Source organism: Misgurnus anguillicaudatus, chromosome 21, assembly GCF_027580225.2.
Source record: "Misgurnus anguillicaudatus chromosome 21, ASM2758022v2, whole genome shotgun sequence".
NCBI classification, from domain to species: domain Eukaryota; kingdom Metazoa; phylum Chordata; class Actinopteri; order Cypriniformes; family Cobitidae; genus Misgurnus; species Misgurnus anguillicaudatus.
Genome location: NC_073357.2, coordinates 62,582,498 through 62,726,676, shown reverse-complemented (window position 1 = coordinate 62,726,676; position 144,179 = coordinate 62,582,498). Strand labels below are relative to the sequence as shown.

At 38.0% G+C, this 144,179-nt stretch overlaps 3 protein-coding genes and 1 long non-coding RNA gene across 6 annotated transcripts; all 4 read left to right on the top strand.

Moving 5' to 3' along the window:
- Positions 1–908: 908 nt before the first annotated feature.
- On the top strand, positions 909–4,185 carry LOC141352845 (uncharacterized). Its single transcript, XM_073858858.1, has 5 exons — positions 909–1,625; positions 1,779–1,962; positions 2,053–3,439; positions 3,532–3,671; positions 3,896–4,185. Exons 1-3 carry the CDS (start codon positions 1,478–1,480, stop codon positions 3,377–3,379), a joined length of 1,659 nt encoding a protein of 552 aa, XP_073714959.1. The 5' UTR covers positions 909–1,477; the 3' UTR covers positions 3,380–3,439; positions 3,532–3,671; positions 3,896–4,185.
- Positions 4,186–4,820: 635 nt separating this feature from the next.
- LOC141353125 (uncharacterized) lies at positions 4,821–6,692 on the top strand. 2 transcript variants are annotated; one of them, XM_073859611.1, is made up of 6 exons: positions 4,821–5,400; positions 5,491–5,586; positions 5,668–5,783; positions 5,865–5,984; positions 6,072–6,119; positions 6,504–6,692. In XM_073859611.1, exons 1-6 carry the CDS (start codon positions 5,052–5,054, stop codon positions 6,675–6,677), a joined length of 903 nt encoding a protein of 300 aa, XP_073715712.1. In that variant the 5' UTR covers positions 4,821–5,051; the 3' UTR covers positions 6,678–6,692. The 2 variants fall into 2 exon arrangements, with proteins under 2 accessions (XP_073715712.1, XP_073715711.1); XM_073859610.1 differs by having other exon boundaries at positions 5,488–5,586.
- Positions 6,693–26,057: 19,365 nt separating this feature from the next.
- Positions 26,058–137,014, top strand: LOC129453586 (uncharacterized). 2 transcript variants are annotated; one of them, XM_073859609.1, is made up of 8 exons: positions 26,058–26,113; positions 132,577–132,606; positions 134,191–134,452; positions 134,544–134,683; positions 134,837–135,116; positions 135,225–135,364; positions 136,526–136,608; positions 136,855–137,014. In XM_073859609.1, the coding sequence occupies exons 1-8, from the start codon at positions 26,059–26,061 to the stop codon at positions 136,996–136,998; spliced, it is 1,134 nt and encodes a 377-aa protein (XP_073715710.1). In that variant the 5' UTR covers position 26,058; the 3' UTR covers positions 136,999–137,014. The 2 variants fall into 2 exon arrangements, with proteins under 2 accessions (XP_073715710.1, XP_073715709.1); XM_073859608.1 differs by lacking the exon at positions 26,058–26,113 and adding an exon at positions 131,994–132,049.
- On the top strand, positions 66,281–67,238 carry LOC141353368 (uncharacterized). The gene is made up of 4 exons (XR_012360463.1): positions 66,281–66,327; positions 66,425–66,519; positions 66,612–66,730; positions 66,814–67,238. It is a non-coding gene; the product is annotated as an uncharacterized lncRNA (long non-coding RNA).
- Positions 137,015–144,179: the final 7,165 nt, after the last annotated feature.

Sequence of the window (144,179 nt, the reverse complement as noted above, 5' to 3'; positions counted from 1 at the left end):
GTGATGTCACGCGCCGATTCCCGCACGCACACAAACGCGCCGATAGTCACGCACACACAAACGCCGTTGTCGCGCGCACACGCGCGCTCCCGTATGCACGGAGCCATCACAGCCAATGAAAATCCAGTTGTAATGAAGAAGACCAGGAGAGGAGATTGCCAAGTTAGACGAACAGGCACACAACCACGGCGATCGGCGAAGCGCTGATCAGATGACCCGAAAAGATCACGGCACCAAGTGTAACTGGTCTTGTCTGCGTTGTGTTTACTTTCCGTGATATAAAGACGAACATCAGCTGACGGGCTGTCTCCTCATTGATTTTTAATCTGACAAAAGATAACACAGTCTTTTAACAGTATGTCACACTTGCCCCTTCAGTTCTCTTCCATGCGGACATAATGCGAAAAGGGAAGGGGAGGTGTCATTCAAGAATTACAAATAATTAAAACAACATAACAGCATACCTGACAAAAGATAACACAGTCTTTTAACAGTATGTCACACTTGCCCCTTCAGTTCTGCAACACAAATGTAACGTGCAATGTAATCAGCACGTCTCAAGTTTAACAAGTCTTTTTTTAAATGACAACGTAAAAATAATGGTACACACATGAAAAATAAAGTGCTAAATAATGTTTAAATCAAAAACTTGAGTATAAAATTGATTTTTAACTAAAGATGAAAGTAAATTAAACAGAGCTCAACAGAAACCCACCTCTTCCATGCGGACATAACGCGAAAAGGGAAGAGGAGGTGCTAAAACAGGAGATTACGTTGGATGTTGCATTTAGAGAATTAAAGGGGTATGCACACATAAAGAGATCCAAATCAGGTATACTTAAAACATGTACATTTTGTGTAATTCTACCTATAAAAGGAACATGATACTTTTTATACCTGTTACACTACAAAACTTTTAACCTCTATATCACCTAACGTGCAACCCTGAATAATAATACAAATTTAACATAACTCCTTGAAAGTAGGGCTTGTTTTAAATATTGCATACTGTTATACTTATGCTTCTATACACGATATGCACTGTCCAATCCTGCTGCTGGAGGGCAACCTGTAGAGTTTAATTCCAACCCCTGTTAAACATACTTGAACCAACCAATTAAAGTCTTAATAGACATACGAGAAACTTCCAGGCAAGTGTGTGGAGTCAAGTTGGATCTAAACTCTCCAGGACAGTGGCCCTCCAAGTTCAATTTTGGACATCCCTGCACTAGAGTAATAAAATAAAACATTTTATGCTCATTTTGATGCTTCCTTCTCTTTGCAGATCCTTGGCATTGTTGTCATCGCTTATTCCCTGTGTACCACTTTTGCTGTTCTACTTTATATTTTTGTTTTGCAGTGTTTATTATTTTATTTTATTCCTCTCTCTCTCTCTCTCTCTCTCTAAACTATTTTAGTGGTTGTTGTTTGTCTTATATCTCAAAGGCTCTTTTAAGAGCCATTTCCCCGTGCTAAAATGCACACAACTGTATTAAGCAAGAGGGAGTGTGAGCAGTATTTAAAAGACCCCAGTAATAAGTGCCCATTCTGCCAGTACACCAACATACCACAGCTGATGTTTTACCACATCAAGAATCATTTTCAGTGGGCAGTGCAACATCATGGTGAGTTTAACAATGTTTTGCTTATGTCACTGTGCATGCTTCTGATTTCATTGCTTTTGAATTTGAATTTGTTTAATTTTAAGGCTATGGTAAACTTCATTGTCTGCAATCCACACATTCACAGTATATCAAACCTTTATCCCCCTCTTTCAGATTTCACCATTGTAAAATGTAATTTAAAATGTCGGGCAAAGTCGCACTTTCACTGCTGCTATTGTTCAGCGACTGTGATAACTAGGGGAAATTTGCTAAAGCACATTGCCAGCCATCCTTCACCCCCAACCCAACCCCAGTCCTCCTCCTCCTCGGTCCAGCAGGCTCAACCCCAGTCCTCCTCGGTCCAGCGGGCGCAACCCGAGTCCTCCTCGGTCCAGCGGGCGCAACCCGAGTCCTCCTCCCCCTCCGTTTAGTGGGCGCAACCCCAGTCCTCCTCGGTCCAGCAGGCGCAACCCCAGTCCTCCTCGGTCCAGCGGGCGCAACCCGAGTCCTCCTCCTCCTCGGTCCAGCGGGCGCAACCCGAGTCCTCCTCGGTCCAGCGGGCGCAACCCGAGTCCTCCTCGGTCCAGCGGGCGCAACCCGAGTCCTCCTCGGTCCAGCGGGCGCAACCCGAGTCCTCCTCGGTCCAGCGGGCGCAACCCCAGTCCTCCTCGGTCCAGCGGGCGCAACCCCAGTCCTCCACCTCCTCGGCCCAGCGGGCGCAACCCCAGTCCTCCACCTCCTCGGCCCAGCGGGCGCAACCCCAGTCCTCTTCCTCCTCTGTCCAGCAGGCGCAACCCCAGTCCTTCTCGGTCCTGCAGGCGCAACCCCAGTCCTACTCGGTCCAGCGGGCGCAACCCCAGTCCTACTCGTTCCAGTGGGCGCAACCCCGCTCCTCCTCCTCCTCGGCCCAGCGGGCGCAACCCCAGTCCTCCACCTCCTCGGTCCAGCGGGCGCAACCCCAGTCCTCTTCCTCCTCTGTCCAGCAGGCGCAACCACCTGCCGTCCTTCCAAAATGCTCAATAAAGAGGACTGTAACTTGCAGCCAATGTGGTTTGACCTTGCTTGCCAAAAATCTACGAACTCACATAAGAAGGCGTCACACAGAAAAAGAAAATGCAATTACTCCTGAGAGGCACTTTCAATCTCAGTGCATTGATGAAAAAATTGGCATATTTGCAGTTGAAAAGGCTTTCCATGGTCAAGCAACACCCATACACGTAATAAAAAATACTTGGGGCCCAAACTATCGCTCAGCATGTGAAGTTGACCAGTGTATTTTGAATTCAGAGTTTGCCCATAACACTGGGATACTGCCTTTTGAGTGCTGCCATGTCAAATCATTGTCTTTTTGTAAACAAGTTGCCAACCTCAATGATGCATTGGCAGAGAACAGTCTCTCTCAGCTGGTACAGCAGAAGTGGTTTGGTGAGGCAAGGAAAGTCCAGCTTTTAAAATTGCAGCAAGAGGCAAATAATGCAGAGACACCTTTGTCTTTTCATGTCACTGTTGGAGGTCCATCAACAAAGCATTTCATTTCTGTATTTGAACCAACAGTATCCTATTACAGCAGGATGGGAAGAGTCATGGTGGCTTATGATAAAAAGAAAAATAACTGGCACTGTCCTTGTGCACGACCTCGCCAATCATGCATTCACAAGGCTACAGCAAAGTGGCATCTTTTCCAGATGATGCCCCCAGATGAAAGGCTTTTAATAATTTCCCAAAGCATCTTGTGCCTGAGGAAGTTGAATGCAAAATATGCAGAGAAGTTTTGAGTGACCCCATGATGATAACTTGCCGGGCGAAGATTGTTACATTCAATGGAGTGATTCAGGGTATGACATTTGTTTCATATTACTTTGATAAATATTGTTTGATAGTTGTTGCTTTGATATACATATGTCAGTTTATTTATTTATTTTCTCAGGTGTATCTACTTACTACAAACAGTGCCATAAATGCAACCTCTCATACAGATACCAAGAATGGTGTGATGGTTTGCACAACTTCAACGATAATGTAATCCTCTCGTTACATTTGTGTGTGGTTTTGCGAAATTCTCTACAGGTACAATATTATAAAATAATATATGTGCTATTTTACTTGCGCCTTGTTGGACTCTTTAACTTTTGTTCAAACACTTGTAGTATTATTATTGCTAATAACTCAGATAAGACATATATTTGATACTCGCTTGGGCTTTAAATGACTAGAACTTAACACATAAGTTGATGGCTCTTATTTTTATTTATTTTAACCATTTGCCCTTGTCCTTGCTGTTGTCCTTTCAGAATCACACAGCTGTAGGTAGGGTTGTGCAGACAATTGAAGCCACAGAGGGAGAGTCCTTGCCCAAAGGTGACCTAATCATGCAGGCGTATCTTCATTTTGAAGCATTATGTGATTTAGACTACATTTACTCCTGTGTGTCCTGTGGATACAATCCATCTACTGTGATTATGGACCTTCATAAAAAAGGAGTGTTCAGCATTCCGGGTAAGTAAAGTTATTGTAGTTGCATTGGTTCCTATTATAGTTTTATGTGTTGGCTATTATTTAATAATTCCCATATTTGGCTTTGAATCAAGTTTCTCCACCTGCGACCTATGATGGTCATGTTAACATAGAAGAATTTTGGGATGCAGTGGCATTGGACATGTTAAGTAGAGGGTTTTACCCAAGTAAGTATTGTTTCTTATTTGTGTCTCACATAAGGCTGGATGATATTGTGATTGATATTGTGATCTGGCTTACTGCCTTTTATTAATTAAATTATTGAAATAAGTTTATTATTTTCATATTAACAATGCAATATTGAGCTTGTTTGGATTTTTTTTTTACACTTAAACTGGAAAACAAGATAAAATATTGTGTGTGTATGTATGTAGCAATAAATAGCTTTATTTTTCTCCTCAAGGTGGCAAAGAAAACCCTTTTACAGTTTCACCTAGTTACCACAACTGGTCCCCATGGATAGGTCCAAAAACCAGGCAATCAGGCATGGTTTTAAACACAGAGAGTGCAAAGGTTAAATCATCAAATGATGGGAGTGACATTGATGTGCCTTTCACTGAGGAAAGACTTTGTGATGAGCTGCTCCACCTCAAGGTAAATAGTTGTTTAAATTGTTCAGATGTGTTTTTGTTTAAGCTATTATTGCACTGTTGGCTGTATAGAACAGTGGTATGTAGGAGGAGGAGGAGGACTGGGGCAGAGAGTCCCCGTGACTTTGCGGACCTTCTCTTGTCTTGGAAACACTTTCCAAATATCACAATTTATGATTACCCCAGAGGATTAGTGGCACACACAAATAATCGAATACCACTCCACCCACCTTTTCATCCCTTTGAGGGCAGAGTACAAGACCCCACCCCTGAAAACATAGAAAAGGCTAAAGAAGGAAAGCTAAAGGTTCATCTTCCCTGGTTGGCTCACAAGAAAAAACCTATGGATCCTGACTGCCACCCATTGACAGGGTCCTCAGACCACTATTGCTTGTGTGACGTTTTCCACCAAAGCAATAGTAAAGACAATAGAGATGTGCTGCGCACTATTGGTCTTGTACCAGAGCTGGCTGGAAAGATCAATAGTCAGTGTGCAGAGCAGCTGTTTTCTGAAGTAAAGAGAAACAATTACTTCATGAACATGTTAAGACCTTCTGCACACATTTTTCTTGCTCGAAACATCCTTCACCACCGGAATCTCACACGGAACCGGAAGAAGTTGGAACAATTCAAGAAATTGTTCAGTGGCAGTCCTAATTTGCAACTAGACTCCAATGGAAAAGTCATACTTGGTAATGTATAAATATTCTATTAATGTGCAGCATGTAAATGGATCATTCAATTCTATTAATTGTACTAACTATATCTTTATAACACAGCAGCAGGACCAGAACCAGAACCAAATGTGGGACCAGATTATCCAACTAAAAGCCAAACCATGAAAACAACTCTGCATGAGAAGGAAATGCATACAGTTGAGGTTGTTTTTTAACTTTCATAACATATTTACAGCTTAAGTGAATTTTCATTTTTATTTTTTTATCTTTTATGTACAGTTGTCCAGTCGCAGTGTGACCCTCATCCTTTTCCAAGTCCTGTGGTAACAAGCCTGAACATTGTTAAATCTAGCAGAACATTTTGGGGGACCGTGCCAAACGAGGGGCAACAGCAGTTGGTAAGTAAATTTCAGATATTTTGTCTTTACAAAATACTGATCATCAGCCTGAGGATTTATGTATCTCTATCTGAATGCTAGCTAAACAATGCTTTGGATGTCAGCAAGTGTAAAGATGAACTATTGATAACTGTGTACAACACAACACTAAACCGATCAGACCTGTGGTGCCTGGGACTGGGAAGAGACGTTGAGGGAACGGTACACACTTTAAAGACATTATATTTGAATGTAGCAATTGATGATGAAAGTTGTTTAAATTCATTTCTATATTTTATTGAAATGCAGATTCTCAACTGTTGCCTGAAAGTGGTGGAGACCATAGCAAAATCACAGGTGAAATTGTCATATAAATACTCAAAATAATATTTTGTGCTCATTAACTTTAGCTGCTTAAAGGGATATTTTACACAAAAAGAAAAGTTGTCATCTTTTTAGTTTTTCTTCTGTTGAAAACAGATGATGATGACTGTTAACCAAAGAGTTGCTGGTCCCCATTGTCTTCCATTGTATTGTAAAAAAAAATGGAAGTATGTACAGGTATAATCATGCACCAAGATTTATTGGTGAACTATACCTTTAAGCAGCCCCTTGGCTGAAATGTACATACTTTTGTAGTTGTGCTTAAAACAGTAAGAATGTTAATACCCCCAGATGTCGTATTTAAAATTCTCAATTTTGCCTTGGATTAAATTAAAGTATGTTCAATTTTCCATACAGAATGTGAATGTTTTTTCAGCCAGTTCACATCAAATTGAAAAATGGCCAGACAGGACTCTTAAAGAGCAACTTCTACACCTGCCTGTATGTATTATACTAGTTCCCCTTCGAGGGAACTCGAGCTGCGTCGCCGAAGCTACGCTATGGGAACGCCCTCTGCGTGATTGCGTCTGAAGCACGTGTGTCAAATCAATCCAATGGTCAAGTGACACGTCATAGGCGGGTGACGTGGGAACCAGGAAGCTATAAAAAGAGCACCCGGCAAGCCGACTTCAGCTCTTTGTGCCTCAGCAAGCGAGTGTGTGTCATTATCATGTCCAAGTCCAAACAAAGTTTTAAGGAGTGTGCTTCCCTGTGTCCTAGTTTCATTACGAGCGAGGACTCGCATCGTCTCTGTGTTATGTGCCTCGGGGCACAACACGCACGATCATCTCTTGACAGGGGTGGTTGTGCACATTGTGAAAAGATGCCGCTCCGTACGTTGCGCTCGCGGCTCGCACTCTTCGAGGAGGGTGGTGAGTCGCGTGTTCCCCACGGTTCTGGCCCCACTGCTGCCGAGGCAGAGCGGAAGCTGCGATCGTGGGGATCACAACTAGATCTCGCGGACGAGCTTGAGACGGGTCTTCCCCTTTCTCAGCCTTCACCCGCAGGATCTAGTGCCCCGTCTCTGGATTCGGAAGCCCGCGCTGCGGTTTCTTCCGCCCAGGGCGGGAGCCCAGATTTGCATTTATCGTCGTCCGAGGAAGTCGATATTATGTCTGTGGACGTGGTGGATGCTGAGGAGCCTTCTCATTCGTCCCCCGCGTTCAATGATTTAATGGAGGTTGTCACTAATGCCGTGGCTCACTTAAAATTAGACTGGCCGGCGGAGACACAGAGCGCGGGGGGTACGTCTGATATATTTAAAGAGCTTCGTCGAGTCACTGATGTGTCACTCAGGGCGATTAAAAAGACTGCGAAAGCCGTGGGTAGATCAATAGGAGCTCTCGTAGCCACGGAACGCCATTTATGGCTTAATCTGTCCGAGCTTAAAACCTCAGATAGGGCATTTCTCTTAGACGCGGCCGTTGCGCCCTCCGGTCTCTTCGGCGATGTCGTTAATACTGTCGTCGAGAGATTTGCAGAGGCTCTTAAGCAGTCGGCGGCGTTCGAACGCTATCTCCCCCGCCGATTTTGCAGCATGGAAATTTGGCAGCATGGAAACTCCTGCCAAACGTGTCTCAGTGAGTTCTGCAAATAATAGAAAAAGGCTACAAAATTCAGTTTTGCAACCAGCCACCCCAATTCAACGGCATGTTATATACCATAGTGGGTGCTGGGCAGGCTCTAATAATGGAACAAGAAGTAGAAACTCTCTTGTGCAAGGAAGCCATAGAATGTGTTCCTCGTCACGACAGGGAGTCAGGGTTTTACAGCCGCTATGTCATAGTTCCAAAGAAAGACAGGGGGTTACGTCCGATTTTAGATCTACGTCATCTGAACCGGTCTGTTGCAAAACTTAAGTTCAAGATGTTAACTATAAAGCAGATCGTCACACAAATCAGATCCGAAGACTGGTTTGTGACAATAGATCTAAAAGACGCATATTTTCACATATCTATCCTCCCGCAACACAGGAGATTCCTGAGGTTCGCCTTTGGGGGCGTGGCTTACCAATATTGGGTTCTCCCTTTCGGTCTATCTCTGTCACCCCGTACATTTACAAAGTGCATGGATGCAGCGCAGGCTCCGTTGCGACTCAAAGGGCATCCGTGTCTTAAACTACATAGACGATTGGTTAATTTTAGCCCAATCAGAGAGTATGGCAGCGTATGTGCTGACCTTGATCAATACCAATACCCTTTGGCCCGTCGTAAGGAGGGGTTTTAGGGGGCACCCCCCCCAATTGTATGGTGATTGGGTGATATTGACAAAATATCTGCTATGTGAATCTGGTCATTTACTTATGCAAGTACAAGCTCTCTTCAGCAGTATTTTGCTCACAGGAACAACACTACTAAACCCTACAATGGCTAAATGCAAAGAAAAGCATGCTCTCTCCAGTACACAGGACAGCTTTTCTTGTCGTTATATGTGATTCAACAACAATGCAGGCACATCTGTCCCCTGCTCGTGTGAAATCCATTCTTTTGGCTGTAGGCAGAGTGAAGTTAGGCCAGTCACACACTGTAAAACAATTTCAGAGGTTGTTGGGGCTCATGGCAGCAGCGTCCAATGTGATACCCCTTGGGCTGCTTCACATGAGACCGCTACAGTGGTGGCTCAAAACCAAAGGGTTTTCCCCAAGGGGCAACTCGTTCCATCTGATCAAGGTCACGCGCAGATGTCTTCGTGCCTTAGATCTTTGGAAGAGACCATGGTTTCTCTCCCAAGGACTGATGTCGGGGGCTCAGTACCATCGAGTTACGCTGACAACGGATGCTTCCCTCACAGGCTGGGGAGCAACTATGGAGGGCCATTTGGCTCATGGATTATGGGGGGCCAGACAGCTCAGCTGGCACATAAATTGCCTAGAGATGATGGTGGTGTTCTACGCCCTGAGATGTTTCATCCCTCACCTACGGGGCCATCACGTGTTAGTCCGGACAGACAACACGTCGGTAGTCGCGTACATCAACTACCAGGGGGCTTTGCGTTCACGCCCTTTGTACAAATTGGTGCGGCATATCCTTCTGTGTACACAGGGGAAGTTGCTGTCCCTCAGAGCAGTGTACATTCCCGTGTGTCTGAATCAGGGAGCAGACGTCCTGTCGAGACAGGGGCTGAGGCCCGGGGAGTGGAGGCTCCACCCTCAGGTGGTGGAGTCCATTTGGACGACATTTTACCAGGCGGAAGTGGATCTGTTTGCGTCCAGAGAGACGACACACTGTTCGCTATGGTTTTCTCTCACACATTCAGCGCCGCTGGGACTGGATGCCATGGTTCATGCCTCGGCCACGGCTGTATGCTTTTCCCCCGATTGCTCTGCTCCCGGGAGTTCTGGAGAGGGTTCGTCGCAACAACGTCCGCTTGTTGTTGGTAGCCCCACTCTGGCCGAACCGAATATGATTGAAAATGTGTAGAATAAACATGTGATAGCTTAAAACTCTCATGTAGACAGGGGGAGAAAAGAATTGGTTTGTGATCTGATATCATTAAGTCAGAGAGAGTGAGCTCAGCGACAGAAAGCCCATAGGTGAGTATTAAGTCCAGCATGTGCCCTTGTAGATGGGTGGGCTCTTTAACCCACTGTATAAGATTAAACGAGTCTATTAAAATCAAAAACTCCTTTGACAGGGAGTTTTGAGGGCAGCAGACGTGGACATTAAAATCACAGAGTAGAACAAAACGGTCGTATTTTGTAATAATAAACCCTATTAGCTCCGTCAGGTCAGCAATGAAGTGCTGAGTCATATGTGGGGGGCGATATAATACTGCAAGCAAAATAGGGCTGTTCCACTTGAGGCTTATAAGCTGAACTTTGAAGCTAGAAAAGTCTCTGACCGAAATTTTCTGACAGCGTGAATGTATTGACTTTTTTAAAATAGTCACTAATCTAGTCGGGGAGAGTTAAAAAACGAGCAATCGTTAGGAACAAGATCAGAGAAGGGAGACAGATCTCCTACCTGAATCCACGTTTCTGTGATAAATAGACAATCCAACTTATACATATCTATATCTATATATATCTATATATATATATATATTTATACACATATTAAAAAAATTCTTAAATGTGTGTGTTTAAATATACATAATATTTGCACACAGCACAAACTCATATATTATGCAAAAAATACTTTATTTTTATGGTGTGAGCTCTACCCATCATACACATGTATTCTTCTTTGATTCAGTGTGTGACATTATTGCTTTTAAACTTTTGAAATTAAACCTCGCAGAACTGTCATTCAATAGTCCAAACTTCTTTATTTAATGGAACGTATCATCGTTTTCGACCTCTAAATAACTGTAGGATTCTAAATTTTGCCATTCAATTAAAAAGAAAGTGGATTCCAAATACACCAAAAATTAAATCATAGTATTCTCAGAAAAACATGTTATCTTTTTTAACATTTCAGCATTTGTACAAATTAACTCAGTGCTGTGAAAATGCTGATCTCCGTGAAGCACAGAGAGGATTCTAGGAATCTGGAACACACAGATGCGATCCTGTAGTCGGTGCAAAAGGTCCTTAACAAATCTGGAACACGCAGATGAATGTCCCTTGAAGTGAAGGTTTGCTCTTCTGAGCTTCACCTTGTTGCAGACGGCAGTTATTGCCTTTCTGGACACGAGGCTTGAAAGGTGGTGTGATCCGCTTAGTCTCTGGAAGCACAGGCCAGAAATGTAGAACTTGTGGTTGATCTGATCTGGTTCAGCCTCTGTTGTCAAACTCAGAACGAGGAGCTGTAAAATCTCAAGGAGAGATTCAGAAACTTGGTTGGTTTTTCGATGATCTGTTATTTTCTCTCTCAACAGGAGAGTTGGGTGCTTTGTTTCAGTTTCTAGCACGCAGGCATGAGACTCAGAAAAAAAGGAATGTGTGAAAAAAGGTATTTTTATAACTTTAAATAAGTGTCCACATGAGTGTCAGTGTGTGGCGCAGTTAGAAATCGATCGGCTACCTTTAATCAGAGATAAATCCAAAATACTGTGTAGAAAATTTTATTTAAATACAAATACAGTATTTTGTATTTTGAAACTACACAAAATACACGTTAATTGGCCATACAGTGCTGGGCCAGGTGAAAATATATACAAAACGCTTCAGCTACAAGAGAAAGCGGTAGCTGCACACCGATTCCACCGCTTGCGTGCCCCGTGTGAAAGGGCATTTAAAAGTATTGGCAGCGTTCCAGTCCGTCTAAGAGCATACATACAAAAAACTGCTTGCCAACATGTGAGTGTGAATTTGAATTTCCTTTAACAGCATACTGCACTTATAATTGCAAAGCACATCACTCGCTATTAGGGTGGCCATTCGTGCCAGCTCCGCCAAACATGTTTTCGGGTTCGTTCTCCGGAAGTCACGTTGCTCGACCACATATGTCACAAAGTGACTTTTATTGGCGGAACGAAGAGGGCAACAATCTTTCCTCCCCAGATGGTTTTAATGCAACACCAGTACTTTCCGGTAGCTCCAGGCAACCGAAATCCAAACAAATCGGCAGCAGGTGTGCAGGAAAAGTGTGGCGGTCAGTGATTGGGCAACCGAGAGAAGAAGAGGCGTATAAATGAGGCATCCGGGGAAGAGCAGGGGGGAGTTGCCTCGGGAGCCGTTTCCGGGCGGACTTGTTGGATGCAGACAGAGTGGGATGCCAAATGCCGAACGCTGAACACCCGAACGCCGAAGCCGTGTGTGACGCCAAGGGCGTATAGACTGCAAGCCTTCTAAGGAGGAGTCCGAAGGCCCCGGTGATCTGGCGATCGCACGAGAGTGAAGCGGATTGCGTGCAGTTTATTCTAGCCGATACGGCGGGTGAGAGAAGGCGCATTGGGTGAGTGAAGAGGACGGAAGTGTTGTGGATATTGTTGTTTGGGCGAAGAAAAGCGAAGTTTGGCATGTGCAGAGACTGGGCAGAGTATATTCTCGTTGTTATCCACAGGGCCGCATTAACAATAGGGCTAGGCGGGGCTAAAGCCCCGGGGCCCGAACAAGTAGGGGGCCCGTGATTGGCTGTGAAGATAATTGACGACTACTACTAGCAATCTGATTGCCAAAGCCTTACCACGCCCCCTACAAATTAGGTTTATGCCCCCAGCCGCAGCACGCGCTTTTGAAAAAGCACTGAGAATGAGGGGAGAGGCGTGCCTTACGATGTGGTAAGGGAAGTTTACAGTTGCTTTGAAGAACCGGAGTCCACTCGCTTACTCTCTCCTGCGTGTTTGTGCACCTCTCACCCTCAAACAAGGTCAGAGCAAGCGTTTCTTTTTAAAGTTTCTGCTAATATGACAGTTAACAGCAAAAGGGCGCTCACGCGTCAATATTTGATTGACAAGACAGCTGACTCAGTGGTTGCTTAGCAATATAAAAAGCCGCGCCGCATTGCTCTTTTTTTTCAAAAAGGCAGTGTATCGTGCCCTGCGTTTCCAAGCGTTTAAAGCGCATTTGACGTGATCATTATATAAACAAGCATTAAAAGTAATGGACCAGAAACCTATAAGATGGCACCATTGCATAATCCTAAGGAAGCATAATATAGAGTTTTGACAGTTTTTTAAATTATTCATTTTTAAAACGAATTTTTAAGTGTATAAATAACCAGAAATATTCGCTCAACTACTAGTGCAACAAAAGGGCGGAAAAAGAACTAGAGGCACAATAAGTGGAAACTGTATAGTCGCAAAACGTAGAACAACATTTTGTCAGACATCACTTTTGGTAAGAGGCATAAAATGGTGGAATGCTTTACCATCAGAAATGAAAACATTGAAAGGACTCAAGGTTTTTAATACACATTTAAAGCAATGGCTGAAACTGAAACAACTTTGTGAACACTGATTATACAGGCTACAACTCAATGTATTTGTATGTTAAATTTGTTTAGATTCTGTTTTATAGTGACTAGTACATCTTATTTTATGTATTTGATGTATTTATTGCATATATTTTAATAGCTATAAATGTGTGCTTCATTACTCTGTAATCTCTGTTTTAACCTTACAAGCCTTACCATGGACAGGGGTTGCAAATTAGTCTTGGCTATAAACCTGTATGCATGGCATCTACTTTGTATTTTTTATAAAGCAATGTTTTATGCATTTGTCCCTGTCAAATATACATTGAATAAATATAAATAAATCAATAAATCAAACATCAGAATTATAGTAATTTACTGACCTTGACTGAATCACTTTTGTAAAATAAATAAGAATGAATGTTGAATTTATAGTCAAAGATATGTATTGTATATTTGATTACTTTACACAATATAATATTATTCAGTGCTTTAAGTTTTTCAAGTAGGTCGATTTCTTGTGTGCCTTTGTTCTGTTGTTATTTTTGACTCTTGTCATCAATAAGCTTGAGATTCTTTTCTTAAGTGACGATTATTTTTTTGTGATATGGAAATTGGTCAAAAGAATTCTGAAATTTTAGTGGCATTAAATTTCCATATGATAAAATTCTTATTAAAAGAAATATAACTTGACTGTGAAGTATATCATTATTGTTAGATAAAATGACTCGTATAATGATATAACATTTAGCTCATCGCCCACCCCTATATTCGCTATAAGCAAGCCATGTTTACAGGTTAGTGTTAATCTAACAGTTTTTTTCGTGCAACTGTTATTCTGAATGATTTTAGATTATATTTATGTAAAATAACTTCAGCAGTGTTTTAGAAAAATGTGTTCTCTCTGTAGTTGGTGACCTAAAGTGGTGGGGGGGCCTGCAGTAACTCATAGCCCCGGGGCCCAGTGAGCTCTTAATGCGGCCCTGGTTATCCATCACTGAAAAGTCCTATGGAAATGTGTAACGAAACTTTGAAAGGATTGTAAACAGGAAGACTTACCGGAAGTACCACTGGAAGAGGGCCGCCTTAAGAGGGAGATCATATGGTGCGCTGTGTCGCTATGTCACCTGCTGCATCAGTGCTTTCACGAATCCCAGGACGAGTCTTCGGCCCGATGTGTTACTGACCTTATTTTCACTAAGAGTTTGTGGAGTGCAGTGGGTGAGGCTTCTGCTTTGCTGTATGTTTACACTTGGGATTTGCAGTGTCGTGCTGTGTCCATTGTTGTCAGCAACCACCCTTTAGGCCATACAGAAATCCTGCGAAGAGAAGGAGTATTGGGACTGGTGAATGACCACCTTCATATACGCCGCTTGTGACTCCTGATCCTTTTTCCCTCACTAGTGTGCCCAAAGTAAAGGCCCAGTTGCCCTTTGTATACTCACCTATATGCCCACGTAAGGACCCAGTTGCTCTTCTGTATACTCACCGTACGCCCGGAGCCAAGAGCCCAGAGCACCTAATGACAAACAATCATTGTAGTTTCATTCTTACCTTGAAATGTAACGGTTGCTTTTCTGAAATTAAACCCGAAATATTAAACCTTGATGACGTATGTGGTCGACCAACGCGACTTCCGGAGAACAAACCCGAAAACATGTTCGGGACGTGTCCGGTGGAACTGGCACGAATGGCCACCCTACTCGCTATTATTCATTTGCCTCTTTGCTTCTTTTTCCACTCCAATAAATGAAAGCTTCATAGATGTTGCTTAGCCCGATAGGCCCATCTGTATCTAAAGGACTTAAAAATAATATTTATTTAATTTAATAACTTTTGTCATTGTCATATCACTGAGCCCTAACATATAGTAATGCTCTCTTCACCATATTGCTTTGTTTTAAGCATGGTAAATGATGATGTACAAAAAAAAATATGAAATATGCCTGGTTACTGTTGTTGACCCATGTAACCTTTATAAATAACTATTAGCCTAACTCATAAATTTCAAATATTGTTACAGACAGTAGGCTTAATGGTCAGCAATAAAAAAGAATCAAATTATGAGCAAATACTTACAATAGAACAAACATAAAATGAAATAAACAGTCTTTAGTTTTCAGGTAGAGTACAGAAACTGAATAAAGTTATCAAAAAGTTGAGCAAATCAAGAGGGGAACAGGTGACATTAATCAAACAATAATGGGATAATTAATGAGGAAACAAGAGGGTGGGGTCAGGAGACGAGACAGCGCTAGGAAAACATGGCTAGGAAAAACAAAGCCAGTGCTCTCACACAAAATATGGGGCTGCCATGATCTTGTCACTGTGATTAGAAAACTGTGACCTGAAGACAGGATCATGACAATATATATATATATATATTTACCATAAACCACGTGTTGTAACGTTTTCACTTAAAGGAAGACTAGGAGTCACGAATACAAGTAACAAACAGGTTTTACTGAAGATTAACATAGTGAACATGGCATACACATAGACATTACATCAACAATAACCAACAAAGGAAAAACTGAACAGGGAGTATAAATACACAGGGTGATGAGGGAGCTAACAGGTGCAGGTGGGAGCAGACTAATGAAGAAGACAAACGAAGAAAGGTGAAGTCCACCCAGACGACATGTGACACGCATACACATTGCTTTTCACAAAATACATTTCTTTTTAGCAATGTAACATGGGCTCTTTAAACACATTGACAAACTACTTAATAAAAAAACAACCAATTAACTAATAAGACTGATTGGCATACGCTATTGTTGATGCTCTTTTTATTCTTTTATGTTAACTGAAGGCAAATTTGTATTATGCGCTTTACCTTAAATCTGCAAGTATAATTGACCATGACATCATCACCCTATCTCAGATCTAATTCTGAGCTGTACAGCTGCAGCTCACGCGCATGAATGTTTTGGGCTTTAAATTATAAAAAGGTTTGAAGTTACAAAACACAATTTTTTTGTATTTCAAATGTATCTAATGTTCCCCATCCCTGCCTTTACAGTTTTTTACGATTGCTATGACACATTTTTCAACACTTTTAACAAATTTTCTAAACTCTTAACGCACCAACACACCTACAACACACAACTGGCAAAATACTCAAAATCACACATTGTAAACTAAACTCTCACACTGTTTACAAAAACACTGTAAACATGTCTCAGGAGCAACTATACCAAATCACCAACACATGTTCTCTTCCAACAGAAACATTTAGTAACAATTATAACACAATGTCATGAAAAACATAAGATGGAAAAACAAAAACTGCATAAGTTTATGTGTAAGTCTGTCCTTATACAATAGACAGTAGATTGTATTGATTATAAGTTTTGCACTGCAGTTTTCTTTTTGTTTAGTTGGGTTTAGTAAATGCATGTATTATGTTTGTTTTGCTGCAGCAATTCAAGACAAAAATGAATCATCCATCTTAGAGTATGGTTTATGTAAAAAGTAGACAGAATTGCTGCATTAAAGACTTTACAGTATTTACAACAAGACATAACTGCAAAATAACAAACATATTCAATATTACTTCCATTTACAGTAAAAAAGTAAACATAAAAAAATACTAACAGAAAAAGCCTGATTTTTCTCTGGCAAGGCATCTTGTAGGGAATCTTTGCCATGTCTTATCCACCCTGACAGTGTTAAGTGTTAAATCTGTGAATGCACCATCTACTGCATCCAGGTGGGACTGGAGGAAAACCTTCCCCTTGTTCTGGTGGTCTTCCATTGACTTGTGCAGCCATATATCTTATTTTTTGTGTTGCTCATATTGTTCCTTTTCCACACAAGATTGACCTAAAGAGGCTTTACTCTATTGTATACCATATAGTCATGCAATCGAAAGATCGAGTGTGTTTCCTAGGTGGGAATCAGCTGGGATTTATATATTTGCATTAGTACAATAAGTTGTTTTTCAATCAGAATGGAATAAAATACAGGATATATATTTGTTTCAATTCATCATATAAACAGCTGTTTACTTTGACTAGTCAAGTTTAGCACATGATGTTATCTGTTTTGACATGCTGTGTGAAAGCATTTGTAAATTTGACATTAAAAATCTATTGTTTTGGTCTTGTTTGAGCTTGTATGTAAAAGAAGTTAAAGCATTTTAAATTTGTGTTAATTATATGCATTTTGTGTTAAACCAACAAGAAATGTGTTAATAGTATAGCTTACACATGTGGATGTAGTGCTAACTGTGTTAAGAGTTTGAAAACTTGTTAAAAGTGTTGAAAAATCTGTCATAGCAATCGTAAAAAAAACTGTAATGTACTCACATTTATATTACTATTGTACTGAATAATCATTTTCTAGACCATTGTTCAATCATGTGATTTATGTTACAGTTTTTCTCGGTTGCTTAAACACATTACTTAAAACTATGCCTCATCTTCTCAAAACAGTAAACAAAATATCATAACACCTCACACAATTTCATATGACCAAAAATTCATGTGCTACACAGCACAACTGTAAAACTTTTTTTTTTTTTATTTATCCTCAACATCCCGTCTTTGTTCCTGGTCAGGCCAGAGAATATCATCCACATCAAAGGCTATGTTGGTCATAGCCAAACAGCGAGGGTAAAAACATATTGCATGATCCACCCCTTGCATTCATCTACTGATATGTCGATCTGTATGGAAGGCAATTTGATGCATTTCTTTATTCCAGTATCATAGTCCAACAGTGTATGCACACTAAAGTTACTGTACAGAGCAGTCTTACTGTAAGTACACCTATCTGTTTACCTCCCTGAAGGCTCTGAAGATGGTGGTAACAGTGAAGCGACTCTAATTAGGTTTTACTCGTTGCTCAGCCTTCCTCAGAGTCATACCATGAACAAGGACATGGTCAACTAGAGTGGCTTGAATTTCATCTGAGACTGCTTGTCACCTTGCCCTTCGTCTCGCTCCTCCTCTTTCACCACGTCCTCTTCCTTCTTCAATTCAATTCAATTCAATTCAATTTTATTTATATAGCGCTTTTCACAATACTCAATTGTTTCAAAGCAGCTTTACATTAATAAAAGCAGTAAAAGCACAGAAAAACGACAGATAGCATAACATAATACACAATAGCATAAGCAGTCAAATTTGCTGCGGCTATGACGCGACATTATGAGCGAGCATATTACTAATGTAACGTCGAGAAGAAGAAGCTAAGTTAAGCCCAAGCAGGCTACCTCCCCGGGGTAAATGATGGACTTATCCTACCGTGACAGTACCCCCTCCCCCACGGACGTCACCTGACGTTCCCGGGCTCCTTGACCTGCGATGGAAATCATCAATAAGGGAGTGATCCAATATGTCCCGAGCCGGAACCCAACTTCTCTCCTCCGGACCGTAACCTTCCCAATCCACCAAGTACTGAAATCCGCGTCCCCTCCGTCTAGAGTCCAGAATACGATTAATCGAATAGGTTGGTTTCTCATCTACGATACGAGGCGGGGGGGGAACCGGGACAGGCGGATTAAGACGAGATTTAAACACGGGTTTGATTTTGGAAATGTGGAAAACCGGATGAATTCGTCTGTACACAGGAGAAAGCCACACTTTTTGACCCACGACGTAAACGGGAGGTTTCGACCGGTGGCGATCGGCCTTGGGCCTTGGTGCGTTGTCTCACTTGGAGTATGACCTCACGTGCCCTACTCCAAGTGCGACGACACCTCTGGACGAAAGCGTGCGCGGAGGGGACCGCGACTTCGGACTCCAGACTGGGAAATAATGGTGGTTGGTACCCTAAACTACACTTAAACGGAGATAGGCCCGTAGCTGACACTGGTAATGAATTGTGCGTGTACTCCACCATAGAGAGTTGTTGGCTCCAGGAGGAAGGATTCTTGGAGACCAAACATCGCAACACTCTTTCCACATCCTGATTGGCTCGCTCGGTTTGACCATTGGTTTGAGGATGAAACCCCGAAGACAGATTAACCATAGCCCCTAGCAACCTGCAAAACTCACGCCAAAATTTAGATATAAATTGGGGACCCCTATCGGAGACCACGTCTGTCGGAAGGCCATGTAACCGGAATACGTGGTCAACGATAGCGACCGCTGTCTCCTTGGCTGAAGGCAATTTGGGCAAGGGAATAAAATGAGCCGCCTTCGAGAATCGGTCCACTACGGTTAAAATCACTGTATTACCCTGGGAGGGTGGGAGGGCGGTAATGAAATCGAGCGAAATATGGGACCAGGGTCTCGAAGGGACCGGCAGCGGTCTAAGTAACCCGTCAGGAGGACGATTAGACGCCTTACCCACAGCACAAACCGAACAAGCCAATACAAAATCGTGTGTGTCACGAGCCATCCCTGGCCACCAAAATCGTTGCTTAACCAAAAACTTGGTTCGACTGACCCCTGGATGGCAAGCTATACTGGAATTATGGCTCCATTTAAGTACCTCTGATCTCAGTCCCTCTGGCACAAATAACCGGTTCGGTGGGCAACGGGCCGGGGGCGTTACCCCTTCTAAGGCTTTGGTCACCTTCGATTCGATCTCCCATGAGAGCGCGGAGATGAATATAGTCTCCGGTAAAATGGGCTCGGGAGAGGAGGCACGATCGGAACGCTAAAAAATGCGGGACAAAGCATCAGGTTTGGTGTTTTTTGAACCTGGACGGTAGGACAAAGTGAAATCGAAACGACCGAAAAATAAAGCCCACCGAGCCTGCCTAGAGTTCAAACGTTTAGCAGATTTGATGTATTCGAGATTCTTGTGATCAGTGTAAACTATGAAGGGCACACCCGACCCCTCAAGCCAATGACGCCATTCTTCCAGTGCTAGTTTAACAGCCAACAATTCCCGATTACCAATGTCGTAATTACGTTCGGCAGGCGATAAACGATGGGAATAAAACGCGCAGGGATGCACCTTTCCGTCTGAGGATGTGCGTTGAGATAACACGGCTCCTACCCCCACATCTGACGCATCGACCTCCACTATGAACTGACGCTTACGATCAGGGGCCACAAGAATTGGGGCTGAAACAAAGCAGCCTTTCAGTTTGGTAAAAGCAGTCTGGGCTGCCTCCGACCACCTGAACGCAGTACTAGCGGAGGTCAAGGCAGTCAGAGGTGCGGCTAGTTGGCTGAAATTGCGAATGAAACGCCGGTAAAAATTGGCGAACCCCAGAAATCTCTGCAGGGCCTTGTGAGACTCTGGGGATGGCCAATCAACCACAGCCTTAACCTTCTCCGGATCCATACGGACGCCCTCAGTCGAAATGATGTGCCCTAGGCAAGAAACAGACTGTGCATGAAATTCGCATTTCTCCGCCTTGACAAAAAGCCCATTCTCTAGCAACCTAAGAAGCACTCGTCGTACGCGTTGCACATGTTCCTGGAGAGACGAAGAAAAAATCAGTATGTCATCCAGGTAAACATACAGAAACTGATCTACCATGTCTCGCAACACGTCATTAACGAGTGCTTGGAAAACTGCCGGCGAGTTAGATAGACCGAAAGGCATCACGCAGTACTCAAAATGGCCACGAGGGGTGTTAAAAGCAGTTTTCCATTCGTCCCCCTCCCTTATGCGAACCAAATTACCGGGTGGCGCAGTGGGTAGCGTCAGCTGTTGGATCGCCTGGGTGAGCTCAGACACTTTGTCTGTCATGTCCTTCATTCCCCGGCTCAGTTCCTCGATACGACTATCCTGAGTGGTGAAGCGATGAATGGCAGCGGTGATGAATTCTTCAAACCGAGCCGGGGATCCTTTACCTGCTGCTTCCATGGTGGCCAGATGATTCTATAATGACTGGATGATAAGAACAGGAAGCAATTGCAGGGTGAGATGAACAAAGGTTTATTTAAACAGATGACACAGATGATATTGCTTAAATGGTTGGACAGACAAAGGCTGCGGTGACAATTCCTGGTGAACGTGGATGAAGTTTGGTTGACGGGTGAAACCGGATACACAAACAGGCAGAACTCCACGCGAAGACGAGACCACAGGAACACACGAACACGAGAACACAGGTAAGACATGTAGCGTAATCATCTGGCAGTGGGAAGAGAGAATGGGTGAGTATATATGCCGTTTGGGTAACTACCACCAGCTGGAGCAAAGCAATCACGCACACCTGCACTCACTCAGATCATTAGCGATCAGACACGCACACACACACACACACACACACACACACTTCAGTCATACAGACAAACACAACACAGAAAATCACGATGGACTTATCCTACCGTGACAAGTACACTGCAAAAAATGTATGTTCTTGATAAGAAAAATGACCTAAGAAAATAATACTAGTTTTTAGACAAAAATATACAATTTAAGTGAATTTGTGCTTAAAACAAGCAAAACTATCTGCCAATGGGGTGAGAAAATTTTACTTGAATTAAGTGTTTAAGAAAAACGAAATCTTATTTCACTTTTTTTTCCTCACCCCATTGGCAGATAATTTTGCTTGTTTTAAGGACAATTTCACTTAAATTGTATATTATTTGTCTTAAAACTAGACTTATTTACTTAGGTCATTTTGCTCATCAAGGAAAAGCTTATTAATTTAAGAATTTTTAGATATTTCTACTGAAAACAAGACAAAAATACTAAGTAAGAAAGTCATTTTTTGCAGTGTATTGAATGCTTGTACTTTCCATATGACCAGATGGTGTAAGCACTGAGAAATGTAGGGATTTGTCTGTAGAGTTTTGAAGTAACAGTTTACCAAATCTGACTCATGTGTTAATGCAGGGGAGTAGTGTTAATAGTTAAACAAAATGATTGTGCTTCTTGAAAAATGGCGTTATGGTTTTGAAATTTTAGTTCAAAACCTGGTTGTAGTGTTTTTGCAATCGAGAAATACTGTAATGTATCTTTGTAGGTTGTTTTGTTATTTTCACCTAAATAAACAACCATACAGACACCTGATGATCTTCTCCATCAGGTGTAAAAATCAAGACTGGAACTTAAACGGGTAAAGTCTTTATGTAAATGTGCAGTTTTGCATTTGTACCTGATTTTTTTTGTAAATAAGACTTAAAATGACACATGGAGGTGCTGGGTAATATTTTGGGGCAGGTGCAGTGATGTGAAATGAGCTCATTAAACTATCAGTGATGTTGTGAGGAGGGAGGAGGCTGAAATTCAAGCAGACTGAGTAATGGACTGGATTGATTGAACAGTAAGGAGAGAGACTGAGAGAAAGCTTTACATCTCTCTGGGGTAGTTTCCCAGACAGGGCCTAAGCCTAGTCCCAGACTAACTTAAACGTTAGTGTTGTCTTGATCCAAAACAACCTGCTCTCTCATATCTTAAAATATATCAGTGCGAGTGTTGTGTTTGAAGATGCAAACCATTAATGTTTATTTATTAATTATGCTTTTAAAAATGACTTAAATATTCTAATTTAACTAAGGCCTAGTCCTGATTTAAGCTAATCCCTGTCCGCCCATATGTCATCTGTTTAATGATCTTTATAGCGTCAGAGATGGAGAAACTCATTCATCTGATTTTAGTTTGTGGTGAGTACAGCAGCTGACACACATGATGATGTTAAAACACAAGATCTTAATATTATAGATCCTGTGTTTCTTCATTCAAATCTTTATCACTGCTTTTTACAGACTTAACAATTTTGCATGAACTTATCTTCAGATATGAAATATCATCAAATATATCAAACCTTTATTTTCTTCCAACAGTTCTCATTTCCATTCCATATAGTTTAGAAGGTAACACATTTATGATATTTCACACAAATGTAAAATGATGTAAAGTTGTAAAAGTTCTTGGTCAGCATCATTTCTCATCATTATCTTCTGGTGTCTTTTTAGAGCTTTCTTAGTTGTTTAACATCAACATTTTTTGCTAAACATTGACCTCTATATTAACAAGAGTCCATGGAAACTAACAAGGGGGTGGAGACACTAATAAGAGAGGGAACAGGGCAAAATGATAACACAACAACTCTAAGAAACTCTAAGAAATTGTATTAACAACCGTTTATATGTCCCATTACTTGTTATTTTTTGAGAAAAAGTAAAAAAAAATGTTCAGGTGCAAAGGCTTATGGGTGTTCCTTGTGACATTGTACTGAGAATCTTATATAGTGCAAATGTATTTTCAGTAGATCGCTGTAGTGTCTTGAACTTTACCATAGACCTCTTAACACAGCCATCTAATATACATGCAAAAACATATGCATTCACCGTTTCTGGAGTTGATGCCAAAAAAGCACAGAATTAAAATAAAGTTATAGGTGTTTATATTTAATATTCATTTGAATTATAAATAAAAAAGTACATTGACCACATTGCATTGAAACATCTACATGATGAGAAGAAGTTAAATGATCTTTTATTTGTAAGCTGTTTTGGTTAAAAGTGTCCAATAAATGAATAAATATAAATGTCGTAATGACGTTCTAAAGCACTGCTTGATGACAGAATGACTGATGAAGAAAATACTAATACATTAATAATAATAATTATTATATTGTCCAATGGCTTTAAATATTTAAAGGGCACCTATTCATTGCTAAAAAACAAGGTTATTTTGTGTATTTGGTGTAATGCACTGTGTTTGCGTGGTTTATGGTTAAAAAACACATTATTTTCCACCTACCGAACATTTTTAAAGCCCAATCCCAGGAAGTAAACTGTTGCCTACAATCTGTGTGTTTGTTGTAGTTCAAGAAAAAAGATTTACATTGAAGACGATAACTCGCATTATTGTTTACTTTGGGGTTTGTACCTTTTTGCATATCGTTTGCATGAACTAATACATCCTTACACACCAAAGGAAATGTAAAATCGTGAATCGTATAATTGGTGCTCTTTAAGATCAAGAACATCTGACAAACAGATGGTTTCCCAACTCATTTAGCAGCTTGAGATAAAGTATTTGGACACTTTGGAAAATTAGGTTATTACATTTATCTTAAGAGCTTTTTACTTTTCTTTATGACCTCAAAGCTTTTTGAAGAAGAACTTGAACTCGACTACTATCACACATCTCAAAAACCTTATTTGAAGTGCTAAAATTTGAGTTACATGTATAAGTAAACAATCAAAGAAAAAAGTAAGACTTCATATCTATAAAACAAGCTAAAAACTTTTAAAGATTAAGTTACAAATTGTTAAAGTAATGCAATAACCTTTAAACTGAATAACATTTAATAATATTTGTTTCTACATTGCTACAGTATAAGCGTAAGGTACAGTCATTGTAAACTAAATAATACACAGTGTAAAGAGGATTTGTGAACAAAGTGAAATGTTAAGAAATGAATTTAAAGATTAAAGTAAAATACAAAACACCTACACTGCAAAAGATGATTTTCAAGAAATTTTTTCTTAGTATTTTTGTCTTCTTTTCAGTAAAAAATTCAAGACATTAAGATTTATTTTCTTGATAAGCAAAATGACCTAAGAAAATAAGTGTAGTTTTTAGACAAAAAGTGAATTTGTGCTTAAACAAGTAAAAAGTGTGAACTTTTCATCTTGAATAAAGTGTTTAAGAAAAAGAAAATTTATTTAAAGATTTTTTCGTCTTCGACTGTAAATATTTTTCTTAATAGAGTGCAAGTTTATTTACAAAAAAAAGTCTTTCTGCTTCATTTCCTCTTTAAGGTCAATTTGACACACCTGTAGTAAAATATAAGGTAGACATTCCTAGAAAATGTGTGAGTAACAGCTGTTTGACATCCCACACAATTTGCATGTCTTTAATTTGAATTGCGCACTTCACTTACAGCATCAAGGGCAAAAGTATTATTTCTATGATTTCTTAATAAAACTAAGTATTACAGTACTAACAAATTGACCTACCGCCAACTTTTATTTTATTTACTTGCTACACTTCAAAAAATGACTTTCTTATCTAGTATTTTTGTTTTGTTTTCAGGAAAATATCAAGAAATTCTTGAATTAAGATGTATTTTCTTGATGAGCAAATTGACCAGGGAAAATAAGTCTAGTTTTTAGACAATACATACTGAAAACAAGACAAAAATCCTAAGTAAGAAAGTTATTTTGTTGCAGTGTAAAGGTTTAATCATTAAGCAAATAATGTTTCCAGCCTTGACAATAGTGTATGTTTTGTTTAAAGCATCTTTGGAAATGGGATTTGAGTGTAAGATTTTTTTAATGAGCCATGTAATGACTTGACTCAGACTCGTGACAAAAGACTTCAGACTTCAGATACACTACAAAAATAAATGTTTGTCTTAGTATTTTTGTCTCGGTGGACCAGAGCAATCAGTGTGATATGAAAAGGAACCAAAACTGCTAAAAAAGAATGAATCAAACTACAGATGTGAAAACACCCGTAATAGGAAAATAAAATATTAGATTTAAAATGATGTTTTCTATTCTGCTTTGCTTTGTTATTTGTTTCAACTTTGTGCATGTGTGTCAGTGAGGAATGTGCCCTTTTATATACTTTGAGCACCTGCCCCTCCAAAGGTCTCTGCACGGCCCTGCTGATACTAAGACGGGTAAAGACCTCATTTCCTTTGACAGATTTGCATATGAACCTGATTTGATTTGTAAAAGACTCAAAGGCTGTTTCTCGGTATGCGTTCTTCGGCGATCTTGCGTCCTCGTGTCCTCGCTCTGCGTCATCATTAACGGTCTAAGTTCATTCCAATTCTCAAGAACGCAAGGACAGAGGACGCATGGAAATACCCGGATGTGTTCTTGATATCGAGGATGCATCGAGTGCAGACTTGCTGGAATCACTTTACGCCCCAGAAGTCATTGCGGCAAAACTTCCGAGTTCGTTCTTCCAAGGTCGCCTGGCAAGACCGATCTCCACGAGGACGCAAGTCCGTTCTTTGCGTTCTTGGAATTGAGAAACAGCCAAAATGTTTTTCTAGAGGTCAAATGAAATGAACTTATACAGTGATGCTGTGAGGAGGGAGGAGCTTAAAATTAAAGCAGACTGAGTGATAAATTGGATTGATTTCAGAGTAAAGAAGAGAGTAAAAAGAGAGACATCATATCTAACTTCACACAGGTATGTTATCATCATAATATTAACAACATAATAAGATACTCATAGTGTAACAGAAGCTCAATGCTGAATATCTCTTATATTCTTTCATCAGTTTAATGATCATTATAGAGTCAAAGATGGAGAAACTTATTCATCTGATTTTGCTTTCTGGTGAGTACAGTAGCTGACACAAATGCACTGCAAAAATGACTTTCTTACTTAGTATTTTTGTCTTGTTTTCAGTAGAAATTTCTGAAAATTCTTAAATTAAGATGTATTTTCTTGGTGAGCGGAATGACCTAAGAAAATAAGTCTCGTTTTTGGACCAAAGAAATATACAATTTAAGTGAATTTGTGATAAAAACATTTTAATTACACTGCAAAAAATGATTTTCAAGAAAAAAACAATTCTTAGAATTTTGTCTTGTTTTCAGTAAAAATATCTAAACATTCTTAAATTAACATGCTTATTCTTAATGAGCAAAACAACCCAAGAAAATAAGTCTAGTTTATAGACCAAAAAAAGTTTGTGCATAAAACAAGCAAAAAAATCTGCCAATCGGGTAAGCAAAAAAAATCGTAAACATTTTTCTTAAACACTAAATTTAAAAAAATTAAAGAAAAAATTGCCTACCCCATTGGCAGATTTTTTTTTTTTTTTTGCTTGTTTTATGCACAAAATCACTTAAATTTGATATTTTTGGTCTAAAAACTAGACTTATTTTCTTGGGTCGTTTTGCTCATCAAGAAAAAGCATATTATTTTTACTGAAAACAAGACAAAAATACTAAAACATTTTTTCTTAAAAATCATTTTTTGCAGTGTGGGCACATACAAGATGATCATTTGAAACACTACTAAATTAAGAATAAAAGACTTTTGTGTTCATCTTAATTTAAATTACTTTCAAATATCATTGTTAAAATTTTTACTTTTTTTCAACAGTTCTTGTTTCCATTCCGGGTAGTTTTGAAGGTAACCTTCTATTGATATTTGACAAACATAATCTAAAATTTTGTTCATGCTTTTCTGATTTTGTTTGTTTTATGGTTTAAAGAGCACCTATTACATTGCTAAAAAACAGTGTTATGTTGTGTATTTGGTATAATACAATGGTTTGTGTGGTTTATGGTTAAAGAAAACACATTATTTTTTACATAACATACATTATTGTTCCTCCTTTATGCCCTGCCTCTCTGAAACGCATTGATTTTGTAATTTTGAAGATTAGCTTACAATGCAATGCTGACAGGAGTTAATAAAGCAAAAAGCCCCAAGAAGCAGTGGGTTACCAGTGCATTTTATAACAGCTACGGGGCGTCGTTAGGCACGACGCGAAGCCTCGTAAAAATATTACTTTTCCGCCAAACAATGTAGTTCCTCTGAATCAAGTGTGGCTGCAACAGAGCGCAGTTCACAAACAACACAGACGCAGCAAAGACACAATGAAAATATGATTAAAGACTGTGGTGTTTATTTTCATAAATCAGTACATAGCAATGTTGGCGCAGTGGTACTTATGTAATGCGGTCTGAACTGTGGGGTTATTGGGGTATTTTAACACGGCTTAGAATGCGTTTCAACCAATCAGAATGAAGAACCAGAACGGGCTGTTTTATAATATCGTCATTACTACCTTATCAATACGAGCCAAATTCGATCCAGAAAATGCAGATGACCAAGCTGATCGATCAACTTTACCAGCACGGCTTGAGCAGGACGTAACAGGTTGGTAAGATAAGGATATTAAAACCATGTCTGCATTTGTGATCATAAAAACGAGAAACAATCAGCGCTACTCTGCACTGCACAAAACTTGTGTTTGAATCATGGTCTAGTCAGTAGTAAATTATTTAAATATGAAAACAAAGACTACTGGCTGTGAGTCAGAAACAGTTATGATAATGTTGTGTCCACGTCAACAGGCAGAGCAGGTAAACTGTTGCATACAATGCGTGTGTTTGTTGTAGTCCAAGAAAAGAGATTTACGTTACAGACGGTAGCTCGTGTCATCGTTTACTTTGAGATTTGTACCTTTTGCATATCGTTAACATGAACTAATACACACTTACACACCAAAGGAAATGTAAAATCGTGAATCAGATAATAGGTACTCTTTAAAAAGCCTCCATCATTGTGTTCAGTCATTAAAAACAAACTTTGAGAAAAAATTTGTTTCATGAATATATTCTTATTTTTGTGAATACTGATGTCTTTATTATTTGTTTAATTTGAAAATATTGATTTCTTGACACTTTATTATATCATTAAAAATCATTCATGATTTGGTTCAGTCGCAAATGCTCCTCTGTATGTAAAAACTTCATACCTTGTTTATGATAAATACATATTAAACTTGTTACAACCCGTGGCTCAAAAGGAAGTAACAAAACAAGGGATGCATGCAAAGTAAAGGTTAAGGCTCAAAGAAACACTTTATAAACAAAAAGTAACAATAAATAATAACGTAAATAAAAATAACAATATGATCAGCAAAATAAGTATGTAATGTAGGGTGCATGGCTGGGTGTGTAATAAGGTGTTGAATGTAAATGAAAAAGTAATCAGAACACAAAACAAATGCCAAGTTCCAAAAAAAACAAGTCCTCTCTGGCTTAAAGGAGTAGCTGGCCCAACGCAGGTGTCGTTGATCTGCAATTACAAGCACTCGCGTGAACTGCACTTCCAAAATCCAACAGCATGGGTTGTCATAAACTTCTTTCATGAAGATCATGATGTTCTCATGATGTGTCAGACTCCAACCAGATCATGAGCGATGCTGAAGTTTAGATATTATTATTAGATTTTTAGACAGATGTGTTTATACCTCCACACTGACTGATCAACTGTCTTTGATGATTTATTTTCTAGTGAATTTAGCACGTAAAGGAACGACGACACAGTCATCCACAACATATGCGGCTCAATACGCTATAGATGGTGTAAGATATGGGGCTATTGCATCATACTGCTCCTTTACTGGACGTGAATTGAGTCCATGGTGGAGGTTGGATCTCTTGGATTATTATGGGATTAGTACAGTAGTCATCACTGCTAGATCAGATGCTAATTTTGATCAAACCAATGGAGCAGAGATTCGTATTGGAAACTCCACTGAAAACAATGGAAACAACAATCCCATGTAAAGTTATTCATGACATAATTTTACCATCTACATATTGATTTATACTTCTAGATATTTATTGATTGATTTTTTTTCAATGTCTAGATGTGCTGTAACTTCAGGTTTTGAAATTGGTCAAACTATCAGTTACTCATGTGGTGTAATGGTGGGACGTTATATAAATGTGGTCATGACTGGACTTACATCTAATCTCGCTCTCTGTGAGGTTGAGGTCTATGAAACAGGTGAGATCTGATACTTTATTCTGTACTGTTAGATAGCACTGAGGAAATTACATTAAAGGTATAGCGAAGATTTTCTTTTTTTGGGTGGATCATCTAGATTATTGGTCATCCCAGTTGTCAATCATGCTGATGATATGTTGACATATAACCATTGTACGCGCTCATCTCTAGCTTCGCTTTCTGCACATGCGCACTTTCAGGTGTATACTGTACGTGTGGTGGGCTACGGCTTCAACCATTCATTGAAGCTCGCGTTCTCATCGTGTTGTTTTTTAATGTCTGAGGGTTGCAAGAGAAAAGGTGTCTAGGAATTGTATGACAAGAAGAGAAAAGCCTCTGAAGAAAGAAACAAGACCAGAGTGTTTTGGGGAGAATATTTCACACACTGGCATGCGCTAAAAGCACAGGTTGTGGTTCCCACGCAAAGTTTCTACTCGACAGGTAAACTTTGTCATGCTATTTGGAGAAATAGATTTAAAATCACTGCCAGCAAAAAGCTAACCCTGGCACAAGTCACGCACCGTGCAGACACGATAAACATGCCGACAGCAACTTGTAAACAGAGCCAAAGAAAGTACTAGGCTCCTGCATGCTCTCTCTCTTCTGCACGCGTTTAATATGTGTTCCCTCTCTGGGGCAGGTAGAGTTTTGCTTGCATGTGCATTTTTTTTTTTTAAGTGGAGGGGCGATTCTTTTCAAAAAATCGGGAAAATCTTCCGCTATACCTTTGAATTTTACAAAATTGACTTTTGAAACTATTGAATCGAAATTAATGAATCATCCAGAATGTATTTCCAGAACATTCAGTGACTGATTTACGGTTTTTGATTTTATCTTGTAGAGAATGTGGCTCTAAGTGCAACAGCTATACAGTCATCCACATATTACCCCTTTGTGGCTCAAAATGCCGTAGATGGTATAAGATATGGAAAAGGTGACGCTTCATACTGTGCCGTTACTGCACATCAAAATGACCCATGGTTGAGTTTGGATCTTCAGCATGAATATGAGATTGGCACCGTACTCATCACTGATAGATCATACGGTTATTCTGATCAAACCGATGGAGCAGAGATTCGGATTGGAAACTCAACTGAAAACTATGGAAACAACAATCCCATGTACGGTTAATCATAAAATCACCTTATTGTTTTAAACACCTTGATTTAGAGATTAATTGATTGATTTTGTCTTTCTTTAGATGTGCTGTAACTTCAGGTTTTCAAGTTGGTCAAACTATCAGTTACTCATGCAATGGGATGGAGGGACGCTATGTGAATCTGGTCATGACTGGACATACTAATCTTTCTCTCTGTGAAGTGGAGGTCTACGGAAAACGTAATTTTTCAAACCAAATTGTATATATTTCGGTAGAATTGGGAAATTTGAGAGTTGACATTCTGTAAATTGATGAATAAATACTATAAGTGCACTGTATACAATTCTTCGCTTGCAAAAAATTTGGTTTTGTCTCGTCTTGTCACGTTCGTGTCTTTTATTTTGAAGTTCTTCAAAATTATAATGATTATAACAAGTAGTTCAAGAAAACAGCTGGAGGAGGATCAAAAGAAAGAAACATAAATCCGTGACATGGCATGGCATAGCAAAACCAATAAATAAGACACAATGACTACACATTACAATGAACAATAACCGACCAAGAACAATGGTAACAAGAGGACTTGGACAGGGAACCAATGGGAACATGACACATCAGGACGAAACACGAGACAAACATCGCACTGAACGATATCAAAATAAAATAAATGAATGTGACAGAATGAGACAAAATCCTTACACAGATGATATGTTATAACTTATAAAATTTAGTGGAAATGTCAACTTGTTACTATTATTTATCTTGACAAGAGATGAGTTGCTACAACTTGTTACAACAAATGTAAGTTGAAATGACTTGTAAATCTGAGTTGATTCAAAAAAAATATTTAAGGCAGCAAAGAATCTTTACAGTATGTGATAAAAAGACGTTGTGTGATGATGACTCTGAGGCTTTAAAATTAAAATGTATGTGCGGTTAATAGACTGTAAAAAAGATTTGTTAGTTCCACAAAAAGTAAGTTATCTGTTTGCTTCAAATTTCTTTGTATTTTTGTCTTGTTTTCAGTAAAAAAAATCTAAAAATTCTTAAATTAAGATGCTTTTATTGATGAGCAAAACGACACAAGAACATAAGTCTAGTTTTAGACAAAAAAATTTAAAATTTAAGTGATTTTGTGCATAAAACAAGCACAAAAATCTGCCAATGGGGTAAGCAAATTTTTATTGAATTTTTCCTGAATTTATTGTTTAAGAAAAATGTTCAGGATTTTCTTGCTTACCCCATTGGCAGATGTTTTTGCTTGTTTTATGCACAAAATCACTTAAATTTTATATTTTTGGTCTAAAAACTAGACTTATTATCTTGTGTCGTTTTGCTCACCAAGAAAAAGCATCTTAATTAAGAATTTTTAGATAGTATTTTTGTCTTGTTTTCAGTAATACTAAGATTTGTTTTTCTTGAAAATCATTTTTTTGCAGTGCAGTGTTTTTGTTTGTAAATGACTGTTGAGGTTTTGTTTTCTGTGTTTCAGGTCATTATATAAAAAGCATTTTGAGACTGAAATTTCTCTCCAGTGTTAATGCAACGGCTGTGAGTGATCAAATCCTCAACCAGGTTAGAAAAAGATCTTTTAAAAAGAGATAAATGTTATTTAAATGGGTAATGAAATCTTAATGTTTATTTCATTATGTTCCATAAAGTGTACTACTATTATTAATGTTTTCATACAAAATATAATTTCTGACCATTTCCACCCTGTTTTTCATCCTCTTTTGTTTGTGTGCTTCTTTAAAGGGACACAAGGCAGCATTTTTATGTTAATAAATCATTTTCGTAAGTCGGTATATGGTTAAATGACTCATTACATGACGAATAAAGACTCTCTCGCCCGCCCCTACCGTCTGTAGGAAGAATACCCCACTTGCAAGTTCGCTGTATCCGACCCGGTGTCCTTCAGTCTCGTAAAGTCTCAGATATAAAAAGCATGTACTCCCAGACACTAGGGGGAGCTAGTAGAGAAATAATACTCAGACTTGCCTTGTGTCCCTTTAAAGCAACACCAAAGAGTTTTTGCTCTTTGCTCCCCCTACAGGTTAAAAGCGTAATTGTCCATTACCCACTGTCATAAATACTGAGGCATAGCTGGCTCTGATTGGATTGTAGGTCTGCCGTAAAGCAAGTTTTTGTAGTATTCACTCGGACTACAGGACCGCTACCCGACGGTTGGAAACTTCTTTAGTGCGGTTTTGGCCGATAGAGGGCTGCAAAGTGAATGTGAAAATGCTGTTCACCCTGTTTAGAGTGGATGAACGACTGAACCTGTTTTGGAAGCGTTATTTTAAAGTAAAAAAACTCTTTGGTGTTGCTTTAAGAGCGTTCGGCATCCCATTCACTTCTATTGATTGACAGCCTATGTGCTGCCTAATAACTGCAGTTTCACTCACATACAGTTTCTCAAAAGGTCTTTTTAGACACATTGTGTGTTTATTCATCTCACCGAAACCCAAAAAATGTTATGGTCATTACCATTTGCAAAATAGTACTTAACTAAAATCCGTTACTTGCCGTTTGCGGAATTCTTGTTAAGTGCAAAAAATTGACACATAGGTCAGTGCTGATATGACAATACATCCCTATAAACATAAACACTCGACTTCTTTCCGGATGCTTCAGATACGGTGGTCGACATGGGTTACTGCACTGCAACAAAAGGAAGCACATGCAAATAGAAAAACACCAGCAAATCAAGAATCTTCATCAGTTTGACAACACATACGCTGCAGATACTCACAGCATCTCGCAGCATGAGTATTGGTGAACCATTTCTGTATTTGTACGTGTCCTGAGTATTTGCGACGCGTTTTACATTCTTTTATCCAGAGAATGATTACATGAATGCTTTTATTATTAAGGAGGGCAACAACCTGCGACTCATGACCTGGTTGTTTTTTCACTTGGATAGCCCCATTTCAACAAAATTCAGCGTTAAACGATCACACTTGCACAACTCTCCTTCTACCCCAGATTCCAATCTTCTATCCAAAACTATATCTATTGTTTTCATAATGCTGTACTTAAACATTTTTTTAGTCATTCAACTTACTGTTATTTATCTTGACAATAGATGAGTTGCTACAATTTATAAAATAAAGTTGACATTTTTAAGTTATAACAGAAAATATTTTTTACAGTGTTGGTTTTTTGGGAAGCTTGCTGGATCTATTAATGATATCAAGACCTGTTATATGTCAAAATATCAAGGCAAATTTGATTCATCAGTTCATGACCCCTTTTAAAAAGAAGTCATATAAGGCAGTGTTTCATTGTGTGCAATTACATCTCTGTAAATAATTTAGAAATCTGATGACATCATGATTGACAGTATGTTCTATGTGTGCATTGATGAATTTTAGTTGGACTCTGCTCTGTCTCTACACATCCCTGATTTGAAAGTGTCCTGGAAACAAATCCCTTATAAAGAGGAAGTGAAAAATCATAACATCACGCAGAACATCACAGGCAAGTACACAAAACGTCTCGGAATACGGATGTAACCCTCGTTCCCTGAAGGAAGGGAACGGAGACGTCACGTTGTGACCGACGAATTGGGAACGCGGTTCGCGGGATCAATCTACTTCGAGAAGCTAAATGCAGGTCTTTGCATCCCGTCACATGAGTATAAAACGAGCTTCAGGTGCAATATCAAATCAGCTATTTTTTGCTGAGAAAGCCAAGCATCAGTGCCCTGCCGGTACAGCAAACTGTGACATCACATTGTGACTGACGAATTGGGAAACCCTACCAAAGCGCCACTGAATTTGACCCTTCCAGTGCTTGGGTAAACCTTCCTCTACTTAAGGCAGAGGTTCTCAACTCTGGCCCTCGAGATCCACTTTCCTGCAGAGTTTAGCTCTAATCCTAATCAAACTCACCTGCTTGCAATTTTCTGGTATTCCTGAAGAACTTGATTACCTTGCTCAGGTGTGTTTGATCAGGGCTGGAGCTAAACTCTGCAGGAAAGTGGATCTCAAGGGCCAGAGTTGAGAACCTCTGACTTAAGGGGTGGAACCTGGGCTTACTGCAGAAGGCCGGTCACTACTTGTTCCTTGACCTACGGTAGCGAACTAGGCAAACTAGGAAACGAATTAGCCTGGAACTAGCGGTGGTCGGTCTGATCACTGAGTGAAGGTTAGAAGGCATGGCGGTGTAATGGTTACCTGGTGCAAACCACTGTGCCACAATCTCCTCGGGACTCGGTTGTGAATTCAACGCTAAAGCGGTCGCATATGGAGCAGCCCAAGTGGTGTCACATCCGCTGTGCAGCCATATGCCCCAAGAGTCTCTAAAATTGTTTGGGGGGGACTGCGCTTTGGCCTTTGAATGTATTTAAGTATGTCAGGATCGACTGTACACACGCTTCTGTTAGACGTGCTGGCGATGAAGGAAGAGGAGGACGATGGCTTATGAACCTGGTCATGGCTCCACTGTTCCTTTGGAGACGGAAGGAGAATTCACTCTTTTTGTGGTTGAGTGGGTTCATTTCCAAAACGAAAACTAAATGTAACCAAGGATTCCCTACCTGGAACTCCTCTGGGGGGGTCACCATCTCTCGAAGAGCTGCTTTTATAGACATCTGGCTGTCCACCAGGCACAGCCAGCGATGGTGTTCCTGGACCACCAAGGTGGACATTGCACATCCGACAGCTTGTAAAGGCATGAAGGTCTGTGAAGGCCGCCGGATCGTGACCTCCCTCGTGCAGGTCCCTCAGAGCATTAGCCTGGTAAACCTGAAGCAACAACATTGCGTGCAGGGCTGTAGCTGCTTCCCCACAAGCTGTCTCCCCACAACCCCATAGCCGCTGTGAGACTAGACCACTGCTTGGAGGCCTGTGAGGGAAGGGTCGGCTAGTCCCTCCAGGAGGAAGCGACACCGGCTCCACACAGCTGCATCGCAAACTGGGCGCTCCACTGTTGTGATACCAGTGTAACCCTTAGCAGCTCCACTGTCGAGGGACTGTGTCAACTCCTCATGCACCTCCGGGAAGAAGGGCACGGGGGTGAGGGCTGTGATGGCCGGGCACCCCGAAATACCAATCGTCGAGACTGTTCCGGTGGGGGAGGTTGAGTCCACTCCAAGCCGACCACTGCCGCCACTTGAGAGAGCATGGCTGCCATCTCAGGGTCAAAAACGGGCTCTGCTACCCTACCCGAAAAAGGGAGCGGATGCGAATCAGCGCCTGAGGCTGACAACCCCCCATCCGATGCTACGACAGACACCGCATCCGGTGAAGGACCGACAGAGAGTGAGGATGATGTAATACACGTGCCATTTGTTTCAACTGGCACCTCCGCTGGCTATGGATCAGGTTGTTGAGGGCCACTGGATGAACTGCCGGCTTTCAAAGCAAATAAAGCTGATTTGTATTGCACCTGAAGCTCGTTTTATACTCGGGCGGCGCCAGCAGATGCAAATACCTGCATGCCAAGTTCATTGGCACTTTAGTAGCTTCTCAAAGTAGATTGGTCCCGCGAAGTGCGTTCTCCATTCGTCGGTTGCGACATGAAGTTTATCATTTGACCATTTTAAGCCTTTCCCATTTAACTCTTTTCCTGCCATTGACGAGTTACCTTGTCAATTAAGAGATAACATTTGCTTGAAAAAATGTGTTTTTGATGTGTTTTCATGTTAAACTGTAATGCGAGATGGTTCGAGAATGGTGCTCTTACCCAATTTATAAAAAAACCTGAAGCAAAAAAATTTTTACAATTTTTTTCACTTTTGTTAAAAATGCTGGTGGGCAACTTTTCAAGAGAAGGCTGGCAGGAATGAGTTAAATATTCAAGCGCAAGAAGATGCAAAACAGAACTCAATATTTTACTCACGTTCTGTTTGATAAGTTTTGAATGTGGTTGTTCACATCCAAAGCACATGGCCAGGTTGTTGTAACTCAAACTGCACACAAATACTGTTTTGATGAGTATTCTGTTGGGTCTTAAGTGAAAGTTAACTGTTTACGTGTGTAACAGTACTGTATGAAGGGGATCGCACACCGGCCGCGCAGCTCAGCGCTGCGTCGCGCCTAGGAGAACTCGGAGGTATTGTAAACCGGAAGTGCACATTAAATAGCGCAAGCTTTGTCAGATAGCGTCTACTTCAAAATGTAAAATATACGTTAGCAGCCAATGTTAATCATTAAAGCAGAGTCCATGATGTTTGAAAGCCAATGTTGATATTTGAAATCACCTAAACAAAACGCCCCTACCCCAATAGAATCTGGACCTTCTGTTGATAGACCCGCCCCCCACATACGCAACCCGGCATTTGATTTGATTTGATTGGCTATAAGTGTGTTTTGGTAGTCGGCCCGTCTCCTCTTCCAAACCATTTTTCAAACATCGTGGACTCCGCCTTTAATGATGTGGGACAAATATGATGTTATTTAATGTTAAACTATGTGAGTGGCGCTCTGTGGTGCGACAGGGATTTGACCAATTTCCTGAGTCACAGCTGGGCGGCACAGACAGGCGTATACTCATTGAAAACAATGTGTTCGATTTCTTTTAGAAGCTGAGCTGCGCGGCCGGTGTGCGATCCCCTTGATCCTTGCATTACTGTAGGTCTTAAAGTGATAGCAGCCTAAAAAAGCTTCTGCTGTCTGTTTTTAATCTTAATCCAACAATAAAAATTTTATTTCATTTATGCAGTGTTATTTTACATTTGATTATTCAATTTGCACCTGTCTGGCCAAAATGCCTAGTGGAAAAATCAACTAAATTGATGATAAGTGTACACTGTAAAAAGTGAAAAAAAAATTAATCAACTTAAAAATACTTATTTGTGTGTGTGTGTGTGTGTGTGTGTGTGTGTGTGTGTGTGTGTGTGTGTGTGTGTGTGTGTGTGTGTGTGTGTGTGTGAGAACAAGAAAATATATATATAAAAGCAATGCATACTATAATTGACTGAATTCTTATATTTCAGATATTTCAGGTTCTTGTGATAAAATACATACCTGAGAGATACAGAAGATGTCTTCTTCAATTTATTAATTTTCATTATTGTTCCTGATGTATGTTTCATTTAAAGTAAGTATCTAGCTGCAATTTATAGACAGTACAACATGTCTATAAGATGTCTATAGGTTTTAATTACATTAGTCAGTTTTGGACCATAGAAGAAGGACACTTTATTTACTAGGATCAATGAATTGCTAAATTTTATTTCATACAATTATTTTATGTAATAGACACAATCAGTATGAGATTAGATGTGAACTATATATTTGGTGGTGGGTGTGGCAGTTTGTTTTTTAGTTTGCTTAGATTATTAACACTGTAAACCCAGACAAGTTGAATTTACTTACAAATTGGAGGAAAGTTGTTGCCTGTACAAGAGTACATTTAACTTTTCATAAAATTTCCAGTTATTCCAACTTAATTTGGCAGCCTCAATAAACTTAATTTTAAAGCTGCAGTGTGTGATTTTTAGAATGATCTCTTGACAGAAATGCAAACAAATATACAAAACTATATTATTAGGGGTGTATAAAGACCTTTTATAATAAACCCTTATGTTTTTATTACCTTAGAATGAGATGTTTTTATCTACATACCGAAGGTCCCCTAACATGGAAGTTGCCATTTTGTGCCGCCATGTTGCTACAGAAGCCCTTTGTCTGGTGGTGGCTACCGTAGCTTTTCTCTGCGTTTTAAATGCGATGGCTAAGCAGTTAACTGAGCCTTTGGTAGCAATTCGCAACCTCAGCACTAGATGCCACTAAAATGTACACACTGCACCTTTAAGTTGATTTAACTTTAAATAATTGGTAATATCAATTGCTCTGTCCAACATCTCCATTTAGTTAACCGAGTTACTATGAGGGCCACATTTACTAAACAGGGTAAATTGGCGTGCAAGCGATTCCAAAAAGGCTTCCATGGGAGTGGTAATATCTTTTATTTACAAAAAAGTGTGAATTAAATAACACAGGTGCAACAGCTGATTTCCATAATGACCAATACAAATAAAAGCAGCGCAAATTTGTGCTGGCGCAAGCTGTTAGTAAATCTGGCCCTTAGTGTTATAAATGGCATTAAAACACAAAATTCATTACTGAAGATCAGTGTTGGGCAAGTTACTGAAATTTAGTAATTAGTTACAGTTACTAGTTACTTCTTTTAAAAGTAACTGAATTACTCTACCAGTTACTGTATATAAAAAGTAATTAGTTACTTAGAAAAGTAACTTTTATGTCTGCTTTTTAAATGTAAATATGAACAGTACTGAACAGTCAAACAATAAAATAATATGGATGGGCTATTTTACACGTAAGACTCTAATATATCACATACTGTAGGAGCCTATTTTGCTTTAGATTCAACCTTTGAATATTTTTTTTAGTTAGAAATTATCTTAATATGTAAACTTAGTTTATTTATGTATATCATTTAGACCATTTAGACAAATATTCTGCATGTTTACAAAAATATATAATGTGTTAAAATTGTTTAGTGTCTCTTTAAAAATTTGGAGACAATTGTGTCAACATGTCATATTTTCTAAAATAAATTATCATTTTTCTGATTTCATATTTATTTTAATAAGTTTGAAACGTCTCCGCTGTGTCCTGCTGACAGGCACGATGCGCGTGCAGCAGGTGAGGCAAATTATGAGTCCTCCGAAGGTTAGACCGTCTCATTTCAGTTCTCTTCACGAACTTCTGAGCGCCTTGAAAGCCGAGGGCTCACCTTTTATCGCATGCTTAGTAGGGTGCAGCCCTTGAATTGGAACACAGCTTGTGAAGCTTACGACAGGGACTTCGCTCTTTGGTCATATATTGTTTGTTTTCTGTTGGATTTAAATGATACACAGGATTAAAGGAAGATATTTAATCAGAAAACGGAGTAGGCTACGTGGATTGTTTTGTCGGACGGACACAGAGCGAGTGGATTGTTTTGTCAGACAGACACAGAGCGAGTGGATTGTTTGTTCGGATACGGAGAGACTATGGAGTTTTAACACGGGTGTACAGCGCAGTGTGAATATTTTAGTGGAAACAACAATCGCGGATTGTTCTCTTCCATGAAGCCGATGTAAACATCTAAGAATATTTGAACATTTCTCAGATTTATTACCTTTGTGGACTACAAATGCAAGTTGATGTTATACTGCGATTGCTTGGTGAAGATAATTTACAAACATGAGACCGGATGGATTATGACAAATTTTTAAACAAAGGTATGTTGTCCCGTTTAGATTTTTCATGTTCATTCTATATGCACTGTCAGCTATGATGAAGTGTAATGATTCATTGCGCCGCCAACCACGGTCCTGCGATGTCAGATATGTCTTGTCTATTTTTTACAAAATAGAGTAACGCGAGTAACAAACTCATTTAAATTTCAGTAATTGTAATTGCGTTACTTGATTTTAAAAAATACTTTGTTACATGCTCGTTACTGCTAAAAGTAGTGGAGTACTTTGTAACGCGTTACTCCCATCACTGCTGACGATAACATCAGCGGTCATTATAAAACCTCCTGCAGTGGTGTAGCATGAAGTCGAACACGCGTGTAAATGATCACTATTAGTAATTTACCATTGTTCAGATATGTTCTAAAATATTTTAAATGATCTTTAAAGGAATATACAGATTTTTTGGAACTTTAGCTTATTCACCGTATCCCTCAGAGTTAGGTAAGTCCATAGGCCTAGGTACCCTTTTCATCTGTGCGTGCTGTAGCTCTGTCTGAGTCAACGCTTAGCACAACTCTGAGTGAACTCTCTGCTCCTCACCATGGGGATTCTCAGGTGCTGCGAACAAATCACTCTGCCCAAGCAGCAGTGCTTCACCTTCTGAAAATATAGTTCCCAATACGATTAAAAGATGGCTGTCTTGTATGACCTTCTTATTTGTACATGCTGTGACTACACAAATTGCAACATATAAATGGAAAATTTTGGCATTATTTTGTCACTTATGGCTAGCTGGAGCCATTCACTTCCAGTCTTTATGCTAAGCTAGGTTAGCGGTGGGCAGAGTTACAGGACGCACAGAGATGAAAAGGATATGTATGGACTTATCTAACTCTGAGGGATACGGTGATTAAGTTGTTTTGTCTAAATTGCCATGCCCTGCCATACGCAAACGCTGGCCCTGATTGTTAGTACTGTGGAGAGAAATACAATAAAATGTGCTGAACAGGGTTCATGTAAGTAAACCTGAACAGTGACTTCACAAAATTATAATTTACAACAAAACAACATTAATAATATAAGAGCTTAAACCTCTAAGACATTTTATAACAAATATTTAAGTAGTTCAAGTTCTTATCTGTTCTTATTCTGTAAAAATGCTTGAATGATCAAAATATCCAGGAACAAAGGATTGTGGGTATTCCTAGTACATCAAGAAAAACAAAACCCAATTAGCGTAGGGGCCATTCATATGTATACACCTGTACATATACACAAACATATATCCATATATATCCACACATATCTATATATACATATATACACATATATATACATACACATATATATACACATATACATATACATATATATATATATATATATATATATATATATATATATATATATATATATATATACACATATATATATACACATATATACATACACACATACACACATATACACATACATACACACACATGTACATATACGTATTGAAGATACAACGTCATCCTAGTGAAAGACTCTGCACAGTTTGGTTTAGGGAGAATGAGAAAAATGCACGGGACGGCGAATGTTTTGGAAATGGGTGCAGTGGCACCCTTTTAAGGACTGAAGTCCCGCCCCCGACTAGTGGGCTTAACACCACAAATCTATACCCATCGTGCTTTATTGAAATCCGGACGAGCAAGGGAGTAAAGGGGAGACGGGGACGTGACTGCGCCAGCCATCTCCCTGATGCCTGTCTGGGCTTCACAGTACTCCCCTACTCGACTCAGAAACCTCAGGAGAAGGGCCGAGCAAGTGATAACATAATGCCATACATAACTTTCAATCACTCCTCTGCGCTTGGCAATTAATGGCCCGATTCGGGGTTTTATTGGTCTAGTTTTGAAGTTTTGGCCTTGTATTGTGGTTTGTATGTGCACAGAGTAGCGTTTCTTTTCCTTGTATGTAGCCTTTTCTATTTTATACGTGACCTTTGTTTTTAAAAGTTTATGCCCGGCTCATGGTTTGCTGCACATATATAAACGAGTAAGGAGAGATTAAACATTTTTCTTAAGAATATTTAGTTTAAACAAAAAATTATGCATGTACAACAACAGCATAATAGTGCCAATGTACTGTCTTAATATAGTATGGCTGTGTGACAATATGGTTTGTTTCTATTTATAAAACAGTTCCAGTCCTTGATTCTGATTGGTCAATAGTTGTACTTTACTCCACTTTGCGTTGTGCCTAATACGAAAAGACAGCCTCTCGTACCTCACTGATTAAATATATCAGTTTTACACATTTAGTATCAGGGGGTCCCTGCTCCATGCCTCTCTCATCTAAGGGGTCCCCGACCCAAAAAACGTTGAAGACCCCTACATTAAAGGAAGCAATTCATAATTTACAGTCTGCCTTTAGCCAGGTACCAAAATCTCTGGTAGGATTGAAGTCTGTATTAAATTCTAAGAAAACAAAATTTATGTTTTTTACACGTTCATGTCCTCTTATTGATTTTAACATCTTAACACAAAGTGGTACTCCAATAGAGAGAGTGAGTTCCTACAAATACCTAGGTATTTGGTTGGACGATAAATTGACTTTTGGTGTCCATATTGAGAGCCTTTTAAAAAAACTTTGGGTTTTTATTTTAGATTAAAGACCTTCTTTCCTTATTCGGCAAGAAAAAGGTTGGTGCAGAGCACATTTTTATCAGTTTTGGATTATGGTGACCTCATTTATATGCACTCTGCTTCACTTTTATTAAATAAACTAGATGTAGTATACCACTCAGCTTTGCGTTTTATTACCAGTGTTGGGGGTAACGCATTACAAGTAACTTGAGTTACGTAATAATATTACTTTTCTGAAGTAACGAGTAAAGTAACGCATTACTTTTTAAATGTACACATTAATATTTGAGTTACTTTTTCAAAAAAGTAACTCAAGTTACTTTTTTAGTTTAATTAATTTGATTAAAAAATATGTACTGAATTAAACTAAACGTATGCACTCTCTGTGTCTGTGTGGAAACAGTTTGAGTCAGAAACTGAGATGGCAGGCCAGAGCTAAACATTTTTGTGATGAAATATGCAATTTCTGAATGCAGAACTTTTCAGTCATAAAAACACCTGCAAGGCCTGAAAGAGATCAAGCTTTAGCCAAGAAAAAGTAACGCAAAAGTAACTAAAAGTAACGTAAGCATTACTTTTCATGAAAAGTAACTAAGTAATGCAATTAGTTACTTTTTTTGGAAGTAACTTAATATTGTAATGCATTACTTTTAAAAGTAACTTTCCCCAACACTGTTTATTACAGGTGCAGCAGCTCATCACTGCAATCTGTATGAAACTGTACAATGTTCCTCCCTTTCTCTCAGAAGGAAAATTCATTTATTAATTTTTATTGCTAAAGCATTAATGGGTAAATTACCCCTCTATATTTCAAATTTGCTAATTTACCAGAATAGTGTTTACAGGACAAGGTCGTCAAAGAAAATACTATTAATTACTCCATTAACAAAAACAGCTTTTGGTAAAAAAGCTTTCTCAACATATGCACCAAATGTCTGGAATGAACTCCAAAATACTTTAAATTTAGTATCACTTCCATCGATTAATACTTTTAAAGAGTAACTAAACCCTAATCCAACTTTTTGTAGTTACTGATCTGTAAGAATGATGGTTTATTAGTGCTGTTCATTGATTTTAGTAAGTTTTTTGACATTTGGATATAAAGTGTTTCAATACTCCAATATATGGTGTAAAAACATCTGAGTGCTGCCCTCTTCAGGTTGAACGGTGGCTACTGCAGTTGAATTTTCCTATTGGATGTTGGGTCCAAAAATGTCTTGTGACGTAAGCAGGTTCAAGCTCACCACGGCCTTGTTACGATCTCACGACACACTTGGTACGAGCTTAGTTCGTCCCCTCTATCTCTGTTGGGATCTGCCCACTTTTCTTGCATTTTTTAAATATTGCCAGTGCAGTGGGTGGAGTCAGGCTCTGACCAGGGGTTTAGTTACGCTTTAAAAACCTTTTAAAGTCAACTCTGACTGAACAATACAGCTGTTTTTAATTGAGTATCTTATACAATTATTTTACTATGTATAGTGTATAGAGATTTGTGGTGTATCATGTAATTTAGGTTTTGTCTGTTGTATATGAAGAGTTTGGTTCCAAAACGCAATAAATGCCATTTTTGAAAAAAATTAGTTACTGCCAAAATCAGTATTATATCAGGTTAGTATTTACAAGTAAATTCTTAATTTTACCCAAAATCCAATATCCGCCATGTTATTCTGTCATCTTCTCCCTTTTTTCCCAAAACGCAATAAATGCCACTCCTCCTTTTCTACAGAATGCAATAAATCTGCTCCACAAATTACAGCGCACCATTCACGCAATGTAAACAAACAATGGTGGCGCGTTGAGTACAGAGAGTCCTAGTTTTTTCTCATTTACTTTGTACTTCGTGATCAACAAACAAACAAAAACAACCTGTGGTTTTCTGTGACGGGAAAGAAATGTAAGCCATCAACATCTAATAATTTACGTGAGAGGCACTCGGAGCCAGTTGCTTGTTCTCCCGACAACATCAAGCTTCTCTCGTGCTAACACATTGACCCCAAGGGATCTTATGAAAAACTTTCCATTATTTTACTCAAAGTCAACAAGAATCGAGCAGGACCAAAACATGTTAAGCGACAACCTCAAGTATAACCGCAGCAATGACAGTGTTCTTAATATGACAAACTAAAGTAAGTGTTTTGATCAATGCCATTAATGTTTATTTTTTATCAGTGTGTACAACTGTTCAACTAAATGAATATTAAAAGGCAAAGATGAATGGACATTTATATATTGATTCAATAGATTTATAGCATTTTGAAAAAAAAACTTGTCAAAAAAACTTGTCATGGATTTACTGCATTTTGTGGAAAAAATAATCAGTTTTTACAATAAATCTTTGAAAATCAAGTTATGGATTTGAAATTTTAATGTTATTATAACCTAAAGATGCCATGTGAAAGTTTGTAACAGAAAATAGTGCTTTTCATCTTGTCACTTTCTTGGAATAGAAAACACGTTTTTACCGAAATTTGTCAAAATGGATTTATTGCGTTTTGGAACCAAACTCTTCATATACTCCCTGGAAGAAGAGTTACTTTAGCTCAATGGGACCTTTCCTGGTTAAATAAAGGTTAAATTAAAATGTGTTTTCTGGAAAATGAAAACGGCCTCTATTGTTTATCTGTAAATCGTCACTTCATTTACTTTAAGCTCTTTGGGTTTACTTCAACTTCTATATAAATGAAACCAATTTACTGTACTGTATGTTTGGTATAAAACTCACAAAAAAGTCTGACAGAAATGACATGATTTTTCCACACTGTCAGAAACAAATGGTCAAAATACCCCAGCCCTTTCCAGAAATACATCTTTAGACTTCATAATAGTACCAAATGTGTACATATATTTACCTAATAGTATAACCTTTTAAAAGGGCACTGCCCCAGTGACAGCTGAGTTGCATTATATTCATCTCCACATCTCTCAAGATACCGCTGGTGTACATGGTATGCTGTCTCTCTGTCCTTCTTTATTAAAAGCATTCTTTATACGAAATGCTACCTCCAAACTGATTTATGATCATCATACACTTTTAAATATTAGGAGCTCACAGGATCAACTTTTTAAAGAGGTAGAGGTGATCTGCAGCCATTCTGACTATTCCCACCTGGCTGAAACATGAGCCCTGGCCTCCTTTGGAAAAGAAACGCCGCCGTCATGGAAAGCGGGGAGGAAAGTTGGTGAAACTAAAGGCGTACCTGGTTTCTCTTCCGAGAACACCTCATCCAGTTGACGCACTGTTTTGGGGATGGTGTCGTGGCATTCGGGGGGCATGCTGCCGCTGTTGATTCGGCCAGTTGGACCGACGGGAGCCGTGGCACCATGTCTTTGCATCTCCAATAAAATGAAGTTCATCTGCAGAATCTTCACCATGAACCAGTTAGCGGGCAGCAGTCTGACGATGCCTCTGGACCAGCGATCATGTTGGCATTGATAACGTCCGTTCGTTAAGAAACAAGACTTTAATTTTAAATGACTTCATTAGAGTCTGAAATGTATTTATTTATTTTTTTGTTTATCACTGAAACCTTGTTGAATGTTGGGGATATGTCTGCTTTTGGAGAAGTGGTGTCCATTAACTTTACAGGTTTTAATACTCCCAGAGAAATGGGAAGGGGAGGTGGTGTGGCTTCTATCTATAAGGAAAGATTGCTGGCTTGTTTAAATGATGTCAAAGCATGGTCTATACATTTTTGAAGTCTAAATGGATCAAAAACAGAACTGATTATCTTTAGGTCTTCTGAGATAGATAAAGCAGTTACAGTTTTTCTCGGTTGCTTAAACACATTTCTTGAAACTATGCCTCATATTCTCCAAACAGTAAACACAATTCATAACATCTCACCCAATTCTCCAAACATCCTCTACACCTACAACCATTCACTCTTACTGATAAACCAAACTTTTCCCTCAGACATCACACACAAGCTTTCAAAAACACACACACTACAACATAGTATTACACACTGGTGCAATGTCATCAAAACAATACATCCAAAACTGGTCAATTATATTGCTTGTGGTTCTCCCCCTCAAAAACCTTTTCACATGACCAAAAAAGACGATAGCAATTTATGCATTGGCACATTTTTATGAATTATGAATTTTTATGAAATGGCTAAAATTGTTCTTTTTTTAAGTATTAAAACCTTTAAAAGTCATTTTCTTTCAGTCATGGAAGTAAAAATACCAGGCTTGTAATTGCTGTAAATGGATAGCCTACAATCATTGGTGTTAGCTCAAAAAATTATTTACAAATATGCAAGAAAATGTTTGTACTCTAAAAATATTTAACAATTTGAATTAACAAACGTGAAAACATGACACTTTCGTTTTGCATTGCGCTGGGTTTATGATAGGCCCCAAAACCAGTAGCGCCTCACTGCAGAACACGACATCCAGGGGGCGGGGTTGGATTCAGATCCAGGGGCGGAGCTGGATCCAGATCCAGAGATCCCATTGGACGACAGTTTTACCACAAGACACGTCATACACGTGTTGCTGCGTTACCATTTCCGCATTAACTCGTAACGTAATTAAGTTATTCTTTTGACATAAAAATGAACTTTACTTATGACTACAATAAAAGTATTGCCTTTAGGGTGAAATGTAATTTTTTGGAGTAAAACATTTTGGGTAAGCCTACTACGAGTAATCTTACCACATGCAGATTAAGACCTATGAATGGATACAGTATAAATATGCATAATTATTAAAATGTATAGGCTATGGCATGTTATTTAGAAATTAATAAATTGAATGTTTATCTTTTATGGACGTTTTAACGCATCTTTGCTTACAGCCAATAGGAAACAGGTTTTCCCTCATAGATGGTTTACTTTTTTTATTTGCTAATAAAAGATATCAAATACATTTGTTTTTATATTTACTCGTATAGGAATAGCTTTGTAATAAGTTGGATAATGTACAAATAAATCCCTTCAGTGATTTCACATTGTCAGGAACGTGTCCTTCCCGTTACACCTAACTGTGATACTTTCTAAATTATGAATCTTTCTTGACTATATTATTAATCAAACGTACACTTAAACTGATAAGAGCAAACGTTGGCGACCACAGGTTGCAACTTATTGGGGGCTGCAACAACGCAAATATACTGGTTCATTTGGCGGAACAAAGTATATAAAGTGGGAGGAGTTGGATCTAGATCCAACCCCGCCCCCTGGATGTTGTGTTCCGCAGTGAGAACTATCTCCCCAAAACTGCAACCAGCTGCAGTAACACTGTCATTTATACAGATTTTTTTTACACTGTATGCTCTCTTCACACTGGTGTCTTGTTTACAGTTTTTCTCAATTGTTTACACACAAATATTGGTACTTGAGGCACAATGACCACAACATGTAACTCATGCACCTTTCCCCTGAACCAATTCTTCTAAATTACAACCACAATTTACACTCACATTGTAGTTCTAAAACACACTTTTTTCAAAACACTATAAACAATTCTCTGCATATGTCACAATCTTCTGGCAGAAAATTCTCTTGATTTCACAAGAAACACACTGCCATTCAAATATGCACACTAACTCATCACATTATGTAGTATACCACTCAGCTTTGCGTTTTATTACAGGTGCAGCAGCTAGGACTCATCAATGCACTCTGTATGACCCTGTACAATGCTCCTCCAAACACCTCCTGGGCAAACACCTGTCACACATTTTTACAATTAGCAAACAGAGCTTTAGCAGAAAAGGGCAACAGGTTAGCTCTTTTGTTTTGAAGCAATGGATGCCAACAATGGAAACAGAGGCAGAGCCAGAGGAGTGAGAGTAAGAGATGCCACAAGGAATGCCAAGGACTGTAATCTGTAATGATATCCAAGGCACTTTGGTTGACTATGTGGTCAACCATGGTCTAACAATGAGGGAGGCTGGGCAAAGGGTATAGCCAAATTTGAGCAGGTACCCTGTAGCATCCATCATCAGACTTTCCAAAATGAGAATATTTACTCACACTAGAAAATTGCATTCTTGCATGGGCGAGGCTAGCCCCTTTTTAGGGGTGCTTCAGCACCCCTAAAAAGGAGCTCAGCACCCCTAAAACTTGGGGCAAGAAATGTAATTATTCTAAAATGTTCGTTCGTCTTTGACCAGGTTAAATAATGTCCAAAACATACTCCGTAGTTTGTGGTTTAAAATATATAATAAGGTAGAAAATGAAAACCTCCCCGCTTAGCAAATGGTGTCATCCTGTTCTACTTCTCTGTACCTGCATCGCTTAGCCCGTCCGTCATTCAGCGTGAAACACACGCAGAGTGAGAATCAGATAGTGTTGTGATGCAACTTTTTTGTTCAAATCTTACAAAATGTTTACGTTATGTTTATAATGAGCGAGTACATCACGAATCAATCTTTCAAGTCGTGTTTTTGTCTTATAATGAATCACCATGGTACACGTATAATAAGTGTTTATTTTCGGATTATTTAAGTCCGGCGGGTACCCGCGCGCTGCGGAGTAGCACAGTACCTGGGTGACTCGTCCATACACTTAAACGTAGAGAAGTAGCGCCGGTTACAATGTTCTTCCGCAAGACGCATGCAGTGCGTCTCAGTGGGTAGTTGCATACGTGTGTCTCCGTTGTTAAAGTTTATTGTATGATTTATCGTTAATTTGAGACTTATTTTAACAATCGGGAGTCATGTAAACATGACATCACGGGCGTCTTTTCTGGTCAGTCGTCATGAAAACATGGCGTTTGGAACAGAGTGAAAACAAACTACATATCACTGTATACCACCAGTAGGCTACCGGAAAGTTATGTGTGAAATCACTAACTGTCTGACTATCAAACTAGACAATAAATTTTTTTTAGTTTGTCACATGTAGACTAATATGAAGGTGATAACTTAACCCTTAGAGCAGGAGTCACAAGTGTTTTGATTTAGACATATAGTAAAGGTAATGGTTCAATTAAAGGACTGTTAAAAGAAAAGCTGCAAATTAACAAACTATTAATAAACCTACCATATGTTGTAGGCATAAAAGTTATAAATTAGGAGATTTGTCATTTTGACAAAGGCAAACGATACACTGTATATTCACATAAAGCCATACCCACACTGCTGGTGTAGCCCACCTTTTGTCCTGAGACTTTAATATGGCATTAATGGCAAAAATATGCTAGCTCACCATTAATTAGAAATAAAAAGGTTGGCAAAAAATGCATCTGAAAACTCACCAGATTGATGCTTTAAAATATGTAATTTTAAAAAAATTCTAAGGGGGAGCATGCTCCCGGACCCTAGGGGTAATATTCTTCTCATCTTTTTCACCCCTGACCCATTTTCATGCCTGAAAGGTCTCCAAAAAATCTTTATTTTGGAGTTAGTTGAACCAATGTTAAAATGAAAGCTATTTTACAATATACATATTATTGGTTTCTGTAGGAAAAAAGAGCGGGTGGTGGCAGCGGAGCTCATTGGGTGCTCAGCACCCCTAAAGCTCTAACCCTAGAATCGCCTCTGCATTCTTGCAAATCAATACAGTGCTCAATGAGTACATAATTGCCTGTGGACTGTTCTGTAGGACTGTAAAAATAAAGTATGTTTCAAGTATTTGGGAAATGTATTCCTACTTTTTATTTCTACACAGTATTTACAGTATTTTACTATGTGTTTGGCAGAACTGAAAGATTACCTACACAAGGTGGTCGGAACAAGTTCTGTCTCTTACTCATCCACTGTCTTAAAAATCTTTTAGAAAATGTAGCACATAGAGGAACAGTTACACCTTGATCCAATCATTACACCTGGATAGCTGAAAAATCCATAGATGGTCTAAAATATGAATACCTGATTGCTGTTGCTTTGCTAGCGGATTTCAAGATACTCCATGGTGGAGGTTGGGGTATAAATTGTCAAGCTATATTTAAAATATATATAAAACACTTTTACACTTCCCAGTTTCCTTGATTTTAAACAATCCATGTGTTTATCTGAAATAAACATTGTGGATAGTTTTGGACTTATTATTTTATATTGTCTTAAAAGTTGAACATCAGATATCGAACATTAAACTAGTGATACATTTTCTATACACAGTACACCTAACTAATAATCATCATAGATTTTTTTTTTCTCATCTCCATGCAAACTAGTTTTTCCAGTTCCTTCACATTTTGTTCTTTGTTCAATAACACTGTCCAAATAGTCCAATAATGGTCCTTAGCTTTCACTGGGGCAGGACCCTTTTAAAAAGTACACCTTTGAACCTTATAAGGTGGTTTCCCAAACAGGGATTAGACTAGTCCTAGACTAAAATAAATGTAAGAGTTGTCTTAACTGAAAACAACTTGCACTGACATCTTAAAATACATCAGTGCTCTTTGTTTTGCCTCATAATGCAGACAAGTAATGTTTTTAGTAAAGTGTTTATATATCTAGTTATATATCCAAATAAAATCTAAGGTCTAGTCCAGGCTTAAGCTAATCCCTGTCTGGGAAACCACCCCAAAGAGTTCATATGTGTGCAGGACTTACTGATCACATTGTTTTTACAGTGTTTAAACAAACATATGTCTTTAGATGCAGCTTCTGCAGTGTGAATGTTTTTTTATTATTGTGTCATGGTCTTGTCAGACATCCGTGCTAGATTTAGTTCTGAGTGCATCTGACAGGACCATGACAGTATTATGTTCTGTGTGGGGACATGTGGAGTCACATTGTGTGTGTGGCTTCCACATGTTCCCGGTGTCTTGTCGCTGTCGTGATCTTGACAGACCTTAGTATAGGTTCAGGTCTATGTTCTGAGGGCAAGGTCATGGCAGCATTGTGGTCTGTGTGGGAACACGTGTTTTTCACATCATGTATCTGTGTCACGTGTTCCCAATGTCTCGTCACTTTTACCTTGCTCCCTTATGTACTCGTGTCTTACGTAATTAATTATGTTCACCTGTTCCCCATTGATGTGGTGTCTTTATAATCCCCTCTCGTTCTCTGTCGTGTGCGCGTTCGTTTTGGAAAACTCTGTGTTCATGTTGAGATCTGGTCCTGTTGTTCCTGTGTTTTGTGTTTCATTACAGTATTGTATTTATCCTCTGTTTTACCCCCACGTGGGTGTTTATGTTCTGTTTCATTAAATACATAGTTTATTTTTACACATCTCTTACGTTTGGGTTCTACTTTAAGTTTTTCCTTTTTCGGTGTATACCACACCGTGACATAACGAACGCGCCCAACAGAACCCAGCGAGGATGTTTGCCGGTAGCCGCCTGGCGATACGGGGAAGTGGTTCCCGTCTCGCATACGAGTCGGGTTACGAGTTCTATGACCCACTCGTATGCGGACCCGAAGTTAACGCCAGGCGGAGACCAACCGGACCTGCCGGATCCCGCCAGACTCAGGCCAGCTTGAGGGGCATTGTGACCGGGGCTACCAGGCTGGGGAGGTTGACTCCCGTCTCCCCGGCGCTGGAGACCACTCCCGGGGCCAGTCTCGGTCCTGCACTCCCTGCGTCTAATCGGAGGAGGAAGAGGACGAAGAGGGCCTCTGAACTGGCGCAGCCGGAGACTCATTACCCGCCGGCGCAGCCAGAGACACGTCACCAACCGCCGCAGCCGGAGACTCGTCACCCACCGGTGCAGCCGGAGAGACGTCACCCGCCGGTGCAGCCGGAGACGTCACCCGCCGGTGCAGCATGAGACTCGTCACAAGCCGGTGCAGCCGGAGACACGTCAGCCGCCGGCGCAGCCACCTGCGCAGCCGCATGCGCAGCCCGGACTACGTCACCCTTCAGCATTTCCTTTGAACTTTGGGACTCAGTTTTTGCACTCTGGACATTTTGTTCCCCCTGTTATTGCCCCACCACCCCTTCATGATGTATTGTTTTTGTTAAACCACCCCAACCCATTTGTCACCTATGTTTGTCTCCCATTGTTGTTTATTGTAATGTTGTCGTGGGTGTTGTCTATTGTACAGTCTCTCGTTCCTCGTGTTTGATGTGTTTTGTTTTCATGGCGTCTGGTATCCGCCTTTAAAGAGGGGGGTACTGTCATGGTCTTGTCAGACATCCGTGCTAGATTTAGTTCTGAGTGCATCTGACAGGACCATGACAGTATTATGTTCTGTGTGGGGACATGTGGAGTCACATTGTGTGTGTGGCTTCCACATGTTCCCGGTGTCTTGTTGCTGTCGTGATCTTGACAGACCTTAGTATAGGTTCAGGTCTATGTTCTGAGGGCAAGGTCATGGCAGCATTGTGGTCTGTGTGGGAACACGTGTTTTTCACATCATGTATCTGTGTCACGTGTTCCCAATGTCTCGTCACTTTTACCTTGCTCCCTTATGTACTCGTGTCTTACGTAATTAATTATGTTCACCTGTTCCCCATTGATGTGGTGTCTTTATAACCCCTCTCTTTCTCTGTCGTGTGCGCGTTCGTTTTGGAAAACTCTGTGTTCATGTTGAGATCTGTTCCTGTTGTTCCTGTGTTTTGTGTTTCATCACAGTATTGTATTTATCCTCTGTTTTATCCCCACGTGGGTGTTTATGTTCTGTTTCATTAAATACATAGTTTATTTTTACACATCTCTTGCGTTTGGGTTCGTCTTTAAGTTTTTCCTTTTTCGGTGTATACCACACCTTGACATATTGTTGGTAATATTTTATTAGTATCAGTCTGGTTATTATTATGATTAGCAGACTCAGTTGATGAAATTTTACATAAAATACAATCCATGCATTCAATAAGGTCAGTGTAAGGATATGTAATATTGGATAAATAAAGTATAAAAAAACCTTACCTTACCTTTCGTGTGAAAATCTGTGCAGTCTTTGTCCCTTGCACCTGTCAAAAAAAAGTGTCATTGTGATATTGTTTCTTATATTTTGTACTTTGTGTGACATACACTCCTAAACATTAAAGTCAAATTCATTGATCAAAGCCCTTAATAAGAGTGTCTTGGATATCAATTATAATTGGGCTAAGAATACTATCTGATGTTTTATAATTCGACTGAATAAAACAGGACAAGTCTTATTTTAGACAAACTTCCTACAGCAAAGGTGTCACGGTTAGTCCGTGTCATGTTTTGTGTCTGTTCCGATTATTATCACCTGGACATTTACTCACTGATTACTTGCCCTATTTCACCTGATGTTCATTGGTATGTGTATTTATACCTCTAGCCGTTTCTCAATACCAAGTACGGCAAACTCGGACTTGTGTCCTTCGTAGTTCGAACTTGCAAGTTCAGACTCGGAAGAACGAACTCCTGACGCGAAATGCATTACGGGAAACTTCGCTGTCAAAAGTCCACCCAAGTCTCCTCTGATGCATCCTCGATAAAATGGGTGGATCAAGAACACATCCGGGGATTTTATGTGAACTTGGGCTTGATGCGAACTTTGAATTGGAACCGTACTTGGGCCACAAGAACGCATATTGAGAAACGGCTTCTGTCTCTGCCATACTCACTGCCAGATCATTGTCGTCCCTGCTGAAAAAAGCAATAAAACCATTACAGAAAATTTTAATGGTTTCCATTAAAATACCAATCGGAACCATTAGCTTTTACCATTAAAGCCACTACACTGTAGTGTGTTTTGGGCCTATTCCACCAGAACAGATGTCACGAGTGACTATCAGGGCGGAACCAAACTGTGGAAGAATAGTACCGCCCGCACCGATTTACCCAAACACCGGCACTTCCGGGTTACCCCGGGCAACGAAATCAGCGGAAACCAGCGACCGGCGTGGCGAACGCTGATTGGAAGATTCAAGGGAAAAGGAAGTAAATAAATAGAGCATGTGAAACACAGGATGTTGTTCATTGTTTTGATCCCTTGCGGTGGTTGTTGAAGCGGGCATTGTGGCAAGCGGTGTACTGTGGTGGCGAAGCAAACGAGTAGGAATGGAAGAGAAGATCCGCTCGAGGAAAGAGGACAGAGAAACAAGTGTTTGGAAACAGGTTTGGAAGAAAACTGTTCGTATTGAAACAATACATTCTCACTTGTGTGTATGCATCTTCAGTAAAAGCCACCGTGAAGCACGATCTCTGGCAGAGGGTCCGGGAGTCGAGTGACGTTGTGGAAACTGCAAGACGACGAAGAACAACAATAAAAGGAGAGAAATGATTAACATCGGATTGTGAGTACCAGTGGTCTAATATTCATTCTGAAAGCATTGGAGGAACAGACAGTGACTATTTGCAAGGAGTGTGTTGTTGTATAGTGGGCCTACTGCGGAGAACGAAGCCGATGGGAGAGCCAGTGGGATTACAGGATATCTGGAGCGTTGTGCGGGGACCCGTGCCATCTGTCCCAATCGCCGGTGGCCGCGTATGTAAACATCTCCCACCTCAGTGAAGTGTATTGGCCCAGCGTGGAGGTATGGACCTTAATTATCACTAATCAAAGTGTGGATTGCTGTGTGTGAGCGTGCATTATTTACGTGTGTGCACCTGGAGTATTTGCAGTGCTGTGTCGTGTCTCCTGTTGCTCATACCGACCCTAGGTCAAGCCAACCGCTGAGAGGTGTGTCGTGGAGCCGCTGCGGTGTGTAGATCATCGTGGACTTACCTGTCTATTTCCCCCACCTGCGTGTCCAGCAACGACTGAGATTGTGCAAGTACTGGATCTGAGTGCTGTAAAAGAGATCAAAGTGGAAATTAAAGGAGGTAGAGGAGTTGTGAAGCCGTAAACTAATGGTTGTGTGTGTGTGTGTGTACACCCTGTGCACAGGAAGAGCCTAGCTGCCTGTCCCAACAGCATAGGTACCGTCCTGACCTCGAGGAGGAAGTGGAGCAGCCGGGTCTGCTACAGGATACCATCTCGCAGCCCCATCCACCTTCTCACCATTTTTCTGGACGGCATCGGCTGCGACGGGCCAACCGAAATTGTGTGGAAGAGAGGTAACGATCACACTCGCTTGTTAAGGACCAAGGCCAGGTGATGTACAATCTTTTCCCTACTTCCGCTGTAACACCTGCCTGTCATGTGTTGAGAGCCCGAGCTAAGAGCTATATAAACTTGACCTGTCTTGTCCTTACAGAGCCACCTGCCCAGTGAACCCCAGAGTATCTCAGAGCCAGAGGCAAAGCTGTACTTACCTGGATTGTCCTGTTGACCACCGAGCCACCCTAGAGTGAGTAGAGATACACTTACCTGAGAAACTGTAGCTGCAGTCCGGTGCGACGAGCAAAGTCCACACCTGTCGGGTACATCCGGAGGCCCAGGAGAGTCACGCCCTCAACGAAACCCTGAAAGAGAAAGCAGAGTGGTGTTTATTCCAGCAGCCTGCCACTGTGAACTAGTGAGGCTCTCTTTAACCTGTCTCTTGTGTGTGTGTGACTGCAGTAGGCCCCAGGGACGACCGTGGAGTCCAGTGGGTCGTGGACGGAGAGGAGTGGCTCAGGTGCCCTGTGTAAGAGAGAACAGGAGAGAAAGAGAGTTACAGACACCGGAAGGATTCTACCACACTTACCTGAATTCGATGCAGTCAAGCACTGGAACGAGCCGCGGGACGGCTAGGAGAACTAAGGGACAGGTAGTTGCCGCTTAGCCTTACATCCACTAAATATTGTTTCATTCTGCCTCCAGGAGCAAAGGAGGGTGCCACGGGATCAAGAAACAAAGAGAAGAGTCCCCCTGGCTCCCTCTCCTTCTCTATAGTGCTTTGGCCCGGCACTTGGCTCCTCTCCCCTGAAAAGTCTGTGGAGGACAGACAAGGAGACTTTTTTAAATCCCCTTTTTCCCTTTCCCCCCTGCTGAACAGCATTTTAACTAATTTAAATAAAATTTGTTTTAATTCTACTTACCTGCTTCGTGTGATTGGTCATTGGGGTGCTTTTGGGGACCTCCTCGAGGTGGAAAGCACGGAGGGGCATTTCAGTAGCTCGCTCCTTCTGGTAACACAAATACACATTCCATTAGAACCAATACATAGAACCAATACATACCACAAGAGACCAACAAAAACCAATACACTGTAGTGTGTTTTGGGACATATTCCATTAGAACCAATAAAAGTCCCAATAAAACCATTAGAATTTTCTGTAATGGTTTTATTGTTTTTTTCAGCAGGGGTTACTCTCATGTCTGTTCCATGTTTGATGTTCCTGGGTGAATTATCTGCTTGTTATACTCCTCATGTTTTGTTTCATGTTTTATAAATAAATATTACTATGTTTCATGAACTCTGCGATTGTGTCCTGCTTCCTGTATCCAGTCATGACAAAAGGATTGTGCACGATGATTAGCGAGTAAATTTCCCTCTTCACTTATTGTGCAATATCGCTGTCAAACTGATCATACTGTACGCTCTCTTAACACTGGTGTCTTGTTTAAGATGCAGAAACAGCCAATGAAGTTTACCTTACAGACCTTTTAAGGTCAATTGGCTTTTAGTTTTTAGAAGATGCTTGAGTGGTGACCGCTGTTTCCACATGGGTTACATATCTTTAGATTTTAATCTCACACACCACATACTTCAGTGATGCCAAAAGTATACATTTTTTAACTACACTAGTCAACATTTGAAGTGGATCAAAACCTTTCAAAAAAGTTGCTTTAAAACCAATACCCAATACTTTTCTTGTTTTAGGACAACTTTAATAAACTTTTATGATCCACTTCAAATCCTGACTGACTACAGTATATTGGATTCATAGTATTGTAAGGTTATCTAAGAGTGTCTGCCGATTGTCTTTATTTATTCACTAAATTTGAAATCTTTTGTGTTTCTCCAGTGTTCATTTTGCATGCTGATTCTTCTGTATTTCAGCGAAGATTTTATGAAGATTGAGCGCCATCTGACTATGAAGTTTTGTTTAAACGTGTTCAGTGTCCTTCGTCACAATAAGTCTCTGATTGAGTTTAATAAAAGAATATAGTTTACAATTGAACAAATCATAGGCCTGAGCTATGAAGCCAAATCCACATGAGCCTGGCACAGCCCAAGGATACTAAATACCTAACAATGCACTCAAATCAAGGGTAAGAGGGAGTTGAATACTTTGCAGTGTGATTTTGATGTTTTGAAACATATATTGGCTGGGTGATGTAGATGATGTATTGTTGAATAATAAGTGTGCGCGGTATTTCGGGGAATACAGGTGGTATATTAAAGGGATAGTTCGGCCAAAAACGATATTAAACCCATGATTTACTCACCTCCAAGCTGTCCGAGTTGCATATGTCCATCGTTTTTCAGACAAACACATTTTCGGATATTTTAGAAAATATTTTAGATCTTTCTGTTCATTAAATGTAATGTTGCGGGGTCCAGCAATATTCCACGACCTTCAAGTCCAAAAAAGTGCGTCCATCCTTCACAAATTAAATCCAAACGGCTCCAGGATGATAAACAAAGGTCTTCTGTGGGTAATCCGTGCGGTGTTGTTGTAGAAATATCCATATTTAAAATGTTATTAACATTATAAACTACCTTCCGGTAGCGCCGCCATTTTGGAGTGATGCGCATTCAGGATGAGAGCTTACGCAGCGTACAGAGTTTCTCTGCTGCTGCTCTGTGCCCCCGCCCTCCGAATTTGTCATACGTCACTAAGAAAAGTGCGTACACTACGCTCATACTCTCTCCTGAGTCTAAGATGGCGGCGCTACCGGAAGCTAGTTTATAACGTTAATAACATTTCAAATATGGATATTTCTACAACAACACCGCACGGATTACCCACAGAAGACCTTTGTTTATCATCCTGGAGCCGTTTGCATTTAATTTGTGAAGGATGGACGCACTTTTTTGGACTTGAAGGTCGTGGACTATTGCTGGACCCCGCAACATTACATTTAATGAACAGAAATATCTAAAATATTTTCTAAAATATCCGAAAATGTGTTTGTCTGAAAAACGATGGACATATGCAACTCGGACAGCTTGGGGGTGAGTAAATCATGGGTTTAATATCGTTTTTGGCCGAACTATCCCTTTAAATACAACAAGAGAAGTGTCTTCAGTGCCCCACGGATAAACAGAGCTGATGTACTTTACCTGATTCAGTTTTGAGAAGTTGACTTACACAATTGTCAGAATGTGCTGCTACGAGAAAACAATCGACTTCCTTTCATCAGAAATTGGCATAAATGCACGGAAAGTATTTAAAATAAAAATACAAAATACCGTGTGGAAAAATGTATTGAAGTACAAATACAAATTTGTATTTTGAAACTACACAAAATACATGTAAAAATTGTCCATCCATTGCTGGGCTTGGTGAAAGTATAAACAAAACGCTTCAGCTAAAAGAAAACACAGCAGCTGCGCACTGATTCCTTCACTTGCCGTGTCCTGTGTGAAAGGGGATTTTAGTCAATGTTGTCAGTGTTACAGTCCGCCTTTGAGTGTGCACACAAAAATATTTCTGTGAATTTGAATTTCCTTTTACTGCATACTGGAGTTATAAAAACACTAAGCACATCACACCCTGTTAGTCATTTGCCTCTGTGCTTGTTTTCCACTCCAACGTTCCAATAGTTCCTTGACCACCAAACGCTGTGTATCACTAACCCTGTTAGGCCTATCTATGTAAACGATTCAGAAAAAGTTCAATTAATTTACATTTTATATAATCGCTATGATATGTATTGTCATATCACCCAGCCATAACATGCATTAATGCTTTAAACACATTTGACAAGGTAAGTAGTAAAAACAATGAATTAACTAAGACCACTTCTGTATTTTCCACTTGTTGGTGATATTTTATTCTTACTTGTTAACTGAAAGCTGGGGCACGTTCAATCTCACACCGGTGCACAACGTTTTGCTACGGTTTCCGGGATGAACGACATGTTTCCTGGAAACGGTGTGCAACGGAATGCAACAGGTTTTAGAAGCGTTTTCTCTTGTTTGGTGGGTGTGTCAGAAATGTCGGCCCAATCAGCGGCAAGATGTAAAAAACCAAGCGTTAGTAAAGAGACAGCTCGCTCAATGGGTTCAAGTTGGAATGTTGTCTTTCATTCTGGACGGCAAGGTCAGTGACTGTAACATTGAGGGTCTTTAACAGTATTAAACACACATTTATAACGATTTCATCAGGCTTCAGAAACATTTAAAAAAGAACACAAAGAATGGCCTCTCAGCTACTGTAGTTGCAACTCTTGCGTCATCACAACAGGGCGTTCAACACATCGCCGTTTCTGTTTAATGAACATTGTGCAACGTTGTGCAACGTTTTGTCGGGGCTGAACGCAGCCCTGGTGTCACGGTTGTCAACCGTGTTCTGTGTGTGTTTGCATGTTTTCTGATTGTTGTCACCTGGACTCTCATTTGTTGATTACCTGCCTTATTATCACCAGCTGTGCCTCATCTTCACTTGTGTGTATATATACCCAGTCTTTTGTATTACCTGTTGCTGGATAATTGTCACTACTTTCATGTCTGTTCCTGTTTCTTCTATTGGATGTTCCTGTGTTACCTGCCCGTTGTTTTATTCTCGTGTTTTGTTTCTCGTTCTGTTAATAAATGTTATTTATTTAATTGTGAACTCTGCACTTGCATCCTAACTTCCTCACTCCTGCATCCCAGTCGTGACAGAATGATCCAGCCATTAAAGGACGCAGCGAGTTCCAGGAGGAGAGCTTCCCCTGAAATTTCTTTGAGGGGGAGTAGTGGACATCGGGATCTACGAGCTTCGAGGTTCCGATGTCCCTTGGAGCTGACCGAGAAGGATCACTCGGAACTTCAGGACAGGCTCAAGCTAGCGGCCACCATGCTCGATTCATTCCCCGGGGTGGTTGCCGCGACACACAAGCCTGTTCCTACGAGCCGTCTGGTCCGGTTCCTGGAAGGTCCACCGCCATGCTCGATTCAGGGCTCTCAATGGACGCCAGGCCCGATTATTTCCCCGGGGTGGTTGCTACCATGGGTGAGCCCGTTTCCCCGAGATGGTGGGAGTCGACCCCTGGGTTGATCGGATCCTCGTCGGTTCCCAGGAGGGTCGAGTCATATGGGTCGGTGCCTGTTCCTGTTTCTTCTATTGGATGTTCCTGTGTTACCTGCCCATTGTTTTATTCTCGTTCTGTTAATAAATGTTATTTATTTCATTGTGAACTCTGCACTTGCGTCCTAACTTCCTCACTCCTGCATCCCAGTCGTGACAGATGGTCTGTGTTAGACACTATTTTAACTTTAATCAACAAGTAGAATTGACCATGACATGCTCACCTTATTCCTGAAATGTTGGATAGTGCTACTCCAATGTATGAAGAGTTTGGTTCCAAACTCAGTTTTTTAAATAAAAAAATCTTGTTGTTTGATTGTGCATTCCAATTAATATCAATCAAGCTGCAGTTGGTTTGTTTTGATTTAGTCCTTCATAACTAAAAAATACATGAGTTCTGGTGCATTTAAAACTCCGGGTATAGAATTGGCAGAAATGGCTCTAGAAGTTACAAGTGTTAAATTCAAAATGACATATTGGTGCACACTTTTGGGACACTCTGAAAATAAACCAGTGTAAAAAGATCTAGAAAAATGTTAGGAGCATGGAAAAAAAGGAAAGAAATGTTTTTTGATGGAACGTACCCAGAATAAGGCAATAAATAAAAATAAAGCTGCAAGCAGCAATTGTGGGGTTAAGCCAAACAATAGATGGACAATCCACAGGTATTGATTGCGATTTCAAGCCACTCGCACATCTCTATGATGTTCTGATGCAGAGATCTAGGTCTTGCTAAACTGTTGCTAGGGAGTGAATTGGAATCCACCGATGATTATACTCCTAGGCATAAGTAAAACGAGCCCAGCCTTGTGTTTCTGCGATGTTCTGATGCAGAGATGCATAGGGTTGCAAAATACATGAAATGCTTTGGTAAGCACTTTGCATACCGATTGTAAAAAAAACCTTTGCTTTATCGAATCGCAAATAACTGCGTCCAGTGTGAAGTCATTCATAGAAATCAATTGTTTTTGTGCAATATTGCCTCAAACATTTTCATAGAATATACTCAGTCAATGTGGAAAGAACTTGATAAAGAGGTTGATTCCGGGCGATACCGGGTCCCTAATAAACGAATAACTAAGACTATGGGAATTAATAAATAATCAAACATCTAAATTATGATCAACAGATAATTGGAATAATGCACAAAATTCTTAGTATATTAAATTGGAGTCAGATATCAAATAAATTAATTTAATCCTGATATGGAATTATTCTTCTAGAAGCACTGAGGAAGGAACGAACACGAGACCCCTTCACCCACTCCACTTGTATCTGTCGTTGGGCTTGTGGGTGGTACCTTACATGTTCAAGTTAAGTCTAGTTATCCAGTCAGAGTTTAGTGTTATATGTCAGAATTTGGTGTTTCATGTGTTGTACCCCCTAGTGGGTTTTTGTTTTGTGAAAGAATAAAGTGTTTTTCTGTTTCTCCCCGACATCGTTTGCATTTGGGTTCATCTGTCCTGCAATCCTTCACATATTCAAGGCCCTAGGAAATATACATACATAGATACAGGTCATTGAAAGTGCTTGAATCTATTTTATGCAAGAAGTTTTCTGGGGAAAAAATCTATATTATTCCCTGTGTAGTGTAGGATAATATCATAAAAATTCTAGACTTTTTAAGCACACGTGCTAAACTGTTCGCTTTAACTGCTTATATCTTCTATATGCGAATGTTGATTCATACCAAAATGCTTTTTTTGCATAGTTGTTTTTTTTTATAATTTTTTTTTTTTGGGCCATTTTTGCCTTTATTAATAGACAGTAGATTTGAGAGACGACAGGAAAGTAGAGTGTGGAGAGAGGGGTATGGGATCGGCAAAGGACCTCGAGCCGGGAGTGCGTTTGCACCATATGTCGGAGCGCTGCCCACTACACCATCGGCTCCGACGCATAGTTGTGTTTGACACATGAAAACGTCTCTGGTTACGTATGTAACTGTTGTTCCCTGAGAAAGGAACGAGACGCTGCATCTCCCTTGCCATACTTCCTGCGTCCCTGTAACGCCATCTTTGGCAATATTTCAGATAGCGATATATTTCCTGGCTCCTGCGTCACCCTGTCTTTGTCATTAAGTCTCACCATTGGTTGAATTTGATATACACATTCAGACGCACTTACCCCTGGAGGCGTCCACAAAGTGTCACTGCAGTGAAAAGGAACTGTAACAATGTATCCTAAAAGGTAACACAATGTAACCTTGCTCTCACTTGAAATCACTGCATGAAAAGTGGAATTTTCGTCAGAATGTGGCACTGTAGATTGCTGTGAAACTCCAAGTTTACGACTGCGCACGACAATTTGCAGCCAACACCGAAAACTGCCGTAAGTTGTCAGAAGTTGACGTGGGTCTTGCTTGGAAGTTGTCCCCCCTTCCCCTAATTCTAGGGGAGGCTTTAACATGTAAATGAACATGCTGTGAGCTATACAAATGCAAATCAGGGTAGCAGCTGGGGGAGTTTTACTCAGGTGACATTCTGAGAGGTTTTAATCTTTGATTTTAAGAAAATCTTTGGTATCAGTAAACTCTTAAATTTTAGTTTGAATTTATTTATTTTTAAAGTATGCTACACTGTTAACACATTGTCTTCATGATGTAAACATCACTTAATATTTTGAGTTATGGACATTTACTTAAAAATCTTAGTTCATTTAACTTTTAAGTGTATAAAATTAATCAAACTAAAACATTCAAGTGAATGAATTTTAGCAGTACATGTTGTAAGGAACACCCATAATCCTTTGTCTCAGAATATTACGATTATTTAAGCTTTTTTACAGAATTAAGAACTAATAAGAACTTTAACTACTTAAATATTTGTTAAAATGTCATAGAGGTTTATGCTCTAATATTATTCATGTTGTTTAGTTTAAAATGATAAATTACCATTTTTGTAAATGAAAGTCCCCGTTCAGGTGATCAGTGTTTATTGACATAAACAACACATTGTATTGTATTGTGTTTCAGTGGAGAATCAAGTTTATTTAATGACTGACTAAGTCATGAGTTTTGTGTTATAATACCATTTATAACACTAAGAGAATTATAATTATACATTAATTAAAAATATAATTTTTTCAACTCAGTTAACTAAGAGGAGATGTTGGACAGAGTAATTCAAAATCAACTTTAAGTTTAATGACAATCATTTATCAAACTTTTCTTCACCATTTATCACAATACTTTCAAAATATTTTTTCCTAATAATTTTTAAACTATCCCTTTAAGTAGATTCAATTTCTCCAGGCTAACAGTGTATATTAATTACTCTGTATGTAATTAGCAATAACCAATGTTAGGTAAAAAAGATACACCAAACTATTTATTTCAACAATTTTAATTGTTTTAACAGAGTTTTAATCAGGCTCAATTTGTGCATTCTATGCAAACACCATCAAACAACATGTCAAACAACAAAATGTCTGTCCGGATGGGAATGAAGCAAGGTAACTTGTGCAATTACATCACAGCTCAAATACTGTGCATAGTGGCATGACTACAGTTTATTGAATTCACATACTGGTAATCCTGCCATACTTGTCCATCATTTACATCTCCTAACACACCCTTTGGCATTTCCTGCTTTCGCCTTTCATCTAATTTCTCTTCAAATCCAAGTCTTTTAACAAGTCCTCCCAGAGACTGCACAACACTCTTGTATCAGTAAGAACGTATTGGATGGACATTCTCTTCACTGCTCAAATATGTAGCCTTGCATAGCAAGGCAGAGCCATATTTCTTCCTTAATGCAGCCCTCTGCTGTGGGTGATTGTAGAACGGGATGTGACCACAAGTCCTGCAAACCTTTGTACCATCCCGTCTGAGCTCATAGGTTTCAGTAAGCATGTACACTGTCATACATTTTGGACAAACCACATACTGTAAGAAGTCGTCACGGAGGATACCAGTCAATTTCATCATGGCCAAAAGGTTCATCATCAACAAGTGTTCTGTTTTTTCACTTCTGGACTGATCACTTCCATGCTCCTCCCCATCTTGTATGTAAGGATAGGCTTCACTCTGCTCCTCAGCAAGGATTTCCCCCTCTTCATCCACATAGTCATCCTATGGAAATTTAAAGGACATATTTAAAACACATGCAATGCACATACTCAGCACCACCATTAGACCATTAGAGATTGAAAAGTCCATCATGAATATGGCCATTTGAGATTGAAAACCCCATCGTTAATATGGTCATTTGAGATTTAAAAAGAACATAATTAATATGGTCATTTCTCATCAATATGGCTATTTGAGTATGAAAAGATTTGAAAACTGTAGTTGGAAAAGATAATGTGCATCTCAAACAGCTAGCTTTATCTTAGTGCAATGAACCAGTTAAGTACTTTGTGGGAACTTCATCCACTTCAACTTCATTTTAGTTTTTTTTATACTTTATAAAGTGTGTTTATACTTTAGTTGCTTTCATTAGTTAACTAACAGAAATTTGAGAGTGGAAAACAATAATGTGGGTGAAACATGTTAGGTTTTCCCATTTTAGCTCTGGATTAGCATGTAATGAACTTTATACTAGTATATCCAAATGTAATTTCATGCTTACCACACAACAGGAGATGTCCAGGAAAAGATGAATGCTTTGGTCATCTGCTGTTTCGTCTGAAAAACAACAAACAGAAGATACCGTTATGCATTATAACGCGATATTCCTATTTAATTATAAATTAATTTATACTATTAAAATAACAACAACAGTGATAATCAAACACATTTAACTAGACCAGGGGTCTCCAACCTTTTTGTGAGCAAGGGCTGCCACAATGGATAAAACATGCTGGATGGCTACTTTTTGATATAGCATACTCAAAACGTTTTTGTTTAACTTGTTGATTTTATTTTACTTGTTGATATGTTTTAGTATTGTTTAAAATGTTAACATACGTAAAGCAAGCCAAGCTTATATAAAAATATGTAATTATGCTCACCGTTGTCTGAACTGCAATTCGCTGGGTGCATTTCTTCAAATTCTTCAATCACTTTTTTTTCTGGGTCCTCGGATTGCATTTCACTTTCACCAATCTCTCTAACTCCAGTAAAGTTATCCTCCGGGTCTTTACACATGACAGGACATCACTCACAGCGGGTTCATGACTGGATAGCAGCAGGCTCTGTACGTTATCTGACCTGACGTAGTCCTTTTGGATTTTTTCTCCCAAACTCCATTTTTGAAATAGCGCTTTCTGCGGTCAAAATACTGTGTATGACACAGTTCAGTGTTGCAATGTTCACAGAAGCGCCCATAGATATGTATATAAAGGCTAGATGGCTCAAGGCGGAGTCCCTAACGGCATCACCTGGCGGCCATCTTACGACAGGGCGCTCGCTCACTCGTAGCATTGAGTTTAATGGTGCAGGTACTTTTAAATGACCATAACTTGCTCAATTTTCTACCGATTTTCAAACGGTTTGGGTTTTTGCAAACGTTATTAATGTGGCTATAATTCTGGATGCTTTAACATGTTTCATGAATTTATTTTTTCATTTTTAGTATAGGTATGCAGTGTCATAGGTACATCTTTGACGTTTATAACAAACCAAACCGTTTGAAAATCGGTAAAAAATTAAGCAAGTTATGGTCATTTAAAAGTACCTTCATCATTAAAACTCAATGCTACGAGTGAGCGAGCGCCCTGTCGTAAGATGGCCGCCAAAATGCGGACGTTGCACTCAATTGGCCAGCAGCGCGGACGAGCCATCTAGCCTTTATATACATATCTATGGAAGCGCCAAGGTCGTTTCTTCAGTCTTGGGACTTCCATCTTTCAACTGACAGCACACTGTGTTGATATCACACAGAGCTCCCGGCACATCGCGTTTGTTGTTTATATCATACGCATGCGCGCATGTCTCACAAGATTTTCCTTATATCAATAACCTCGCGTGTGATTGGAGGAGCCCGACAGGCTTCTCGCCTTCGTCCAATCGCGTGCGAGGTCATGGCCACGGCTCACACAGCAGTACAAGAGGAGCATTAAGAGATGTTTGGTTGGGTGTTTGTAACTCTCCAAGAAGAGAAGACGGGTGCACAATCCCAAGATTGCGGTAAGAATGATTTTATGTAAAAGCATATTTTTAAGTAGCCCAAGCTGTGTGTTTTATTGCTTAGAGGTTTTTGTCTTGTAATTTTTAGGAGGCTTACGGCGTCTCTGAGGCACACTGCAGGCGCTTTGAACCAGAGCAAAGGTAACGTTACGATTTAAAGAATATGCTTTTATTCTTGTATAAGGAAATAGGTACGTTAATAGATCCGATCTTAAACCCGCACATTTTGTTTTCACAGACTAACGTCGCCTCATAACGAAGCCGTGACCTCCTATTTGGTTGGGGCTATTTTAGCAAGTCCACATTTAACTGCTGAGAATGACGACATTGTTTGTAAGTATAACTTCTAATGTTTTTCCTCATTTCTTGTTTAATTGTACCGTGACTCTGTTTATTAATACCAGTCTCATTTAATTGTTTTCCAGCTGCCTGTAAGACGTATTATGAGTCGGTTCGCCGGAGCTTCAGATACAAACAACCTGAACTCGCATCGCGGGCGGAAAATGCGAAAAGTTTAGCTCGGAGTCGATCCAGAAGAAAAAGGGTAAGATTTATTATATTAGATCAGTTTTTTGTCAATGTGAGTATTTTTCTGGTCACTTATTGTCTTTATTGATTATATTACAGTTGCTGGAAGCGAGACGAAGTGTGCTGGCTGAGGGTGAGATGGACATTTGAAAGTGCGCCACCATAGATCTCATGTCTGATGAAGACGGCATTGTTGACGGGGTGTCTGGATGGATTGTGCGGCCACCGCCCTCTCGCAGCCTGGAACTTTCCGAGCTCTGTGCCACGCTGCAATTCAGATTAGAGGCGATACCAAAGTACAGGGCAACTCACCATATACGCCTGAAAAAGTGACTTTTTTACAACGTTTTTGATTTTTTTTCAACACTTTGAAAAAGATTTTTAGGGATCTTTCCCGAATGTCTTAGGCACTTTTTGACGTGTTTGGAGGACAACATAAGAGACATTATGCTGCTTTGTACATAGTTGTGTGTTTCTAATTAAACCTCTTTCTTTGAATAAACAGCTGTGTGTTTATAAATAAACCTCTTTGTTTGCTCTTATATTTCTTGATGGTGTGAATAATGAAGTACATAGCACAATGACATTATTATATAAAAAATTAATATCACATAAATTATATATTTATTATTATTGGGGTTTACATTTATAATGAGCCAGGGTGCCCAATAACCCCCCTCTTTAGAGTAACGGCCCGACTTGAATTTACTCACTCGGTATTGGCTGAAGCCACTTCTTTTAAACAAGAAAAATCCCTTGTGATTGGTTTGAAGTGATCTGCCAACCATTCACGGGAGATTTTACTTGTTTAAAAGTAGTGGCTTCAGCCAATACTAAGTGAGTACATTCAAGTGGGCAGTTACTCTGGTTTCGCTGCTATTCACATGCTAATTAGACTAGAGACGCTCTACCTGGCCGGCAGAGGTTTCGCTGCTATTCATATGCTAATTAGAGGCATCGTACCCCCGCAGGGCTCTCCACCTGCGTCATGGTTCGTTTACGACAATTTGTGACACAGACGAACGCGACGCTCGCTGCCTGTAAATTGAGGAAAGCTGCCGAAAATTAGGGAGATTTTCGGGAGCCTACAGGCGCTTACGGGGACGAAAATCCCACTTTTCATGCAGTGAATGTGTCCCCACATTCAGTCCTTGAATTTGAGGGTTTTGAACCTAGACAGTCCTTGAAAGGTCCTTGAATTTGAAGTTAACTAAGGTGTGGGAGCCCTCAAATGTATTTACCCAAATGCTTTAAAATACAATCATATTTTGTATTTCACATATATATTTTCAATACATGGATTTAATGCTGCCCATCTCTGCCTTTAATGTACTTACATTTATTACATTTATATTACTATTGTACTGAATATATTTATATTACCATTGTACTGAATAGTTTCTACACTGTGAATTGTTTAATCTTGTGATTTACGTTTATGTATGTTTGTAGGTTGTTTTGTAATATTGATGTAAATAAACAACCATACAGACACCTGATGATCTTCTCCATTAGCTGTAGAAATCGGGTCTGGCTCTTAAATGGGTAAAGTCCTTATTTTCATTTGCAGTTTTGCATTTGTACTTGATTTGTTTTGTAAATAAGACTTAAAATGACAGCTGTTGTTACAGGATGTAAGTTTTTCTGGAGGTCAAATGACATGAAATGAATACAAGAAACTATAAGTGAGGTTGTGAGGAAGGAGGAGACTGAAATCCAAGCAGATAGAAGAGAAAAGAAGAGAGTAAGGAAAAACACTGAGTAAAAATCTTCATATCTAACTCCACACAGGTATGTTATCATCATAATAACCCATAAGATAAAGATCTCCCTCTATTTCTCTCCGTTTCTCTCTCTCATATTTCTTTTGTTCATTCATCTCTCTCATCTGTTTAATGATCTTTATAGAGTCAGAGATGGAGAAACTCATTCATCTGATTTTAGTTTGTGGTGAGTACAGCAGCTGACACACATCATGATGTTAAAACACAAGATCTTAACATTATAGATGCTGTCTTTCTTCATTCAAATCTTTGACAGTTTTTTTAAGTTAACAATGAAAGAATGTTGTATAAACATTTTGTATAAACCTAATTTAACTGATTTCCCATCCTAGTCTCACTGTTAATACGTTACGTAACTTTCAAAAACACAAAACATTTTTTGTATGTTTATATAGATGCTGAAGTGTACAATGTAGACGTTTTTGCAACACATAATGGTAGCATTATTACATTTGTACAGCTAGTGATGGGAAAGTCAAGCCTCGAATGATTCACCAAAACTTCCCCTGAATGTTTCTAACTGAGATTCAAAGCTTCGAGTGTCGAAAAATCACCATCTGTTGGTTAATAAAACATAAAGCAGTCGCTTTTGGAAGAAGCTCCATCTAACGAAGCAACAAGATAATGAAATTCAGATGATTTTTAATGTTATGTGTACAAATAAAGAGTACAACATATGTGCGAATGAACAATGTAATACATTAATTTAACTATTCAAGTGTGGCAATAATTTTTACCATAAAGATTGTATAATTTCTTTTTAACCATTTTATCGATAATGTTACCACCTTAACCCTACCTCAAAGCTTAACCTAACCCAAACCTTTTACCAAAATATAGAAAAAATATAGGAGTATAACAGTATAAGCCGCTAATACAGTCATATCCCTTAACTTACCCCAAACAGTTAATTAAAAGCATGTACTGTTAGAAATAAAAGCATAACAGACAGACAAGTGCAATCGTAACAACTTATTTATTGTGAAATTTCAAAAGCAGAACCAAAAGTAGTTAAAATGCAGATGTGCTGTAGACACTGTTCTCTCTGAAAACTAGTGATAGGAGTAACGCGTTACAAAGTAATTCCACTACTTTTAGCAGTAACGAGCATGTAACTAAGTATTTTTTTGAATCAAGTAACACAATTAGTGACATTTAAATGAGTTACTTGCGTTACTCTATTTTGTAAACTATTAACACTTGCAGACAAGATATTTCTGATCCAACATCACAGCGCCATGGTGGGCGGCGCAAAGAATCATTAAACTTCATTATGGCCGATAGTGCGTAAAAATGAACATGAAAAATCAAAACGGGACAACATACCTTTGTTTAAAAATTGTGTACGAGTCATAATTCCATCCAGTTTCATGTTTGTAAATTATCTTTGCCATGCAATCCCAGTATGACATTAACTTGCATTTGTAGTCCACAAAAGTAATAAATCTGCAAAATGTTAATATATTCTTAGATGTTTAAATCGGCCTTCATGGAAGAGAACGATCTGCATTTAGTTTCAGTTTTGGTTTCACTCGCTCCGTATCTGACAAAACAATCCACTCGCTCTGTGTCCGTTTGACAAACAATCCACATACTCGGTTTTCTGATTAAATATCTTCCTTTAATTTTGTTTATCATTTAAATCAAACATAAAAATATACAAAAAATATATGATCTTAAATATCACGGATGTGCTAAAGAAAACTGTGCAACTCTGTATTTCAAAGAGCGCACTAACCGCAAACTTCACAGTCCCCAAATTCTTAAAGGGACAGTACACAATCCATATAAACAACTTTACTAAAATAATGTAGTACATAACCAAACTAACAAAAGAGTGACACCCACTGTGCCCCACAGCTTATCAATTTATCGTTTGCCTGTTCAGTATTGTTTATATTTACATTAAAAAACGCAGACATAAAAGTAACTTAAAAGTTACTTTTCCTAGTAACTAATTACTTTTGATATACAGTAACTGGTAAAGTAATTCAATTACTTTTAAAAGAAGTAACTAGTAACTGTAAATAATTACACATTTTCCGTAACTTGCCCAACACTGCTGGAGACACAGAGAAATCTTAAAGTTATTAATCCACCTGAACATTAATCCAGATTCTTTCTGTCAAGGCACACATTTCAAATTTCAAAAGTACATCGACTGAAAGATGGCAATGTTGCAAATCTGTGAGCCAATGAGCAATTAATATCACTGCTGTAAAGCCAGGGGCGGAGTGGGACCCAAAAATCTACCGGGAAATTTAGACCACCAGCCCACTGTGGTCAAAAAAAGAAAAAAGAAAATGGTTCGCTGTAAATAAGCAAATGCTGAAATCTAAAATTACAATAAAATGACTGCACAACAACATGAAATACCAAGTGTAATAATTATTATTAAAAAGATCTTAAAGTCAACAGTTCCCTACTCTTAGGTAAGCTAAAGCTTACTTCGGTTGCAAAGCAGTTGTTTATAAAATTATTAAGCCTGTTTGGAGAGAGATATTTTATGTGACAAAATGTCAGTCATCGTGTGACAACGAAAATATAACGAGGCTTAAACTAACTTATGTGTTGTTGTCAGTGAACAGGCTGTTAAACTGTTGGCTAAGTTACAGACACTTGTGAAAAACTGATGAGGATTATCTGGGAAACATTCTCTAACAGCAGTCAAGTTGTCATTGTTTGTGTCAAAGTTGTGCATTTGCTGTAACATTAAAATAGGAGATCAGACTTACTCTGTGCATGATGCTCGGAGCTCCATTCCTCTGTGGGTGTGCGAGGCTATGCTTTTTTATTGGTTGTTGCGTTAAATCTTACGCAGATACAACAGTCCTATTTTCTGATTGGCTATTGTGTAGCCTTATTTTTTGATTGGCTGACAGAACTCCAAGGAGACGGGCTTGATAGAGAGAGCGGTGCGGCCAGATACATTTTGAGCGCTGAAGCATATTAAATATATGATAAATAGTTTTTAGTGTGGCCGGAGTGCATGACTAAAGACTGAAAGCACGGCTATTATCAGACGAGCCCTCACAGCCTTAAAACACTACCGGCCCACCAGGAAAAATCCCGACTCCCCCGATTGCCACTCCGCCAGTGTGTAAAGCAATGTGTCGCAAAGCTTTTTGAAGTTCAATATTAACATTTATAACAAACGCGAGATTTGACGTTTACGGTCGGTGACAAAGATCGCTGGAAAAGAGCTGAATTTTGATCTGTTCCTTGCATTTGTATGAATTTTTAAGATGTGGACTACAGCAAATAAATAAAATTAACATCTTTTGTTTTTGTTTTGTTATGTTTTATTGTATAGTAGAAAATGTCTTGTGTGTCATTGGAAACTAAATATTACATAAATGTTATTTCTTTAAAAGTTTTTTATGGTTTATATTAAGTAACTTTCTGAAAGTCATGAACATTTCATTAGGTAAATGAGTAAACCGTCTTAAATAAATAAGTCAGAAAAATATGACTGAAAACATGCCATTAATATGAGTAAGAAATGCCAATGACTGAGATTTCAGTATTTATGAATAGAAATACGTACAAATCTGTAAAGCTGTTAATATGTAAATGCTAAAAATATTAGTCCTCTCAACATGTCGATATTATACGTTTCAGTGTGTATGAAAATGTACGTGTGGCACAACCACACTTTATGTAAAAATAAACACATATTCACATGAGATCACATTGCTGATTTTCAGATATGAAATATGATCAAATATATTAAACACTTTTTTTTCAACAGTTCTCATTTCCATACCAGAGAGTTTAGAAGGTAACATGTTTATGATATTTCACACAAATGTAATGTTGGAAATGTTCTTGTGCATCATTTCTGATCATTACCTATTTTCTTAGTGGTTATTGACATTTTTGCTGACATTTTATTGAATTATTTAAGAATGTCTTGAGATTTTAAGTGAAACTTTATACCTTGTTTATAATAATTTGATTAAACATAGATTGTAGATTAGATATAAAGTATCAGATGGATATATTTAAATTATATATTGAGAAGGGAAGTGTTTAGATCACTTCAACCAGATCATGAGGGTTGATGAGATTAAGATATTATTGGTAATTTATCACAGATGTGTTTATATCTTCACACTGACTGTTCAAATGTCTTTGATTTATTTTCTAGAGAATTTAGCACATAGAGGAACAGTCACACAGTCATCCACATATTCCATCTTTGTAGCTCAAAATGCTATAGATGGTTTAAGATATGGATCAGGTGAAGCTGCACACTGCTCCATTACTGGAAATGAATGGAGTCCATGGTGGAGGTTGGATCTCTTGGATTATTATGAGATTAGTACAGTAGTCATCACTGCTAGATCAGATTGTTGTCTTTGGGAAACCAATGGATTAGAGATTCGTATTGGAAACTCCACTGTAAACAATGGAAACAACAATCCCATGTAAAGTTATTCATGACATCAGTTTATAGATATCATTTTAAACACTTCTAGAGATTAACTGATTATCTCTCATTCTAGATGTGCTGTAACTTCAGGTTTTCTAGGTGGTCAAACTATCAGTTACTCATGTGGTGTAATGGTTGGACGTTATATAAATGTGGTCATGACTGGACTTACATCTCATCTCTCTCTCTGTGAGGTTGAGGTCTATGATACAGGTGATTACTGACACTCAATTCTAAACCATTAGATAGGACTGGGATTTATTTAACAAATTTGATTTTGGAACTATTATATTTAAAGGCACAATATGTAATTTTCACTGTCACTAGAGGTAATTAAATATCAAAAGCTTGAAAACACTGTGTAGTAGCATGAAATGAAGGAAGATGTCATCTTCACCTCCACTGCTGATTGGAAAATTACTAGGGCTGTCCTCGACTAAGGATTTACATATTCGAATCAGAATTGTCAAATCTTTTCATAGTCGACCAATAGTCGAATCATCTATGTGTGTGCATGGGTTGGGAGGGGGTCAGACCAGGTACAAATTAACAACTTTTATTTTCTTTCACAAGCAGCACACATAAACAAGTCTCTGAAAAAGTGACCAAAACTGTCTTTCAAGTGATGAACGAAGACAAAACTGACGATGCATTTATATATTTTTAAGGTAAAATGTAAGGCAACATTTGTCTAATTATTCCTCATAACATTTTAAAGCCACGATCTACAGAACATCACACAAAAAAAAAACATTTTGATAACTAAACCTAAAAATATAACAAAGGTGATCCTGCCTTGGAAACCTCGGCTAATTCAGTGCTTTTATTTAATTTGGAGATTAAGCGCCTCAAATCAGTCATGACCAAAAAAAAGGACAAATGAGAAATTACAAATAATTTGTGATTGTTACTGCAAATTATAAAAACCAAGCTTTATATACAATTCATAAAAACACTGAAATTAATGATTTTATAGACACTGCGCGTTATTATTTAGCACAGAAATACCTGCTTGCTTTCACTTTGATCATCTCCATTCACTTTAGATACAGAAACAACTGATGATATTATTTATTTCAGGAATCTCTTTTCTATCATTTGAAAGTGAACACCAACCATATTATTAAATCACAAGAAAGACAGTCGTGTCAGGCAGAAATAGGTTCGGTGCAGATATTTTCCGTTTCATCACCGAAATTTAAAGAAATGGCTTACCTGTTTTGTAGTTTAACTTTTGACAAGATAACCACAATGTTTTAAATACATTTTAAAAACGTATACCCGTCGAAAACATCAGTTTTTTAATGTTTTAGTTTGATGAACTTCTAAATATGAGACGAAGAGCACCTAGCCCGTTCGGCTAAATTGCATGCGCCAGCATGGCCAGAACGCAATAGCGCAGCAACATCGATACAACGAAAAGCAATCCAAAATGTACAGACTTAAATTAGATCAGAATTTACGTTTATAATAAATACATTTTTTAAATAAAATAAGGTCAGAAGTAAAGTGCAGAACAAATGTGCAAAATGCCTCAAGTGCACGAAAACAAAACACAAGCCAAATAGATAAATCAGATAACCCAGAGTGATTTATAAATAAAATAAAGAAATTATTAAAAGAATGAACGTATAGCCAGAATTACCAGCTTTTTCTTTTAAATGTAAAAACAAAGAAGCAATGGTTTATTAACAAAGAAACCTCTTATGGACGTGTAGCCCTGTCATCGGGGTTGCTGGATTTATTAATGCATTTTAAAAATATTTATTGAAAGCTGATACTTCACATATTATTTGCAGAATTATAATAATATGCTGTATATTAATATATTGTGAGAAAGCTGTTAAATGTGAAATCAGATTTGTGCACAGAGCACCCATATATGGCCAAAATTAAAGGATACTCATTTCATAACACATCTGCGACGATTCGACTGTGAGATTGGTAGTCAAATCAGGCTTCTCCAATCGATGCATCGAATCTTCGACTATTCGGGGTCACCCCTAAAAATTGCATAACATAATGGCAGGGCTGTAGCTAGAGAATTCTGGGCCCCATGAAAAACTATATATGTGGGGCCCCCCACCACCACCCTCAACCCATATCATATACTTTATAGACCAGTTCAAATGATGTAAACAACACTGGTCCAGAAACACTTCCTGTTACAGTTTGTGACAGTTATTTTTTTATATTACATATATTATTATCTTTAAGATGTTTGTTTAACTTCAGTTAATTTAGGTTTATATGTTCTGTTGGTTTATTTTATCCCAACGTTTATCTAGTGTTAAAAACGAAAACAGGAAGTGCTTCTGGACCAGTGTTGTTTACATCTTTTGAACTGGTCTATAAGAAATGAGCCTTTAGGCTAAGTATGCATATAAATATTACATCAAAACAGTGCCATTGAGCCATAGCCTGTAACTCTAAAAAAAATTTAAATCACCATGCAACTAATACAGTAATAACAATAGATAAGAAATTGTCACATAATAGTTAATACCGCTTTAGTTACCAGCAATATGATAGCTTTTCCAGTTTTTCCAATAGTTTTATCAATCTGTTATCAAAGACTCGAAGTAAAAATTCAGAAATGAAAAAGAATGCAGTCAAATGTACAAATCAAACTACTTAAATTTAAAATACTTAAAATACTTAAATCCTTATTTTGGATGAAGACATTATGGCCCTGTATTAGTACAGGTCATGCCATGTGTTGTGTCCCTTTATCCAGTGTGTTATTCAAAACACAACAGCACAAAAAGACGCTTTTCACACAGTAGTGTAAGCATTTTGTGCAGCATTTGGTTCAAATATTTTCGCCTTTAGTAAATGGGCGCACGGGCACTGTGAGCGTAACACCTCAGCTCAACCTGTGAAACCGCCCTTGTTTGTTTGCTTTCTTGTTTGTGGCGAAACAACAACTCTCAGTCAGTCAGTCAGTCTCCTGCTCTTCCACTGTAAACTTCAACCACGAAGTTTTGCAGCAGCCTCACTCTGATTGGTTATGTTTCCATGCTTAAGTTGGGACTTACATTATCATTGGTTACCTCTGATGTTTCTCACTGACTGAACTGAATTATTTTAGATAGTTCATCCACAAATGACAATCTGTTATTATTTACTCGTGAAACACAAAAGAGATTATTTTGAAAGAAAAAGGAAAAACTGTAGTATTTGAAGGAAAGTGCAGGTGGAAGGAGATCACGTGGGATTTTGTGCTTCCATCGATTGCAGACTCTTGTAATTGATAGGCCATACGACTTGTCAATCATCCCTGCTTTCTACTTGGTGGATGAACCCTCTGCTATGATTAGACTTTTTCCTGTTTTTCGTTTTGAGCACCGCGCAGCAGAGGCATCACTTTTGTGTAGTTTAGAGTGACAAATCATACCAGCATACTTTGATGTCAACATGTGTACAGGTTTGCAGGTCTACAAGAGTGACTCGACAGTACTGCTTTTGAATCACTGTCATGATACTTTGATGAGCTCCAAAATGACTGAATCACTGTCTTTGATTTGATCTTGTAGAGAATGTAGCACGTCGAGGAACAGCTATACAGCCATCCACATATTCCACCTTTGTAGCTCAAAATGCCATAGATGGTAAAAGATATGGATCAGGTGAAGCTGCATACTGCTCCATTACTGGATCTGTATTGAGTCCATGGTGGAGGTTGGATCTTCAGAATAAATATGAGATTGGCACAGTTATAATCACTGATAGATCAGATGGTCTTCCTGATCAAACCAATGGAGTAGAGATTCGTATTGGGAACTCCCTGGAAAACAACGGGAACAACAATCCCAGGTAACATTACCAAAGATTTCAATTCTCCAAGATGCGGCACTGGTATTAAAATGAATGGGGGAGATTGCCACGGTCAGTATGGTCGCTCTAGTCCCGCCTCCCAGTAAAAATGTCTTTCAATTGTCAATCAGAATCCTCTAGGAAGAAGGGACTTTGCGGATGCGCAGGATCGACAGGTCTTGTTTTTTATTAACAAGACCTGGAGGCATTGCAAATATGGTGGCAGAGTGATGCAACTTCCTTAAAAGGATTTACATCACTCATAAAATCAGTTTATGTTTATGTTTTAGAAGTTGATTTGATTGATTGATTGATTTTGTCTTTCTTTAGATGTGCTGTAACTTCAGGTTTTCTTCGTGGTCAAACTCTAAGTTACTCATGTAATGGGACGGAGGGACGCTATATGAATCTGGTCATGACTGGATATACATCTCATCTCTCTCTCTGTGAAGTAGAGGTCTATGGAAAACGTAATTTCTTAAACCAGTTTGAGATTTGACATCACATCATTTGCTCACTGAAAATTCTATCTGAATCATCAAACTCAGCTTTGTGTAGCTTTTTACACAATTACAAAATGTTTTACTCATTGTTGAGTTATGCTATTAGAGGGATAGTTCACCAAAAAAAAAAGAAAATTCTGTCATTAGCTGCGTTTACATGGACATTTGTAATCCGTTTAAATGATCAATCTGAATAAAAATGCTCCATGTAAACACCTCAATCGGACTAAAAAGTGCCAATCTGATTAAAAATCTAATCCGCTTGTTAGGGGTGGTTTATACCTTTTGTAATCCGCTCAAAAGGACATGTATACACTTGATCGGATGGATAACAGAAACTGGGACGCTCTGCGCATGTGCCATCTTCTTTTCTTTTAATGGCGGTTGGCAAACCCACTGAAAGGCGCATTTCCGCCACCTGCAGGACGGGAGTGTTGAGCATATTCACACATGCAATGACGTAGAATTGCCGTAATGACATGTGACGCAAATATTTGAGTTTGTTGTTGAAGGAAGTCACAAGAAGTGATTGTCTTGTTAATCTTGTTCCTATTATCCTTCCAATTCCCCATAAAGTGATACAAGACAGCGTTGTCCGGTCAGCCCATGATTTATTCTCTGATCCACATTCTCGCGAACGGTCTCTGCAGCACTGCGTGAGGTAAAATACGCTTTTTGGGCACACGTGAATGGGTGTTTTTGCTGCTGCTTTATAATCAGCTGAGGCACAAAGCAAATCTTGAAACAGCGTGAAACTATATTTGTGCAATGTGCGCATGTCAAATGATCAAATCTGATGTAAATCTTGTGTCATATAAACACGCACATTAATCCGATCACATTATTAAGTGTTCATGTAAACGCTATGATAGGATTTATTAATCGGAAGGATTTTAATCCGATGGAGGCAAAATGTGTCCATGTAAACGTAGCTACTGTGTTTAAACACTATAGTGATGTTTGCTTTACCTGAGTATGTCTTATAATTCACAGGTATGAAATGTGTATTTGATGTGTGTTAAAACCAATGTCTTGATTACCCTCTAAACAACCATCTTTTAATTTCATCATGTTACCATAAGTTATTATTAAACAACCCCTCTGGCATAGCCCAACTTTGCAAATTAGGGCGGGTAAAACAATCTCACACTACCTCACAAAGCCAATGCAATTATCGTTTATTCATTCGCTAATGCATAAGTTATTACTCCTTAATAATTAAGGCAATTCTAAGAGGTTCTGATGGTTTGAGAAATGGTTGTGTTGCCAAGTTGAATGTACAAGTTGTGCCCTAGTGTGGGCTGTGCCAGAAAAACAAGCAGCTTTGTCTTAGGGAGGTTCAGCTGGAGATGGTGTTGCTTCATCCAAGACGAGATGACTTCTAAGTAGGCTGAAATATGTGCTGCTATGTTGTAGAAGCCATGTGCCTGTATGATAGGTCCTAAGGATATTGTGTAAATGGAGAAAAAGAGTGGACCAAGCACTGATCCCTGAGGGACCCCAGTGACCATCTAGTAAGCTGCGGACTGCACACCCTTCCGCGACACCCTGAAGAAAATATCAGAGAGATACATTTGAACCATTGGAGGGGAGTACCCATGATCGCTAGCAGAGGGTGGCAAGTAGTATCTGATAGTTAACTGTGTCAAAGGCTGCCGATAGGTCTAGTAAAATCAGAACCAAGGATTTGGATTCTCCTTAAGCTACTCGTAATGCTTAAATGACCGCTAACAGCCCTGTTTTGTGGAGTCCTTGCATTTGAAGCCTGACTGCGTGTCATTTAGAGTCTATGGGTGCTTCTCAATTCTTATTTGTGCATCCTCGTTTCCTTTCCAATTAAAGAATTGAGATGTCCTACATGATGGCGGAGCTTGATTGGTTTCTGGATGGTGTTGACTGGTTATTAAAGCAAACAATAAATAAATACTTTTACTACCATTAATTATGGGATCTCTTACACATGATTATTTATACTTGTTGTGCTCATAATTGTTTAATTATGAGTTTCTGCTTTTTTGCTTCAGATTCTTAAGGACTTTTTATTTGTTCATTTTGGTCTTTTGAAATATTTTTCTTAAATATCAGTGTTTGTTTGTATATGATTCTTGAGTTTGTGTTTTCTGTGTTTTAGGTCATTATAAAAAAATCATTTTGAGACTGAAATTTCTCTCGAGTGTTGATGCACCGGCTCTGAATGACAAAATCCTTTCTCAGGTTAGAAAAAAAAGTCTTAAATTGAACATTTCATAAAACATTTTTAAAGATGTAAATTATATCTTTGATGTCCTCAGAGTATGTATGTGAAGTTTTATCTAAAAATACCATACAATGTCAAAAATAAAGGTACGAAGCTGTCACTGGGGCAGTACCCTTTAAAAAAGGTTCTAATATGTACCATTTAGGTACAAATATGTTCCTTTAAAGGTACATTTTGGCAGTTCAAAGTACTAATATGCACTCTTTGGGTACAAAGGTGTACCTTTTTGAAAGGGTACTATCCCAGTGACAACTTTTGTACCTTTATTTCTGGGAGTGTATGGATCATTTATACAACCTGATCTCACAAATTTCTGTGGAATAGTCACAGAATGTTTTGCTCATTTTCAGTGGCATTCTCGCGCTTTTGTCCTATTTTCATTTCATTTATTTTTCATTTCATTTATTTATTTATTAAGCACCAATAAACACAACTTCCGTTGACCAGGGTGCTGTACAAAGAAACACAAAACAAACAACCATAAAACAATACCATATCTATAGGGCAAATTACATCGGCATTCAATTTGTATACGCTAGATCAAATAAAAATGTCTTTAACTTCCCTTTAAAGGTGCACAAAGTTGGTGCAGCTCTAATTTCAGGAGGTAGGGTATTCCAGAGTCTAGGCCCGGCATTAGAGAAGGCCCTATCCCCTCTAGTCTTAAGTTTAGTTCTCGGAACCACCAGAAGGCCTAGGTTCGCAGACCTAAGCACTCTTGAGGGTTGGTGAACACTCAGTAAGTCCGTGAGGTATGAAGGAGCCATCCCATGTAATGCCTTAAAAACTAATATTAAAACTTTAAAAGTAATTCTATGGTGCACTGGCAGCCAGTGAAGTGACTTAAGGACCGGAGTTACATGATCTCGTTTCCGAGTTTCTGTCAGAACTCTTGCCGCAGCATTCTGGACTATTTGCAGACGGTTAATAGATGATTCACTGATCCCCATATAGAGCGATTTACAATAATCCAGCCTTGTGGAGATAAAAGCATGTATGACTTTTTCAAAATTAGAGACTGAGAGTATAGACTTAATTTTCACCAGGGTTCGTAGCTGGTAGAAGCATGATTTTACAACTTGATTGACCTGTCTATCAAGCTTTAGGTCACTGTCCAGTACCACACCCAGGTTTTTAACATATGGCTTCGCATATGGTGTCAAGGAGCCAAGATTTACATTTTTATCACGTGAGCTGGAAGGTGTGAACACTATACACTCAGTCTTTGCCTCATTTAAACTTAAAAAATTTGCGACATCCATGCTTTCACCTCCTCAAGGCACTCAGCCATCTCTTCTAAATTCTTTCCATGATTTAGGGGAAAATACATCTGAGTGTCGTCTGCATAGCAATGATAGTTCAAGTTATATTTTCTAAAAATAGTGCTCAGAGGAAGCATGTATAATGAAAATAACATAGGAGCCAATGTGGAGCCTTGAGGAATTCCACATGTTAACTTTACTGGTGTAGATCGATGGTTACCAATGTTAACTGAAAAACTCCTGTTAGTAAGGTAAGATTGAAACCAATGTAAAGCAGGGCCTCTAATGCCCACTAAGTGTTCTAGACGAGATAGCAGCACATTGTGGTCTACCGTATCGAATGCAGCGCTTAAATCCAGGAGTATCAAAACTACCGAGTCCCCAGAGTCAGTGGCTACAAAAATGTCATTAAGCACTTTAACAAGAGCCGTTTCCGTTGAGTGAAATTTTTTAAAACCAGATTGAAATATATCAGAAATGTTATTTTCATTCAAAAAAGTTTCCAGCTGACATAGGACTACTTTGTCTAAAATTTTTGTTAAAAATGGGAGATGTGAGAGAGGTCTAAAATTTGATAGATTAGAGGAATCTAAATTTGGCTTCTTTAGTATGGGTTGTACGGACGCATGCTTTAAATGCTCAGGGACAACTCCCATCTCAAGACATTTATTTACAAAGTGTAATAATGTCATACTCACTGCATTAAACACATTTTTAAATAGTCGTGCTGGGATAATGTCTAATGGTGATCCTGTAGGTTTTAGCTGCTTCACAGTGTCGTGTAAGAAGGTCAACGTGATTGGTATAAACTTACTTAGTCTGCCGGCGTAGTTTAACTGACCTACAGGGTTACCCGTGGTCAGTTGTCTAATATTTCTAATTCCCGCTATCTTATCTACAAAAAACTTGCAGAACCGCTCACACATAGCCACTGACTCACTCGGGTAGATGGACACCACTGGATTTATAGCAGTATTAATAATATTAAAAAGAACTCTAGGATTATTGTGGTTCTTATCTATAAGGGTAGAGAAATAAGTTGATTTGGCCACTCTCAGCTCATTTTGATAGGTAAAAAGAGAGTCTTTAAGCATCTCATAAGAGACCATATTTTCTTACCATTGTCGCATCAGTTTAGGGTTAGATTTACATAAAATGACCTCTTTACCCAAACCCAACTCTAACCCCAACGCCAGGCAACAATTGTTTATTGGTATGAAAATAGGACAAAGCAGTTGAGTAACCAATCTGTGAGAATGCCACGGAAAGGACAGTCCATGGCAGAGCCACAGAAAAATGGCCACTTGAGCAAACATGTGCCATTTTTTGGTTGTGTCCTTTAAATGCAAATGAGCTGATCTCTGTAAAAATTGGCAGTGCTGTGGTTGGATAGTGCAGATTAAGGGGCGATATTACCCCCCTCTGACATCACAAGGGGAGCCAAATTTCAATTAGTTATTTTTTCACAGAGCAGGGGCGGTTCTAGGATTTCATTCTTAGGGGGGCTTAGCCCTCAGTGATGATGTGAAGAGAGCATTGTGATGCCTTTTTGCAAATTCATTGAGTATTATTATATTAATAAGTTCATGTAGGCTACATACATTACTCTTCTATATAGTTCCAAGCCCTTATGTTTTTTGATTTAACCTAATAACAAAAAAACTGTACAGATATAAAGGTATAAAAGTTGTTTATCACTATTATTTATTATTGTGTATCTTGAACTAAAGTTTATGTATACTATATGTATAATGAATACTAACAATTTATATCAGAATTTATATTTATACGAGTCAGACTGTACTTTAAGTTACACATTATACATCAGTTTTACTTTCCAGATGTCCCTGATTCATAAACTTACAACAACCTGCAGTGATTCTAAATATGACTGTAATAAATCATACATGACCCCTTTAGTTCCTGATCGGAAAATTAAAAGCTGTTATGTTTTAAAACAACATAAGCGTGAGTAAATAATGGAATTATGTTTATTTTAGGGGCTAATAACCTTTATCATGACTATGAAACTGCTACAATCACTTTATTCATCATCTCTTACCTGTCTCTGACCCCTTCAGTCTCTCTAACTCTTTCTCCACCTTTTTGCTCTCCTTTCCAGCATTTAAAAAAATGTATATATCCATCTATAAAAGCAAACAAGTCACGTTGTTTATAGTCTATCTCATTTGTGCGTTTCATACAAATGTATGAGTGCACTTGGTGTGTTACATGTCAGGTGTGTGTGTGTTTCTTTGTGTGTCCGTGCGTAGGTTATGTGTGATGGCAGTGTTTACAGACATTTTGTGGGTTAAACTCAAAATGATACATTTCTCAATTGCACATTCGAAAAATTAGCATCATATTATTCACAGCTAGTATTACTGTTAACTGGAAAAAGGCAAAAATATAGACCTTGTATTGCAAAATGTGTCATGACTTTAAACTTAAAACGTCACGGCTTCAGTTTGCAAAGCAATTTAAATTATAAACGGGGGATAACTTATAGCTCATTTTAGACAAGTATTCTTATATATTTTGCAGACATGACTGCACTCATACAGGCGCTAGCAAACAAATTAAAACATTAGCGAAAATACATTCTGAGCTCCTACGCTGGATATTTTATGAAACAATGATTTTAAGTTTGCAGCTGCATCTGTGTGACCTGTAGCACAGGGGCTCGCGCTCTCCTCCACTCGTGGTTACGACGCATGCGCAGAACAGCAAAGCTAATCAAATGCCTCATGAACTCATGAACGTATTTCTTTTTCATCTAAATGTAATGCATTTTGAATTATTTTAATTATTTTCTTCGAATAAATAGTTTTTACAAATAAATAAAACTTCAGAAAAATATATTTGATAGTTTGGTAGAAATATTAAGACAAATTTTAGGGGGGCTAAGATGACAGATAGGGTGGCTGGAGTCCCCCTAAAAAGGGTCTAGAACCGCCCCTGGTGCAGAGAATGGTTAGCCAAAATTAAGCTACTGGGTTGATCTTCTTCACATTGTCTAGGTTGATAGAAGCACTGGGAACCCAATTATACTTAAACATGAAAAAAGTCAGATTTTCATGATATGTCCCCTTTAAAGTTCAAAAACAAATGTGTTAATGAGAGAAGTGATATATCACCTTTAATAAGTACGTTGTATGTGTGTGTTAATGAATTTTAGCTGCAGTCTGCTCTGTCATTATACATCTCTGATTTTGAACTGTCCTGGAAACAACGCCCTTATAAAGAGAAAGTCAAACAACAGAACACAGGCAAGTATAAAGGCACAGCAAATTGCATGTTTCACATTGTTACAGTTATCAAGAGTTTGTCACAGCTGTACATTAAACTAAGCAACCTTCCTGTACTGGTGAGAGGCGTGGTCCGTCCTACAGCCAAAACAGATGATCAAGTCTACAACACAACGTTAGTTCTTATAGACCGTGTCAGCAGCAACCACATAAACAAATGGCTTTTGTGGCCCAAACTTAACTTCCAGTAGACATATTATCACAGAGTCTATCTAGAGCAGTGGCAAAGCTGCGAGTGGGCCTGGGTGAGCACCCACCTTGAATTGTGGCCAGACAAACAGACTGAATAATTTATTATATATATATATATATATATATATATTCGGTAAATTTCGGTAAAACGTGTTTTCTATACCAAGAAAGTGACAAGATGAAAACCACTATTTTCATAGTTATAAAAACATAAAAAATTCAAATCCATAACTTGATTTTCAAAGATTTGTTATAAAAACAATTTTTTTTTCAAAATGCTGTAAATCTATTAAAGGTCACATTCTTCCTGATACCATTTTTTAAACCCTAGTTAGTGTGTAATGTTGCTATAATAGCATAAATAATACCTGTAAAATGATAAAGCTCAAAGTTCACTATTTTTGTCACGGACTGACTTTGAGGGCGGAACCAAAAGTAGTGAAGAGAGGTTCCACCCGGATCGTGATTTTCAAACACATTTACTTCCTGGTTTCCCATGACAACCAAAACAGGGCTTATTAGAAACAGTTGAAATCATTCAGCGTGGCGTTTCGCGATTAGGCGATGCAGGAAGAAAGAGATATATAAATAGGACATCCAAAAACACAGGAAGTGTGGTTGATTTCCGGGGCAAACTCCTTTCTGCCATGGGCGCAGTAACACGACCCTTCTGAAGAGTCCGTAGGCCCCGTTGATCCGGCGGATGCTTGGAGCGAGCGGAAAGAGTGTGGGGCTGAAAAAGGATGAAAGGAAGGAGTAGTCGTTGTCTATGGAGTGTTGCAATTATTGCAAGTGAACTGTGCAGTTGTTGTTTGGGCCAACGAACGTACAGGCGGGACGAAGTGCTGGAGAACTGCAGTAGAGGTATACAGGCAGCGGTACTGTGTGGATTCGCTACGCGAATGTGACAATTGGGAACAGGGCTGCTAAACGGGGGAAAGAAATGAAGAGGGAAGAGGATTAAGATCATCCGAACAGTGAGTAAAGTGGAATACCTACCTTGTCATTTACCTGTGGAAACAAACGCATAGGGGCCCCATCGTGGAGGAACGGGTGGGCGAGCCGAAGTCAAGTGGGGCCGCCGGGCGTTATTGACCGTCACAACGCCACCAGTGGATCACTGCCGGTGCCAGCGACCGAATTCTCCTCTGGGGCCAACCGCCGTCCAGGTGTGTAGTACGGACCTTATTAAAGTCATCGAAGTGTGTATTGTGCAGTGGGGTGAGTTTACCTTTGACGTGTGCGCACCTGAAGCTTTGCAGTGTTGTGCCGTGTCCTTTGTTGTCTGTACTCGCCCTTCAGGCCGAGAGGAACCCGGTAGGAGAAGGCGTGAGCTGCCGCAGGCGATGGCCTTCTAATACCTACCTGTCCGTCCGTAACGCCGACCCCCGGCCGTAACCTGACAAAAGCGGAGTGAGAACGCTGGTAAAGGTACTGTGGAAAAGATCATATTGTTGGAAAGGGAAATCATTGGAACTTTACGCAAGAGAGACTGACTGTGTGAACTGCTGTATTGTGAAGTGAGCCTAGTGGCCCATGCTATTACCCAGATCTCCGCCTTACTCCCAGAAAGAAAGGAGGTGTCTGTGCCATCCCGCCGCCCGGACCTGTGGTGTGTAGCCGCCTGGACCCTTCGACCTAGACCTCACCGGCCACAGCTGGCCCCCCGTACAGCAGTTGGAAGTGGTAAAGTCCCCTCCTTGCCTTGGAACACCGACGAGAAGTGACGTATGATTTCCCTACCTATCCGTTAGGATCAGCATACGAGTCTTGTGAAGCCCCGACGTGAGCAAATAGAGATACCCTAGAACACTTACCTGAGAGAATGAGCCCAGTGTTACTTACCCCGCTTAAGTCCTGTAAAGACCTAAAGTGAAGATTAGAGACACCACAGAAAACTTCCCCGAGAGGACGAGTTGAGCGTTACTTACCCTGTGTATTTCCTGTGTGTTCAGCAACCAGCCTTAGTTGATGACGGTGTACCGGCCTGCTGCGTATGACTGTCTGGCCCCGAGCGGGTCTGGAGAACTCACTGAAGACCTTTGTCATCCACCTGTATCTCCAGGAACGTCCAGCCAAAGGAACTGAAGATCCCTCTGTGGCAGGTAGTTGATTTCTGTCTCCAATATTCATTGTGTGTTTCACTCTGCCTTCAGGAGAAGGGCGCCACGGGGAACAGAAACCAAGCAGAGCTAATGACGAGTTTGGTGAAAAAGGAAGAAGGAGCTCCGTCCCGCCCCTCGCCCCCTGTGGGCACTTACCCTTGATGTCCCATTCTCTCAGGCCCAGGCCTCTCCTGCGAACAAGAGCAGATTTATTTTAGATTCCCTTTCCCCAAATTACTTTTAACTATTTAAATAAAGTTTGTTTTAAGTAGACTTATCCTTCTCATGTGTCTGGTCATTGGGGTGCTCTTCGGACCTTGAGGTGAAAGTTAGGAAGGGGCGTGACTCACAACGTTTGTGGTCCGCTCCAACGGGTGACATTTTCTTCAATAGAATTCCTTGTTAAAAGCCTACATTGAATGGCGGTTTGGACTACAGCCCTCTATTTCCTGCTTTAATGATGTCAGTAAAACAGTTCGTTGACTAAACTCCGCCCACAGGAATACGTCAGTCACCAGCTTTGGCTCAAACGGCTCTGCTAAGCTAAGCTGCTATCGAATCACAGCACACTAAACAAACTACACAATCAGAACTCAATATGTATTTATGAAGAAGGGACTTCACATAACAAGGAAGACATCAGCCTGTTTTGAGGACAGTGAAAACAGCGCTATACAAATAAGTAAATTGTGTGAAAAATACCATGTTTTTTTACGTGTGTGAAACATGAACACATGTTATATTGCCCACTATAAACACAATCAAAGCTTCAAAATCACAGACAGAACGGGAGCTTTAAATCAATGTACAAATGTGCATTTATCTTTGCCATGATATATTCATTTAGTTGAACAGTGATATACACTGATAAAAAATAAACATTAATGGCATTAATCAAAACACTTACTTTGTCATAGCCTATTAAGATCACTGTCATTGCAGTGGTTATACTTGACGCCGTTGCTTAGCATTTTTCACAGCGATTAGCTGTAAAATGTTTTGGTCCTGCTCAATTTTCGTTGACTTTGAGTAAAATAATGTAAAGTTTTTCATAAGATCTCCTGGGGTCAACGTGTTAGCATGAGAAGCTTGATGCTGTCGGGAGATAAGCATCTCCCAAATGTTTCGCGTAAATTATTAGATCTTGATGACAATCTTTCCCGTCACAGAAAACCATCACAGGTTTATCAATGTCATTAAAGTATTATTTTGTCTTGTTTGTTGATCACAAAGTACAAAGTAGATGAGGAAATCTAGGACTCCGTGTATTCAACGCGTCGCCATTGTTTGTTTACATTGCGTGAATGGTCTGCTGTAATTTCTGGAATGGATTTTATTGCGTTCTGTAAAAAAGGAGGAGTGGTGTTTATCGCATTTTGGGAAAAAAGGGAGAAAAGATGACAGAATAACACGGCGGATATTGGATTTGCGTAAAATTTATTATTTACTTTTAAATACTGACCTGATATAATACTGTTTTTTCAGTAACTAATTTTTTTCAAAAATGGCGTTTATCGCGTTTCGGAACCAAACTCTTCATTAGGGATGCCACAATTCTCAATACATTATTGAACCGTTCGGTTCGACCCCCATGGTCCAATACGCGCATGTGAATTGCGGTTTTTCGGTTTATCCATCCTAATCTGTCAGTTTTATATTTCCTGCACTTTAGTTAATTTGCGCGTCCGCGTAATCTGCACGCTTACAAACGCCACAGCGAGTTGATATCCAGTCCCTGTGCGCTAGCTGCGTTAACTCTGCTTGAACTCTGCTTGCAATGCTGGTGTCAGATTTCATTCGCGCACACACACCCAACAGAAGTACGACAACAAAAAGCAGCAGAACGACTGTCTTTTAAATCTGAGGTGTGGATTAATTATTTGCGCGTGTAGATTACATACAACATCAATGTAAAGATGCAAATTCGCGGGGGGCGATGTGAATGATGCAAATTGGGCTTGTTATTGATGCAAACGCGCGTTATTTGCCTCAAACACATCTTCCGCGCAAGTTGAAAAAGTTCAACTCAAGAAGAGAATGCGCCTGATGATAAAATAAACAAACCAGTAATCTTGATTGAGGAACGCATTTTTGGTTTCTACACATACAGCATGATGTTGGATTTAACAGTAGTGCAGTAAGGTATAGCCTTCATTTACAATGTAAAGTTTAATTGACTAAGTACAGGTATATAAAATGGCCAATTTATGTAATGTAATGAATTCACATGTTCCCCAGTTTGAATATGATATTATTTGTATATGTCTTTATTTAATTATATCTTATATTATTGTATACACTAGAAATATGTAAGATGATTTTTGCATTTACATAAAATAAAGAGAACTGGAATTAAAACTCTAAAAGTCTTAAAATTCTTCTTAACATCTCACTGTTCCTGTTACCTAAGCATAGAATAATTAAAAACACTTTAATAGGCCAACGCATCACAACCGAAACCGAACCGAAAACCGCGGACAAGAACCGAAATATGTATTGAACCGTGAACTAAGTGTATTGTTTCATCACTTTATACTATATATTATGTATAATTTTGTGATAAATGGCCAGCAGGAACATATAGGATGGGTAAGTAAAAAATTTGAATGAAGCCAGTAGAAAAAAATCCTTAGCCTTTATCTCTGGCCCTGATAGGTTTAATAACAGAATAAAATCACCACATGACAAAACACTGAAAAACAATCCTACATACTATATAAAATACATGCATCCTGTAATTTTCTAAATGTTTGTTTCATTCCCAGGTCCATGTGGTAAATAGCTGCCTGAGAGATGAAGAAGATTTCATTTATTTACCGTTTTCCATCACTGTTTTAGTTGTTACTGATCCTGTATGTTTCATTTAAAGTGTCTAGCTACAATCTAGTTGTTTATCTGAAAATATGACTGTGGATAGTTTTTGCCTCATCGTTTCATATTGTCTTGAAAGTTAAATATCAGACTGTTGACATTGTTAGTATTTTGGGTTTGTATAATCTCCAATTTATATTGTATCACATACAGTTACATACAGATTAAGTCATTTTGGAGCATAGAGGAAATGCAGCTTCTGAAATTACACAATAAAGATTAATGAATTATATATTGGGGCAGTTTATTTTCTACATTTGCCCATATTATCTATAGTTCATAATTCAATTAGATCTTATTTACTAAACAAAAATATGCAGAGAAACATTAAACCATCCTGCTGTACATAATAGATCTTGGCACTTTCTCAAAACATTTACATATGTAGCTAAAACAACAGGGATTATCAGCAATTATTTAGTTGTCAAAGTATACAGTACACATAGGGCTGCATAACGATTAATCACAATTAATCATTTGTGGAATAAAAGTTTTTGTTTACATCATACTGTATATGTGGGGTGTAGTGAACAGTGTACAATAAAGCATTCCAGATCCCTCCCCAATTGCTACATTTGGACTGGATTATGGTGGATTAACATGAAGTGTCCAGTCAATCACATAAGGCTGCTTGGACAACTGATCTCGGTGCCAATTAAAGCAGAGAAGAAAATGGCGTTTTGATTGGTCCACACCATTTCTGCTTATCATCCTTTCAAACCCTCCTTCTGACATCAACAGCCAATCATGGTTCTGCATCACAAAAGGGCCAAAATGCAAACTCCTCCATATATAAAGTTATAAAAGTACCTTCTTCAGACATTACTTGTTCTGAGTCTCACCCCCCAAAAAAGAGAGACATTAACAGAGTAAATCCTACATTCTGAGTTTCCAGCTGTGTGCTAGAGATTGTAACAGGACAAACCAACACACCAAAGCTCTGAGTTTCACCCTGAAAAGAGAGACATTAGCAGAGTACCCCAAATTTCTGAGTCTCCAGCCCGCATGCTAGAGACTGAAATGGGACACACCAGGACATTCTTCATGTTTTAAATGATGTGTTCCGCAAGCTTCACGTGCTATGGCTATGCCAGTTTGAAACAGGTGGCAAAAGCGTCAACAGCATACAAGCATAACGAGAAGGGGGCCCACTAAGGGGGATGCAGACATATTATTAAATAAAAATGTTGGTTTGTTTAAATTATCAGCCCTCGGGGGCCCCCTCAAATGTGGCCTGCCGTATCTCTACGCCTCTGTGACTGAATGTTAGCTGGACTTATTGATCAGATTGTTTTTACAGTGTTTTAAAGGAAAAATGGGTAACACTTTATTTTACGACCCGCAAAGTACCGCGTAATTTACAGCGTACCTATTTGTAACAACAGGGTACCTCTACAGTACGTGTACTTGTAGGTATAAGGGAATAATATTTTATTTGTTTATTTTTAATAGGTGTTATCATTGGTAGAATAAAACTTTGCAACATGTGTAAACACAAGTATTTTAGCCAAATATAATTCATGCAATGGCAAACCAGAACAAAACAACAGAAGATATCAGCTCCCGCTAAAGCAAAAGACGACTACATGCGTAGGCTACTGCGCAGGTGTAGAACGAGCGGCCGTCTGCAGGAGGTTTGCTGGAAGGCGATCCTGAGGTGAAATTTCTTTAAGAGGTTTTAAAAACTTTCTACACTGTGGAGTACGGCTGCAAGTGATGTGAGCAGAATCCGCCTGCTGAATAAGGTGACTGGTTTTGTTAATACATGACTCACGCATTTCAAACAATGTTTTTTCAAGACAGTTTAACAGTAGCAGCAGGTTAGCTAGCACATAAAATTAGCCTAAAGTTAATAACTGGCTCAGAAAACACAGTTTTTTGTCAAGGCACAGTGAAGAAAGATTTACTGAAGGCTTTCATTTATGTTTTTTATATGTAATGCAGAACAGCATTTGTGAGACGACATCAACTCAACATCCGAGTGGAAAAGAACACCAACAGAGGAAGCCAGCCGCAAAACAACGAAAAATTGTCATGACTTTTTATTTGAAATAAAAGTTTTGTAATAATAAACATTAAGTGTTGGCTTAATTATAGTGTTTTAAAGATGTTTTGAAATAAGTTGTTTTAAAATAAAAATAACAATAACAATATTCTGTATGTTTATGGTATTAACCCTATAACATTTATAACAAGCACCACTTCAGTTTACAGCCTGCAAATATGAGAGTTACCTGGTACATACACAGAACAAGGCTGTAACAAGCGCCACTTTAATTTACAGCTCTGTACCAGGTAACTCTTACAAAGGTACACAGAACAAGCGGGGAATAAGCCCCACTTTAATTTACAGCCCGCATATATAAGAGTTACCTGGTAACTCCTGTATACATATACAGATCAAAGAGGTACAAGTTGCTATTATTTTTATTGTGCTGTTATATTTTATTTGCAGACGTGGCTTGTAGACATCAACTGTAGGCTATACAATACACTTCATCAGGTAAGTAGTAAATATGAAAAAAAAAACATATTACACATAGACATAGGTCATACATACCACGTAATATTACAATAGGTACCCTGTAGTTATGAAATACTTAGAGAATAATTTTTCATATATTCTTACCCCCTTATTACCCCAAACTTAAAATATTGTTCCCTTATACCTACAAGTACGTACTGTAGAGGTACTCTGTTCTTACAAATAGGTACGCTGTAAATTCGGTTTAATTACGCGGTACTTTGCGGGTCGTAAAATAAAGTGTTACTCATTTTTTCATTTAAACACTGTAAAAAGAATCTGATCGATAAAATAAAGTGTTAAAAAAAATAAAGTGTTCAAATAGCAGACTGTTTCAAAAAATGTCTGTTTAGTCTGGAAAATGTAGTCCATTGCAACTTATTTATGTTATTTTGTCTTCATGACGCATTTTTGATTGATGCAGCTTATAGTAAGGAGTGAATTACAATCCGGAAAGTACGGCAATAGGAAGACACAAACTTAATAAAACAGAGCAATTCCAGTTCACAGTTATTGCAATTATTGGAGAGGGATGCAGAATGAATATTAATTTAAGTGGATGAAGGTGGAGAGGTGGACGATGTATATTCAGTAGTCTGCATGCCTTGGGGATAGAGGCTGTTGGCTATTCTAATGGTTCTAGAGTATGATAATAGAAATTCATCATAAGCCTCTGGCAGTGGCGGCCTGTGACATCTTTTCCAAGGAGGCCCGAATTCGAAACTCGTCAAAACATCATCATGTGTGTTGCCGCCTCTGGGGGAGTTTGACTTTTTCCCAGATTCCTCAGAGAAAAAATGGCTTCTGGGCCTTTCCTACAGCTAGGGTGATGTTTTTGTCCCAGAACAAATCGACACAGTATATAATATTGGATAAATAAAGTATAATATTTGTTTGTTTAACAATTTTCTACTACCTTTATGACTTTTATATAAAAATCTGGGAAATCTTTGGTTACGTCCGAATCTATTTAGTAGGCAAAAAAACAGTAGGTGACCGAATAGTACTCTATGTCCGAATCCTTAGTATTCATAAAGGGGTAGGCAAGAATTACTAGGATTTTGAACTATTCCTAACGAGATTACTATACTAATGATGCATTCGAATATGCTTAGGGGAGAGTGGGGCAAAGTGAGCCAGTGGGTAAGTTGACCCACCCCCTGTATCTAGGCTACCATACAGATTAGTAGCCGTCTGACCACAAATCCAGGTAGCAACCATCATTTCTATTTGACTATGGTAAAGAGAAGCACAAGTTAAAGAGATAAGTATGATATTTTTACAAAAAACAGTTTTTATCCCATCAAAGTAAAATTTATACATGTCAAGTATAATGGCTGTTATGTTAAAGCAAATTTATTCAGGTCTAAATATTTATACCATTCATATCGGTGATAGGCTAATGTATAAAACCAGGTCAATGATTTAGCTAATGATTAGCCTGAATTACTAAACTAGGCAGTTTTTCCCAAAATGGTGGCCTTGGGGCAAAGTGAACCGAATGCTGTGGGGTAAACTGAACCAGCGGTTCAATGTACCCCACCATGATGTTTAGTTAAAAAATTTAAAATAGAGCAATCAACATTATTATTATTATTACCCTTCCAAATAGGGCAAAAATAGACAATTTCATTAAAATGACAAATCCTAGGGTTGTAAATGGACATGTAAAAACGTTTTGGATAATTTTTACACTTAATAAAGTTACATACCTTCTATGTAAATATCGAAGAACAATTTAACATATTATTTCAATGTATTCTTTGGCACCTTTAAAATTAAGTTTAAGAATGGTGTGAATTTTTTAACTATGTTCGGGTTTAAACAAAAAAAGTCAGTGGGTCAGTTTACCCCTTCACATGGATCAACTTACCCCTCAGCTGGGGCAAGTTGAGCCACAAGAGCACTTTTTTTTGAGAAGCCACCTTTTCAAAGCCCTTTGTTATAAAGGCATTCTTATCATTTCATTTGACAGGAGACATCCTTAAATAAAGTTTGATGTTGTTGTTTGACTTCTGTCTCATTTTTTCATGCAGATAAGGCAACATATGTAAAAATTGGCTCATCTTACCCCACTCTCCCCTACTTATCTTCTATATAGTATGAGAAAACAGTACACCAAAAGAGAGTAGTATGAATCCGAATCCTCAGTATTCATAAAAAGAGTAGGCGAAGAAATCCCTGGATGGCATACTGCGTCCTCCCAGATTCTGAAGCAAGCATTGTTGGATATTTTTCTATCCCTGCCTTGCCAGGAGGCCATGGGAAAGCAAAGCAATCATCATTATTGACCATGGCGGAGACCAGCAAGTATTACAGAACAAAAACTCACATTTGTAGAACTACTGAAGAGTAAACTGTAAATTGTTGAAGGTGTAAAGACGATAGATTTTTTTTAAATATGTGATTTTGCTGTAAAGCAAGTTTTATTATTTATAGCTACAGTGGAACTCTATTATGCTCATGTACATCTCTAAAGTGGATTTACACACCACCTTAACCATATACATCTTAAACCATATACACTCACCTAAAGGATTATTAGGAACACCATACTAATACTGTGTTTGACCGCCTTTCACCTTCAGAACTGCCTTAATTCTACGTGGCATTGATTCAACAAGGTGCTTAAAGCATTCTTCAGAAATGTTGGTCCATATTGATAGGATAGCATCTTGATCAAAATGGAGATTTGTGGGATGCACATCCAGGGCATGAAGCTCCCGTTCCACCACATCCCAAAGATGCACCACATCCCAGAGATCTGGTGACTGTGGGGGCCATTTTAGTACAGTTCAAGTTCATTTTATTTCTATATTTTATTGCTGTACAAGTAAATAACAAAAACAAATAGATACACAATAAGCTCTAAAATAAGCATAAATAAATAAAAAAGCATAAAAACTATTATGAAGAAGCCATCATGCAATTAAAAAATAAATGTTACTCATCAATTTACTCAAAGGCAGCATGGAACAGATGTGTTTTGAGACAGGATTTAAAAACAGACAGAGAAGGCGGAAGGAGGTGGAAGCCTATTCCATAAGGTTGGGCCTGCCACTTCAAATGCTCGATTTCCTTTAGATTTTAACCGAGAGCATGGAATTTTAAGGAGGAGTTTGGATTCAGATCTGAGACTTCTGAATGGCGAGTATATATGTAGGAGATCAGACAAATACTGAGGAGCTAGGTTGTTTAAGGATTTATAGACTAGAAGGAGAATTTTGAACTCAATCCTGAAGTTTATGGGAGGCCAATGTAAAGATTTCAGCAATGGGGTGACATGGTCATATTTCCTCTTACCTGTCAGGAACTCATGAACTCATTGTCATGTTCAAGAAACTAATGTGAAATGATTCAAACTTGTAACATGGTGCATTATCCTGCTGGACGTAGCCATCAGAGGATGAGTTCATGGTGGTCATAAAGGGACTGACATGTTCAGAAACAATGCTCAGGTAGGCTGTGGCATTTAAACGATGCCCAATTGGCACTAAGGGGCTGTAGTTTACTGACAAGCTGGGCCATATCGCATTGATTATCGCAGGCGATATGTGCTCGATGGTTGATGCGAGATTGCCCCGATTGTCAGTAGGCTACGGCTCTGTTTAGTAAATGCGGCTCCATCTGAAAGCAGCTGATGGTGATTTACTTCTAATTAAGGAACCGGCGTTACTGATGAAACACGCATGAGAATCCTCCGATATATATCGCCCAGCCCTAGTACCCGGTGGGGTCTTCTGCTGTTGTAGCCCATCCGCCTCAAGGTTGTGTGTGTTGTGGCTTCACAAATGCTTTGCTGCATACCTCGGTTGTAACGAGTGGTTATTTCAGTCAAAGTTGCTCTTCTCTCAGATTGAATCAGTCGGCCCATTCTCCTCTGACCTCTAGCATCAACAAGGCATTTTCGCCCACATGACTGCTGCATACTGGATGTTTTTCCCTTTTCACACCATTCTTTGTAAACCCTAGATTTTTGTGCGTGAAAATCCCAGTAACTGAGCAAATTGTGAAATACTCAGACCGGCCTGTCTGGCACCAACAACCATGCCATGCTCAAAATTGCTTAAATCATGTGTCTTTCCTATTCAGACATTCAGTTTGGAGTTCAGGAGTTTGTCTTGACCAGGACCACATCCCTAAATGCACTGAAGCAACTGCCATGTGATTGGTTGATTAGATAACTGCATTAACAGGTGTTCCTAATAATCCTTTAGGTGAGTGTAGCTGTTAAAGACATGTCAGAATTGTCTACTTAACAGTTGACATGAAAATCTTCACTGTGTGACACTTGCTTTACATGTGAACGGCCCCTACGCTAATAAGATTTTGTTTTTCTCTCCCTGTCTCGTCCTCGATCCCAAGGACAATGAGACAAACAGATACAGTTCCGGTAAATGTGAAAGTCGGCACACCTCTGATCTACTGGCTGTTCTTCAACGTGATGCCCTGCTGATGCCTGACCAATGACCACCGGCAGAACCCGCTTAATCTCCGCTTAATCTCCTTATCCTTTTCAATATATATATGTATATATATATATACATACACAGAAGTTCAGCCCAAGAAGGCTGAAAAAAGTCCTAGGAGGGAAAAACCATTGGGATATCTCCCAAGGGTTTTTCCCTCCTAGGACTTTTTTTACTTCCCCGGCTAAAAAGTCTGGGGCTTTTTTCTCCTAGACTGAATGGGACCTTTTCTTTAATTGTGACTTAGATAGTGACACAGAGGCTGTACTGAATTACATCATTTTTTGTATGGACAATGTCACAATCAAACGCTGCATTAAGACTTATCCCAATCAGAAAGCCTGGATGTCGAGAGAAGTTAAGAGACTCTAGAGGAAACGTAACATCACCTATAGGTCAGGGGATAAAGAGCAGTACAGCTCTGCTAGAGCTGATCTGAAGAGGGGTATTAAGGTGGCAAAACAGACGTATAAGAGGAGAATGGAGGATTACCTAGCGAATAGGGATCAGCGCAGAGTGTGGCAGGGAATATAACAACTGACTAATTACAAAGGCAGCACTGTCAGTAGAACAACCAATACTGACACCTCACTAGCTGAGAAACTGAACCATTTCTTTGCCAGGTTTCACGTTAAAAGATCTGGAATATATCTACTGTCTCTACCAGACATTACCAGTCATACTCTCACTTTGCAAGAACATGATGTGAGATGTTCACTAAAGACCATCAATCCACGAAAGGCTACTGGACCTGATAGAGTGCCAGATAAAGTCCTCAGATCTTGTGCTGACCAGCTAGCAGGAGTTTTTACCAGAATTTTTAATTGCTCACTGTTAAAGGCCATTGTTCTAGCTTGTCTAAAATCAGCAATCATTATCCCCTTGCCAAAAAAGCCAGCTCCAGAGGACCTTAACAGCTATAGGCCAGTTGCACTGACACCAGTCATTATGAAATGCCTGGGGAGACTGGTTTTATGACACATTAAATCTATCTTACCAACCTCGTTTGATCCATATCAGTTTGCTTATTGTTCAAATAGGTCTACAGAGGATGCTGTTGCCATAACAGCACACGTGGCTTTGGGACATTTAGAACACCAAAACACCTACGTGAGAATGCTCTTCGTGGATTTTACCTTGGCATTCAACACCATTATTCCAGATATTCTCATCAACAAGCTGCTCCATCTGGGTCTCTCAATCCCCATCTGCACTTGGATAAGAGACTTTCTCACTAACCGTTCACAAGCTGTACGACTGGGCCCACATCTCTCTTCCACCATCAAACTCTGCACGGGGGCACCACAAGGGTCCGTTCTCAGCCCTCTGCTATACTCTCTGTACACCAGTCACTGCTCCCCAGGACATTCAACCAATACCATCATCAAATTTGCAGATGATTTCACAGTTAACGGGCAAAGTGTAAGGGGGGATGAGATGCACTATACTGCCCTACAAAGCCAAAGCGCAGTAACTACGCATTTAGTCAAAATTGAGTTAAGGGTTAAAATGTGCTTTGTGGGATCTGTTGTGTCATGTGACAAAGTCTCCTGGTTCAATTTTGTCCCATTTCAGAGAAACGTGTGTGCCAAAATTGCAGTAACATGTTTGATTGCCTGGTGTAAAAAACTTTAAGGGCATTTTTCTCGGTTTCAGTGTTTGCGTAGTTACTGCACTTTGTAGGGCAGTATAGGGCTGAGATAGAGAAGTTAACAGGATGGTGCCATAATAACAACCTCAAGCTTATTACATTAAAGAGCAAAGAACTGATCCTGGACTTTAGGAAAAAGCGACAGATGGACACAACGCCACTCCTTATAGCAGGGGCTACTGTTGAGAGGGGCAACACATTTAAATACCTAGGAGTCCATATCAGTAAAGATCTATCCTGGTTTGTTAACACAACTACCATACTTAAAAAAGCACACTGCCCACATTGGACAGTATTGCCTCCCCCCACCCACCCAGATCATAAATACTTTCAATTACTTCCCTCTGGAAAGCGGTATAGGTTGGTCAGAACACGCACATCCAGATTCAGAGACAGGTTTTTTTCCCACAGCCATTACAACTCTAAACACTCACTTACTGAAATAGAAATAGTTCATGATTAAAGATTCTATTGTTTATTGTATTGTATTTGCACTTTCTATTGTGTGACCTGTCTTATTATGTGTATATGTGGGTATGATTCTGTTTGATGGCATGATTTGAGGAATGGTATGAAAGTATTTGTTATATTTGTACCAGGAGCAGCACTTTAAACTTAGTTGTAACAACATTTATAATGTTTTTATGATGACAATAGGCGTGTTCGACATCATGCAGCGCTGCGCAGACCGATCGGCTGCTGACTTGAAGCAGTGCATTCCGGTTAGTACTTTTGTCCGACTTCAGCTGGCGCTGCAGGCACGTGACTGTGTCATATGGTTTTTAAGTACCGCGAGAGCGATTCGAGATCAGCCGCCTGAGTTAGCCAGCGCAGTTCGCGAAGAGGAGCTGCACGGGCTGTAATGACGACACAGCTGTTTCAAGATTGGTCGGATTTACCACATGACAACAATCACGTGTATTTCATGCTTATTTTCACGCCCTCAGTTCCACAAATGCTCACAAATCTGTATTTTTATAACAGTTAAAGCTATTTTTATGTCATCGCGATGTTATATTATGTCATCTTCATCAAAACAAAATGGAAATAGAAATGAAAAAATGTAGACCCCACTCCATTGGTATTTAAATAATATATGCTTATGTTAAACTTTATTACTGTAAAAACAGATGCTGTAAGCCTCTTCAGTTCCACTCATGCTCATACACGGACATTCAAAACAGTATAATTCACTTTTTATGTAGTTTACATCTTACAAATCATGTTTATTGTGATAAAGCAAGCAAACGGCACGTGATCAGCCATGCCTGACGTAAATGCTGCAAACTACGGGAAGCGCAGCTCGTCCGACTTCACGTCTCCGTTTTCAGCTCCTCCCCACCTGCACGCGGCTAATCTCGCCGATCGGTTACATCCAGCCACAGCCGATGTCGAACACACCTAATAAATGATGATGATAATTACTAAAAGTCTACATATGTCACGGTGATCTGTGTCATGTTTTGTGTCTGTTCCATATTGTCATCACCTGGACACTTGTTAATTATCACCTCATTCATTCCACCTGTGTGTCATTAGCCTTGTGTATTTATACCAGTGTTTGTGTCACACTCATCGCCGGATCATTGTCTTTGCTACCATGTTTGTATCCTGTTTATCTGTTCCTGTGTTTTACCTACCTGCTATTATTTTTGATTCCTGTGTTTTGTTTCCCGTTTTTTTAAATGTTGTTTATTAAAGGGACACTTCACTAGTGGTGGGCAGAGCGAGGCTTTGTGAAACATTGAAACATTTGAAGCAATTGTGCTGGCTTCGAAACATCAATCGGAAACCGCCTCCACAGTGACACCTAGCGGTTGTTTGCATGTCTTTACATGAAGCAGCCTTGACAAGATTTTAGATGAGCGCTGACAAATTGTATCTCACATGTTGTTTGATTGACACACAAGTGATAGAATGGGAGAGTGTATAGTGGTCTCGACTCTCATGCATAAATCTTAGGATTGAACCCGGGGAATGCATGCGCTACGTCATCATAATAAAATGCTTTTTGTTGTTGTTGTTTTCAACATCTGTTTGACAACTACATGAGTTTTTAGGCTCACAATTGTCGATAACTATAGGCTATTCGGGTCTATTTAATAAAAAATGGAATAGAGATATACCAAATAAATAATAAGAGATTCATAAAATATATCAAGCCATAATATGCCACATTGTTTACATATAAAGATCTTGATTCAAATATATAAATTGTTCTGTGTTGATAAACTCAACCAGCTTCTTTTTTACATATAATTTCTCCAGCCTTTGAAAACATTCTTACACAAGGGACACTTGTTGCTGACATGCATTTTTTGTAAGTGTTACATACATATGAGAAAAAATTACTTCTTTTCAGTAATTTATAGTATTTGATCTTGCCAAAAACGCATCTATGATGTATTGTCAGATTGTTTCATACCCTGTCAGTTTAAGATTTGACGCAGATTCGACAGGTACGCCACCTTTCGAAACACTTGTGAAATGCACCGCTTGGTGTTTTGAATCACTTCACATCACGTGACATGGGTGTTTCGAATCACATTTCGGAGCAGTGTTTCGAAACATTTACGCTTCGGGATCTCGACACACTGTCGAAACGTCAGTTTCATGGGAGCCATCCCTACACTTCACCCATTTGCATTAAGCTTTGTATAATTAGAACCCCAGTCATGTTTTTGAATGGTCATGCATCATTTCCTCAGTTTCCACTGAGACAGGAGAAATACAGATTTCAGTGTTGCACTTCCTTCTTTTAACCCTCAGAAACCTAATCAATCGTCGACGATTGAAAACGGCACCTCTAATTCATATTTAAATAATTTAATAACCGTAAAACGTAGCTTCTTACAGTTTTTATCTGCTAATAGCTGAGGAGTTAGCCATCACGGGCATATATTTGGTTTCTTTCTAGCTTTTACAGAAGGTTTGCTATCCAGCCTGAAACTTGTCCCTCTTTTCGGAGTTGTTTAGCAATGCATCCAAACTCTTACATCCTAGATTTATCCACTTGATGCTTTCTGTTTGTGTGCGTCATCACGTATGTGGCTTGGCATCAATAAATGTCATGAAAACGCCTGGACTTTTTTGTAAAAATGTAAATAGTTTTTGATCTGTATAATTTATAATGTTCATTTCTGTGCTCCAGGACTCCAAAGACATGAGACAACTGTTTTAGCGAGGAAAAATGCTTAGCTTTTATTATTTTATGTGTGATTACAATAAATATATAAGTGATTCAATTTCCGTTTTATTTTTTAATTTGTCTTTATGGTCCCATAACTTATTTTACATTACATGTATGTTACATTTCAACTACAAATATGACACACTTTCAATAAAGATTAATGTTTCTATGGGTGAAATGCTCCTTTAAATGTTAATTATTCCACAAACTCTGCACTTGCGTCCTCACTTCACATGTCCTCTTTACCCAGTCATGACAACATAAGCACAAAAACCAAAAATGGCATATGCCAAAAAAATATTAATACTTAAAACAAAGCAATGTTCCCTTTATAAATCACAGATCACCTGCAAGTGGGGTCAGTCTGAAACACTTAATAATGGAATACATTCAAAGAATGTAATGCAAAGATATGAGTAAAGAAATGTTAGCATTTCTGAAATTTCTCTTAAAAAATACCCCATGACATAGTTAAAAAAAAGTTCATAAAATTCAGTTGTAAAGATATCATCTTCAGATTTGAAACACAACAAGGTCAGACCTGTGGCTTTAGCTGCAGTGCATTTTAGATTCTTTTAGGGACAATTTAAATTAGTTTTTAAATAAAGTAAAGTTATGAAAAATTGATGTTTTAGTCTTTCATAACTAGTGTTTTCATTATCCCAAAAAATAATTTAGTCTTTACAATAAACTGCAAATTTACTTCCGTTTGACGTTAAATCAACACAACTGGCTGTGTAGGATTTCCAGTTCCCAGCATGTTTTGCATGAGCCTGCATTACAAGAGTTTTTTTATGAAGTGATAACAAATAGCATAAGTTTGATTTCATTTCAATAAAGTGTCTGCTTTGAAATGAAACCAAACTTATGCTTTTAGTGCAAAGGCTTCATAGACTGTATCTAATTTTCGTTTAGGTATGAATATTTTGAGGTTTTCAAAAGAGGGGGTTGATGTTTGTTTTTTCATTTTATGTAAAATTGGCAAAATAAGATTACATACCATGAATGATAACCAATAGCTCATCTTCCACTGACATCTGTGTTGAAGTTTTCTTAGAAAAAAATTGGTTGTAATTGGAGTTCAATCACGTGTTAGTGCACCTGTTCCTCACACAAGCAAATGAGTTTTTATGTTTGTTATTACGTCAAGGGTCACATGATAAATACTGTACGCTCTCTTCACACTGGTGTTGTGTAAAAGATTTTAAGGTCAAATGGCTTTTAGTTTTTAGAAGATGTTCGAGTGGTGACAGCTGTTTTCTTTTCCACTTAGTTTGCATGTCTTGCATTTGAATTGCACACACAGCACTTACTGCAGCAATGCCAAAAGTATCAATCTCACTATTTCATTCAAAGTATAGTAAGGTTTAAGGTTGCCTGCCAAATCTCTTTCTGATTTACACGCTAAATTGTTCTTTTGCATGCTGACTCTTCCTCTTCTGTGTTTTCTTCAGTCAAAATCATCCCTGTTTACTCATTTAAATCTATTGAGAGAATTGTCTTCAATGCACCACAGAATAAACCGGGCTGATGAACTTTACCTGATTCAGTATTGAGAAGTCTGCTGACTCACACAAGTGTCAGTGTGTGTTGCTCCCTTTATTCAGAGAAGTGTTGTCAGCGTTAAAGTCCATCTCAGAGCATGCACACAAAAAATTGCCTGCCAACGTGTGAATTTGAATTTCCTTTCACTGCATACTGCACTTATAATAACACAAAGCACATCACATGCTATTAGTCATTTGCCTCCGTGCTTCTTTTTCCACTCCAACATTACAATCATTCCTGGCCACTAAAAGCTGCATGAATATTGTTTACCCGGATAGGCGGGCCTAAACTAATTAATTCACACTTTATATCATCGCTTCGATATGTATTGTCATATCACCCAGCCCTTACATGCTGCTTTAAACATATTTAGAGTTGCACCAGACGCAGCGCCTACTCTGGGTCCTAAAAACGGTGCTTTTAGGTCTTTTAATCTCAACTGTTTGTTTCAAAGTAGTGTCAGTTTACAGCTACAACCCTGCTAAAGCCAAACCTGAGACCACGGCCTTGCTAACTGATGCCACCCACACAAAGCAGAGGCGTCTGCAGTGTGAGAGAAGACAGAAGCGTGGCAAGCTCAGAGGTATACGAGCAAATGCTAGGGGCTAACCCCACCAGACCAGCTCTTCCATCACTTATGCTCTTAAATGTTTGCTCACTGGAAAATAAACTGGACATAATTCAACTCAATCGCTCTACACTGCATGAGGCAAAGGACTGTTGTGTATTTGTTTTCACTGAAATATGGCTAAACAGCAACACTCCCCACTCTTCAGCCATTCAGCTGCACTAACCTTCTACCGAGCAGACAGTAGGTGTTTCTCAATGTCAAGGAAGGATTCTCGGAAGCCAGACTGAGTCCTTCGTTCGAGCGCAGCGCTGAAAGCACACCTTTCACTGACGTAATGACGCAATGAGGTGCACTTGCTAGTCTGTTCCATTTACGTGTTCTCCGAATGCTAAAGGGGAGCCTGGCCTAGCCTCTGAAGGAAGTGACTTGGAAGGACCAGACCTGCCAAGGAAGTACCCTTAACATTAAGAAACACCTATTGACTCAGCACTGTCAGGTAAATCTCTCGGAGGAGGCCTGTGTGGTTATATCAATAAGGAATAGTGTAACAATGCTGTGTGTCAAAACTGGTGGAGTCACCTTATTCTTAAAAGTTGCTGCTCCATTTCTGAGGACAGCTGCAGCTCTGGTGCAGGAATGATGGGTTGGGGAAATGGATCGTGTCTGAACTAGCTGATGCACGATATCAGCACCCTGATAAAGAGATTGACTGACACAAAGTATTGCATGTGTTGTGAAAATACAAAAATACTCATCTTCAGTGTATTTAAATAAAAATTACAGTAGATTTTTCCAAAGGCTTTAAAATACAAAACACAAAATAATACTTTGTATTTCAAATACAACGGGTAAAGTCCTTATTTTCATTTGCAGTTTTGCATTTGTTCCTGATTTGTTTTTAAAATAAGGCTTAAAATAACAGCAATGCTTTTTTGGAGGTCAAATGATGTGAAGTGATCTCATGAAACTATCAGTGAAGTTGTGAGGAGGGAGGAGACTGAAATTCAAGCAGACAAACTGATATATTGGATTGACTGAAGAATAAAGAAGAGACAGAGAGAAATCTTTATATCTAACTCTACACAGGTATGTTATAAGATAAAGGTTTCTATTTCTTTCTCTCTCTCATATTTCTTTTGTTCAGTCATCTCTCTCTCTCTCTCTCTCTCTCTCTCTCTCTCTCTCTCTCTCTCTCTCTCTCTCTCTCTCTCGTCTGTTTAATGATCTTTATAGAGTCAGAGATGGAGAAACTCATTCATCTGATTTTAGTTTGTGGTGAGTACAGCAGCTGACACACATGATGATGTTAAAAAACAAGATCTTAACATTATAGATGTTGTCTTTCTTCATTCAAATCTTTATTACTGCTTTTTAAAAGTTAACCGATTACTGATTTTCAGATATGAAATATTATCAAATATATTAAACACTGATTTTTTTCCAACAGTTCTCATTTCCATTCCAGATAGTTTAGAAGGTAACACGTTTATGATATTTCACACAAATGTAAAGTGATGTGTAGTGATTGTGACATGGGTAACAATTGGTTAGTATACCATACACAGGACACCAGAGGTTTCGCCTCAGGAGTGTGTGCATGTGTGTCAGATGACCCCTCCCTCATCTACTTTGAGGCACCAGCTAAAGAATTTCACTTTAACAATAAGAATCTAAATAGATGATTTAACAAATAAGAAAATATGTAAATTGGAGGGAGTTTGTCATCCAATTCATCTGAAGGATTTTGTGAGATTCTGACCAGCTTGTAGAACCTTTAACTGTAATAGCAACACAAGGAAGACACTGTGGTAATAAAATGGAATTTATTAACAAAAGATAAACAAAAATAAACTAAGAACTCAGCTGGCTGTCAGCCTCTCACTAGCTGCATTCTCTGTAATCCTACGTGTTAGGCTCGGGCCTCCACATTGCGTCCCCTATGCGGGGTTCTTTTGTGAGTATTTTGCGTGGGGTTAATCCTACTAGCCCAATTTTTCCCTCAGCAGAGCACGCTCTGTGTCTCCCCGGTATGTCTTATTACTGTGTATTTATGTCAACCCATCGGTTGTTCATATCATGTACCACCCATTTACCCCTCCAGGGTGTGGCTTCCGCAGCGCTCTTAGCTCCGCTCAGTTAGATCGCTCCCCAGTTCATTCGTTCACTATCATGAGTTAACGGACAAGTAATGACCAGCATTCTGCAGTAAACCTTTTTTTCCATTTCCTTAATGGATTCGGAAGGTTTTAGCAGGCACTGGGAGGGTCAGCTTTAGTGGCGCTATGGTAGGGATTCCCAATTCGTCGGTCAAGACAAGATGTTGAAGTGACTAACTGAAAGGGAACGTCTCAGTTATGTATGTAACCCTCGTTCCCTGAAGAAAGGGAACAGAGACGTCACGTCTTGTCGTCATGGTTTGCTGTTCCACTGCAGATAACCAGCCGGGCACTGATGCGTGGCTTTCTCAGCGGGGCAGCACCGGCAGATGCAAATACGTGCATGACCAGATCATTGGCGTTTTAGTAGTTTCTCGAAGTTTTAATGGTCTGTCTAGCGAGATTACCAAATTCGTTGGTCACAACGCGATGCCTCCGTTCTCTTCCTTTAGGGAACGAGGGTTACATACGTAACCGAGACGTTTTAAGTCCATTTCGTTGGTGGAAAGATTTAAAGATTTGTCCTTTGATTTAGGCAATACTTGTGCATAGCATGCTGTGTCCTTAAGGAATTTACAATCATCCTGGTTTCGGATGAGGCTGAAGGGGGTTTTAATGTATGATAAGAATGCTGTGGACCAATTAAAACATCCTCTTCTTCTCTGCTTTGACCCTGATGTTGTCCATAAATGATGTCCGAGGAGCCCGTTTATTTGATCAAACTTGTTTGTGTAAACCCACCAAAATCCAGCCCAAATGTAGCAGTTGGTGAGGGGTCTAGAATGCTTGTTATCTGTTGTTCCTATAGATGCAAAGTTTAAATGTTCTTGTGCAACATTTCTGATCTTTATCTTCTGGTGTTCTGCTGAAGAATATTTTTTTAAAGTTTATTGATATCAACATTTTTGCTTAACATTGACTTCGATATTAATGGATTTTTTAAAGGAACCGTATGTAGGATTGTGGCCAAAACTGGTATTGCAATAACAAAACGTGTGGCTAAAACTTGTACTGCTATCACCCAACTGGTAGTCAATACACAACATGACAACATAAACATCAGTTAAGGGCTGCAACTCCACTTTTTAAATGACAATATCCTGGCCAGACCACTGTTGTCAGTGATATAAGTATTTGAAATTAAAATGATTTCTTAATGTCTAGTGACATATCAGGGCCATTTTATGATTAATTGATAAAAATTTCTTACATACTGTTCCATTAAGAATGACTTTGTGTGTAAAACTTAAGTGGAACTTTATACCTTTCTTTATAATAGATTCATATTAAACATAGATTGTAGATTAGATATAAAGTATCAAATGAATATATTTAAATGTGAAAAAGGAGGAAAGTGTGTAGATGACTTCACACTGATCATGAGGGTTGATAAGATTCAGATGTTATTAGTAGATTATCACAGATGTGTTTATTTTTCACACTTACTGTTTAAATGTCTTTTTTCTAGAGAATTTAGCACATAGAGGAACAGTCACACAGTCATCCACATATTACTCATGGATAGCTCAAAACGCCATAGATGGTGTAAGATATGGACCAGGTACAGCTGCATCCTGCTCCATTACTGGAAATGAATTGAGTCCATGGTGGAGGTTGGATCTCTTGGATTATTATGAGATTAGTACAGTAGTCATCACTGCTAGATCAGACGGTGCTCCTCAGCAAACCAATGGAGCAGAGATTCGTATTGGAAATTCCACTGAAAACAATGGAACCAACAATCCCAGGTAAAGTTATTCATAACATCAGTTTATTGATATCATTTTAAACACTTGTAGAGATTAACTGATTATCTCTCATTCTAGATGTGCTGTAACTTCAGGTTTTCTAGCTGGTCAAACTATCAGTTACTCATGTGGTGTAATGGTGGGACGTTATATAAATGTGGTCATGCCTGGACGTATATATACTCTCTCTCTCTCTGTGAAGTTGAGGTCTATGATACAGGTGAGATCTGACACCTTTACATCACTATATTTAACTCAAAACTTATTAACTTTTATTTTAAAAAGTCAAGACAATTGTTGGTTGTTTTTGTGGCTTAGCTTTCTCTGTTGGTCTTCTTGTCCTCCAATGACTTGTATGTTGAGTTGATGTAGTCTCACAAATATCTTTAGTTTAGACTTAAAGTGATCGACTGTGTCTGATTCTTGAACATTGTTGGGTAACTCATTCTAGAGCTTAGGGGCTATGTATGAAAATGATCTACCACCTTAAGATACTTTTAATCCACTTGTGACCAGAATTTTGCGACCGCAGTGTGCATGATAAATTGTATTCTTGTTAGCGTAGAAAACTGGTGGGTTTTGCTACGATGTGAGATGTAAATTTGGGTATCATCTGCATAGCAATGAAAACTTTTGTTATGTTTCCTGATAATATCTTATAGAGGTAACAAAAATAACAGAAACAGGATAGGACCTAGAACTGATCCCTGTGGTACGCCGTATTTAACTGAGTGATTTGACTTTTTTTCCTTCACATAAATAAAGTACTAGCAGTTGATTAGATACAATCTAAACAAGGCTAACGCTTGACCACTTATGGCCATATAGTTTTCTAGTCTATTGAGTAAGATTGTGTGATCAAAGGCTGCACTAAGGTCTAATAATATAAGAATTGGGTAGGCTTGGGCGGTATCCAAATTTTGATACCATTAAACCGCCTCCCAATTTTACCCCGGTATACGGTATTACTGTGAATAAATTATGAAAAAAAAGTGATCTCTAAATTATTATAGACAGTGGACTAAACGCTACTACATTTAGCCATCTCATTCCAATTTCCAGGATATTTTTGTTTGAAGTGAACAAATCCCTCACACTCTGTAACGTATGCTTTAAATGATGCGAGTGAGAAGTGAATCCATGTGCAAAAGGTGTTTATTAGTAAAATCCCATAAAGGGCCAGCAACCAAATCCAAACAGGGTAAATCCAGTAAACGTAATCCAAAAAAAAGCGAGAGGTCAAGGCAGGCAGAGTCACAATCATAAATCCAAATAAACAGGCGATAGATCAAGGCAGGCGGCAGACAGGCAATAAATCCAATAAACAGGCGTGGGTCAAATAACAGGCAGATACAGGTTAGCAGAAACAGATAAACAGGTAACAGATCACGAAAAACAGGTAACAGGCTGGGCATACGGATGTAATATACAGCGGGGAACAGGTGTACAGGAAGTGACTTATATACAGAAACAAACAGGAAGTGTGAAGCGTGACATGGCATGATGAGTTTCAAAATAAAAGTCCAAACAGAGCAGAGAATCAAAATACAAGTACAAATAACAAAAATACACAAAATACAAGAAAATACAAGACAAAACCTTACACACTCATAACTCGCCTGTTTGTACTTATAAACCAATAAAAACATTTGGTGCAAGGTCATGGCATCTCAAACAGTCTCAATCTTGAAGAAAATTGCTGAACATTTAAACCTATTTTCTGCACATTCCACCATATTTTAATGAAATAAAGAAAGTCCTCCTTCTGTTCACTTATATTTCTGCATATTCCAGTAGGCCTATATAAAATAAAAATATTTTTTGTAAAAACCTTCATTCGAATAGCAAATAAAATACAGCAATAAAATGAATAAAACAATAGTCTCTCCTGATTGTGTTCCAAATTTTTAACATTTACGTTTTTTAACTGTAAAGTGCAGATTAAGTTTTGTTTTTGTAAATCGTTAGACATGATTTTTACCTATTAATTAGGTTTTGCTTTGTAGAAAGCCATTCTTTAAAGTGAATTTCGTTTTGTATAAATTGTATCTTAATTTTAATAAATGTTTCATCAAGCAATTGCATTTAATAAATGTTTCATCAACCAATTGCATGTATTTAATAAATAAAAAGCAAATTTAGCAGACAATATAAAAACTGTGACATGGAGTTTTTTTCTTTTTGAAAAAAAAAAAATTAATTATACAAAAGATTTGTTCTGGTCGTTATTAGAAGGCACAAAGTAAGTTAGACATGCCTTGGCCGATGCGTCTTTTACGCAGTCTGCAGGTGCCTGTTTTATCCATCATTGGTTATATCGTGTTGCAGTCTATTAGGCAACATTCCGCATAAGATGGACTTAGATTTGGAAATACATTACATCTACATTTCCGTGGTTACAGTTAACTCATTCACCGCCATTGACCAGTTATCTCGTCATTTATGAGTTCATATTTAACTAATAAAAATGCCTTTCTGGACGAATTTCAAAGTGAAAGTGTTTATCCACCAGATGGCGCCAAAACGAATTTATCAAAAACGGATGTTAAAAAGATTTTAAGATTTATTTTAAATGCCTTTATGTTTGATAGTCATTCTGAGTCTGATCTCTAACATAAATTCCTTTTAAAAAACGCAATTTTTTAAGCTTTTTGCTCAAAATGTTGTATTTTTGAAGAGAAATATCCATATTTCAGTGGTTAAATAAAGTGGAAAAAGTAAATATATAATGAAACGTTTTTCCCCATTTTGTTTGTTTGTTTGTTTGTTTGTTTTTTGTTTGTTTGAAAGCAGAGGGTGTGTTCTTTAATTTGATATAATTTGTATGTTTATATATTTATAGAAAATAATTTTTCCTGTAAGGAATTTTGTGAAAATTTTGTGAAAATCACAAAAATGCAGGTGGACAACTTTTCTCAAAAAGGCTGGCGGTGAATGAGTTAAGGTGATGATGATCATCATCTTTCTTTATTATTGTTAGCACTACCTCAAACTTAAGAGGGGTCTCTTCGGAGCTGTCATTTTCTTAAATAAGCCGCGGCAATATTTCAAATGAGCTTCTAATGCTAGACAAACGCCTTTATTTTCAACGCAATCACCTTGTAGGCATGGAGCAGGGACCCCCGATACTAACTGTGTAAAACAGATATTTAAGTAAGCAGTGAGGTACGAGAGGCTGCTTTTTCATATTAGGCACAAATCAAAGTGGGGTAAAGTACTATCTTTATCTTTACTATCTAACTATTGACCAAGGACTGGAATTGTTTTATAAATAGAAACAACCATATTGTCACACAGCCGTACTATATTAAGACAGTACAATTACACTATTTTGCTGTTGTTGTACATGCATAATTTTCTGTTAAAGTAGATTTAGTTTTTATTAAATATAGTTTTTATATAATATAATATTATTTTAAGGTATTTGCAGTAATATATTTTCATTTTACTGTGAATTTACCTGAACCTGGGCTTTCAGTTTATAAAGATGACTGATCATGGTGAATGCCACAAAGACTCTCTATTCTGGTGGGGATAAAGATTGTGCCACTTTATGGTAACACTTTACAATAATGGTACATGAATAATCATGTACTAATACATAAATGAATAATCCCTTTACTATGAACTAATGATGAGTTAAGCTATGTACTAATCAATAACTAACCATGTCATGAGTCATATGAATTCATGCATGAATTACAGCCACCTTAACTACACATTAATACATGTTTGTTAGTTAATGCATTAATTAACACTTTGCGTAACCCAAATCAAACATGCTCTCTAGAAGAACGTAAATAACTTGTTTATGCAAAATGTTTAGGTTTGTAATGCAAAACTGTTTACATTTGCTCCTGCAGCTGAGCTACAAACTTATAATTGAATGGCACTGGATTTCTTTCAATATTTACAGTTAACCTTAATCAGTAAATGTACAATTATACATTCATAATTAAAATGAGTTATTCCACTGCTGCCATTAAGAGTGACAGAAGCTCTTCTTTATCAATTTAAATCAGTGTTAGCCTACAGATAATGGTTATTGTGTGAACTGGCTTGTCTTATTTTAAAAATGCACATACAGTATCTGTCTTGTGTTCTTGTTCTTCTTTTAAGCCATTATTGTCCCTTCCAAATGCCTGCACAGTTTTCACCTCTGCTCCTCTCCTTTACAAACCACCAAAAATTAGGATTTAGATGAGCTGAATATGTATAGAATGTGTACTTGATAACTTTTTAACAATGTACCCCTCCAAGAAATGTCATTACCTACACAATAATACAGTAACAAATCATGAATTTATGTTAGTTTATTATAAGTTAATGATGAGTTATTAATGATGTGCCCCTTAAAGAAAAGTCATGACCTAATCATACTTAACAAATCATGAATTTATTTTAGTTTATAAGTAGTCTGTTTCTCAGTTTGCTGCAGCTATAAATTACCCAGTGGCGGAGGGAGAAAGTGTTTGATGGGTGGGTCTCTAAAAATCTGCGTGCCAGAAAAATTCAAATCTTTTTTTTTACTTAATTGGAAGAATAAATGACTCTGTTCTGTCCGTCAGTTGTGTCAATTCAAGTTCAAATGACGTTATTCAATCTAACCGTATTACAATGGCTGAAACAGAAGGCTACATCCTCCGGAGGTCGGATATACAGGCTGCATACGTCATTAAGCCTGTTAATTTCAGTTAAATGAGCATTACATTCGCATGGTATAAGCATATTACAACAATTTACGATTAACTATTTAAGCATTAAGTATTTATTTAATTAGCTAAACGCCTGTGGCTTACCTACTGGTTCTGAAACATAGAGGACGCAGAAGCAAAACATTTAACACTGCTTTATTGAAAATCAACTTAGTCTAGTCGGGCCGTCGAGTCCCGATCTACCAACAGCGAGATAACATCAGTGTTACTGGTGCACACCGTTTTTATTTACGAGGCTTTTCTTTACCACAGTGATCCACGCGTTCTTACTCCACACGAATCTGCTCCTGAGTGCACCCTAATTTGCACGCTTTGTTCAAACCTGCCCCTTCCGCTCTAGATAACAGCAGCGATTGGTGGATGGAAAGCAAGACATTACAGTAATAAACCATATAATGCCAAAAAAGCATTATAGGAGCAATTCATTTTTTATATCCCCAATGGTTGGAGAGTTACGGTCGAATCAAAGCGCTTTCCATGGATTGAATTGGTTGGGCAAGCTGTCAATCCACCCTGTAGATCCGCCACTGGCTGAACACTGATCCTGATGCAATGAGAAAAAATTTAATAAATATTGTTTAAAATAACATCAAGATAATATTGCAGAGGTTCTCATTTTAATGGGTTTTACAAATAAACTGGTATGATTTGGCGGTTTGATGGTCTCTATATGAACACTATACATTTGCCATTGTGACTTTGGTTAACGCGTTTGTCATTTTTGAGGACTGGTCAGAGTGATTTTAACAGGAATATTTTGACAGCGCAAAAAGCAGCAGACTACGGAGGCGGAGCCCCAACGAGCGCGCAGCCTGTTAGGCTCTAAAGCAGACGTCTCCAACCTTTTGTGAGCAAGTGCTTCCACAATGGATAAAACAATCTGGAGGGCTACTTTTTTATATTGTCTACTCAAAACCTTTTTGTTTTACTTGTTTATTTTATTTTACTTGTTGATGTTTTAGTATTGTTTAAAAATGAACCAGGCCAAACTAATACAAAAAATCTGTAATGAATAAATTTTACAATTGAGACAAATAATAGAATGTGCTTTGGCGGGCACCTCACAGACGTTGTTGGAGACATTGCTGCTCTAAAGTTTTCATTCACCTTTATTTTGATTTTGCATCAATATTGACAAGCACGTAAGCAAAAATGGGAACAATTATTTTACATAATAAAATACTTTAACAACCTTCTATCTTGGTATTGTGAGCATATGCATTTTAAAAATATATTGTGCATATAAAATTATTAGTTTAACATTTTATGCATCTTTATTTGATCTCAAAGCATCAGATCCTGCGGACCCCAGGTTGAGAACCATTGTTCTAAAGCATGTTTGATTTTGGTTACCCAAAGTGTTAATTAATGCATTAACTAACAAACATGTATTAATGTGTAGTTAAGGAGGCGGTTATTCATGCATGAATTCATATGGATTGGCGCAGTAACACCCTCCCTCTCCCATTATGAGAGGGAGAAGGGGAGCGTTTCAGGCGAGTCGAAGTACTCCCAAAAGTGCTATTTCGCCATAAAATATAGTTCCTCTTTAAAATCCGCTTAGAAAAGCGCTACGTTTTATTTTGTACCACCAAACTTGCTCGTATAACTACTCGTCTTAAATAGGAAAAACGTTGATGTGTTTGGTCACTTCTAACTTTATCTCTAAATGGTAGCATTGAATGAATGGGGCTAAGCTAAATGCTATTGAAGCGTCGCAGCGCGCTCCAGCGCTTACGTGCACGCACACAGATGATAGAGGGATGTATCAACAATTCTTAGTTAAGGTAATAACATATTTTAATATTGAAAATGAGTAGACTATTCCTTTAATAATCTTCATATATTTTATTTTGGTCCGCTGGGTAAACTAAATGCGCGCCTATGCGGCCACGCACGTGCACAGCTTAAAGGGGATATGTAACGTTTTGTACATATATTTTACGTTTTAAGCAAAAAATAGCTTGTGGTTAAACATCATTTGGCAGACCCCTTGCAGTTCCGCACCCCTGGTTGAAGACCCATGTCATAGATCAAGGGGGAACAAAGCACTACTTCAAATTACAGATTAGTTGCTATTTTTATTGTACTTGCCTTTAAACATATAAACACATTAAATCAGCTGGACTTGCTATTAAAAGCATAATATAGGCTACTAAAATAAAAGTGATGTGCTGTTATATTTTATTTGCCGACATGGCTTGTAGACATCGACTGTATACAATAAACTTTCATCAGGTAAGTAGCGAATATGGAAAATGCACAATAAAATCATTAAAAAAATCAATACATAATTTTCCCATAGACTTGCCTAAGTCATATTACAATAGGTACCCTGTAGTTATAATATTCTTAGAATATAAATAAATACAAATTTCTATATTCTTCCCTCCTTATTATCCCAAACATAACATATTGTTCCCTTATACCTACAAGTACTCACTGTAGAAGTACTCTGTTGTTACAAATAGGTACGCTGTAGATTCTGTTTAATAACGCCGTACATTGCGGGTCGTAATATAAAGCGTTACCCCTTATTCTGTACTGTTAGATAGATCTGGGAAATCAAATATTTAAGTAGGGTATAATCTATAGGTAGCAGGTTGTTATCACAGAAATAAGGCCCAACAGTGTGTTATTTTGCAATAACAACCAGCTTGACTGTACATTATTCCGGTTATTACACGGCTCATTGCCTCACAAGTAAGTTGTTTTCTAGTTTATTTGCTTTTTTAAACTTGTGCCATTGAACGGTTGTATAAAAGCAATATCGCTCTTGGATTTGTGTGACATAGCCCTCTATCATCACGGTTGTTATTGTATCTCTGATCTAATCACACTCAAGACATATTGCTTTATTATATATCAAAATGCCGGGTTGTGTGGCCAAAGACCAGTGTGCAGTTGAATGTCTCAGAGCAGATACAAACCATAAAACAAACATTTATTGTCTGGTTAATATTGCACAGAATCAAGCGTGCTGTATGTTAACTTGAGAACTGGATTTTTTTTTGTAAATTCAGTTGAAGAGTTTGGTTCCAAAACGCAATAAACGCCATTTTTGAAAAAAATGAGTTACTGCCAAAATCAGCATTATATCAGGTCAGTATTTAAAAGTAAATTCTTAATTTTACGCAAAATCCAATATCCGCCGTGTTATTCTGTCATCTTTTCTCCCTTTTTTCCCAAAATGCGACAAACGCCACTGCTCCTTTTTTACAGAACGCAATAAATCCATTTCTGATATTACAGCCCACCGGTCACGCAATGTAAACAAACAATGGCGGACGCGCTGAGTACACGGAGTCCTGGTTTTCCTCATCTACTTTGTACTACGTGATCAACAAACAAAACAAAATAATACTTTAATTGCATCGCTAAACCTGTGATGGTTTTCTGTGATGGGAAAGAAACGTAAGCCATCAGCATCTAATAATTTCCCTGAGAGGCACTCGGGAGACGGGTGCTTGTTCTCCCGACAGCATCAAGCTTCTCATGCTAACACATTGACCCCAGAGGATCTTATGAAAAACGTTCCATAATTTTACTCAAAGTCAACGAAAATCAAGCAGGACCAAAAACATTTTACAGCCGATCGCTGTGAAAGACGTTAAGCGAAGACGTCAAGTAACCGCAATGACAGTGATCTTAATATGACAAAGTAAGTGTTTTGATTAATAACATTAATGTTTATATTTATAATTAGTGTGTACAACTAGTCAACTAAATGAATATAACATGGCAAAGATGGATGCACATTTATATAGGCTATTGATTCAATAGATTTATAGCATTTTGAATAAAAACTTGTCATGGATTTATTGCATTTTGTGGAAAAAATAATCAGTTTTTATAATAAATCTTTGAAAATCAACTTATGGATTTGAATTTTTTATGTTTTTATAACCTAAAGATGCTGTGTGAAAGTTTGTAACAGAAAATAGTTGTTTTCATCTTGTCACTTTCTTGGTATAGAAAACACGTTTTTACCAAAATTTGTCAAAATGGATTTATTGCGTTTTGGAACCAAACTCTTCAGTTATAAGAGTATGTATTAAAAGTGTGATATTAATACAAATCACACAATCGTTCTTCATTTTTTTCAATTATATAAACATTTAGCAGATCCTGTAAGGTGTATGTAAATTTAAGAGTAATCCACTGTCTTAAAAATCTTTTTTTTTTTTTTTTTAGAAAATGTAGCACGCAAAGGAACGGTTATACAGTCATCCACACATTACATCAGGGTACCTGAAAAAGCCATAGATGGTATAAGATATGGACCACCTGATGCCTATTGTGCTACTAGTGGATATCAAAATACTCCATGGTGGAGGTTGGATCTTCAATATAAATATGAGATTGGCACAGTAATTATCACTGCTAGATCAGACGGTTTTCTTGATCAAACCAATGGAGCAGAGATTCGTATTGGAAACTCACTGGAAAACAATGGAAACAACAATCCCATGTACGGTTATTCACAGAATCAGTTTAATAGCACAATATGTAAGATTTTTGCTTATCCAAATATCACTAGCACAGTGTTTTATATTTTGTTTACATGTTTTCAGCAATGAATCCAGAGACATTAGCAAATGTAACAGTGTAAAACATCCCTCCTACGTCACCTGTCAATAGTGTCATATCCGGCTATCCTTGGTTTCTGCTTTTACTGCTCTAGAAATAAGGGATAGGCATTTCTCAGTTTATGTACATTAAAGTTAAAGGAAGAGTAGGCGGGTTTAAGTCTATAAAAAGTCCAAAACACTTTTTCCAAATTTAAAAACTGTCTTTATATACCAATACATAAGTAAAATGTAAGTACACACAGCTTAGCTTGTTTTAAACACAGCTAATTATTTCCATTCACTCCACCCCCCTCCCTTCTGGGTTTCTTCTTAAGCCACGCCCCCAAAACACATGAACGCGCAACACCGACCGGCTCTGCTAATAGATAATATGGAACAGTAGTGGCGGTATGTGCTCAGTTCACCAGCATGGGGGACCGAATTGCTCATGACACCGGCTCTGCTGGGAGAAGCATTTACCTGAGATGAGCGTAGAGGAAGGAGCGCGGTGCATGTAGTAACATCATGTCAGAATCACATGTAATAATACACCTAACTTTATCACGATGAATATAAACAAATAGGATGGCTTTGATTCTGTAACAAACGAGCTAGTTATATTTATAAGACAAAGCTAAAAACAGATTGCATTGATACAAGTTTATTTATTACCATCAGTTACACTGTGATGAAGGTGAATTTCCTGGAAGATTCATAACATAAACGGTGTTTTGCATGTAAGAGTTTCTGTGATGAAAGCATTGTTGACTCTGATGAGGACTACACTGTAAAAAATTAGCTGTAATTATGCAGCTGGTTGCCAGTAACTTACTGTAGAAGATAAAGACTGAAAATGTTTCATGTTCATTTAACTTTGAACAAACTGTTACCAGTAAATAACATAAATGTAAAATCTACAGTAACTTACTGGCAGCTAGTTGCCAGTAATACCCAGTAATACTGTAATTTCTACAGACATTTTTTACAGCTACTCCGGAGACAATAACGCTACCGCATCGTCGACTCGGGGAAAAGCCACACGATATTTACTCTCGTTTGCCTTCGCTGACTGCATATGCAGGTAGTGTGAGTTCTGAATGCTCTTTTTCTGCTGTACTTTTGCTCTTCCTAAAGTGCCTCTTGCACGTTCAAATCAATCGGGTGTGCGCATGTGTGTGCAGATCCCATAGCAACAGCGGTGGTAGTCATGGTCGTGAGAGAGAGTTATAGTCGCGCAAGCCAATCATTTGTTTCGTCCCGAATGGAAATAATTAACTGTGTTTAAAACAGTTGTGAGAGGTCTACAGACACTGGAGTTTTAAACTCTCTTTTTCAGAGTACTTACATTTTACTTATGTATTGATATATAAAGTCAGTTTAAACAAATTTGTAAATTATTTTAATTTTTTTAATTATTTAAAAAAGCCTTCAGAAAAATGGCTTTAAAACCTCACGCAGAGCAAAGAGATTGGTGTTTTATGCTGGCCATTACTAAGAATTCAGTACTGTTCAACCTTACAGAAATTATATTATACCAATTATTATTACCCCAAGTAATACTTAAATTAGTCTGCAATCTAAATTGCCAAAACAATTAGAAATACATAGAAATTAATTTTTCATGTATATTTTACATTAAAATCTGAAAAGACAGGTTGAATAAGCAGTAGCCTTAACCTTAGATGGTGCATTAAAAACAAACTAACATTCAAATAGCATTTTTTCTATTTTAATTGTTATTGCAGATCAAATATTTGCCTATTCGTGAACATCCCTAGTAGAAATCATATGGTGTGTTTGACTTCATGTGGCACTGCACAGACACAACTTCTTCAAGCTACACTTTTGTTATTGTTTAATTGTGACATCTAGCAGCCAAAAATTGCTTACTGTGCCTTTAATGCGTACAGATTGATTTATTTAAACATTTCCAGAGATTGATTGATTTTCTCTTTGTCTAGATGTGCTGTAATATCTGTGCTTACTGGTAATACTGTCAGTTACTCGTGTATGGGAATGGAAGGACGTTATGTGAATGTGATCATGACTGGACGTGTATGTCATCTCGCTCTGTGTGAGGTGGAGGTCTATGGAAAACGTAATTTATGATACATAATTATCTACACTTAGATGGTTTTTAATGAGATTTTCCATAAATGGTCTGTTTTTAATTTTCTTCACTTGTAAAGTTTTGCTTAAATATCAGTGTTTATGTGATTGTTGAGTTTGTGTTCTCTATGTTTCAGGTCATTTAAAAAAAAGCATTTTGAGACTGAAATTTCTCTCCAGTGTTGATGCAGCGGCTCTGAGCGGTGAAATCCTTTCTCAGGTTTGAAAAATGATTCTGAGAGTCCTAAAAACTTAACAAAAATAAATGTTCTTTAACCCTTGTGCATTGTTCAAATTCACTACCCTTCGGTGTTGTTCGTGGCTAAAAAAGGCCACTAAATTAAACGGCTGTAAAAATGTATCAGATGATTATTTTTACATTTTTGGCATAAATCTGTTAATCCACCCAAGTACTGTTCAAAACTACCAAATCTTTACAAAAAAATCCATGATTTTAACGCTTTCATTGTCAAGTTCATAAGTGATGTCACTGATTTGGGGGGGACACACAAACAATGATTTTCAATATAAAAGGTGATTGTGGATTGGATTTTTTTACCTTTTTCACAGTCTTGAGCATGTCAAAGATTAGTAAAAACATTGGCTTTAATGCATTTTTAGTTTTTGTGCAAACATTATATTAAATTTTTTTCCTCCCTCATTTATGGTTCGTGGCCGTTTTGACTTCCATAATAACAACATTTTTGGGTTGCAAAGCCATGGCACCATATTATCATGCATGCTTGATTGTATAAAACAGCTTAATTTCTGCTTTGTACATTGAGTTATATGCAGTATAACATCTGATGCATTTTTACAGCAGTTTAATTTAGTTGTCTTTCTTGGCCATAAAAACATGAAAGGGTATTGAATTTGCCCACGGAATATTGTTGAGTTTTTGCAAAACTTTCAATGTATTTTCTTAAAATGTGTATAAATATCACCATAAATTATTCCATTTGCTGAAACACAGAGAAAGTTGTGGACAAATTAATAAAAAAATGGCCCCAACAACACATAAGGGTTGAAAGGTAAAAGTGATATATATGATGTGATAAGTATGTTGTATGTGTGTATTGATGAATTTTAGCTGCAGTCTGTTCTGTCATTAAACATCTCTGACTTTAAACTGTCCTGGACACGACGCCCTTATAAAGAGAAAGTGAAACAACAGAACACAGGCAAGTATAAAGTCATTTTAAAACTATTTACATTAAATAGTTTCTATATTTTGTAATTATGAGTCAATCCCTGAAGGGCTGAAGATCCATCTTGTATTCGTTATTATTATTATTCTGATGTGGAAGTCAATGGCAGCCTCAGAAACATATGATATCTAACACAAATATAAGTGTTTAAATCAAACCCGCTAGCACCTCCATCACTTTAAACCCCCATGTTTATATATTTTCTTTATTTCCTCTGAATCTTTGGTTTGTGGTGATTCAAAGACACCCTATGGCATGAACATACTTTGTGGGGTAAGCATCTGGTGTATAGCAGTCGTAAAAACTTTTTGTGTCACTTGACTAAATCATTCTTGTAAACCACTTTAACAAATCTGACAACAAGGCATACAAATGTTCATGTGGCTGTATTTTTGCAAAACTTCTGTGTATTGGCACAAAAATAACTATGTGTCATTATGAGCATGTCTTATCTGCTTGATATTAATTTGGTAACAGCACCACCTATTGGTAAAATGTGACACAAACATTATAGTGTTTTTAGTGCTTTAACCTTTGTTTTCCAAACAGCTTTTCAAAAAAGAGAGATGTCCACATATATTTTTCTTTGTGTCCTTGGTGAGCTTGATCCTTTAATTGTGTTAAGATCTGAAGATTTGTTATGTTTTTCCCAGGCAGTGAGGTCACCACCTGTAGGTTGCCAAGTCATTTACAAAGCCAGTGGGAAATCTGTCTAAATCTATACTGTTTTATCTCTTCTCATTTCTGCAGAACCTGTAAATGTAACGTAAATATTTAATTACTGTGGGTTCTTTGTCATCTGCATTAGTCGACTGCAAAAAAAAAAAAAAAAAAAACTCAACTTGTGTTCGTCTAAAAGATGATGGACTTATGTATCTCAGATAGCTTGAGAGTGAATAAGTCATGAGGTCATTTACATTTTTTGCTAAACTATCGCTTTAAAGGGAGTCGGTGGTGCAAACAGCTGTTATCTGTCATTTACCCATGTTGGTTTCCTTACAAACATCTTTGAAGGAAAAGATAAATGACAATTGTAATTAACAATAAACATTTATATATTAAAAACCCAATTTTTAAATGCTTACATACAAACACATATAGTCTCTAGTGTTGGTTTCCCGGACAGGAATTTGATTAAGCCAGGACTTGGCCTTAGTTTAATTATGAAATATAAAAAATTTTAACCAACACCCCTAACTAAAAACATTACTTGTGTGCATTTTAAGGCAAAACAAAGGCACTGATGTTTTTTAAGATATGTCAGTGCAAGTTGTTTTCAGTTTGGACAGCTTCTTTTAGTCTAAGACTAGTCTAATCCCTGTCCAGGAAACTGCCTCCTAATAGTTCAAATATATAAAACAAACATTAGGTTTCAAAGTTATCTTTGTGTTTATTGAACCATACAGCCAAAACAAAATATTTTTATAAGTGTATACAGTATGTATAATATGAAATGATATGTAGAATACTGTGATTTATTGAATCCGTGTGTTTTATTCACAGGTCCTTGTGTTACATGACCTATCTGATAAAGACTGACTGTATATACAGGTATATTTATTTTTTATTCACTATATTTTGAGCTAAACAGTAATTATTATGTGGTACATTTCTTGTGTGACAGTTCTCATCCTAACATGTGCGTGATAGAGGACATTAATATTGCATATAGTCGTCTCGGTTAAACATAAACATGTGAACTGTTACACAAACATACAAAATTGATTTATAAAGAACTTGAGGTAAATGATTGTAGTCAAATTCAGTTCATTTTACCTTTTGATATAAGCAGAGGTCCACAATAATATATTTTACTTTCTATTTTTCATCAGCCATCCCACCCACAGTCTCGCACAGATCACAGCATCTCTACTCAACACCTTCAACAGCCAAACAATAATGATCAGTTTTAGAAATCTGGACAAAAACATTTATGATAAATTATGTTAGATTACATTGGCAGAAGAGGAGCTTGTATAGTACTGCGCCCTTCACCTAAACCAAACCCATTCATCAGTTCTTTACCTTCACTGAGCTCCTGAGGGATTAGATTAGGCTTTTGCTATATAAAGACCTTTAGATAGTTTAATCAAACATGCATTTAAGTCTAAAATTCATAATTAATAAACCAGGTGGGTCAAAACCCCTGATATGGCGGCCAAATATCTCATGATTTCATAATCGTTTCATGCGGTTAGGCCGAGAAAGCTTTTATCAAGCATGAAAGTGAATTATTGAAGTGGCCTTTTTTAATTATAAGTTGTGTTTCTGAGAGAAATACAATGAGTTAAACACTTTCCATTTATACCATAGTGCATGGGTAACCAAACTAAGGCCTGCGGGCCGACTCAGGCCCGCCATCCCCCTTTGACCGGCCCCCCCAGCCCCTCTGCCCTCCTACTTGAACCGGCCCAATGAGGCAGTTTTATTTTTGTAATTGTTTTTTGGAAAGTAAAAACATGTTCTTATCTTGTATTTTGTTGATTTTTTTAAGTTAAATCATTATATTTAGTTATAAAATTAACTATATTTGCCGAATTTTCGTCACCCGACATGGTTGTGATCAAGCAGTGATAGACACGCACGTGCAGATAACTGTCACAGAGCTGGCAGTGGGGGCCTGCTTGTGGTCATTTTGGTCTGGGTCATACAATTCTAGGTTATATAGCTGACCCGGCCCCCTTCACAGTCAGGAACGATAATGTGACCCCCAGAGAAAAAAAAAGTTTGGTGACCCCTGCCATAGTGAATACTGATCACCTGTAATGGTGACTTCACAAAAAACTATTTTTTTACATCTAAACAATATCAAAAAACAAACACAAAGTGTAAAACTCTTGTATTGACAACTATTTATGTCCCATAAGTTTCTGACGAAGAGTAAAAAACATTTCAGTCGCAATGTCTAATGGGAATTTCTTGTGACATTTTGTACTGATCCTTTAGAGTTCATTCCATTTGCATTTTTTAAGTTTATGGTTTTTGTAAGTTAATAAGTTTAATAAATTCTGATTGTTACGTTATCATTCCAATATGGTACATTTTAGACATGATTACAAACATAAGGGCTTTCAGTGTAGTGTTTTAATCCTGATGTTTAGTTTGAATTTACACATAAAAATATTGGAAGGAAGCATGACTATTCTGTTGCTTTATGTTGAAAATGTATATTATGATCTTTTCATTTAATTAAATCTTCATATTGTTTATACTCTGAAGTATCGCCCTAATGCAAACAGCTGTATGTCCTTGTCTGTTTTGAGTATCATTCTAAATCTGATCTCTGTCAAAAGTCCTTCACAAAATGCAATTATCTTGTTGAGAGACCTGAAACACCCAATGATTCCAGGAACGTCACTGAAGATGTGTCCAGTAGCATCAGTAGATGTATTTGCACAGCAAATATACAAAATACTTCTGTTTTAATGCAAATGAGAAAGTTTGCAGTGGATTTTTATTCAGACTTGTATAAAAAAGAAGAAACTAATACAGTATGTGTTTTACAGCTATTGCAACAGCTGCCTCTTACTAAACACAAAGCAAGAATTTGGACAGTTCAGTTTAGTTTGAGTAGTTAACTGATGCTGTTAAACCGGGTAGAGCACCTGAAATTGATAGACTATCAGTGGACTCTTTAAGCCTGGTGGAAATACATTGGAAAAAACTTTTATGAGGTGGTCCCAAGGGTGTTTAAAAAAGTTAAAATGGCAGAATTAACACTTTTACCAAAATATGGTGACTTGAGTGTTCTTAAAAACTGGAGGCCTGTGTCAATTTTAAAAACTGATTATAAGCTAATAGCTAAAGTTTTGTCAAATAGGCTGAAAACTATACTGGGAGATTTAATACATCAAGATAAATCCTACAGAAGAGCAATATATGATACATTTTATATAGATATTTTTTTATAGAGTAGAGACAGAACGTACCCTAACCATATGAAGTGAAAAATGTCTTTTTGTTTTATGGATCAGGAAAAAGCATTTCATAGAGTTTACTATGGTTTCTTGTTTGAAACAATGAGTACTTTGGGGTTTGGAGATGTTTTTATTTCATGGATCAAACTCTTATACACAAATATCCTTTGTGTTCTACAAATATGTGGTGGTTTAAGCACACCACTGAGAAAACTTATACGACAAGGATGCTCACTGTCTGGTCAGTTATATGCTTTGCAGTGGAGCCACTCCTGTGTCCAATTGTGTTGGTCTCCCTCTTAACAGTTAGCTCCTTTTTTTGCCACAACATAGATGTTTTCATATTTTTTATAAATAACCTTCAGGACTGTCTTCTTTACACCGATATTTCGTGCACCGACTTTATTATTTCCTTCCATTGTTCCTGTTTTCTTGCCGAGGTTACATTGGGATTTAGTTTGCTTTTTAAAATGGCTTGTCTTGTATTATTCTAGGATTATACATTTCTCATCCTCCATCCAGTTTGGCTTTCTCTTTTTGTTTTTCTTATCAATTTCTTTGTCCATTATCCATTTTGCCTCCGTTGTGTGACTGGGTTTAGGAGTGTTTTTATGGTAACAATACTTTTATAACGTTAAACCAGGATCTCTGTCGTGAAACACTTTACAGTTTCCCTTACCTAAGAGAAACGTTTAAGGGATTTTATGCAACACCCTTAAGTTATTCTCTTAGGTAAGGGGAAACACCCCTTAAGTATCATGCTTAAGGGGAAAAACTAAAGGTGCTTCATGCAACCAAACGCATGAAACAGACACTCCCATCTCTAGAATAGCCTGAGAATTTTAATCCCGTCCAAATCCGTACATAAAATCACAGACGTTGTGGGGGACATATTGAAACTCAAACGTCGTTTTGGAAAAAAATCCCATCCAAAAAAAGTGCTTAGGACTGATTTCTTAAAGCAATTATAGTTGTTGTACATTTTATTTAGATAATTTACTACATAACATTGTTCTTCTTTGAATGTAGTTTTCATTGTTGCTTTTATTTTGTTTATTTTGTTTGCTCATATTTCCTTAATTCCCTAATTCATGTTGGTCTTATATGGTTTTCTCTGTATATTTATCAATTTAAAAAACATTGTTTATGTATACAACCTTTAATAGTTGTGTATAATATTGTTTTGTGATTGTGACAATTGTGAATTGTTCAGGGTTTTTATTAAATAAACATTTCAGACTCAATTCAAGTTTTTATTTTTTTAAGGGTTTTGAGGTTTATAGTAGTATATAGTGTGGGGGGAGCATTGTAGTCTATCTGCATAGCAGGCAAATAACCAATCAAGTCACAAATATATGAGGGCTTGGGTTGGGCTAAAAACAAAGTGTAACCAATCAAATCATCTCAACCGGAAAGTTTCAAAGTTGTGTCCCAATAGTTGTCAGAGTTTTGGGAGAGGGTTTTAAAAGCAACCAATCAGTGTTGAGATTAAACACCAATGGGGACACCATTATTGGGCAAAGGTGTGAAATTCCACTATCTCTGTAGGTGTGAAAGTGGCCCCTGCCAAAATCTTCAATGGGATTACTTGCCATGGCAACAAATGGCTGCATATACCACAGGGATATCCCTTCAGCAAGATACATCCGAATTGGTATCATTACAGGAGTTTCCTAACTTAGTGGAATTAGTAGTTTACCTTCAGTGGAACTAGTAGATACTTACGAAAATCAGTGGTGTATACAGGAGTTTCCTAGTACGGATACACCTCTTTTCATGCAGTGCATGCAATTAATTAATTTAATTGCAACAAATCAAAAGAACTTATACAAATCCTACTAAAGTAGCCTACGTGTTTTATATAACTGGCTGCTTATAATAAACACAACAAATTGAAGGAATAATGATAAATAACAATTTATTATCTTTATTATTTAACATTACCATTCTGGAGTTGTGTTTGATATTCAGCTCGTCTTCACTCTAAAAACAAACGGTGCTATATAGCACTAAAAGTGGTTCTTTGCTCGTAATCATAGAAGAATCGGTTTAAGTGCCATATAGCACTGGTGAAGCACCTGTATAGCACCTGTGTAGAACCATATAGGGGCCATATGGTTCTACATAGCTCAGTCCTACAGTTTCTATATAAAACCTGTCATCTTAGCTCAATGGACGGATGGGTTTCTGCAAAAAATCTGGTCATAAAGATTGGGACCATTCTGTTTTTTACTATTGAAAAAGTATTATCTGAGATTCAGGTGTCTTTTCCTGCAATACCATTGCAAACAGGGAGAGTCAAGAATTTATTCCCCAGCATCAGTGTGAATGTAAATTAAGGGGATTGGCAGCAGTTTGATGGTATGGTAATGGATACTGTATGTGTTTAACAGCTTTTGTAACAACTGCCCACTCTTGGACAGTTTAGTTTCATTTGAGGAGTTAACAGATGCTGTTAAACTCTCTCTTTCTCTCTCTCTCCATGGGTCTTCCTCTTTTTATACACAGGTGGAAACACATAGCAATCAACCATGAGAGGGTACATATAGACTCAGCAGTCTTACATCGATCTGTTGACAGTTCACAGCATCCCCCCACCACCCCTTGTCCACACTTTTAGTTCTAAAAAAAAAACACTTACACAGGGGGGGGGTACTCTGGGTTCAGGCCAAGTCCAAGCTCGAAGCACTCCCCCGGACAGCATGCCAAACACGCATTCAAAATTACTCTATAAATTATACAGTATGTAAGTTTGAACTTGTGAACTTTATAATCAAATAAAAAATCAATCACAGTCAGCCCATGTTATTCAATCTGTTCAGATTTCTGTTTGTGTCTCAAGGGCATTTAAAACTAATCTTTATATTTGAATACTTATCCTATAGTTAAAATGCATGACCAATTGTAAAAGCAGCTTTCAGGTTCAGTGAGAAGTCATTTACATTGTCACCTGTATAAACAGATTTTTTTCTCTTCAGGTCAATCTTCATTCAGATGTGATGTGACGATCATTTACTCTTCTCTTGCTGGTAACCGCTGACCTTGAAACAGAAATAGAACAGAATTTTCATCAAAAATATTTCATGGCTCTATGATAACGGATTATTTTGGGATTTTTTCCTACATAATAACAAACAACTCAACACATTATAAGATCACTGAACCTGACAAAAATGTATAGATACAAAAAATACAGATTTACATATTAAAGTACTGCATCTCACAACTGTGTTTAATAAATGTGAAAATATACATATGTATTTACATATTTATGCATAAACACTAGTGTTGGATATTGCACTTGGTGAGTAGTAGTGAGAGTGTTAGCCAGTGGTCTCAAACTCCCAGCCCACAGGCCAGTTGCAGCCCGAATCAGTTTTAACAATAAAGCATAATCTGGCTCACAAAAAGATTTTTATTCACTTTGTTTCATATTCGTTTGATTTTTTAACATTTAAGAATTCGTTCACATGTCGCGTCTAACAACGCGTATTAAAACGATTTGAGACGTTTCATACTTTTCTCGAGGGTTGTGCTCTGTTGCGTGGGGTCTTGCATTGCTACACAGCCATGAGCCACGCGCTCCGTGATGGCGAGGATAACAGAATGCGTGATCGAATTTTAATTCCTCATCTAAACCTCGTTGTCACCATGCATTGTCATTGTCATCAGTTAATCTAGGACTTTGTTGTGTTTGTCCAGAGAAGATTTGTTACTTCCAGGTGGATACCCTGCTGTTATTCAGAGAAGAGCTGTGGTGGTATTAGTTTACATCAAGGAACAAATTCTAATGGAGTCACAGCATAGGGAGGCAGAGCCGTAGATTTAATGCAACACATACTAAACTATGAATGAGAAAAAAAACATCAAAGTGCTCATGTTAGGGAAAGAGAAACGATGAGAAGAAACGCACAGAAGATAAAAGTATGATGCTGTATATTATAAAGGATATTATGAAGTATAATATATTATTATCTAGCTTGCTATGCAATTACACAAAAAGCAGTATTATAATTTTTTTCTGTCCAACTAGCTTATATAACATTGACTACCACTTCAAAAGTTTTAGGATCACTTATTAATTTTTTCCACACATATTAGCAAATTCATTAAACTGTGGAGTAACAAAGATGGAACATTATGTAGTCAATTTGACTGAAAACATTCCAAAAATAAAAACAAAACAAAACATAATAGTTTATAAATGTATTCAGAAATTTAATTTGTTAGTTTAGTGCAAGATTTTAATAGGCATTAGTTATTTTACTTACTTTTATAAAATAATGTATATTAAAAGGATAAAAAAACACTGCTTATACATATTTTTAAGTACTATTATACATTATACATATAGTATACATAATAGAATTTAAAAAGTCCATTTACAGAAAAACCCTCTAATGAAATTTCCCAGTTTGAGTTTGAGACCCCAGGGGCCTCATTTATCAACATTGCATAGAAAATGTTATATATTTTTACCTACGAATGAAATTTAGTATGTGCGTAAGTACAAAAAAAAAAAAAACGGGATTTATCAAACATGCGCACGTGGTTCGTACGCACATCAGTAAGTAATCTTTGATGATAAATCCCATGTGTTCTTAAGCACCATGCTCGTGCACGTTCATGGTCATTTGCATTCCGAAATGCCTCCAACAAACCATATATGGTGTCAACACCTCCCGTTATAAGTCACATGGGGTGAGAAATTTTTACTTGAATTAAGTGTTTAAGAAAAAAGAAATCTTATTTCACAATTCTTTTTCTTACCCCATTGGCAGATAATTTAGCTTGTTTTAAGAACAATTTCAATTAAATTGTATATTATTTGTCTTAAAACTAGACTTATTTACTTAGGTAATTTTGCTCATCAAGAAAAAGCATCTTAATTTAAGAATTTTTAGATATTTCTATTGAAAACAAGACAAAAATACTAAGTAAGAAAGTCATTTTTGCAGTGTAGGTTCAGTGCACAGGCAAATGACATGACAAACTCGTTAAAAAAAGGCATTTATCGCGTTTTGGAAAAGAGCTCCTCATATCTATATTTCATGCATTATACGCATTTGTGGACAAAAATGGTCCTTGGATGTATTCTCTTCTATTAGACTGTTTTCATGGGTTATTCAAACATCTGAAACAAACTGGATTCGACTCACGATCGTTATATATCAACACAAAGGTAAAAAGTCCCGTTTATATTTTGCATGTTGTTATCTGGACTTCTGTAACAAAATACTACATTTATGATGCTAGAGCATCTGTATCTCAAAACAGAGACCATACACTGATGCTAAACCCGTAGACCTTTTAAACGATGTATAGTAATGTTAATATTATTAATGTTTGTACACAGAAGGCTATATAGATATTGTTAGCAACGTTAAAAACTGACGTCATCCCGCCCACTAATTGGTGCGGGTCGAGAAGTTAACCCCCCGGGGGGGAGGGGGGGGTTTGAAAATAGGAAAAAGCAGTCCAGCAACCAATCCGCGAGAATGCCACGGAAAAAGACAGTCCATAGAAGGGCCACAGAAAAATGCGGAGATCCGTGAGAATGCCACGGAAAAATGAGCACAAAATTCTGTGACTTTCCCACGGACCTTTGTGAGATCATGTTGCGTATTAAATTAAATTAAATAGAAATTAAAAACATATTTTCATTAAATTCTTTATTATTATTTTTATATATTTTTTATTATTAATTTCTTTAGGCCTTCTCTGAAGGAATAGAAGGCCCCTGAAGGTTCCCCACTGCTGACGCGACAATGCACAAGAACAAACGTGATGTCACACGCTGCTGTATTGGTAGAGGGCAGCGCCCTTGTATTGAAAACAAAACCTTCTTTATTCTATTAAATGGCTACTTTAATAGCCTTTTTTATATTTACATTTAAATACAAAAATAATAGCTACCTTGGTATATGCAAGCAAAAAACCTGTGAAAATAAATCTACAAAATTTCTCCTTCTGAGCTTTTCATTGAAGTGAAACAATTGAAAGTGGGGGGAAGATAACATTACACTCTAAAAATGTCTGGGTTATTTTTGAACCATAATAGGTAAATATTGGACAGAACACATGCTGGGTTTGTAACATAGAAATTTATTACATTTAACTTTGAACAAACTGTTGCCAGTAATTAACATATATTTAAATCTACAGTAAGTTACTGGTAAACAGCTGCAATTAATACTGTAATTTGTAACATGGTAATATACAGCAGAGATATATAACTCATAAACATTTCTAGGGGTGCCAATAATTTTGTCTAGAGTGTATTATAAAAAAAATATATATTTAATAATGCAAATTCCTACTTTCAATTGTTTTACTTTAATAAAACTGTATTTTTGTGATAAAAAAAAATCTCAACAGGAGAAACATTGGAGATTTATTTTCACAGCATTTTTTGTTCATATTTGCCAAGAGTGCCAATATTTTGGTCTTCAACTGTATATATATTTTAATAGAGTGCAAGTCTGACTGCTTAATTTCTCTTCAAGGTCAACTGGACACACCTGTAGTAAAATATATAGTAGACGTTCTTAGAAAATGTGTGAGACGTAAAAGCTGTTTGTCTATTCCTCACAATTTGCATGTCTTTAATTTGAATTGCACACCTCACTTACAGCATCAAGGGCAAAGGTACTATTTCTTAATATAAATATGTATTAACAAATTGATCTGCTGCCAACTTTTGTTTTATTTACTTGCTAAAGGTATAATCATTAAGCAGCAGAACTGTTTCTAGACTTGTAATACTGTATGTTTTGTTTAAACCAACACTGAAAATAGGATTTGAGTATGAGATTTTTTTTAATGAGCCATGAAATGACTTGACTCTGACTCGTGACAAATGACTTCAGACTTGACTCAGACTTTATATACACTGCAAAAAAAAAGATTTTCAAGAAAAAAATTCTTAGTATTTTTGACTTGTTTTCAGTAAAAATGTCAAAAAATTCTTAAATTAAGATGCTTTTTCTTGATGAGTAAAACGACCCAAATCAATCTAGTGGTTAGAACAAAAATATCAAATTTAAGTGATTTTGTGCATAAAACAAGCAAAAAAATCTGCCAATGGTGTAGGCAAAAATATCTTGAACATTTTTCTTAAACACTAAATTCAAGAAAAAATCAAGCAACAAAAATCTTGCCGATGGGGTAAGCTAGATTTTTTATCTTTCCCCACTACCGATTTTGCTTGTTTTTAGCACAAATTCACTTAAATTGTATATTTTTGTCTAAAACTATTTAGACACAATTTTTCTTATTTTAAAATGGTCAACTCTGTGATCAGTGTCCTGACTACCGAATGAGGGAGCAGATTGAGACAGCCAAATCCTTGAGAGAAACCAGACTTAGCTTTACAATCAATATCACATGCCAAACAGATTCAGTTAAGTTGGTCATTTATAGTAAAATTAAATACACAAAACCAAACCTGTGTCTGGTATTTACACGTGCGGGGGGTTGTTTATATAACCAGCTTATATAAAAAACATAGAGCGCCATAAAAATAGTTTTTACATTACTAATTATCAGGCTCATGATTGTATAATTCTCTAATTTATCCTCATAAATGCTGTTTTATTATTATTTAAATAGTTAAAAAGAATATTTTCAGAACAGGATTAGAACAGAATTATATTTTAAATATGACAAAAAAAAAACAAGCCTGTAAACCTAATTATATCTTAATGTCACAATGCAATATATAATATCATATAATATCAAAACTGCATACAAAACACACACACAAAATGTATACATTGTAATGCACTGTAAGTCACTTGGGATACAAGTGTCTGCCAAATGCATAAATATATAGATATAAAACTCTGTCTATATACTGTAGATTTTTTCTCACTCTATTTGCAAGGAAAATAAAATATTATATTTAAAATGATGTTTTCTATTCTGCTTTGCTTTGTTATTTGTTTCAACTGTGTGCGTGTGTGTCATTGAGGAACGTGCCCTTTTTGTACTTTGAGCACCTGCCCCTCCAAAGGTCTCTGCACGGCCCTGCTGATACTATCACGGGTAAAGACTTCATTGTCATTGGCAGATTTGCATATGAACCTGATTTGATTTGTAAAAGACTTAAAATGTTTTTCTAGAGGTCAAATGAAATGAACTTATGAAACTATCAGTGAGGTTGTGAGGAGGGAGGAGACTAAAATTATAGCAGACTGAGTGAGTGATAGATTGAATTGATTTCACAGTTAAGAAGAGAGTAAAGAGAGAGAAAGACATCATATCTAACTCCATACAGGTATGTTATCATCATAATAACAACATAATAAGAAACTCAAAGTGTAACAGAAGATCAATGCTAAATATCTTTTATATTCTCTCATCAGTTTAATGATCTTTATAGAGTCAAAGATGAAGAAACTCATTTACCTGATTTTACTTTCTGGTGAGTACAGCAGCTGACACACATGCACTGCAAAAATGACTTTCTTACTTAGTATTTTAGTCTTGTTTTCAGTAGAAATTTCTGAAAATTCTGAATCAAGATGCATTTTCTTGATGAGCAAAATAACCAAAGAAAATAACTCTAGTTTTTAGACAAGAAATATTCCATTTAAGTGAATTTGTGATAAAAACAAGCAAACATGTAAAAGTAAACTTTTTTTTCTCTATTTTTTTAAGCACAAATTTACTTAAATTGTGTATTTTTTCCTAAAGTTTCCTAAATTTGCTTTAGTTCAGTAAACAAGACTTAAAATCTTAAACCACTTTGCTTATCAAGTAAATGTATCTCAATTTAAGAATTTTTAGATATTTCTACTGAAAACAAGACAAAAAATACTAAGTAAGAAAGTAATTTTTTGCAGTGTGGGCACACACAAGATGATCATTTGAAACACTACTAACTTAAGAATAAAAGACTTTTGTGTTCATCTTAATTTAACTTACTTTCAAATTACTTTTTTTCAACAGTTCTTGTTTCCATTCCGGGTAGTTTTGAAGGTAACCTCCTATTGATATTTGACACACATAATCTAAAACCTTAATTTGAACTGAATTTTGTTAATGCGTTTCTGATTTTGTTTGTTTTATGGTTTAAAGAGCACCTATTACATTGCTAAAAACAGTGTTATGTTGTGTATTTGGTATAATACAATGGTTTGTGTGGTTTAAGTTTAAAGAAAACACATTATTTTCCACATAACGTACATTATTGTTCCTTCTTTATGCCCTGCTTCCCTGAAACACATTGATTTTGTGAAAAGCTCATCGTTCTGACAAGTACAGTGTCCTCCAATTGGCCAGTTTACCAGTGTGTTGTGACTGGCCTGAATACCTTTGTTATTCCTGTCCCAGCGTGGGTTTACTCTGGGTACTCTGGTTTCATTCCTGCAGGCCAAAAACAAGTTTGCAAGTCAAGCAAATTGGAGATGCCAAATTGTCCCTTCCCCAACCTGTGTCTGGATTATCTTGTTTGAATAATGTTTATGTATGGATTAACCAGTTCTCGCCATGAATATAGACATATATGCTGGAATGGCATCAAGAATAAGAGAAAGAATGAAAAAGGATACCTTTGTCATCAGCCGAAAATGTGATGCTCCTTACTGTATTTTGAAGATTAGCTTACAATGCAATGCTGACAGGAGTTAATATCATCTTTACTACCTAATCAAATCCGATCCAGAAAATGCAGATGACCAAGCTGATCGATCAACTTTACCAGTGCGGCTTGAGCAGAACGTAACAGATTGGTAGCATAAGGATATAAAAAATAAAACCATGTCTGCATTTGTGTACGACAAACAACAAGCGCTACTCTGAACTGCACAAAAATTGTGTTTGAATCATGGTTTAGTCAGTAGTAAATTCTTTGAATATGAAAACATCGATAACTAACAGGCTGTGAGTCAGAAGCGGGCGGATTATGATAATGGCTGTCGTATCCACATCAACAGGCCAAGGAAGTAAACTGTTGCCTACATTCCATGTGTTTGTTGTTGTTGTCGTCCAAGAAAGGAGATTTACGTTGGAGACGATAACTCGTGTCATCATTTACTTTAGGGATTTGTACCTTTTGCATATTGTTAACATGAACTAATACACATCTTCACAACAAAGGAAATGTAAAATCGTGAATCAGATAATAGATGCTCTTTAAATAATCCTCCCTTATTGCGTTCAGTCATTTAAAAAAAAAAACTTTTTTAATGAGATTTTTTTTCATGAATATATATTCTTATTTTTGTGAATGCCGATGTCTTTATTATTTGTTTAATTTGAAAATATTGATTTCTTAAAACTTTATTATATCATTTAAAATCATTCATGATTTGAGTCATCAGTCACAATTGCTCCTCTGTATGTTAAAAAACTTCAAATATTTTTAAAAGAACTTCATACCTTGTTTATGATAAATTTGTATTAAACTTCTGTCATGAAGATCATCATGTTCCTCATGAAGTACCAGACTCCAACCAGATCATGAGCGATGCTGAAGTTTAGATAATATTATTAGATTTTTAGACAGATGTGTTTATATCTCCACACTGATTGATCAACTGTCTTTGATGATTTATTTTCTAGTGAATTTAGCACGTAAAGGAACAGCGACACAATCATCCTCAGTAACTGCGGCTCAATACGCTATAGATGGTTTAAGATCTACTGCATCATACTGCTCCATTACTGGACGTGAATTGAGTCCATGGTGGAGGTTGGATCTCTTGGATTATTATGGGATTAGTACAGTAGTCATCACTACATCAGAAAGTCGTGCGTTTCTAACCAATGGAGCAGAGATTCATATCGGAAACTCCACTGAAAACAATGGAAACAACAATCCCATGTAAAGTTATTCATTACATCAGTTTAACGTCTACATGTTGCATAATGCTTTTAAAGTTTTATTTATTGATTGATTTGTTTGCTTTGTGTAGATGTGCTGTAACTTCAGGTTTTGAAATTGGTCAAACTATCAGTTACTCATGTGGTGTAATGGTGGGACGTTATATAAATGTGGTCATGACTGGACTTACAGATTATCTCACTCTCTGTGAGGTTGAGGTCTATGAAACAGGTTAGATCTGACACTTAATTCTGTACTGTTATATAGCACTGATGAAATTACATTTATTTGACAAAATTGACTTTTGAAACTATTGAATTTAATGAATCATTCACAGTGTATCTTCAGATAGGCTGATTAACTGCTTTTGGTTTATTCTTGTAGAGAATGTGGCTCTAAGTTCAGCAGCTATACAATCATCCACATATTACCCCTTTGTACCTCAAAATGCTATAGATGGTATAAGATATGGAAAAGGTGACGCTTCATACTGTGCCGTTACTGCACATCAAAGTGACCCATGGTTGAGTTTGGATCTTCAGTATGAATATGAGATTGGTACAGTAATCATCACTGCTAGATCAGACTGTTGTGCGGCTCAAACCAATGGAGCAGAGATTCGGATTGGAAACTCCACTGAAAACTATGGAAACAACAATCCCAAGTAATGTTATTCATAAAATCACTTTATTGATTTAAACAGCTTGATTTAGATATTGATTGATTGATTGATTGATTGATTGATTGATTGATTGATTTTGTCTTTCTTTAGATGTGCTGTAACTTCAGGTTTTCAAGTTGGTGAAACTATCAGTTACTCATGTAATGGAATGGAGGGTCGCTATGTAAATGTGGTCATGACTGGACTTCGTTCCAATCTCTCTCTCTGTGAAGTGGAGGTCTACGGAAAACGTAATTTTTCAAACCAAATTGTATATATTTTGGTAGAATTGGGAAATTTGAGAGTTGACATTCTGTAAATTGATGATTGAATACTGTCTGTGCACTGTACACAATTCTTTGCTTGCAAAATGTTTTGGTTTTGTCTCGTTTTGTCACATTCATGTTATTTATTTTCAAGTTCTACCAAATTATAATGATTATAACGAGTAGTCCAAGAAAACAGCTTGAGGAGAATCTAAATGCAGATAACTTTAACTCAACAGATAGAAACATAAATCCATGACATAGCAAAACCAATAAACAAGACACAATGACTACACATTACCATTAACAAAAACCAACCAAGAACAATGGTAACAAGAGGATTGGACAGGGAACCAATGGGAACATGACACATTATACATAATACACATAACACAAGGGAGCCAATCAGGACGAAACAAGAGACAAACATGGCACTGAACAAAACCTAAATAAAATACATTAACGTGACAAAACGAGACAAAACCCTTACACAGATGAGTTGTTATAACTTATAAAATGAAGTTCACATATTTCAACTATATTTTATAAGTTGTAGCAACTCATCTCTTGTCAAGATAAATAACAGTTAGTTGATTCAACAAAAATTTAAGGCAGAGATTTTTTTTAACAGTATGTGATAGAAAAGACTTTGTGTGATGATGACTCTGATGCTTTAAAATTAAGACTTACGTGTAGTTTAATAGACCGTAAAAAAGATTTGTTTGTCTCAAATTTTGAGTTAATTCAACTTAAAATATTAAATAACTAAAAAAATTTGAATCAGCTAATATTTTTACATAAAATTTTATCAAACACGATTTTGCAATTACAATATGGACATTACTGAAGCAATGAATGAGATTTGACTATTTAAATGGGTAAAACCTTAGAAATAATCTGTTTGCATTCTCATTCATCTCAATGGCAGAATCTTGCCTGCACAAATTATGATAATACATTATAAGATCACTTACACATTATTAGTTTAGTCTTCAGTAATTGGACATATATACATAATTGCTCTTATTGGACAGAACTTCTTTTTTGCTTGGATTTTTGTTCATTCTGACCACTTGTAATATTTTTCTCAAATATCAGTGTTTTTATTTGTAAATGACTGTTGAGGTTTTGTTTTCTGTGTTTCAGGTCATTATATAAAAAGCACTTTGAGACTGAAATTGGTCTCCAGTGTTAATGCAACAGCTATGAGTGATGAAATCCTCAACCAGGTTAGAAAAAGATCTTTGAAAAATAAATTTAAGTTGGTGTTGGTTCTTTGGGAAGCTTGCTGTATCTATTAATGATATCAAGACCTGTTATAGGGCAAATTTGATTCCTCAGTTCATGACCACTTTAAAAAAGAAGTCATATAAGGCAGTGTTTCATTGTTTGCAATTACAAATCTGTAAATCATTTAGAAATCTGATGACATCTTGTTTGACAGTATGTTGTATGTGTGCATTGATGAATTTTAGTTGGAGTCTGCTCTGTCTCTACACAACTCTGATTTTACACTGTCCTGGAAACAAATCCCTTATAAAGAGGAAGTGAAAAAACATAACATCACGCAGAACATCCCAGGCAAGTACATAAAAGGTCTTGGATCTGAAATTCCCTGAAGAAAGGGATTGGAGATTACCAATGACCAATCTACTTTGAGAAGCTACTAAAACGCCAATGAACTTGGCATGCATGTATTTGCATCTGCTGGCACCGACCAGGCACGTGAGTATAGAACAAGCTTCAGGTGCAATACCAAATCATTTTATTATTTGCTGAGAAAGCCGAGCATTAGTGCCCAACCTGTATCAGCAGTGGAACAGCAAACTGTGGCGACGGGACATGACGTCTCCATTCCCTTCCTTCAGGGAACGAGGGTTACATCTGTAACCGAGACTGCCCTTTCAGTCGGTCACTAAGATGTCATGTCCTGACCGACGAATTGGGAATCCCTACCAAAGCGCAACTGAAGCTGACCCTTCCGGTGTCTGTGTAAACCTTCCGCCCTCTACAAAAGGGACAGAACCTGGGCTTACTGCATAAGGCCAGTCACTACTTGTTCCTCTACCCACGGTAGGGAATAGGCAAACTGGGAAGTAAACTAGACTGGGTGGAACTAGGAATGCTGCAGAAGCCACCCCCTAAAAAGGAATTACTGGGTGGCATATATAATATGGAGCTACCGATAGGTTCCCCATATAGAAGTCTCTGATCATTAACAGGAGCTGTTTCTCAATGTCAAAGATACTTCCTTGGCAGGACTAGTCCTTACAAGTCACTTCCTTCAGAGGCTAGGCGAGGCTCCTCTTTAGTCGTAAAGATTAGACCTAGCCTACTGAAGCAGACACACATGACAGGAATCAACATCAGTGCTTGTCCGCTTATCAGGGATAAGTGGACTTTTTTAAAGGCCAAGTGAAAGAGAATTTTATCTGCCTGACCGGACAAGTAGCCTAGCCTGATTTAAATTCAAATCTATGTCCATAGCACTGCCACACGAGATCGCTCAGCTTTTTTTTAAATTACAACTAACATTAAGCAGTTTGCGCTATGCTTAGGAAACAACCAAAGATTTCCACGCTCACTATCGACAAACCAATCAAATATGTTTAAAATATGTATTTTTTTAAAATTTTACCAAACACATTTTTTTTTATTCAGAAGTTATATATATATATGCAGACTGCAGGCTCATCCAGGGCGGGCACTAGTGACTCACAGGGTGGGCCAGGCCCCCCAGTGGCCACCCATGGCCCCGGGACCAGTCCAGGATCGGTCCCAACCCGCCACTTTTCTTGGGTACTGTGAAGTAAGGGCTGTAAAACCCTGACCTTATCTCGATTGGAGAGACTGGCTTGATTGTGTCCTCCGCACATAGAACATGCACATCAGCAGCTCTCAACACAGTGTAATAAACGGCCGAGAATTTGGGGGGGTCGCCGGGGGAATTGAACTGCATAGCCTAGCAGATTGTGCGTAAAAGCCAACATGATGGGCTGGGAAGCTGATTCAACGCCCCCCCCCCCCCCAGGTACTGGACAAAAGGAAATAATGGCACGACTGGTTTACCCCCAGTGAGCTGAGCAGAGGTGATTGCTGGTGTGTGCATTTTGGCCACACTGACAAAAGTGTTGTGTAAAGTAACACTCACCTGGCTCCACAGATGGGTGGCTGAACAGGTGAGATGTGTGGGTCCCAAGCTGCTCGACACACCCCCTGGTGACAGTGGGTTATGAGCCCTGTCATAGCTCCACTGTTTCTCTGGAAACGTAAGGAGAATCCTCTCTTTGTGGTTGAGTGGGTAACTGAGGATTCCCCACACAGGCCTCCTCTGGGGGGGACCAGTGCTGTCACCATCTCCCGAAAAGTGATCCCTTCCATCTCCAGGTTGCCCATCTTAGCAGCTGCAGGACGCCCTTGGCGACAGGCAGACTGAGGGTCCGACATTGAGGGGGTAGGTGTTGGCTTCTTATGACGCATGATGTGAACGATAACCTCAGTCTGTTTAAAGGCAGCAAAGAATTGCTGAGCAAACTCATTGGACAGGCTGGCATGAGAAATCGAAGTATTTAGGAGTCTGCTTTTATCGACATCCTGCATGTCTGCCAGGCACAGCCAGGAATGGTGTTCCTGGACCACCAAGGTGGACGTCAGTAGACACATGAAGGTCTGTGAAGGCTGCCGGATCATGACATCCCTTGTGCAGGGCCCTCAGAGCCTTAGTCTGGTGAACCTGAAGCAACACCATTGCGTGCAGGGCTAAAGCTGGTTCCCCACAAGCACGGTAGGCAGCCGCTTTGAGACTGGATGACTGCTTGCAGGCCTGTGAGGGAAGGGTACCAATGTAACCCTTAGCAGCTCCACTGTTGAGAAAGGCTTTCAAAACAAATAAAGCTGATTTGGTATTGCACCTGAAGCTCGTTTTATACATGGGCAGTGCCAGCAGATGCAAATAACTGCATGTCATTGGGCTTTAGTAGCTGCTCGAAGAAGATTGGTCCTGCGAAGCGTGTTCCCAATTCGTCAATCACAACGTGACGTTGTAGTGACATTAAAAAAGGCTACATTATGTAAGCGCCATAACTGTAATTCTGACATGCCTACATTTGTTGAGTGCATTTAAACACGTGCGCACACACAGAAGGAGGAATTCCAAACGGCGCTTTCGGGAAGAAGATGGAGCATAAAGTGAAAATTACGTTGTTTGTCAGTGCTTTATTCGTCAAATGTATTTTAATGGACTACAGTATGAGACACAGTAGAGCATCTCTCTTTCAAGTTTATACATCAAGAGTTCAGATCTTTGAAGGGCATAGGGATAATCACATTTAATTGGAGTTGGACCAGACACATTCAATGCATGTGCGTCTGTGCGTACAGAACATGTTTCACTTTAGCGACTTTTGCGGTTAGATTGTTTAAAATCATCAAAAGTGTTAACATTTGTAAGCCTTTGAAACACGTGCAAAGGATCAACTTTCACCCTATCTAAATTTGCGTCTTAATCCGCAAATCGCATGTGAGCCGAACCATGGGTTGTGATCTGTACGGTAGCAAGCTTCTAATTTCTCAGATGAGTCAACGACGACTGGAAGTGAAGTTCACAGAGTTATATTAGACAGAAATCTTGTCAATGAACGAAAAAAAATCGGTATTAACTGGTTTTCATTATTTTAAATAAACGTTTCTGTTCCGGACCATATTTTTTTTAACGTCTGGTTTCGTTTCTATTCCTTGCAAAACATCAAAAGTTTCTGGATTTCGTTTTATTTCCGTGAACGGGTTCAAAGCCTTCGTGTAAACACAATATTTGGCTTGATTGCTACATCTGGTGGATATTTTGTGTCAATAACCCACTTAGAAATCCCCTTACTGATAAAAATGCTGATGTGTCAAATACTAATCCAACAATCAAATGTTATTTCATTTACGCAGTGTAATTTTACATTTGACTATTTAATTTGCACCTGGAAATCACTGGTAGACCAACCAAGTCTTAGTGGGGTCAATAATATTTATGTCAACAAGAAAGGATATATAAAAGCAATGCATACTATAATTGACTGAATTCTTATATTTCAGGTATTTCAGGTTCTTGTGATAAAATACCTACCTGAGGGATACAGATGATGTCTTCTTTTATTTACTTATTTACATTATTGTTCCTGCTGTATGTTTCATTTAAAGTAAGTATCTAGCTGCAATTTATAGACAGTACAACATGTCTATAAGATGTCTATGTAAAGTTTTTCTAGATTTTACACAATTTATCTGAAAAAAAAATTACTGTGGATAGGTGGATAGGTTTTAATTATATTAATCAGTTTTAGACCATAGAGGAAGGGCACTTTATTTAATAGGATAAAATAATTGACAAAATATATTATATCATAAAATTATTTTATATAATAGACACTAGAATGTGATTAGATGTTAACTATATATTTGGTGGTGGGGCTGGCAGTTTATTTTTTAGTTTGCTCAGATTATTAACACTGTAAACCCGGACAAGTTGAATTTACAAGTTGAAATGTGTTGCCCTAATGTGAACTAAAACAAGAGTACATTTAACTTTTCATATAATTCCAAGCTCAATAAATTAAATGTTAAGTTGATTTAACTAAATAATTGGTACTATCAATTGCTCTGTCCAACATCTCCATTTAGTTAATTGAGTTACTCTTAGGGCCAGATTTACTAAACAGGGCTAATGGTTTGTGTTGGCCCAAGCTGTTAGTAAATTTGGCCCTTAGTGTTATAAATTGCATTAAAACACAAAATTCATGACATGATTGAATAAACTTGATTCTCCACATAAACACACAAAAACAGTTTTTTACATGATTTGTTAGCAGTGGCGACATTTCACAAAAACCTAGGGTACGGCATACAAGAAAGACAATTCAAATAATGACTCTATAACCAAATTATGTGTGTATATACTCCACCAACGTGTACAAAATCATACTAAAGATTGCACGAATGTACACTTACAGACAACAACAATACATACAAACAAAAATAAAACCGAAGATCATGGTAGTTTGAAGTGCAACTCCAGCAACAGATAAGCTAAAACAAGATAATACACAAAACATTATACTCCACAGCCAAATCTTGTAGCCTAACGGTAAAAAACATGACACCTAAAATTAATATAATGACATTAATTTCATGCCCACCAATGTCAAAATCAAAACTACACCCTTGCTGAAAATACAAATTACTGCGACTGCGGTACAAATTTCCAGTGGACCTGTTTATTTATCCACAGACAACAAATCTTACTTCTGGGATAATACTGGCAATTTGCATCTAGCTCGAGGGTGGGAGAGAACCGTGAGTCTTGAATGTTAAAACCGGAAAGGATTTTATTTGAAACCTCCATCAGGGGGAACCCCACTATCATACGTTGTGGCCGACTTAATGCTGCTCTGCAGGAACCGGCAGCGGATGACATCAAAGAACCGCAAAGGAGATTAAAAAAATTATACGGAAGAGTTTACTTTCAAAACGTTCTCGCTACACTTTGATGTCATCTGCCTGTTGGTTCTTGTGGTGTAGCATGAAGTCAAACACACGTGTAAATTATCACTATTAGTAATGTACCAATGTTCAGACATGTTCTTAAATATTTTAAATTATCTTTAAAGAAATACACAGACAAGTTAGGTAAGTCCATAGGCCTACATACCCTTTTCATCTCTGTGCGTGCTGTAACTCTTAGCACAACTCTTAGTGAACTCTCTGCTCCTCACCACAGGGCTTCTTTTTGCTGCGAGCAAATCAGCAGTCCTTCGTCTTCTGAGAATGTAGTTCCCAACGTCTATACGATTAAAAGATGGCTGTGTCTCGTATGATCTTGTTATTTGTCCATGCTGTGACTATACAAATCACAACATATACATTTTGCATTATTTTGTCACTTATTGCTAGCTGGAGCCATTTACTTCCAGTCTTTGTGCTAAGCTAGGATAGCGGTGGGTGCGTCAGACAGAGTTACAGCACACACAGAGATAATTCATTCCACTTGAATGTTTTAGTTTAATGAATTTTATATGCTTAAAAGTTAAATGAATTATTTGCAAAACAAAACATTATATGATATTTACTTAATTGTTTAAGTAAAGACAATATCTGGCTTAACAGTGTATGTAATGCAGATGCATGCTCATTGTACTTAATTCAATTGAGCATAAAAATACGCAAATAAAAAAAGCAAAAGATGTACACAATATATTTTATATATTTAGCAAAGCAATGGACATCCTTACATTTTATTTTCAGTTATCATTTTAATTATTAAATTACATTACACCTAATTAATATTTATCATAGATACTATATAGATGTTTTTATTGTCTCTTTAATCTCCATGTAATTTAATTTGATACATTTTTTCATTTTGTTGTCTCTTCCATTATATATTAATTATACAACACAAGAACACAAGATTTTAAACAACGTTATAATGACAGATACTGGAGTGTCATGAATGTCAGTATACTTTCTGAACTAATCATCAACTTGTGATTTCTGGACAATATAAAATGGCCTCTATTGTTTATCTGTAAACTGTCACTTCATTTACTTTAAGCTCTTTGGGTTTAGTTCAACTTCTATATAAATGAAACCAATTAACTGTACTGTATGTTTGAAATTAAACTCATGATTTCATGTATCAGAAACAAATGGTCAGAATACCCCAGCTCTTACCAAAAGTACATCTTTGTACCTGAAGAGTTCATAATACTACCAAATGTGTACATATCTTTATCTAATGATACATAGTGCCAGTGACAGCTGAGTTGCACTCTATTCGTCTCCACAACTCTCAATATGCCGCCGGTGTACATGCTATGCCGTCTCTCTGTCCTTTCCAGTTAGTTTTTTATTGCTGTTTTATTAACAACATTCTCTAAACAAAATGCTACCCCTGCACTGATTTATGATTGTCATACACTTTTAAATATTAGGAGCTCATACAAAAAACTTTTTAAAAATGTAGAGGTGAGCTGCAGCTCCCTATTACTAAGCCACCGCTGACTATTCCCACCTGGCTGAAACATGAGCCCTGACCTCCGCTGGAAAAGAAACAGCGCTGTCGTGGCAAGCGGGGAGAAAAGTTGGTGAAGGCTTATCTGGTCTCTCTTCTGAGAGCGCCTCATCCAGTTGACGCACGGTTTTGGGGATGATGTGGCGGCGTTTAGAGGGCATGTTGTCGTGGTGGATTCGGCCGGTTGGACCGATGGGAGCCGTGGCGCCGTGCCTTGCATCTCCACTGGAATGAAGTTCATCTGCAGAATCTTTACCATGAACCAGTTAGCCCGCAGCAGTCTGAGGATGCCTCAGTATCAGCGATCAGGTTGACTTTAATAAACATCCGTTCAATGAGAAACAAACCTTTCATTTTAAATGACTTCATTAGAGTCAGAAATTTCTATTTTTTGTTTATCACTGAAACCTTGTTGAATGTTGGGATATGTCTGCTTTTGGAGAAGTGGCGCCTAGCAACATTACAGTTTTTAATACTCCCAGAGAAATGGGAAGGGGAGGTGGTGTGGCTTCTATCTATAAGGAAAGATTACTGGCTTGTTTAAATGATGTCAAAGCATGGTCTATACTAGTGTTTCCCAATCCTGGTCCTCGGGGGCCCCCTCCCAGAAAGTTTTAGATGTCTCCTTATTTAAAACACCTGATTTGACTCATCAGCCTCCTTCCAAAATGGTAAACATGTGTCTCTAACAAGCTGATGAGTTAAATCAAGTGTGTTAAATAAGGAGACATCTAAAACTTTCTG

Coding starts and splice junctions, on each gene's coding strand:
- LOC141352845 (XM_073858858.1), top strand. CDS start 1,478: ATGCACACAACTGTATTAAGCAAGAGGGAGTGTGAGCAGTATTTAAAA. Junction 1,626..1,778: donor GTGGGCAGTGCAACATCATG/GTGAGTTTAACA, acceptor CCCCTCTTTCAG/ATTTCACCATTGTAAAATGT. Junction 1,963..2,052: donor GCTCAACCCCAGTCCTCCTC/GGTCCAGCGGGC, acceptor GCAACCCCAGTC/CTCCTCGGTCCAGCAGGCGC.
- LOC141353125 (XM_073859610.1), top strand. CDS start 5,052: ATGGATCCTGACTGCCACCCATTGACAGGGTCCTCAGACCACTATTGC. Junction 5,784..5,864: donor ACGAGGGGCAACAGCAGTTG/GTAAGTAAATTT, acceptor TCTGAATGCTAG/CTAAACAATGCTTTGGATGT. Junction 5,985..6,071: donor GAAGAGACGTTGAGGGAACG/GTACACACTTTA, acceptor ATTGAAATGCAG/ATTCTCAACTGTTGCCTGAA.
- LOC129453586 (XM_073859609.1), top strand. CDS start 26,059: ATGATCATTATAGAGTCAAAGATGGAGAAACTTATTCATCTGATTTTG. Junction 134,453..134,543: donor AATGGAAACAACAATCCCAT/GTAAAGTTATTC, acceptor TGCTTTGTGTAG/ATGTGCTGTAACTTCAGGTT. Junction 136,609..136,854: donor GTGATGAAATCCTCAACCAG/GTTAGAAAAAGA, acceptor GATGAATTTTAG/TTGGAGTCTGCTCTGTCTCT.